The 142,546-nt window shown below is 34.4% G+C and overlaps 7 protein-coding genes across 18 annotated transcripts; 6 read left to right on the forward strand and 1 right to left on the reverse strand.

Moving 5' to 3' along the window:
* Nucleotides 1-28,855: 28,855 nt before the first annotated feature.
* LOC131942802 (uncharacterized) lies at nt 28,856-33,179 on the forward strand. The gene is made up of 5 exons (XM_059302730.1): nt 28,856-29,155; nt 29,618-29,743; nt 30,921-30,982; nt 32,573-32,695; nt 32,951-33,179. The coding sequence occupies exons 2-5, from the start codon at nt 29,622-29,624 to the stop codon at nt 33,073-33,075; spliced, it is 432 nt and encodes a 143-aa protein (XP_059158713.1). The 5' UTR covers nt 28,856-29,155; nt 29,618-29,621; the 3' UTR covers nt 33,076-33,179.
* Nucleotides 33,180-34,095: 916 nt separating this feature from the next.
* Nucleotides 34,096-41,196, forward strand: LOC131942800 (uncharacterized). Of its 2 annotated transcripts, none has more exons than XM_059302728.1 (5): nt 34,096-36,209; nt 36,536-36,681; nt 37,241-37,308; nt 38,094-38,246; nt 40,908-41,196. In XM_059302728.1, exons 1-5 carry the CDS (start codon nt 36,201-36,203, stop codon nt 41,063-41,065), a joined length of 534 nt encoding a protein of 177 aa, XP_059158711.1. In that variant the 5' UTR covers nt 34,096-36,200; the 3' UTR covers nt 41,066-41,196. The 2 variants fall into 2 exon arrangements, with proteins under 2 accessions (XP_059158711.1, XP_059158712.1); XM_059302729.1 differs by lacking the exon at nt 40,908-41,196 and adding an exon at nt 39,048-39,240.
* A 9,514-nt stretch (nt 41,197-50,710) lies between these two features.
* Nucleotides 50,711-54,876, forward strand: LOC131942799 (uncharacterized). Of its 2 annotated transcripts, none has more exons than XM_059302727.1 (5): nt 50,711-50,903; nt 51,132-51,337; nt 51,837-51,910; nt 52,960-53,106; nt 54,586-54,876. In XM_059302727.1, exons 2-5 carry the CDS (start codon nt 51,201-51,203, stop codon nt 54,744-54,746), a joined length of 519 nt encoding a protein of 172 aa, XP_059158710.1. In that variant the 5' UTR covers nt 50,711-50,903; nt 51,132-51,200; the 3' UTR covers nt 54,747-54,876. The 2 variants fall into 2 exon arrangements, with proteins under 2 accessions (XP_059158710.1, XP_059158709.1); XM_059302726.1 differs by having other exon boundaries at nt 51,147-51,337.
* A 14,667-nt stretch (nt 54,877-69,543) lies between these two features.
* LOC131942805 (uncharacterized) lies at nt 69,544-75,908 on the forward strand. Of its 2 annotated transcripts, none has more exons than XM_059302735.1 (5): nt 69,544-69,635; nt 70,942-71,132; nt 71,596-71,648; nt 71,774-71,923; nt 72,759-75,908. In XM_059302735.1, exons 2-5 carry the CDS (start codon nt 70,996-70,998, stop codon nt 72,917-72,919), a joined length of 501 nt encoding a protein of 166 aa, XP_059158718.1. In that variant the 5' UTR covers nt 69,544-69,635; nt 70,942-70,995; the 3' UTR covers nt 72,920-75,908. The 2 variants fall into 2 exon arrangements, with proteins under 2 accessions (XP_059158718.1, XP_059158717.1); XM_059302734.1 differs by lacking the exon at nt 69,544-69,635 and adding an exon at nt 69,691-69,891 and having other exon boundaries at nt 72,759-75,905.
* A 7,940-nt stretch (nt 75,909-83,848) lies between these two features.
* LOC131942806 (uncharacterized) lies at nt 83,849-89,675 on the forward strand. Of its 4 annotated transcripts, none has more exons than XM_059302736.1 (5): nt 83,849-84,035; nt 85,393-85,533; nt 86,308-86,369; nt 88,894-89,016; nt 89,484-89,675. In XM_059302736.1, the coding sequence occupies exons 1-5, from the start codon at nt 84,004-84,006 to the stop codon at nt 89,642-89,644; spliced, it is 519 nt and encodes a 172-aa protein (XP_059158719.1). In that variant the 5' UTR covers nt 83,849-84,003; the 3' UTR covers nt 89,645-89,675. The 4 variants fall into 4 exon arrangements, with proteins under 4 accessions (XP_059158719.1, XP_059158722.1, XP_059158721.1 ...); XM_059302739.1 differs by lacking the exon at nt 83,849-84,035 and adding an exon at nt 84,574-84,618; XM_059302738.1 differs by lacking the exon at nt 83,849-84,035 and adding an exon at nt 84,606-84,687.
* A 2,243-nt stretch (nt 89,676-91,918) lies between these two features.
* Nucleotides 91,919-96,220, forward strand: LOC131942814 (uncharacterized). Of its 5 annotated transcripts, XM_059302751.1 has the most exons (6): nt 91,919-92,018; nt 92,073-92,310; nt 92,862-93,046; nt 93,561-93,622; nt 95,442-95,594; nt 96,020-96,220. In XM_059302751.1, the coding sequence occupies exons 2-6, from the start codon at nt 92,293-92,295 to the stop codon at nt 96,160-96,162; spliced, it is 561 nt and encodes a 186-aa protein (XP_059158734.1). In that variant the 5' UTR covers nt 91,919-92,018; nt 92,073-92,292; the 3' UTR covers nt 96,163-96,220. The 5 variants fall into 5 exon arrangements, with proteins under 5 accessions (XP_059158734.1, XP_059158733.1, XP_059158735.1 ...); XM_059302750.1 differs by having other exon boundaries at nt 91,929-92,310; XM_059302752.1 differs by having other exon boundaries at nt 91,931-92,233; nt 92,781-93,046; nt 96,020-96,219.
* Nucleotides 96,221-99,431: 3,211 nt separating this feature from the next.
* On the reverse strand, nt 99,432-121,469 carry LOC131942807 (phosphatidylinositol-3-phosphatase SAC1). Of its 2 annotated transcripts, XM_059302741.1 has the most exons (19): nt 121,422-121,469; nt 114,697-114,800; nt 114,426-114,503; nt 113,868-113,995; nt 113,229-113,378; nt 112,734-112,827; nt 112,157-112,344; nt 111,611-111,694; nt 111,424-111,492; nt 110,868-110,947; nt 110,440-110,538; nt 109,868-110,003; nt 109,033-109,102; nt 108,567-108,639; nt 106,311-106,404; nt 105,220-105,324; nt 104,904-104,964; nt 103,851-103,870; nt 102,436-102,576 (listed from the first exon to the last, which is right to left on the reverse strand). In XM_059302741.1, exons 1-19 carry the CDS (start codon nt 121,445-121,447, stop codon nt 102,568-102,570), a joined length of 1,668 nt encoding a protein of 555 aa, XP_059158724.1. In that variant the 5' UTR covers nt 121,448-121,469; the 3' UTR covers nt 102,436-102,567. The 2 variants fall into 2 exon arrangements, with proteins under 2 accessions (XP_059158723.1, XP_059158724.1); XM_059302740.1 differs by lacking the exon at nt 103,851-103,870 and having other exon boundaries at nt 99,432-102,576.
* Nucleotides 121,470-142,546: the final 21,077 nt, after the last annotated feature.

Here is a 142,546-nt window from a genome sequence, read left to right on the forward strand (position 1 = left end):
ATGTGGCCTACCCAGATGTGAAACGTGTGGCCTAATGTTGTACTAGAGGTCCGATGTCTTGCTTCCATGTTTGGAAATATTCCTGCTGCTTGAGTATCGAGCTGAATCGCTGTGAGTACTGCTGAGTACTCATATAAGGACTTAAACCGTTTTTTGAAGCAGTAAAAGTAGAGAAACCAGAACTAGTATTAGAGATGATAACATTTACACGTGTGATTCTGAGATTACCTAAGCAGTGCAAGTAGTGTAGGACTTAAAATTGATATTCACTTGTGTAAATTTGGAGTTGTTTAAAATGCAGGTTTACTATTCATACTTATATATTTGTTTTTTGAATTGAATTTCTTTTATGTCGTTTAATGAAATGTAAGTTCGATGATTTTTTGTCCCTTTGACTGGTATTTGAAATTCCAGTGTTGATTTGTCAAATATAAAAAGAAGGGCCATGTCTTGTGTGTACTGTTTAACTGTTGTTGACCATTTGTGAACCAAATTGAGGTCTAAAGAATGTTAATTAAACGTATTGAACTGTGGGTTAACAGGTTTCATTTAAAGTTTAATATTGGTTTTGTGTAGATGTATTAATTAGTTTTGCTCAGGTCTGGTAAACCACCTTCACCAACATGGATGCACGGATTTGAAAGAATAATACCGTCACCCTCTCTCCTCTTTCGGTAACTCTTACCCCACCCCCTTTACATTTATGGTGTCAGAAGTGGGATCTCAGATCTGTCTATTTCTCGAAGAACCCCTAATACATACATACATATATATATATATATATATATATATATATATATATATATATATATATATATATATATATAGGCACATGAATCCCGATAGATATATATAGTTGCAAATGGCGGCACCCCATATCATTTTGCCAAAATGGAGTAAATTTATTTGAATATTATTAATATCTTTGGTGTCACCCTCTCTTTGATTGACTTATCGGGTTATTGAAAATGCTCAACAATACCTTTTTTCTCCTCTTTAAATTTTGCTGTTTGTGTCGTCTCCTCCCTACCCCCAATATGATAGCTTTAAAGTGTGCAAAGTTAATAGTCACCAATGATTTATCTTTAGTCGGTTATTAATACACCTGTAACATTGTTTTTTTTATGGTTAGCAAGTTATCTTCATGTTGTCAACCTTCCCCCCAACATGTCGGGATCATCAATTAGTATTTTTAAAGAATTTTTAACTCTAACTAATTATTTATTGAACTGGCAAAAGCATATAATGTTCATATTTTTTGCCTTGGTGTCACCCCCTTAATGATGTCATCCGGTGCGTTCCAAACACCACGCCCCCACCTCGGGACGCCTCTGCCCAGTCTTTAAATGCTCGATTTAAGAAAACAAAAATGCCCTATTCACACTTTTTGTCTGTTCATCATTTTTAATACCGTTCTTTTTGTAATCATAATAGAACTAATAGGATTCATAACTGTCTGGCTGCTTATTAAAAATAATTCTGGTTATTACTAATACTTTAAACATATGAATGAAGCGTCAACACTTGCCGTTACTAGTCAGAAATTGCAATACTCTGGTAAAAATATATAGTTTTCAATTTAATATTTTTACTTTCTCGTATACGAAGTATGGAGGAAGTATTTCAAAAGTGCAAAAAATCGAAATCGAGATTTTCACACATCTCGACGTTTTACAACTCCTTGAGTTGTCTGTGTGGAGTTTTAGCTGTGTAGCTGTGAACACAATAACATGAGAACCGTTACAGCTAGGTTGATGAAATTTCATGTATCAGTATTGAATCATATTTGTAATTCTAAACCAGCTTTTCAATTATGTCCAGTAACCGGAAGTGGAACATATTCCACTTTCAGTACTGTTACAGATAGATAAACGAAATTTCTCATATTAATAAAACATCTGATTCTTTGACTTCTGCATAATTTTGAATACTTTCCGTTCTAACGAAAGTAGATCTAGTACTTTACACTATTTCCGATTTTAAAAAAAAAAAACTCATATGACGTACTAATATTCCGCACTATTATACATACATTGTTTGCTGTTCACTTGGTGCGCAATTATTTTTTCTACGAGATTCTATTGCTTTCTATTGCATTTTTAAAAGTTTAAGTGTTTAAAAATTGATTAAAAATAATGTCTATCGCGAGTTGCCATCCACCGTCGTGTTATATAAGAATATTCGACTCAGTTTAGGGGAGATCAGTCCCGGTTTATTGTGTTTTCATAGGAAATAAACTCTACCTGAACTGTTAGATCTAAGATTGTTTTTGTTTTGTATTATTAAATGTTGCTTTGGTATTGACAAAAACATTAATTTAAATAATAAAAAAACTAAAATGTGTACAATTGATTAGACTGCTACACTTCATATCACTAGAACATTGAATTCCTATATATATGATGTCACAATTTTCAACGTTGTTATCTCTATTCACACATTGGAGATTGAATAATTACCATTTCTTTCCATTCTCAATTTTTTTTTCTCGCTTTGAGAACTTAGCCATTGTTTGGCTTTACTATTTGTCATTACCTAACTGTATGACAACATCTCTATACTACTAAAACTCAAGTTTGTTTACATTTTTGAATATTTATTTGTTTGTTTTTTTTGTTTGTCTGATTGACTACTGGAGAAAATCTGCTCTATGTATAGAGATGTAAAATAGTATGTAGGTAGAGAACAATTTTTCTTTTCAGACAGAATGTTAATCACAAATTTACTTATATACGATAATTAATTTATTGATTTATTCATAGGTAGGTTAACTACATTAATTTAAATTTTTTCAAACAATGGCTAACTTTGACTGAGTAGTGACGTCACATTATTTGTTTACTTTTTAGTACAATAAAATGGCGTTTTCCATCATAGACTTTGTGGCCCATTCAAAAGTTTAACGCGTTCTAAAGCTAATTTTCTGTCGGCTATAACTTTAACAAAACGTCAGTTTAGTGTTTTTATTACGTTCCAACACTTACATAAATTTTCAACTGTCTTTTTCATTTAGTTTCACAATACATTTCTCTAGCTCTACAATATGTCAAAGAAAGTTATCTATTTATTTATAGATCTAAATATCAGGTGGCCAAGAAAGTTATTTATAGATCTAGATCTAGAATCTAGGTCAAACCAAAGATTAATTAGATACAAAACAAAGATTAATTAGATAAAAATACAATCCATTTAAAAATCATAATACATTTTTAGTCCTTAAATACTTGATATAAATCTTTGTGATTTATTTATCTCGATCTATCTAGAAAAGGTCTAATCTAGATGATCTAGCAAGAGTTACGCAAAAACTAGACCTAAGACTTAAGCAAACGAGTCGTAGAATCTAGATCTAGATAATTTTATCTAGATCTAGATAATTTCAGACCTTCAATATTTTATATAAATCTTTGTTGTTTAGCTATGTAATTGGCTAATTTAAGAAAAAAATTAATTTGAAGGTTACGACTACTAGACTTAGACATAGATCTATGCGCGTAAATCAAGTTACATAAGGAGACTCAAAGTATTAAAGTATACCATTAAAAAAGGTGACGTCACGAGTCTAAATAGCTAATTTGTTAGTGTAATAGGCTTTCATGCGGGTGACACGGATTTCAGACACATCACGTCAAAGTTAAAAAAAATTAGTTCAATTTTTATTTTTATTTTTATTTTTTAGATGTGAATGATAAAGTTGCCTATCTGAACTTGGCAGGATACAGGGCTGGTGAAGTAGAGTTCATCTGTTTCTGTGTCCTAAGCATATGAAGGGATAGTGTGGTCAGATACATGCTCGGCCGGAATCGTTTTCTTAAACGATAAAAACATGTTGTCTGAGACTTGGCGGGACACTGGGCAGGTGAAGTAGAGTTGAGTAGGTCACCTGTGTCGTCAGTATATGAAGGGATAGTCCAAAATTGGTGTTTTTAAAAGATAAAAAAAACAGCATCTTTTTGATTATGGGGTCTGCTTTTTGTGACGATAAGTGACAGACGTGATGTTTTTTTATGGATGACCTTCGAAACCCCAGAGTTATCCAAGGGATGACGGGTAGTCTAGTTTTCTTTAAAAGTTACACTCATATAAGGATTCAAAAAGTAGACCTTGTTATATGAACGGATGGTGTGGCTATCATTATTTACAACCGGCTTTTCATTTCCCAAGGTCAGTCTGGTACTTATCAAACTTGGGTGGACTCAGTGGCGTTCTTCGGTCTGAAATTCCAATTTTGGCGGTTAAGGGCTAAAAACGTTGTCCCAAAAATTGTATGCCAATGAGAAATGTATCTTTCGAGCACTTGTAGCAGAAAAACACCAACAATTCATAAGGTTTTTACATCTGAAAGCACATTATAGGGCATTGGAAAGCTTTAGAAAATTTAGAACTCATTTTAACATAGATGATGAAATTCACCGATGCCATCATTTGGTGCAGGGTTAAACATGCGAGCTCCAATGCAGGAGTTATTCGGAAGGTGATGTTAAAATAAAGCTGAATTGCAGTGACAGGTATAACCAGTAAAATAAACGTCACACAAATGGTGACCAACATTTTGATCACCTTTAACTCTTTAAACGCACTGGAATCTCTGTTGGTGCTAATAATTTGTTTTCGTTTTCTGGAGGAAAGAGATAGTTTTAGTATAGTCACTGACGTACATAGGATAACAATGGTCAATGGGACCACGGACAATAAGGTCAGCCTATACATATCGAATACCACACGTAGCGTCATAGCGCTGGCAACTCCATTCATAGACATATCGTTGTGTGTCAGAATTTTGTTCAGGTAATATGCAATATATTTATTATCAAATGAATTGATAATAATAACGTACATAGCTAGTATTACAATGATACATCTCATTAGATAAAGTGTGTTAAGTTTATGAAGAAATAAAGGCAAAAAGACAGCTAAAAGTCTTTCTATTGATATTAACGCGATCAGGTGATAGCTGAATGTTAATGATAACCACGTGATATGAGCAAACACTTCACAGATCTGAAACATTTTGTGATTAAAAGAAACATTATAACAGATTGACAAGTAGGCCCCACTGACATGTTCAAGGAAGCTAGACAGTGTAAATATCAAATCTGAGATAGAGAGCGAGAAGAGAAACATGTTGGTTGTTGTTTTCAGACCATTCCTATAAACGATTAAAATTGAGAGGAAGTTCCCGAATGCTCCAAGAGCAGTGATTGTGTAGTAGAAGGTTAACGCGGCGTAGTACAATACCCTGCGTACAAGCAGCTCATTCAGGTATGTGCTGGAGTTTGACGTAGCATGTAGAGTTTCAACTCCATTTCCTGTTGTGGCATCACCACCTACACTGCTACAGTTTACCATCCACATTTTTTGTTGTTGTTGTTTTATTTTCTTTTAACAGTAAAAAAAATACTGAAAGTAAAAGAAATTGTAACCAAATAAATGAAACAAATATACAAAACTTTATAATAAAAGGCTTTAAAAGGCACAGAGAATAAGAAAATAAAATACTTGCATTTAAAAAAAAAAGCTTTGTTTCTTCATAAGATTTCTTACATATTTTTTCGTACATGGTACTAGGTTTTTATTAAATAAAAAGAAAAACAAGATTATTTCTTATGTTATATTGTGTTCATTTAAAAACGTGTTATTATAAAGGTATTTTTAATAGCATATTTGTTTTATTTTCTACATTTTAGTAATTCTTTTAAAATGAGGTTGACACTAAAATCCTAACAGTAGCTTGTGATCTCTGAGAAACAGTTATCTGCTCCAACCTATTTCGTGGTCGACGCTCAGACGAAAATCCACCAGCCATAACAAACAGGTTACTGTCGTCGTCGGTTAGCTGATCGAGCGATCGATATTATTTAATCTTTTATTTTATTATTAATTATAGTAGTTTTAAATTACATGTAATGAATAGCCTAAAGTCTAATTATATGCAAAAATATTGCACGAAGAAAAAAAAACATCAATAAATAAACAGACGTTTTAAACTAATAAAAGGTTGTAAAAATTAATTTATTTTCAGTTTTATTTAATGGCATTCAATGTATTTCTTACCATATTTAACACAGTACAAGATTAAAGAAAACACCTTATAAGATTAACTAAAAGCTGGATACGTTGATAATCAATACTGCATACGATTATTCTACAGAAGAAACATACATCTTTCAGCAAAACAAATATTAACATCACTTTTTAGTAAATACAGTGCTTACAACCAACTGAAATTCTAGTTCAAACGTTATTGAAAATAAAATTGAAATTTACCTTTATTACAAAATTAAAATAAAACAACATCACGACTTAGGCCTATTACTGTATAACACTCTACTTCACTTGCCCCATGGACAGTCATTTTCGAAAAGGAACTTTACTTATAATTATTACGTATCGTTTAGCTGTACAAATTTATTTACATGTGTTCTGTAGTTACTTTTGGTAAAAATATTAAGAAAAATGAAATTACTAGCACTCGTTGTATTTTTAACCAAAGGGAAATCACAGCAAGTAGCAAGTAGGCCTCCAGTAAAATTTGTCTTACCAATCGGTACATGTTATCAGTTGGATGAGTGCACTTAAATGTTTGCAACTATCTGTTTGAGCAACGATCCATACACCAAATCACCTGTTACCCCCAACAAAATCACCTGTTCCCCCGACCCTCGAAATGCAAACCTAAGATTTAATTACGTAAAAAGAAAGTGCAGAATAACGTAAATTAATAACACATTTTTCTCATAATAAAACGTAATTTAGATGTCAAAAGTCAGATTAAACATTATTAACAGAAAACCTTGCTCATAAAAGTAAACTAAAGCAATTTTTTAAATTAAAAATTAACTTGCCCGTCCCCCTGCGTTGCCGCGGTCTTAGAAGAAAGTCTGAAGAAATATTTTAAGAGGGTTTCATTAATGCGTTACCAATCCTATATTCTTAGAAGTATGACCTTGTTTTCGAAAACTTGGTTATTTAAATGTTAACAATGTCTGAGCTATATTTCTTGGATCATTTTTGTCTGGGGCATGGGTTTGCCAAGCACGACCCAAGATATGCTGTATAAAAAACTTGAGAGTACGTTAATCACTCTCCGTGTTCACCCAAGTGTTCGTGACAAAGCGGGACGCTCTCGGGAGCTCCGGTTACACTACAATACAGACGCCGCATACTGCCCGTAGCTCGGTTTAATTATTGAACGTCGTGGGCATCATATCAATATTTTAGGGGTTTTTTTTAAACAAATGTAGGCGCCATATTGCTTAGTGGTGCGCCAAATCTCACCTAGATGGATGAACTGCCTTACTATTAGATACGCAAAGTGATTAACGTACACTCAGTTCTGAGTGGTAGAGTGGCCTAACCAGCGCCCCAAACACTTTGTCCTAAGACTAAAAAGACCAAAGACAATAAAAAGACACAAAAATCACGATATAAATATATTTTAACAGAACAAATAACAACAGTAGCACATCTCGTTAAGACATTTAATAATATTAGTTCCATTTGGAGCTTTCCTATTATTATATTAGAAATGAGCCTGGGGAAAGCGAGGAGTTGTCTTCCCTTTCAAACAATACACTCAAAAAATATTTTAAAATTATCTTTTTTATTTTTTGCCGTGTCTTACACATGCGATTTACCGCATCAGTTACACTTGCCATGTTCGCTTTAGTATTAGAGTTTTCATAATCGGCTTTTAAGGACTGATACAGGCTTACACTTGTAAGAGACCTACTCTTATGGCATGTATTTTCATTTATTAAAATTGCTAGGGTATATGAAAGCAATATGAAAGCAATAAATAGTTTTCATTCCGCATGGTTAAGAATATGTTTATTTAAATTTCATGAAAAGCTAGATGGTTAGGATAATATTATATAAATGTGTTGATTCACTAGAGTAATCATCATACAATGCCTTGACATTCTTTAAAATAGTAACAGAAAAATTGGGAAAAAAACCCAAAGAAAACGATACAATCGTGTTAGATGTTATTTCCTGGGTTGGAGAACTAACATATTCTAAAATGTATTGAGAATTTAGATTTCATTGTGAAGTAAATGACAAAATTAACGGAGCAGCTTAGCTGAAAAAGTATGGACGTTGCCGTACACAACATGATGTCGATGTGATTCAAGGTCTTGTTTAGGAGGTAAAACTCCTGTAAGAGCTTCGATGGAACCAGTATCACAACATACAACACGCAAACTGTTACCAGCAACCGAATCACTTTTAAATCTTTGATTTTATTCCGGACTAAATTCGGAGACTTAAATGTGTTGAATTTTCTTTGAGATAAAAATAATTTTATCATGATCATTATAGTGCAAACAACGAAAACAGCAAAAGGGAAAGATGAAAAGGCAATAAATCTATTGAAGTCAAAGTAGCTGGAGATGGTATTTAAATCTTTTATAGCATAATCTTCCTCCAAGTTTAAAATAACTTTGCTTAAGTAATAATTTGTGAACCTGTTTTCAAATAAACTTGCAATTGTTACATAGATCTGTGTCAAAACTATTAGAATAGTCATACAGTCGGGAGAAAGTAGTCTTGAAAAACTTAAAGGCAAACAGAGAACTGCAAATCTTTCAAAAGCGATCAATGCCACTTGATGAAAACTCGCGAGAATCGCGTATCGATTTAGAAAGATTACCACGTTGAGGTACTCGATTCTAATATTATAGTTCGAGGTATAGCAATGTTGAGAACAAAAAAGTAAAATATTGTTCAGAAATCCCGTGATGGAAAACAACAGATACGTCACAGAAAGAGACGCAATAATAACATTTGTGGAGTCTTTGATTTTTCGAGTCGCCATGCCCAGCAAGGTCATGCAATTTCCAAGAATTCCAAACACACACAGAAGGCTCATCAGCACCAAATGTAAGTAATATAGCATGTCCTCTATCAGCGAGTATCTCGGCATCATTTTAGAGAACATGACTCTGGTCTCCCGGCCCAACACATCGCTGCCGTTGTCACCAGCACCCTTCTTTAACCACTCCATGTAGAGGTCTTAACTCTATAAGGGCCGCAGCAAAGGTAACAAATTCTTGGATTCTCTGACTACGGAAAATTGTTTAGGTCACTGAGCGTCGTCTTCAAAAATAACATATATATATATATATATATATATATATATATATATATATATATATATATATATATATATATAAGTATAGCTTGATTTGTTAAGAGACCTACCGTTTATTATTTTATTCAACAACTAGTAGCTAGGTGTTTGAAACGAGATTATATTCGTTGTTCAGAGTTATTCTAATAAAGAAGTATTATTTTCGTTCAAGTGTTTCACTACACGGCTGTCACAATGAGATCATAACGAAATACAAATGTGTTTTCGGTTTTGCCATAAGAACATCTAAAAATATTTCATACGATGATGATTTAGTTTTTCTAAAAAAAATGTATTGTATCCAAGGTTTGTTTACTTTGATTTTTACGATAACCTTTTGAAGATAAAGAATTAAAAGAAGCCAGTTTCACATAATGTTCAGTTTTCATTTAATTTAAGTATTTTTTTATTACAATGGTTTTATCTCACAACATCAGAAGCAAAAACCATCTATCGGTTTATCACCAATTTATTGTTCGTGAAACGGCTGTCGTTTCACCATCGACGTAGTTAGTGACTGTTTTAACTGGCATTTTATTGTTATTATCCTCTGAAAATAGTCAAGAAGGCGATGCTTTTCAGCGGAGTCTTATTTTCAAAGATACGCCATTACCGCTTACGACACATTTTATATTATTGGTGTATTCTCTAAATTTAAACGGTTAACTTATTTGTAAAATTTCAAACCGTTTCTTCAGTATATTTATTGTTTGTAAATGTTTGAAATATCTCTGAAGAGACGCAATTCCCCTCTCCTAAAACAACTAACATACACCTACTCACCAAGCTATTAATGGAAAAAGAAAATCGAATTTTCGTGTTGGAAAAAAGGGGATTGAAAAAAACTAAATCAACGTGACTTTTTAAAGATAAGATCGATGAAGCAAGCGCTAGCGACAGTCAGACTATTTTAATATCATCAAATCAAATATTTAAAGTTGATCTAGGCATTTACTGGGTGAAGCACTCCAGGAACTGGGTGTGCAGAAAAAGGGAAGATGGACACGAATAATCAACAAAATCGGCTATTGTTTTATGAACTCGACTGGTATAATACATATTTTGGCTAACTCTTACAAGACTGATCAGTTGTTTAGGTGTAGAAATTAGATGTGAATGAGAACGTAGACCTACCAGGTTTGTGTAGAAATTAGATATAAAGAGAACGTAGACTTACCAGATGTGTGTAGAAAATAGATATGAAGAGAAGGTAGGTCTATCAGATTTTGTAGACATTAGATGTGAAGAGAAGGTAGACCTACCAGATGTGTGTAGAAATTAGATGCACTGAGAACGTAGACCTACAACATTTGTGTGGAAATTAGATGTGAAGAGAATGTAGAGCTACCAGATTTGTGTAGAAATTAGATGTAATGAGAACGTAGACCTACTAGATTTGTGTAGAAATTAGATGTGAAGAAAACGTAGGGCTACCAGATTTGTGTAGAAATTAGATGCACTGAGAACGTAGACCTTTTAACTACCAGATTATAGAAGTGACAAGAGGAAGACAACTCTACATTCTGATCTTCTCAATTAAGAAGAATACAACCATATATTTTGAGATAAAAGACGAAATTGTGCTCTTAATCGAGGCTTTAAACTTTTTCATAGGATGACTGAAGTAGGCTTGCTATAAGTGGATGGTCAGTAAGCCAAAAACCTGATGGTTATTGAGTCACCGATAGCCTCATATATTTCCATCTTCTTTGTATATGTGTGCTTGAACATATTGAAATTTTATACTAATCGTTTTTAATCATGCAACTCTTGTAAATAATAAGTTTAATGGCCTAAAAGAAAATTGCTTTAAAACGTTTTGATAACAAGCTTGTATACAATAATGCACTAAAAAAGTGAAAATAAATAATTTTCTTTAAATATATAATACACTGCCATTTAAATTACTATTTAAAAAAAGCGTGGGTCTCTTCCTAAATACTAGTCAAGGTATCCAACAGGTAATATAGTGGCCGACGCTTTCCTTTATAGTAATTTATATAGTTACAAGTATTTTATTATATATATATATATATATATATATATATATATATATATATATATATATATATATATATATATATATATATATAAAGATAATAGTTTAGTTTTTGCTTTTTAGTGCACTTTTTTACATAAAAATTTGTTATTTAAATATTATTTTAATGCAATTTTTTTTCATCATTTTATTTTTCAGTTGAATATGCAAAGTAGGCTACATGTTGTTTTTAAAATGCTCATCTCTTTAAACAGTACTAGTATAGTGACAATTTGACCTTTCTCCGTTAATACGCTGTTTACTTGTCTAAGTAAGATTGGCTCGACTATGGCTGATGAAAATGGTAACTCGCCAAACTTTGTATTATAGAACCACAAATGCAGTGTGTATAATTAAATACACATTTTTCATTGGACATTCTTAATATTTATAAAAATGACTATATTCTTTTATAAATTTAATTAAAACAGTTTAATTTTCTATATAAGTAATACAAGCAAAGCATTCAAACCCAAACGCATTTTAAAAACAAAAATTGTAAAAATTATTGAAAATAATTTTATTTTCTTGTAATGAAATAGTGTAAATACCATTAGGATAAAAATAAAATATGAGGATACATCTATTGATATTTTTTGTTTAAATACCAAATTAAAGTACTATGTCTTGATGTTTGGGATAGCCTCAATGTACTTTCTACAATTCTTGTCTCGCTAGAAAAATTGCAAAGCAATTGTAAAAAAAGCAGCCACTTTTCATCGTTAAACTTTATCCTATCGTAATTTCAAACTTTCGCTAATCTAAAACTTTAACTAGTCTAGCATGCAGAAAGGGAAAATATATTTAATTAAATGTATTATATTACATATATTACATGTATTTATTTTATTCAGAATACATTCTTGTGTTAATAAACTCAAAAAGGTATATAAAATTGTAGGCTAGTTAAATCACATGAAAAATTAACAAAGTCATTATTTTTAATATGACTAACATTATTGAGCAATGTTTCATTGTTATTGCGTTGTTTGACTTAACATACTGATTGATGACGTCAAACTTGAGCTGCAGCTCCCCCTTTGTGTTGGTCACACTCAGTATGTAGGTCGTGATGACCCTGGTGGTTTTATCATAGAAGGTCACGGTGACCAGACCAAATGGTGGTACCGTGCTGATGTACGAGATATCGTAGGTTTTCTTGTCTACGTCAGAGACGGAATTCCCTGATTCTATTTTTAGACCAAATTTTGTCGGCTCAGGATATCCGTAAATCTCAAGTGTAAACACTGTGTTTTTGTCACGTGTCATTTGGACAACGGGCACTTCCAGTTTTGGGTTTCTTACTTTGAGCTGACCTAAAATATAAATTAAGCGTAAGTTTAAATGTTATGCAAAATAATTTTAAAGTATAGGTACCGAGTTGTTTATACTAGACTACAGAAAAACATATCAGTTGAATTGCATGCAATTGAATGCAATTAATGTGTACACTTAATAAAGCGAACGTACAAACAATATAAATATCCACAAAGTTTGGATCCTTTGTCCCATTGACTCCCATACAAAAATATCGTCCCGAGTCTCCACATTGTAGATCTTCTAGAACCAGCTCCAAGACTGACGTGTTAGATTGGATTTCTTTCACCTGTCCAAGACCGCTGCCATTGATCAAGGCTTTAGCAGGTGGATCTCCTTGTAATTCACAGTAAAACACAACACTGGCACCAATACTTACGTTTGTGGAAAAAGTGTTGTTTACTGTAAACTTGACAACATCTGGCCCATCTAAAAATTTGATATTATTCATCTAAAAGAAACTGCTAAAACAAGAAACTAAAAGCTTTTATAACATCGTAAGATAAATATAATTCAACATTTAAAAAAACTCGAATGCCTTATTTCAAAAGATACATATTAAACCTGGTAGTGAAACGTACTAAATTGCCACTTACACACTTACAGTAAAATCTAGCCACAAACTTTACATCAGTCACTAAACCTGATATTGAATTTGCTCGACAAAAGTATGCCTGCTTGGTCTCTGGGTTATTAGAAATATATCCGAAAAACTGTTACAATTTATAATTTAAGCTTAAAGTATTTGAAAGTCAAATTTACACACACGTTTTTACTAGTAATGTTTAAAATTAATTTCAATAATTGACAATTAATGTCAATTTTTTAAATAAAAGATAAGTTTTGATGTAATTCTAATTAGCATTGTTACACTGAAATTACTTATTTATTTTTCGAAATCACAGTAATGATGTATATTTTTAGATCGATATTTACAACGCATTATACCGAACAAATTCGATATAATTATAACTATATTCAAGAAACAAAATACTAAGTTAGTGCACAGCAATTAAAACTTACCATTGCCCCGAGAATCAATGGTTAGAACTGATTCGCCTTTTAAGGAAACTGGCCGATTGTTTATTCTGTACCATCTAATTGTAGAGTAAGTTTTATCTGAGCTCGACACAACACACCTACACTCAGCCTTTGTCCCACGTCTGATGTAACCGTTTTTAACTCCTGAACCTCTTGGACAGTCAGCGGACAGACTCACATTTGGGGGATCTGGAGATATCAGTATTTATAAGTGTTTATTTTTCTTTTTTCCTTTAAAATAAAAAAAGGTCAATTGCAAATTAGAAAGGATTTGAGAAAGATTTTTAATAAACATCTCTATAATTGTCTAAAAACTGATTTTACGCTAATTAATGCTACTATAACATATTACTTTCAATCTGATTGTTCGGTATCTCTTCACAGTCGCTTGCTAGCAACGAAACGTGATCACTTTCTATTGAAAATCTCAGGTTGTAAAAAGTTTCGATGGTTGAATTATGTCTTGGTAGTCGCCAAATCCTGGTACGAATGTATAAACCGTTGTCTTCTTTACTTGATTCATCAACCAACTAAAACGAGAAATATTCTTACATAGTTTATTTAATACATATTTCAGTGATGTGTTGAGAGACTTTTTACTTAGCCCACAAAGAACATACGGCTCGTGAGAAGCTAGCCAAATTTAACAGTTCGTTAATCGTTTTACTATATAGGACAGTTGGTAACTACGGCTATCCTAGCGGTAGAGGACTAAACTTCTGAACCCAAAAGTCACGAGATCGAATCAATGATCAATGGAAAGTCCTGGGCGCCAAAACGCACCCTACCTAGTCGTCAGCGGACGCTCCTGATTCAGTTTAGTGAATGACTATAATGCCCCATCTTATCCATAGTGTATCGCACTCTTTAAAAAACCGTAGGTGCCATAGCGCTCACGAGGCGAAATTCATACATTCAGTTTTTTTTAAATCGGAAATAGCTTTAAGTACTACTTCCCCGCCAAAGTAATTACTCAAATTCGACAGAAGGCAAAGAATTAGATATTTTACTTATATGTGAAACTTCGTTTATCTACCTGAATCAGTACTCAAGTTATAGGCTTTTAAAAAACTAAAAGTAGAATAAGTTCCACTTACGGGTACCGGAAATCAATGAAACTACAAATTTGAAATAATACTTATATATGAAATTTCATCAACCTAGCTGTAACGGTACTCAAGTTATCTTGTTCACAGATATACACATATACATACACACAGAAATACTAACACAATGCTAAACTAAGTTTTTCCGACTCGGCGGCGTAAAACGTCGAGATTTATGAAAATCTCTATTTCGATTTTTTTTGTGCGACTACAATACTAACTCTCAATACGAACGTAGGCTCCATAGTGCTCACGTGGGAGCTTGGGGCGCTTCGGGTCACGCAATAACTGGGGCGCAGGCTGCTGCGACTGTTGCAATTTTACCGCTAAATATAGTATTACCTTTTACCGGCTGTGCAAAACGTCCAATTATCGGATACCAAGTGTTAAGATAGCCGCCTGGAACTCCGGGTGCCAAACCGCGTATTGACAGAAATAGCACCCTCCCGGACGCCGCCCATGAGAAATTTTAATTTTGTTTCTGCAGAACCCTTTTTGTTAGTATTCTTTTCAACTCCCCTAAGTTTCCTGGCACTCAGATAAACGATGTTAAACCGCATCCAACTTTTATTTTTTATATACCGTATATAGAAAAAAATTCTGACACTCCCGGGGCGCTGCCCTTGCGAAATAAAAAAAAAATGAAGAAATCTCCCCAAGGACTATTCTCAACAACTTCCCAAAGTTTCATGGCGATCGGACAGACAGACTTACATTGCTTTTTGTATATTAGGATTGAATCATTTTTATTACACGTACGGCGACATTTTGATCCTCAAACTTCCACATGGAAAACGACCAATATGTTTTTCTTCGGCATGTCAAAGTTAGATAAAAAGTATCATTGCTGTCCTTGAGTGTTGGTTGGTCACATTTTAACAATTTATCAACTGAAAGAGAAAGTGAAATGTATTTTAAAAATATAAAATTGCATCAGTACATAAAACATATTATATGGGCTACATATTGTAAGTCGAAGTAACTTAATAAAAATATGCATTTTTATACATTTATGTGGATTCTGTGTTACATCAAATATCTTCGGCTTAGTATTTCCGCAAAATAAATAAACTAACATTGAATTTTAAACAAAGTGTTATGTAAAAAATTCATTAGAGAACACAGTTGATATTTTAATAACAAGCCGATGTAAATTATGTAAGAAATAATGTATAAATTGCAATACACATTTACATAATTGCTGGCTTTATATTATAATCCAAATACTAAATATCGGTTCTAATGATGGTTTTAAAAACAGCGCATTATACATTTTTGCTAGCGTTTCAGTTTACAAAAAACCTTTAAACATTATAAACGAATAATTATCGCGAACTGGCAGATGCAATTTAGGTGTTCATTTTTATTGCTTTTACTTAAGCCTTAATGTTTGTCTAATTCTGTAACAGATTACTTTTAATTTTTGCATCAAATTTAACGCCGATTACAGATTTTTTTTTTAAACGAAGTTTAAAACTTACTCTACACATTATCGACAAATATACACATCACATCAGCGTGAATAACTATGTGATGTTGATACTAATTAAGAATAGATAATTGCCATGATAAATCCATATCTTCGACGTAATAATTGGTCATTGAGACATACAAGATTTATATCGCAAGCAACAAATGGTTGGAAATTGGTTTTTGTTATAATTTAGATCTGACCTAATTAGAGAGAAAAATGCAATAACAGTTGCTTTTAAACTTAAATACAGAACTCGTAGGCCTATTCGATTTTAAAATTAAATTAAAAATAAGTTTGAATTTATGCAAACCACACACACGAACTTTTGGTTACCATGACGGTTATTTCCACCCATAAATCTTGTCATTTATATTTAAAATGCTTGGACTATAATTGTTCGAGCGAATACACCACGAAATTATTATATGCAATATAGAAGTGCCTTCAGATATAGGATTTAAAGGCAAGCAATATATCATCCTTAAATTAAGATATAATTTAAAGAAAAAGACATTGTGGGGTATTTTATTTATACTTTAAGTCTAAATATATAAAAATAAGTCAGTGGCGGATTAAGAGAAGGGTTTGGACTGAAAGGGTTGCAGCCAGGGCCTCAATTTTCAGGAACTTCACATTTACCGCTTAATTGTTGGTTTCAACTATAAAAACAACGTTTTTAATGTTTGAATCAAATGCTTCAAAATTAATCCGCCCCTGAGATATACTATTATGTATAGGATACATAAAAAGCAACTTACCTACATTTTTGTATACGTATTCTGAAACAATACATTTATCACCTTGTATAGAAATAAACATATCATTCTCGGATGAAGAAAAAATCTGTCTAAATTGTTCACTATAAATATACGGAGTGGTAGTAAAATGTTTTTCAAAGAGTATTTGGTCAGAACTGGTGAATATCGATACATTTATGAACGAATTGTATTCACTAAATAAGTATAACATCGTAACCCAGTGATCAATATAGGTCAAATCTTGGTTAACTTGTATATTGGTATACGTAAAGTGTACTCTTGGCTACCAGTCGTGAAATATTGAATTAACTCCTAAATGAAAAAAAAATGTTAGTTATTAGTTCAATTTAGAAAAGTACAAAAATAGTACATTTGCATACATCTATTTTTGTTTGTGGCAAACCGAGGATAACAAAGATGATATAAGAAAAAATAATACTTCTATGTCATCATAGTGTTATTTTTTGGTTGGTTGTGGTTAGGGTGAGCAATGCCGTGTATATGCTGATTACTACACACAAATATATTGGCCCATTACTGACAAGTTTTTGACAATAGCCAGTGCAGGGCCTGGCCGGTACGGCTAGTATATATATATATAAAAATACTCGGGACGGGGATGCGCAGGTGCAGCCTGCCGCAACCTGGCGCAATGAGATATAGTAAAATACTCCGGATGGGGATGCGGATGGGGATGGGGATGCGGATGGGGATGGGGAGGATGCGCAGGGATGCGGATGGGGAGTAGGTCAGTAGGTCGCCACCGGTGACCTTGTGACGTAATCACCGCAGGTGACCTAGTTACGTAATTTTAATAAGTTTTTAATTAGTTTTAATGACTTTTTAAAATTTTAATTAATTTTTATTAACGAGTTACGTAATTTGAATGTGTTTTTAATTAGTTTTAATGAGTTTTTAAAATTAATGGATTTTAATTTTAATTTTTTTATTTTATTTTTTTCATTATCTGTTAACTTTAAGGTTCTATAACTCTATATATTTAAATACATTTTTGATTCAACCGAGTTTACTTTTCCTAACGTAAGTACATGTAAAGAGGGGTTTCCAATAGATCTGTAATGAATTAGGCCTTTTTTGACTATGACTTGTTGTCCAGGTGTTGACATGATACGCTTTTTTGAGATACACGTACACACACACACACACACACACACATACAAGCGCGCGCGAAATTCATACTAGGTCGATAAAGGCGGAGAGAACTTATAGGTATACATTATCATGGTGACAACAAAAGCGATCCTTATTTTATTTACATGAAAGCGTGTTTTCCAAAAAGTGTCACCATGCCGTTGTCATTTTCGCAGCGGGGGTTAGTTTAAGTGCACCTCGTGCACGTTTGTTTACATTTTAAAAGTCGTGTCGCGTGTCTTCCCTAGTAGAGAAACGAGAGGAAAGACAACTGTTCTAAAATTAGAACAGCATTGTTTACAGCCACGAGTATCGTCCCTTGTGAAACATATTCGCGTCAGAATCCTTAACTAAACATTCAATTTCTTTAACAAGTTAAAAAATAATTTAGGAAGTCAAGGGTTAACAACATTAGACGCCATCCTTTTTTGTTTTCTGTGACGACAAGGCACAATACACTTTTGTATTTTATGTCTCAAGTAGAGGGGTGGGATATTTTTTCTTTGTAAGAGTCTTGTAAACAATGGGTAGACGATGTGATTACTAAGTAAGAGGAGAGAGAACGGGGTTTGCATCGCGATATTTGAAAACATGGCGATGTTTAACCTCATCCAAAAAAGGCAATGAACCTAGAAGGAAGACGAATATATATATATCTTAGTCTTGCAGCAAATTACCTTCCCATGTTCGCTTTAGTATTACAGTTTTCATCAAGCTTCTTTTTGACTTGAACTTCTTTAATTTTTAAGAAAGTTTACTTATACATATTACATTACGTCTAATGACAATTTTTTATTTTTACCACTCAATGTATTTTGTTTTTCTATATCTTGCATTGTCATCTTAATTTTTGATCACCTTAGTAAAAATTTGATTAAGATTATAAACTTCAAGTTTTAAAAAACAACAACGTTATAGTACGACGTGTCAAAGGACACACCGATTAAAATGGCTACATTTAAATTTCATCAAAATAATGACGTGTAAAATTTAAATATGGTATGACGTTAGCATACATAACATTCAATCAAATCAATCTAAAGTACAAATCAATAATTTTGATTGATTAAGGGGCTGGGTGAGTTATTTTTATCACTATTCGCCCTTCCCCTTCCCTTTGTCCGCAACCCCTTCCCCCTTCTCCCATCCCCTAAGCTCAATACCAACCGATAGATAAACAGACCGTACTACTACCCACACTATACCTATTCCATTAAAGAGACAAAGGATGTATGACAAACCTACATTTATCTACAGTCAATTAATGTCACAACCCCCTAGACACTAATCCAACAGATTGGGATACATAACTTGTAGGCACCACTCCTCAACGAATACCACATGCGCCCTAGCCTTTGTCCGCCGCCCTCGCTCCCATCCCTAAACAACCGCTTGATAAACAGACCGTACGTCTACCCACACTATACCTATTCCCTTGGACAGACAAAGGACAAAGTAACAGACAAACATTTATCCGTCTTCGTTTACTGTCACAAGTGACAACGTTCCCATCCAACTCCGAAACATGCATGTAACAACTTTTAACCCTGCCTCGGTAAAAACAAAACTCCCCCGGCCCTAGTATGAACTCTACCCCTGTCCATTCCTAAACATGCATGGACCGAGTTTGAAACCTCCCTAGGTGAAAACTTCACCGACCCTAGTATAAACTCTACACCTACCCATTCCAAAACATGTATGGTCCGACTTTGAAACCTGCCTAGGTGAAAACTCCTCTGACTCTAGTATAAACTCTGCCCCTCATCTATGTAACAACTTTGAAACATGCATCGGTGTTAACAAAACACCTCCGACTCTAGTATGAACGTTGCACCCATCCAACTCCAGAACATGCATGTACCAACTTTGTAACCTGCCTCGGTGAAATCACCGACCTTAGTATGGACTCTACACCTACCGATTCCAAAACATGCATGTTCCGAGTTAAAAACCAACCTTCACCGACACTAGTATGAACTCGGCTACCAACAATTCCTAAACATGCATGTACCAACTTTGCAACCTGCCTCGGTGTTAACAAAACTCCCCCGACCTTAGTATGAACTCGACTGACAACAATTCCTAAATATGCATGTCCCAACTTTGTAACCTGCCTCGGTGAAAACTTCACCGACCTTAGTATGGACTCTACACCTACCGATTCCAAAACATACATGTTCCGAGTTCAAAACCAACCTCGGTGAAAACTTCACCGACCCTAGTATGAACACGGCCCCTAACAATTCCAAGGATGCATGTATGAACTTCGAAACCACCCTCGGTTTAACCAAAACACCCCCCTCCCTAGTATAAACTCTACCTCATCCAATTCGTAAACATGCATGTAACAACTTTTAACCCTGCCTCGGTGAAAACGTCACCGACTCTCGTATAAACTCTCTACCTATCAATTCTAAAACATGCATGTACCAACTTTACAACCTGCCTAGGTGAAAACTCCCCCGACCCTACTATAGACTCGACCTCTAACAATTCCAAAACATGCATGGTCTAGGTTCGAACCCTGCCTCGGTGAAAACGTCACCGACCCTACTATAAACTCTAGCCCTACCATTTCCAAAACATGCATGTACCAACTTCGAAACATGCATCGGTGTTAACAAAACACCCCCGACGATAGTATGAACTCTAACCTAACCAATTCCTAAACATGCATGTAACAACTTTTAACCCTGCCTCGGTGAAAACGTCACCGACCCTACTATAAACTCTCATCCTATCAATTCCAAAACATGGATGTACCAACTTTGTAACCCACCTCGGCGAAAATTTCACCGACCCTAGTATGAACACGACCCCTGTCCATTCCTAAACATGCATGTACCAACTTCGAAACCACTCTCGGTGAAACCAAAACACCTCCGTCCCTAGTGTAAACTCTACCGCATCCAACTCCTAAACATGCATGGTCCGAGTTCAAAACCAACCTCGGTGAAAACTTCCCGACTCTAGTATAAACTCTACCCCAACCAAATTCGAAACCACCCTCGGTGAAACCAAAACACTCCCGTCCCTAGTGTAAACTCTACCGCCTCCAACTCCAAAACATACATGTCCCTGGGTACCCGAATAAAAATAACTCACCCAGCCCCTTAATCAATCAAAATTATTGATTTGTACTTTAGATTGATTTGATTGAATGTTATGTATGCTAACGTCATACCATATTTAGATTTTACACGTCATTATTTTGGTGAAATTTAAATGTAGCCATTTTAAACGGTGTGTCCTTTGACACGTCGTACTATAACGTTGTTGTTTTTTAAAACTTGAAGTTTATAATCTTAATCAAATTTTTACTAAGGTGATCAAAAATTAAGATGACAATGCAAGATATAGAAAAACAAAATACATTGAGTGGTAAAAATAAAAAAATTGTCATTAGACGTAATGTAATATGTATAAGTAAACTTTCTTAAAAATTAAAGAAGTTCAAGTCAAAAAGAAGCTTGATGAAAACTGTAATACTAAAGCGAACATGGGAAGGTAATTTGCTGCAAGACTAAGATATATATATATTCGTCTTCCTTCTAGGTTCATTGCCTTTTTTGGATGAGGTTAAACATCGCCATGTTTTCAAATATCGCGATGCAAACCCCGTTCTCTCTCCTCTTACTTAGTAATCACATCGTCTACCCATTGTTTACAAGACTCTTACAAAGAAAAAATATCCCACCCCTCTACTTGAGACATAAAATACAAAAGTGTATTGTGCCTTGTCGTCACAGAAAACAAAAAAGGATGGCGTCTAATGTTGTTAACCCTTGACTTCCTAAATTATTTTTTAACTTGTTAAAGAAATTGAATGTTTAGTTAAGGATTCTGACGCGAATATGTTTCACAAGGGACGATACTCGTGGCTGTAAACAATGCTGTTCTAATTTTAGAACAGTTGTCTTTCCTCTCGTTTCTCTACTAGGGAAGACACGCGACACGACTTTTAAAATGTAAACAAACGTGCACGAGGTGCACTTAAACTAACCCCCGCTGCGAAAATGACAACGGCATGGTGACACTTTTTGGAAAACACGCTTTCATGTAAATAAAATAAGGATCGCTTTTGTTGTCACCATGATAATGTATACCTATAAGTTCTCTCCGCCTTTATCGACCTAGTATGAATTTCGCGCGCGCGCGTGTATGTGTGTGTGTGTGTGTGTGTGTGTGTACGTGTGTACGTGTATCTCAAAAAGCGTATCATGTCAACACCTGGACAACAAGTCATAGTCAAAAAAGGCCTAATTCATTACAGATCTATTGGAAACCCCTCTTTACATGTACTTACGTTAGGAAAAGTAAACTCGGTTGAATCAAAAATGTATTTAAATATATAGAGTTATAGAACCTTAAAGTTAACAGATAATGAAAAAAATAAAATAAAAAAATTAAAATTAAAATCCATTAATTTTAAAAACTCATAAAACTAATTAAAAACACATTCAAATTACGTAACTCGTTAATAAAAATTAATTAAAATTTTAAAAAGTCATTAAAACTAATTAAAAACTTATTAAAATTACGTAACTAGGTCACCTGCGGTGATTACGTCACAAGGTCACCGGTGGCGACCTACTGACCTACTCCCCATCCGCATCCCTGCGCATCCTCCCCATCCCCATCCGCATCCCCATCCGGAGTATTTTACTATATCTCATTGCGCCAGGTTGCGGCAGGCTGCACCTGCGCATCCCCGTCCCGAGTATTTTACTATATCTCATTGCGCCAGGCTGCGGTGTTTAAGTGTTAGTGGAAAGTGATCGTTTTAAATGGTTGATTTTGCTTCCAGTCAAAAATCTTATATAGGATACCGAGTTACAGGTACAAGTAACAAAACAATAACACATACTTGTCTTTTAATATAAAAGTAAGAAAGTGAGTTTCTGTGATTGTGTGAATGTGTATACGTTTAACATAATCGTACCAGAAACTTAAAAACCCATGACACTGTACGTTTAAGTGTTAGTGGAAAGTGTCAAACCGATCGGGGAAAAATCCATTACAGTGGTAACATCTATCGCTACACTTAACGGTGGCTTTGCGGTTAACCACTTAGCTCTTTCGATTAAACGCGGGACCCCTGCTGTGTTCGCTTCAGCGAACTCGTCATAAATCCATGATGCATGACCAAATTTAATTAGGTGTGATGGCCCCGTGGGTGCGATCGATATTAGCTCGCCCTTGTACGGTGCTTGACAAAAACAAAGGATCGCTGATCGATATGTAACAGCTGTCGCTGATCGTTATCTTTAATGAATGTTCTATGTTTGTATACTTTAGCGTTGTGGTGGAGAATTTAACCTGTTTTTTGTACACGGTCGTTGTGTTGGAGAATATAAAAATTAAAATGAAACTAATTAAAATGAATTAAACCAAACAAATAAACAACAAGTAAACAAATAAACAAATATAAAATTTAAAATTAAAAAATAATAATTTTAAAAAATTTAAAAATTTAAAAAATTAAACTCCAATTACGTAACTCGTTAAATAATAATTAAACTAATTAAAATAATTAAATTAAAATAATTAAAATAATTAAAAAATAAACAAACAAAATACAAACAAATAATCAAATTACGTACTAATTAATAAAAAATTTAAAATTTAAAAATGTAATAAATAAAAATCAAATTAATTAAACTTATTAAAAATAAACAAACAAAACACAAACAAAGTAATTAAAATCAAATTAATTAAAAAACACATTAAAATTACGTAACTAGGTCAAAAATTAATTAAAATTTTAAAAAATCATTAAAACTAATTAAAAACTAATTAAAATTACGTAACTAGGTCACTGATTACGTCACAAGGTCACCGGCGGTGACCTACTGACCTAGTGACCTACTCCCCATCCGCATCCCTGCGCATCCTCCCCATCCCCATCCGCATCCCCATCCCCATCCCAATCCGCATCCCCATCCGGAGTATTTTACTATATGTCTTTGCGCCTGCGGCTCCTTCACCCTGCGCCTGCGCCTGCGCCTGGAGTATTTTACTATATCTCGTTGTTCCTGCGGCGCATCCCCATCCCGAGTATTTTACTATATCTCTTTGTTCCTGCGGCGCCTGCGCATCCCCCTGCGCATCCGAGTATTTTACTATATATCCTTTGCGCATCCTGGGTGCGCCTGCGCCTGCAGATACGACCCAAAAGGGACCTAATATACTACTATTATTACATACAAGTTTGTAACCAAAACGCTTTTTGTGCATATTTTAATCTTCTTTTACAATAAATTAGGGATAGATGATGGTTCCTAGAAAATATATGAAATATATTGCTGAAGTGGACTATGACATTGATTTGTAAATTATATGGCATAAACTACCAATAAATTATAACCATAGCAATCAAAATTAATGTATTTTAGCCAGTTTCTGGATGGCGGCGTTGAACCTGATGAGTAATGAAGCAAACCAGATCATGGAACTTGAGAAACCTGGCATTTATTATGCACTTAAAGTTGCTGCACATTATGTTCAATTCATCTCTGGGTTCATGATGGTCTTTGAGGTGATTAACATCACGTGACCAATGAATTCATACAAAAAATATCATCATTCCTTTGTGGCCCCTGGGGAGCAAAAGGCTGCAACCACACATTTCCAGCGGACTCGGTTTTAGGCTGCATCTTTATCTGTGCCCATGTGAGCCCATTTGTTTTCGCCTCTTCTTTAACCGTTCTTTTCCATGTTTTCTTTAGCCGGCCCACTTTCCTTTTTCCCTGGGGATTCCAGTCCATAGCATGCTTTGCGATGTTTTCTTTTTCTCTTCTTAACGTGTGTCCGATCCATCCCTATATCTTTCTCTAAATAATATATATATATATATATATATATATATATATATATATATATATATATATATATATATATATATATATATATATATATGTGTGTGTGTATATATATACATGTGTGTGTGTTTATGTGTGTGTGTTTCAGTCAATGTATATGAGCGCCAAGACATGTCTGTACGTATGTATGGTTACAAATATAAAAATATGGATATAAATAAATACATAAATGTGCAAGTTTGTGCGTGCGTAGGTGTGACTGCGTGTGTTTGTTTGTGTGTATGAGTGTGTGTGCGTATGAGTATGCGTGCGTGTGTATGTGGTGTGTTCAAGACAGACAGAAAATGTATAAGAACTGCCAAAACAGAATTTAAAAAAAAAAAACATTGAATTAATATTTTCATTAATAGTACTGATTTTGCCTATATAAAAATTGTACTAATTTGATATGTATATAGCGTATCTGATGTGATGTATTCTAATATAATTTTGTGTGAAGAATCTTTTTAGGCATAATATAAAACGAAATTATTTTAACACGGAGAAATATTTCAGTATCCTTAGATTTGTTTTTTAATTGGACGATTTCCACTTGATCTACATATGTATTATTTTTATGCCATAGTTTGCTGAGACGTATTTATGTTGCTAGATTTTTAATCAAGACATATTATTGAACCGGCCGGTTGTAAACAATGTGAGAAGCAGTGTTTCTTCCAGACTTTTTTCTCTGGGGGGGGGGGGGGGGCACTTGAAATTTTCGGGGGGGGGGGGGGCGGTAGACTTTCTTCGGGGGGGGGGTGGGGGCGGACACTGTTCAAAGTATATATTTTCTATATAAATTATATAAATTTCATTTCGTTGGGGGGCGGTAAAAAGATTTCGGGGGGGGGGGGGGGCTTAGCCCAAGCCCCCCCCCCCCCCCCCCCCCCCCCCCCGAAGAGATGCCTGGAAGAAACTCTGGTGAGAAGTAAACTCCTCCAAAGTTAACCCCACCTTCAAATTTTACGTGACGTCTTTTATAGGTTCAAGAGGCATCAAAAGTAAAAATAAAATAGTTTAAAATAATCAAAGATAGGTCACAATCTATTTTTGTTAATGTTTATATAATTGAGGCATCATTATGCCATATATAAATCTGCAAAAATTCATTCCTAAATATTTACACATAGACCATACATTATCTTCTTGAAAATATTACTAAATATAATATCATCGTCCCAGAGTGACTGCAAAATTGGAAAGTTTAACTACGTTTTTTTTTGTATATATTAACAATCGTTATTTTGAATCTCTCAATATTTTAAATGTTTCTAAAATCTTAGTTTTAATCTGTACAGTGTAGTAAAGTATCCGCCTGATATGTATGTAAATAAAGTATTTGCTCTTTACCTGTGTTTACTTTCCTAAGTGTTACATGACTTAGATTAAGTTTACTTACAATAGTTTACACTAACACTTTATTAAACATGTTGTGATCAGTCTCTGATTATCTCTGACAAGTCTCTCTGACTGAACGAAAACACAAGGGACATTACTATATATATATATATATATATATATATATATATATATATATATATATATAAACGACGTAACAATAACAATAAAGTAGCATCCCCCTATTTTTCTTTTTAAGACAAACCTCTATAACGACTCTTATTTAACATATACACATTATTAACCTCCTTCATTAAAAAAGGTGAATCAGAAATAAATACAATTCCTATTAAGTACTTAATACAAGGCTACCTACAGACATGGCATATTAGTATTGAATAACTTGAGAGCTATAAAAACGCTTCATATTCTGATCAATATTTCTGGGAAGTCTGGAGATCTATCTCTCCGGTCCGGCTGGATTCATGTGCACTTATGCGCATGGCTGCACTTGTAGTTCTGTTATGAGTAGTATCAGGATATCTAAGACTTGTCGGGCTGATTCGATCCTTGTGTCATATAGGGCAATTGAACCGAGGCATCGATTGGTTCTGCAGATCTTCAGCCCTCACTTTGCATAAAGTTTGTTATGGGGCTGTACCTTTTCAAAACGACTCGTTGAAATCGATTCGTGTGTGTTCAGTACAAATATAAATATATTCATAACAATTCAGTAGGCATACAGTCTAGTAAGTTCAGTAAAGCGGAAGTGAGACCTCCAACACTTTATCGCACATGTTTATATTGCAGTAACGGTTTAGAAGGCATTTTGAGTGGAATCGGGCTGTATAAATACAGAAGTTTGTGAACAAACCGTTTGTTTTTCAAGATAATACGTAGAGGTGTAAATACATTTGCTGCTAATAAAGGTATGTCATAGAAAAATCAAATTATCATAGCTTTTATTAAGAAATCGGTAATGGCCTAAAATACTACTTCCTGTTACAGGGAATGCCTGAAAATGTACCAAATATCAGTACATAAGATAATTTACCAGAATATCAACTGTTTTGGGGGAGAGCAATAACATTCATTTTAAAAGTCGAATATGGGCCCAATATCGCTCGTTTAATTAATCAAATATGGCAATATGATAATCAATTTTTACGTCTACACAAACGAGGTGGACGTTCACATTGAATTTACAATTTAAAACAAACATGTAACGCGTAGCCTGCATGTAAAAGGTGAAATTGACACGAACGTGCTCGTGTTTTTAAAATAACAAACCATTCCAACGTGTAAATAAAATACGGTATTTTATATCTATGTCATAAGCGACGTCATAATTTAATAAGATTTTTACCTCCTACACTACAAACAACCCCCCCCCCCCACCCCAACGTCAAACCTCGTCACAAAAACCAAGGACCCAACATCTAAAATTACATAAACATCTGCCTACAACTACACTAAAAAAAATTTCTGAAATACTTAATGAACTTAACTAACATATAGTAAGGTCTTTCTTTTTTTTTTATTGAAGTTAAAAAAAAATATACCTACCAGAAGTAACAGCATAAATTCATTTTCAAACTTCTTCTTCTTCGTTCTTAATTATTAGTGTTGAAGGGGATCGAGATTTATCTGCCAGTGGGTTTGAACTCGAGACTTTGTTCGAATTTATCAACCATGAGCTTTTTGCCGACTCGACCACGCCTCCAACACAATTAAGCGTTACGTGTCAACTGGTTATGCGCCATTGAGGCCATTGACTCCGATTTCAGCCTGCTTTTCTTTTTGGATTTGCTTCCATAGCCTTTGTCCAACCAAGAACAAACTACAAGGCAGCAGTTGTTTAATTTTAGAGTTGTCTCTCCTAGAAGAGTGGCTGTCCCCAGCTAACGAGCCTTATCTACCCGAGGGTTCGAACTCGAGACTTTTCGGTTTAGCAGCCATGAGCTTTACCGACTCGACCACTTCGAACCCTCATTTTCAAACAATATTGTCACATTTTCTGGAACCTTCCTCCCGCCCTCGGGAATGTGATGACATTAATGGACACCCCCCCCCCCACGAAAGTTAAAAATAAAATACCTTTTTTAGTAAGCAAGCGATGAAGTAAGCAGAAATAGAAGTAGGCCTATTAGAATTATAAAATCTAAAATATTTGTGGACATCTTAAGTGGAAGACCACATAGTCTAACAGGGAATATAATTTTTTTTTTAAATATTTTTAAGGACATTTTTATGAAGTACTTTTGAGGTCTCTGTTTTAAAAATGAAATATTTTGAGGGAAATGGGTCAATACCTGAGAATTCTACAAACATCTTTAATATTAAGTATGTTAACTTATATATATATATATATATATATATATATATATATATATATATATATATATATATATATAGTAACCCATCTAGGAGAGAAAACTTCAAAATAAAACAGGGGTGAAGCCCCCTTATTCGATATGATTATCAACTCTGGTTACCTTTCGGCAGCTCTTGCGACACTGCTGATTCCTAGTTGTTCAGGTAACGTCCTGTTTCTTGGTCCAATCAGTTGTACGGAAAGAAGGGGCCTTATGATTGGTCAACATCTTGATCTTCTCAACTTAGGCAAGGTGACTGTAATAGACCAGGAAGGACTGTGATTTGTTTACGTGTTACTATTTTTAACTGTGTTATTATTGTCCCAGTTATTCCGGTTTACATGGCGTTTCTTCGAATCTTGCAGCTAATGATTGGTGCAGAGTAGGATTTGTACTGTGTTGGATTTGTGCTGTGTTGGATAATTGTTTTGTTTACATATCAAGACGCAGTGTAGTAAATCGGAGAACTATTTCAAATCGGATTTTTCTATTTAAACTGCAGAAACATGCGTGCGTTAAACTGTTAGTTTACATACTAATATAATCGCAAAGTTACTTATGTAAGTAGGCACTATTTTTGTTAACGGATAGTGAGTAAAGTATTCTACTTACGTACTCTAATTAGTTGAGCAGTCAACTATTTGAGTAAAGTATTCTACTAGCGGTCTACTATTTATATTCAACTTTTTGACTGCTATAAGCAGTCAACTATTGGAATATGGTTGACGAATATTGAGTAATGTATTCTACTAGCAGCCTGATATACGTAGGCTACTCTACTAATTGACTAATATAAGTAATCAATTATTTCAATATTATAAATAATTCATTACTTGATTAATTCAGTAAAACACCCTGCTATCATATAAATAACCTAATACTTGACAGGCGTAATCTAATATTTCATAGAGATAATCTAGTAGACAGATGAACGTAGACGTATATTGCTAATGTATTATCCACTACTGTAAAACTAAATACGACTTTTAAAACCTAAAACTGAAATCACATTTCTTTATTAGAAACATGACCTCTACAACTGGCGAAGATGTGGTTATCATCAATGAACTTGTCAACTCTAAGAGTAAAAACCCTTCTATGATTGCCAAAATCAACTTTTTTTTCATAGTGTTATCTGAAACTATTTAGTGAGTATTCAAAGTTTTGATAAATTATTAGAGAGAAATAATTGTTAAAACATCACAAGCACGAACACGCACTACACACAAACTCACATTGGTATGTCAAGTATTTTTCTAATTAGCACCTACTGATTACCTTCTAAAAAGTACGTTATTAATTCAATTACATCTTAAGAAGTTTAAGCGATATATAATCGATAATTAAGTGATAATTATGATTATATAGTTAATATTGATTGGTCGGTTTGTAGAGCACTCAACATTTTACACAAGTCTTGTGTTCGTTTCTCAGACTCAAGTCTGTACGTCGTCCACGATTCCATCCAGCTCTGATGGGTACCTGACTCACGTCAGTTAAAGTAAAAACACATAGGCTTTGTGCTAGCCACACTATTCCTTAAAAAAAAGGTAAAGAGCTTCACCTGCTCTATGGATCGCTAAGTCCGAACTGGGAACTTTACTTTTTACTTTCTCGTATATACCAAGTATAAAGAAAGTCTTGTAATCGTGCAAAAAAAAAAGAGATTTTTACAAATCTCGACGTTTTACACCTCACCGATACAGAAAAACATAATTTTGCAATCTTGTCCGCATGTCTGTGTGTGTGTCTGTCTGTCTGTCTGTCTGTGTGTAAACAGGATAACTTGAGTACCTTTACAGCTAGGTTGATGAAATTTCATATATAAGTATTTTATCAAAATCGTAGATCCGTATCAATTTTTGAGCGATTTCCGATAAACGGAAGTGGTACTTTTTCTACTTTGAAATTTTAAAAAATCCTATAACTTGAGTACTATTTCAGATAGATAAATGAAATTTCACATTTAAGTAAAAGATCTAAGTCTCTACCTTCTGACAAATTTTGAGTAATTTCCGTTGACCGGAAGTGCTAATTTACGATTTCTCAAAAAACGCAATTCAATTTAAAAAGTGCTAATAATATTGCGCACTATTATGCACATTTTGTTTTGGCGTTCGCTTGGTGCGCAATTCTTTTTTCGACGAGATTCTATTCTAATTTCAAAAGTTTAAGTAATTATAAATCATGTCCATATTCCGAGTTATATAAGAATATTCGAGAAAGTTTAGGGGAGATCACTCCCGGTTTATTTTTAAACTTTCATCAATTAAGTTTACCTTTATTTGTACCAGCAATAATAAATTATATACAATTTTGTCGCAGCTGGTACTGCTTTACAATCAAGTTAGAACTTAAACCCTTTGGAAACATCTACTCCAACCAAGGTCAGAACACCATTTTGTTTGTAATCACTACACAAGACAAAGAGAAGCCATACACCCCAATGTAAAGATCATTGCTCTCGGTGGGCTTAATATTCCCTCTTTAATTTGAATTAGGAACCGCCTGGTCGAATGGTAAACAGTTCACCTTTTAACCCGGAAGTCTCGAGTTCAAGTCCCTGGTTAGAGTTGTAGCACGTCCCCAGATCAACCTTAATCTGATGGGTACCTGACTTAAGTTAGGGAAAGTAAAAGCACTTGAGTAAGCTACAACTGAAGACATTGTGTCGGTGGGAGGCGAGCGGCTAAGAAACAGAATTTAATCTGGTTGTTAATAGTTGTTTTTAGAATAACACTCGATTAAAAGGATATGTATGTAATACATAATGGTCAGTATGGCATTACCTGTTGTATACATAATTTCTGCTTACATAGAAAAACCTGCCTAAAACTTACAACGAAAATAAACAGGTATTTTTTTAGTCAAAATTCTCTTCCAAAATGAACAAGACGTCTTTTACTGTTTTTTAAACGAGGAACCCTTCTTTCATGTTTCCTTAACATCGAATTTTTACGCAAAAATCAAAATTCCAGCCACTGAGGTTTTAGAACCCATTGCCATATAAGAATGAAACTTTTCATATGCAATAACGCTATATACTATCTACAATAATACGTTTGTGCAATCAGGTTATTACATTAATTTAGGAAATATTAACGGTTTTTTGTAGCACAAGCCCCTTATTACTTTCTCGTATACGGAGTATAGAGGAAGTGTTGTAATCATGCAAAAAACAAAATCTTGTCTGTGTGTGTGTCTGTGTGCGTGTGCGTGTGTGTCTATGTCTGTGTGTCTATGAACACGATAACTTGAGTACAGTTACAGCTAGGTTGAGGAAATTAAATATATAAGTATTATATCAAATTTGTAGTTCTGTATCAACAATTCAGCGATTTCCGGTAACCGGAAGTGGAACTTATTCTACTCTTGTTTTCAAAAGCCTATAACTTGAGTACTGTTTCAGATAGATAGACGGAATTTCACATTTTAGTAAAAGATGTAATTCTCTGTTTTCTGTCAAATTTTGAGTAATTTCCGCATATGAATTTATAAAGTACTAATGTTCCGCACTATTATACACTTTGTTTACTGTTCATTTGGTGCGCACTACGAGATTCTATTTTTAAAAGTTTAAGAAATTAAAAATTAATTAAAAATAATGTCTGTATATCATCACCGTAAAGTTATATAAGAATATTCGAGAAAATTTAGTGGAGATCTCTCCCGCTTTATTTTTGTACATGCGTTTACAGAAAAATTTGTATTAGAAAAAGCCATCCTCGCTATCAAAATTTGAAAACAAAAGTAGAAATGTATATTTTGAAATGACAAACATAAATATATATTTTGATTTTATGTATCCAATATGAGTTATAGAAGTTTAAAAATGTGTTAATTATCACACCTTTTGTGGTTTTTATAGCAACCATAAGTGCTAATGTTGACGCATTACCAATTTTGTCTACATTTATATGTTATTATAATATGGATTTATTATACATCCTGAATCTTTTTAAATCTGTGGTGTCTAGCTTTAATCCCTTTTCTGGGCAACAACATTGCCTTAACGATGATGTCGCTCCACATCTTCAACAACAGATTTAAAAGAAGCAAACTTACCGCCGTGATTGCTGCGTGGGTCGGTGTTATTACATGTAAGATTTACGTTTTAGACGTTTAAGATTTATACGGATAAGTTTTGTGTGTTTCTTCATAAACTGTATGAACTTAGTTGTATATCTTCATAATAAAATTTTACAATAAGACATGTGAGCTAACATAAGTTGTATTGTATACGAGATAAAATGCAACTTAAATAAACTTAATTTAAATACTACTAAAATACAACTAAAATACCATTTAAATACTACTAAAATGCCTCTAAAATATTATTATAATTTTTATTTTAGCCACGTACTGGCTGATATCGGTCAACTTTCTGAGTACTGAAACAAAGCAGACTGAAGGCAGCTTACGGACTAGGGTTCGCTACACATTATCTTCAGTTCATCGCAGGGTTGTTGATGATTGCTGATATGATAGATATCACATGAAAAGTGACTTCATATTCTTTTCACAACTTACATATATATATATATATATATATATATATATATATATATATATATATATATATATATATATATATATATATATATATATATATATATTGTTACGATCCCAAAGGATGTATATATATATATATATTGTTACGACCCCATTTGATCTTTACCTGTGTTTGGCCCCATCGAGGAGGGCCAGGTAATTAAAATGAAATGCTTAGGCATGTTAATGCACTGGCCAGCTTAGGCCGTGAGAGTCTGGGGGTTTTGATGGCCACCACGGATTAGATTCCACGCGGTGGGCGTGGCAGAATTGGAGTCTTCGGGACTCGGGTAGTAACGTGGCCAACAGCCCATAAATTACCTGGCGACACCACGGGCTGACCGTTGATGCTTGACCTAGGTTAGTGACGGTCCGTGGTTTACGGCTGGGAAAACCTTCCAGATCGGACGGGACCGAGGGGACCGTCATGGACGGATATGACCTAGGGTCAGGGCTTAATTAAAATCGTTCCCACGGTGTAGAACGGGGGACGAGTACTTTAGGAGGGTAGACAGGAGACTAGGGAGACTCTCGGGATACACACACTCGGACAGACACTCGGAGACGGACGGACTCGTCTCGGATAGCTAGGGTTAGAGGAGACAGACATGGGTCGTCTCTGTGAGCTAGTGGAAAGCCACGACATGTATTAGACTTAGGCTAGGCTTGACAGTTAGGGACAAGTAGATTAGTCGAATTAAGGACTTTAGTTGTTGTAGCTAGTTGTGTATTTTTCTTATTGTGTTCCATGTGGTGGCGGGTTAACTTTAAGTGTGTAATTTGTGGAAATAAATAGAGATCACTGAAGTTGGCGTTTATTTATTTTTATTTTTATTCTTCTTGTTTACGATTCCCTGACTAGTTCGAAAGGATTAGAGAAGGCGGTCGTAACAATATATATATATATATATATATATATATATATATATATATATATATATATATATATATATATATATATATGTTCAGGAGAGTTACTATTTGATTCAATAGTCAAACTGCAACTGTACTCTTTTATTCTCTTTACATTCTACTCTATTATTCTACATTTTACTATTATTCTACTGTAACCTCTTCAAATCGTTGCAGTCTACTCCATATTTCTAAGGACTGCTTGCTTTGTGTGATATGTTGGTTTTATTTTTGTTATTTGGGAGGAGATTTTTGTCTATGGTGTGGATTCAAATGTGGAAGGTGGCTGTAGTTTTGTGAGGTGTGTGGGTGTGTAAGATATTATGATATATTATGATATATAGTATTAGGTCGTATTTTCAAAGGTGTGGGATATTGTCTTGTCTTGTAGCGTGCATTTTTGAATGTGTAGGATATTGTCTTGTCTGTGTTATGTTGTGGTGTGACACGTAGTGTGGGGGCGGCTACAGTGTGGGGTATTTGGTTCGTGTTGTGTATGGTTTTGTTCGATGTGTGTTGTAGTGTCATGCGGCGTTTCCAACGATTTGTTATTTCACCTTCTGTGATTCAATACCTGTACTTAAAATCAGCAAATTGAAAAACGACTGTTGTGTGTTTTGTTTTAAATTTTTGTCTGATGTATTTTACCCTCGATATTATATAACCTGAAATATTTTGTCCTTCGCATATTTTATCTGGGATATTTTGTCCTGAGAATAATAGTTCTGAAGTCAGTTGTCCTGTCACTGTATATAAATAAAGAAATAAAACATAAGTAAATGAACGAACGAACGAAAAAACGAATGAACGAACGAACGATCGAGCAAACGGACGGACGGACGTACGGTATTTGGTTGCACGATCTATCAAGGAGGTCTAGTACTGATTGTCTTTAAACTTACGTTGCAATCCTTTGAAATGTTTAAAGATAAACTTAAAATATTGCATTAAAAAAAGTGTAAAGGCATTTTGTTTTCACTCTATGAAACAAAAAGAAATGCCATTTATCTCAGATTTTTTTTAAAACAAAACTCTATTTCTTTATTACGTATTCGTTTAAACATATAGTACGTTGAATAGATTTCAAGCACCAGCGAGTACATCTAGTGTTTTAAATTCGCCTACATGACTGTGCCTCATTCTTTTATGAAACAATCACCACACAACACAGCCTTAACAAGCTACGTCTACATACCTTTGTTCAATGTTGCGAGACGCCGAGCCGCTTACACCGCGTCATGACTATGGTACACCCACCTAAACAACCACCGCTAAACAAAGTACTCAAGTTATCATCAAAAGAATGTAAAGACTCCACCACCATCATCACAGTTACATGTGTAGTTTTTTTTTAAATAAAGGTAGTTTTTTTTTTTCGAAAAAAAATTATTCTATTTTATAAAACATAAGCTAAATTCTAAATATATTTTTTGCACATAAACAAACTCGTGTTGAGAAATTTTCTGTTAAGAAGTGTGTAAGAATTATGCTTAGATTGATTATAATGTTTAATGCAAATTGATTTAGAATATCTACTTGGTAATCGACATTAACATTTTTTACGGGCAAACAACCGTCGGGCAAGTGGCATCCGGGCATTTGTCCCAATCGTGGAAGTGTCCATTTGGGCATTTGTCTTAATCGGGCGGGCAAGTGTCCATTTGGGCATTTGTCTTAATCGGGCGGGCAAGTGTCTTTTCGGGCATTTGTCTTAATCGGGTGGGCAAGTGTCCATTTGGGCAGTTGGCCCATTCAGGCAAATGTCTATTTGGAAAAACAGCCGTCGGGCAAACGACCTTCATGTAAACGGCAAGGTTTCTCCAACTAGGCTATAGTCAAGGTGATCTAGACCAGGAAGGAGGCTGTTTTGCTTACGTGTTACTATATTTAGCCGAGGTGTTCAGGTCTAAGGCTTGCCGAGCATATGTGCGATTTGTAGTGTAAAATGTATACACTATGGGGTTTTTGCAATGTGGAATGTACGCAGTGTGGGACTTATGCAGTGTGGGAGTTGTACAGTGTTGGATTTGGGATTTGTGAATAGAGCGAATCAGAGAGTTTGTTCGAAACAGAATTTGATTGTAACACGACAGAAATATCTGTGTGCTTAACTGTTACTATACACACTAGTGTTGCCAAAAAATGACTGATGTAAGTATATTTGTTTACGGATAGTGGGTAAATTAGTCTATTAATTAATTACTAGGTGACTGATATTAGTTGTTTACTAATTGACCTATATAGTTCCTTTACTTATTGATCGATATAGCTAGTCACCTAATTGACAGAAATAGGTCGCCTACTAGCTGACTCATAAAAATGGGGCTATTCGTGGACTGATCTTATTAAAAAATACTCCACTATTTGCCAAATATAAGTACTTTTGTATTTGAGAAACGTAATATAATTTTTGATTGCAATAAACCAGTAGTTTGCAGTAGAAAGGTTTTTGTCTAAAAAAGTCTCCATTGTTCTAGAACCAGAAACAACACCCAGACCGAACATTGACGTCACGTGTTACCATCAGTGGAAAAGTTGACTTAAAAACTGTTAAGTACTACAAAAACCCTTCTAGGTTTGGCAAAATCATCTTCGCCATTTTTGTTGCATCTAGTATCATAACGTAAGTTGCCGCATTTTTACTAACTTGTTGGAAAAAAAAACTAAATTTTTAAAACATCACACGTACGCACACCACACACACACACAAACTCACACACTCACAAACTCACACTAATACACAAATATGTCAATGTTTTCTTATTAACAACAACTTCAAATTACTTTCTAAAAACTACACTAATTCACTGTTATTAGAACTAGTAAAGGTAAAGATACTAAACCGCTTGAGTGATAGTATTTTACGAATTCCCTAATCATTGTGAGACGGCGTGGTCGCGTGGTAGAGCGCTTGACATTTAACCCGGAAGTCTCAAGTTCGTAGCTCAGAATCTGCAGGACACCCTTGAGTGTACACAGCTCTGTTATAGATCTTACTGGCGTTAAGGCCATAGTGCTGACCGCAAAAAAAACTTCCTATCCCGAGGTAAAAATTCTCCCTATGAATTATTTTTTATCTTCACTATAAAACGCCAGGTTAGAAACCTTTTTTTTTTACTTTCATCAGTGAAGTACCATAATTTGGAGCCACTAATCATAAATTATGTTTTACTTGTGCACAGCGGATACCACTTCGTAACGGATATAGTATTCTATAACCTCTACAGTAGACCATTCAACGTTATAGAAAGTAAGTACGTAAATGTGTTGGATATAAGTGTTATAGGTTACTAGCAGTCATAAAATCTAAATTTAATGTTCAGCATTTACGTCTTCATGGGAAGGAACGCCCAGTCACAAATTTAAGTAAATAAAAGTAAATAAAAGCTTGAATGTAGGTTAATCTCGTTTTAATGGATCAGTAAATTAGTTCTGTATTAGTCCGTATTTTACTTTTTTATTCAGTTCATCATATCTTTAGGGGTCAGTACATCACGCCTTTAGGGCTCAGTACATAATGTCTGTAAGGGTCAGAACAAGATGTCTTTATGGGTCAGTATTTCATGTCTTTTAGCGTCAGTACATCATGTCTTACGTGTCAGTAAAGCATGTCTCTATAGGACTGTGCGTCATGTCTGAAAGGGTCAGTACATCATACCTGTAGAGCCGGTAAGGGTCATTACATCATGTCTGTAAGGGTCATTATATCATGCATGTAAGGTTTATCACATCATGCCTGTAAGGGTCATTACATCATGCCTGTAAGGGTTATTACATCATGTCTGTAAGGGTTAGTACATCATGTATGTAAGGGTTAGTACATCATGTCTGTGCGGTCTGTACATCAATTCTGTAAGGGTTATTACAACATGTCTTCAGCGGACAGCACATGATGTCTTTCAAGGTCAGTACTCCTAGTTCCCAGAGATCAGTATGCCATACCAAAACCGTCTGCAGACCACACGAATTACAACTCTCCCGTAGAGCAAATCAGTGCACTTTTATGGCTTTTTTTCAACCCCACATTTTTATTAGCTTCCAGTCACGACTCCTACGAAGGCATGAAAGTATTCATATTTCTGAGCAACAGCATCGCCTATGTAGTTGTAAGCCTGAACATCTTCACCCATAAGTTTAGAGGCAGCTCTTGCAGCGCTGTGATCACATTTTGGGTCTCTATTTTCACATGTAAGATTTATCTGTGTAATTGTTGTATTTTGTTAACTTCGAACCCTCGGGCAGATGAGGCTCGTTAGCTGGGGACAGCCACTCTTCTAGGAGAGACAACTCCAAAATCAAACAACTGCTGTCTTGTAGTTTGTTCTTGGTTGAACAAAGGCTAGGCTATGGAAGCAGATCCAATAAGAAAAGCAGGCTGAAATCGGAGTCAATGGCCTCAATGGCGCATAACAAGTTGACACGTATCCTTAATTGTGATGGAGGCGTGGTCAAGTCGGCAAACGCTCATGGTTGATAAATTCGAAAAAGTCTCGAGTTCAACCCTCTGGCAGATAAGGCTCAATCCCTTCCAACACTAAAAATTAAGAACGAAGATTAAGAATAAGTTAACTTCTGTTTATTTTTCTTTTCATATCTACATACAACATTTTTTCGACTAGAGTTGATAATTTTGTCTTTTTAAATTCATTTAAGATTCTCCCGCTTGACGGGATCATTGTATCTTTGAAGCGATTAGGCTCCGGAAAAAACACTTCTTAATTAATATGCCTTTTATTTTAAATTTCGAAAATATATTATGCATCAGGGACTCTTTTTAACATATGATTGCCATGGCAACGGCAGCCATCTTAAAAAAACATCTTTAGTGGAGATCACAAGGTTTAAAAGCTCTCATAATGATTGATCCTTTTTTTACCAGCTCTAATAGAGTCAGCAGTCTATGTTCGTAAAATAAATTTAGAAGCGTAATTTTTACAAGCTTTTATTTAACTTGCTTTCTTGTGATTGCTTTTGTCTTTTTTTGTATAGATCGAAACTGGCGACCGAAATTTCATCCACATCAAACCGACCGAACTCTCTGAAACTTGACACGTGGGTTAAGACCCGATTAGATTGCAATCTAACATCAAATTTGACTTAATTTCCTATATAAAGTATTGTTTACTGAGCACATTTTTGGTGTTCATTTTGTACGCAATTTGTTTTAGCCATGCAACTTTATTATATAACATTTTAAAGAACTGAAAAAATGCATAAATAATTCTCAGATCAAAAGTGCATTAAAAACGTTTTAATAACAAGCTTTTATGTAACAATACACTAAAAAAGAGAAAAATATTATTTTCTTTAAATATATAATAATACACTACTATTTAAATAACTATAAGGAAGAGACCCAAGCTTTCAAAGAAAAAAAAGTTAAAATCGACTAAAAAAATCCTAAATCTATAAATATTTTAATGTGAGATATTTTGTCCGGGATATTTTGTTTGAGATCATTTATCTATGAAATCATTTGTTCTTATAAATTTTGTCCATTTATCTTTTGTCCGTGAAATCATTTGTACTGAGATCATTTGTACAGAGATCATTTGTCGGTGGAATATTTTGGCTGGGATATTTTGTCTGAGATCATTTATCCTAAGATCATTTATCCTATCACCGTTATTATATATTTAATGGAAATCATTTATTTTCTCCTTTTTAGTGCATTATTACATAAAAGCTTGTTAATAAAAACGTTTTTTATGAAATATTTTATTTCTCATGGAAAGTGTATAGAGGAAGTATTGTAATCGTGCACAAAAGCACAAGAAATTTTGACAGTTTTCACCGTTTTATACCTCAGTACTTCATCATATACGGAGTAGGCCTATATTATGGGACTTATCTTTTCCCACGTTCAATCGTTGAAGATTTAGAAGGGCTCCATATTTCGCTCGATCTATTTCGATCTATGACGGCTGTCTGGCAACAAGACAGAGGAAGCAAGTTAAATAAAAGCTTAAAAAAGGAGAAAATAAATATATAATAATGCACAATTATTTATAGAACTAAATATAAAAACGTGGCGTACTTCTTAAATTCCATTAATGGTATTCAATACTTGCTATAGCGACCAACACGTTTCACTTTAGTTAGAGAACTAGTAGTTCAATATTATGTGGGATGGTGTGGTCTAGCGGTAGAGAGCTAAACTGAGAGCTGGACTGCTAACCCGTTAGTCTCGAGTTCGAATCCGGATCAAGTCAGTAGACCGTCCCTGAGTCCACCCAACTCTGATGGGTACCTAACTCACGTTAGGGAAAGTAAAGGCAGCTGGGCGTAGTGCTGACCACACTATCTCTTTTTAAGTATGTAGATATAAACAATACTATGAATTAAAACAGAAAAACAATCTAGAAATTTGATAGTTATATTTGCCAGTTTGTTCTCTTACGTTTTCTCTCTAGCTTGAACACACGCACACACGTAAACACGTCATAGACCGTCAGGTTTGAAAGGGAAACTTTTACTTTAGCTCATTATTATACTTTTTTTTTAAATATTTTTTTTCTCCTTTTTAGTTCATGTATTACATGAAAGCGTGTTTTTAAAAATTCAAGTACTAGTTCATTACAATATATTTAAAGACAATTATTTATTTTCTCCTTTTTTAGTGTATTATTACATTAAAGCGTATCATTATAACGCTTTTTACACATTTTTCATATCTTCTTTTTTATAAATGATGGTTTCTAGAAACGATATGTAATATAATGGTGAAGTGGACTATGACAATAATTTGTAAAATTATATGGCATAAAAATACCACCAAAATACCACTAAAGCTACCAAAATACCATTAAAATATCACCATAACATTCGAAATGACTAATTGTATTCCAGTGAGTTTCTGGTTTGGGTGCAGTCCGATCAGGATTTCAGAAAAGACCATGGTACTTGAGAAGGTTGGCGTTTATTACGCACTGGACATTGCTGCACATTGTGTTCAATTTATTTCTGGGATTTTATTGCTCGTTGAGTTTATTAATATCACGTTATAAATGTGTGTTTGTGTGTGTTTCAGTCTATGTATATGTAATAAATATTACCATTAAGACCATGAATTCTTAGATACGTGTGTATACATGTATGGTTATAAATATAAAAATATAAATATCAATAAAAACATATATAGGTGTGTGTATATCTCTGTGTTGTGTGTGTGTGCGTGCGTACGCGTGTGCGTGTGTGCGTGTGTTCAAGCTAGAGAGAAAACGTAAGAGAACTGGCAATTATAACTATCAAATTTCTAGATTGTTTTTCTGTTTTAATTCATAGTATCTATATATATAATTCTCTTCTGGGAGCCGTTAGAAAACAAGCTGCAAGCGCGCGCCTTGCAGTCCCCTCTCTTCCTCTCTATCGCTACACCCCCCACCCCCACCCCCCTCCCCCTCACATGGTCAGGTGAGTTGTAGTTCACGCTAAATGTTTAGTTTGGTGACGGCTATTAGGGGCAGATAATTCAGTTTGAAACTATTTTAAACTTAGAGGAGGTAACTAAGAGGAGGCTGCTTTCACGGGGGGAGGGAGGGTGGGGGAAATGGGGGTTTAGTGTTTTAAAGCAAATATTTTCAGTGGCAGCATTGGTACTGTCGAATTCACAAATTATGAATTACTGAAAAGTAGAAAAAACAACTAAATAGCGGCGTATGATACGCAGCGGGTTGGCTCGTTGTTTATATCTACATACTTGCAAACACACGTCTATAGAAAATGTGTACTAATTTGATATGTACATAGCGTATCTGATGTGAGTGTATTGTAAGAATGTATGTTAGGAATAGTGTAAAACGAAATTATTTTAACACGGAGAATTATTTCAGTCCCCTGAGATTATATATATATATATATATATATATATATATATATATATATATATATATATATATATATATATATATATATATATATGCTATTAAATGTTTGGCAGAGACGTGTTTATGTTGCTAAATTAATTTTAATAAATAACTTGACATCATTTTAACATAGCTTCAAGAGACATTTAAAGCAAAAACATTGTTTAAAATAATCAAACAAAGGTCGCACAATCTGTTATGGTGGTTTATTTTCATGTTTATAAAATGTAGGCACCAGTGTGCCCTAAATAATTCTGCAAACATTTCTTCCTAAACATTGACACATAATCTTCTTGAAAATACATTGAGAAGAGCATCTCCCCTGAGTCCACATAGCACTGATATGTACCTGAATCACGTTATAAAAGATTGGGCATAAACGTGACCGCACAATCTGATTTATATAACGATGTAAAAGAAACAGATGAACTTCGTTATTGTTTTTTTGTACCCAGTTGAAAGTTCGAAAGTGTTTTAATTATATTTTTTGTAAATTAACAATGGCTTTTTTCAATCTTTTTCAATTTTGATAATATTTTAAATATTTATAAAATCATAGTTTTAATCTGCATAGCACAGTTGTAAAATAGTCGCCGCTTATATACGTAAATAAAGTAATTGAACTTTACAACTGATAACTGTCAGTGTTACATTATTCTTATTAATTGTACACTAATACTTTATTAGACATGTTGAGATCATTCTCAGATCACATACAAAATTCACGTCTTTCTCTTTTTAACTGACTGAATGTAAATACAATTGACGTAACAATAACACACAAGACACAACGTAGCAACCTTTTTTTTAGACAAACCGATTAACAAATATTTTTTAACATATACATATAACATATAATATCCTCTATTTTAAAAAAAAAAAGATGGATCAGAAATACATACAATGCTATCAACAACGTAACAAAGCTAACTACAGACATGGCACATACAATCAAGAACAATCAAGTCTAACAACCGATACGGCAAAATAGCCTGGAGTAACATGAGTAGCTATAAAAAAATGTTTAATGTTCTAATCAATATTTCTGGGAAGTCTGGAGATCTTTCCCTCCGGTCCGACCAGATTCATGCTCATAGCCATAATTGCAGTTCTCCCAGAATTGGCATCACGATCTCTAGGACTGGTGACGCGGTGTCGGGCTGATTCGCACCTGAATGGTGTCATATATGGCAATAGAACCGTGGCATCGATTGGTTCTGCAAGTCTGCAGCCCTCGCCTTGCATAGTTGAAATCAGTGATGTTGCTACCATAAAGTTAGCATAAGCAAGGCATAGGGGTCCAAGGCACATAGGGGCCCTTTTCCCACTTGAAAAAAATCTTAAACTTTTCAACTGGAATCTTAATATATTTTATGTAAAGATGTAAAAGGAAATCCAGTTACTTTTCTTCTGTAAAAATAATTATAAGTTCCAAAAAAGCCCCCCCCCCCCCGTCTTTTCTTACTGTACATACATTGGCATTCAGTGTGTGTATGCGGGGGTTCGAACACTCCCGCGACACCTTTAGGAGGTCGATGAAAGGTGTTCAACCTCACTATTACAGAGAACGTTTAACGTACACTCTATTATTTCATACAGCACGCTCAAGGGCGTCTGACCGGTAGCGTGGACAAACCAGCGCCCCAGCAACAAAGATCCGAAAAAAAAAACACCGGCGTTGTTTACCACTTAACTATCTCAGTTTTAGATAATAAGTTGACACGACTAAAAATACATAATTATTAACGCGTTGATGAAACCCTTACAAATTGTTTCATTACCCTTGTTTGCGGGACTTGATCGCAGCAACGCGGACGGGTTTGCTATCTACAGATAATCATTCTTTAACATTTGACTGTGATCAGGTAAGAGATTTTGAAGACTATGATTGAATTTATGTATCTTATTTGTTCATGATGCTGTTATTTTGTTATGAAACAAGTTGTAGATATGCCCATTGGGTTAGTAACTTAGCCATCCTAAGTATCTAACAGACAGAAACAGCTAAAATAAAACTCAAGGAACGTATTAATCATTTTGTAAAATTAAAAGCATGAAAAAAAACGGTGCGCGGACCTTTGACCACAGGAACTTTGACCATAGGGGGTTTGACCATAGGGGGTTTGACCACAGCGGAGCTTTGACCATAGGGGCTTTGATCATAGGGGGTTTGACCACAGCGGACCTTTGACCATAGCGGTGCTTTGACCATAGGGGGTTTGACCATAGGAGGTTTGACCACAGGTGTTTTCTCAGCAGAGGGTCTTTGATCAAAGGTGGTTTGTCAACGAGTGTTTGATCACAAGCGCTGTGTCCGGCTTTGATCATAGGTGTGATACAATTAACACGATTTTATACATGTTTCCTGTGAGTACGTTAATAGAAATTAACATGTATTTAAAAAAAGCCAAGAACTAAATTTTAGTCTCCACATGAAGGCTGGTGCTAGACCTCATAGATTTATTTTAAATATAAATGAAGCACAAATAATGCGACATATAACAAGTTTCACAAATAAATGATGTAGAAGTACTTGAAAATACATAGCATATATAAAGGATAAAAAATGATGCAAAACTTGCCAACAATATAGTCAAAGATGTAATACATAAAATGGTTAACTAAATGACAGATGTGCTATAGCACGCATATATGTCAGTACATCTGTTTGACCATATTATTACGTCATGTCGAAATTTAAAATATAATTTAGCAACTTTTAAAATAAATCCTTACCATACATGGACAGCATTGGACAAACCACCTGAGATCAAAGACCCTATGTGGACAAAACACCTGAGATCAAAGACCCTATGTGGACAAGACACCTATGATCAAAGCCGGACACAGCGCTTTTGATCAAACACCAGTTGATAGACCACCTGTGATCAAAGACCCTCTGCTGAGAAAACACCTGTGGTCAAACCCCCTATGGTCAAACCCCCTATGATCAAACCCCCTATGGTCAAAGCACCGCTATGGTCAAAGGCCCGCTGTGGTCAAACCCCCTATGGTCAAAGCCCCTATGGTCAAAGCTCCGCTGTGGTCAAACCCCCTATGGTCAAACCCCCTATGGTCAAAGCACCTGTGGTCAAAGGTCCTAGGACCAAAAAAACAGATCTAAATAAATCATGAGCATTTTTTTTTAAATTGTATTAGTGACGTCACGAGGTCGCGTGTTCCCCTACGCGCTTACAAAGTGTCACCCCCATCATCCTTAAAAACTTAGCATTTTCGGTGGGCTGTTACCTCTCTCTGACTTATCTTTTATTTTGATAGTAAATTTTACAATGTTTCGTCATGATGTCACGCCTAAATAGTGTCTGCAGATGCGGACCGCACCTATGCCCCCACCTAGCGACCCTGATGTGTTTGGTTACTTTAAAAACAAAAACAAATTAATTGTAAGCCTGTAGCCTTTTTACATAACAACGGAGTTGAATGCCTGCATAATAATATAGTACAAATAAACAATCAGAATGTATAAAATACAAAATGTACAGAATATTTGTATTATTTAAAACCATATATTGGAAGTAGCAGTTGATTTTTTCGTTTCACTCCGTTGTAGCCTAAAGGCTGACTAAGGGGCCCACTGATACATTTTGCTAAGGGGCCCGAAAATTCTAGCTACGCCACTGGTTGAAATGGGGCTGTTCATATTTGAGTCGACTTGTTGAAATCCATTGGTGTGTGCTTAGTACAAATGTAAATATATTCATTACAATTCAGTCGGCCTACAGTCTAGTAAGTTCAGCAAAGCGGAAGTGAGTCATCCGAAACGTTATCGTTATTCCTAAACATCAGTTAAGTTTGGGATGGCGCTTTTAGTGAAATCGGGCTATAGAAATATAGAAGTTTGTGACAAAAAAAAACACGCAATCATAAACGCAGAAGCAGGCATTAATGCAAACACACAAATAAAAATAACCGCAAACATAAACACAGACATAAAGTTAAATGCAAACGCTAACAAACGCAAACTAAATCGGAAGCGTAAACATGAACATAAAGAAAACAGATGCGATAAGTATTTTAGAATATACTGCTTAAAAAGGTATGACGTAAATTATAAAATTATCATGGTTTTTCAGAAATCGGTAAAGGCGTACAGTACATCTTCCGATTACAGGGAATGTCTCAAAACTTACCAGATACCAGTTTTTAACATCATTTACCAGTATATAAGCTTTTTTGGGTGGGGGGGGGGGGGAATAACATCCTTTTTAACCTTTTAAATGTCGAATATGGGCCCTATACAGCTCCGTTAATTCGTCAATTGGGATAGTAGAGTAATCAATTTTTGACGTATATACCAGGTGGTAAAAAGGGGGGGGGGGAAGAGGGGGAGGATCCGAAGAATTCGACTTTTGTTGACGCGTGTGACGTATGGGTCTATGGTGAGGTGCTCGGGTTCAAGTGGACGTTTATATGTGACATTTACATTTTTTTTTTAAAACATAGAACCCGTATCCTGCACGTAAAAGTAAAATTAAGACGAAAGTTCTCGTGTTAAAAAAAAACAACAACAAAAAAACCCATACCAACGTGTAAATAACGCACGATAATTTATACCAACACTAGGGTCATCTATGTCATAATCAGTGGCGTAGCTACTGTAAAGCTAGCGTAAGCAAGGCAGAGGGGCCCGATCCAAATAGGGGCCCTTTTCCCTCTTTAAATTTTTAAAAACTTTTACATTGGAGTTTTAATATTTGTATTATAAAAATAATTTTAAAAAGAAAACGGAAATACAGTTTCTTTTCTACTGTAAAAGTAATCAAAAGTTCCAAAAAAGGCCCCTAAAACTTACATACTGGTGAGGGGTTGTACAGGGCCCATCTATATTAATAACACTACATGCATTGTTGCATTGTCAGGGTTGCTGCCGAATTCAACTGTCAAGCTGCACAGGAGCATCAGCCGGTGCCCCCCCCCCCCCCATGAGCACTGCGGCGCATACACTTGTTTTAACCAGCGCCATGCCCTAGGGATTCGGAGGGCTACTATAATCAATGACTAAAAAAATAAGGGGTGTCCTCCAGCCGCCTCGGTAGTAGTACAGTTTGTCGCCCCAAGTCTCTCCATTTATGACGATGTAATGAAACAAGTTGTAGATATGCCATTTGGATCAGTAACATGGCCATCCTAAGTATCGAACATACAGAAGCAACTAAAATGGACTTCAAGGAACATATTAATCATTTCGAAAACTTACAAAAAAGAAAAAAAACAAATCTAAAAAACCATGAGCAATTTCTTTAAAATGTGTAGTTTGTTAGTGGCGTCACAAGGTTCGATATCACCCGGTGCGTTTAGTGAATGTCACCCACACCACGTCCAACAATTTTGCATTTTTGGTGAAGTGTTACCCCCTCTCCTTAATATATAATTATTTTAATTGAATAAAACATAGTTTTGACAGGAAATTTTACAAGTTTTCGTCATGGTGTCACGCCTAAATTGTGAGGCTCCTGCCCTGTGACGCTACTGTGTTAGGTTACATAAATGTTAAAGGCTTTCAGTTAATTTGTTTGTTGTTTTTTTACATAAAAGTTATATAAAAACAAAGATATTTTACATTAAGGGGTACTACATAATAATACCGTATAAATACACAATTTGCAGATAGACGTAGGGGCCCAATAATAATTTTTGCATAGGGGCCCGAAAATCCTAGCTACGCCACTAGACATAATCGACGTTATATGTTTAATTTTAAAATATTTGAACTCCTACACCTCCACCACACCCCAACGTTAAAACTCGTCACAAAAAGTTATGACCCAACATCTAACACGACACAAATATCTGTCTACCCTCCCTCTCAAACTTATTTTTTACATTTTTTTTAGTCACCATAGATTTTTTTTTTTTACAAAAACACATTGAAAAATATTCCATTTAAGCAATCCATTGTTTTTACTGTAAAGCTGTAGTTTTAAAATACAACTTTAAGAATACAAATAATACTGTAATTACTATTTAATTTAAAATGTATAATGTGCAAATAATTCTTTATTCAAAGAGTTGTCTTAGCAGAATTTTAAAGAGAACTTTTTAAAAAATGTAAACTTGCGTAATGGGGGGGGGGGGGGGGGTGTGGAATGTGTTAGCGTAGAAGTGGAAAATAAGAAATCGGGTTAAGTGTGACGTCATCCAATCAGTATAGGGCCTTCATGTTTTAGATTAAAAAACAAACAATACATAATCGATCAAAGTGTCATAAGGTGGCATGCTGACAGCCATAGACCAGGAAGGTCTGTGATTTGTTTACGTGCTACTATATTTAACTGTGTTGTTATTGTCCCAGTTACAAGACGTAACTGCGATTCGTGTAGTAAGTGAATTGTGATGAATAGGATTTGTGCTGTGTGGGATTAGCGCTGTGTGGGATTTGTGCTGTGTGGGATTCGAGCTGTGTCTGATTCGTATAGAGTGGGATTAACGCTGTGTGGGGTTAGTGCAGAGGCGTAGCGATGCGGGGCAGTGGGGTATTATGTCCCCGGGCGCCGACCTTAGGTGGCGCCAAAATGGGTTGTAAAAACAAATTAAAATGTCATTTTAGCTGCATTTTTGCAGTTTGACGGGGAGGGGGTGAAAATCGAAAGTTTGAGGGGGGGGGTGCAAATTGGCTCCCGAGGGGGGCGCCAAATTGAAAGTTTGTCCCCGGGCGCCGGGATGGGTCGCTACGCCTCTGGATTAGTGATGTGTGGGATTGGTGTTGTGTGGTACTTGTGTAGTGTGAGACTTGTATAGTTTGTATTAGCGCTGGGATTTGTGATGTGTGGGATTAGGGCTGTGTGGAATTTGTGCTGTGTGTAATAAATGATCTGTTTACAAATTAAGAAGCAGTGTAGTAAATCAGAGATGTGTCCCATCCAGATTTGTATGTTAGAAAGTTTGTATGCAGAAAATTTTACTTTACTCACTAATGTAATCGCGAAGTGCCTGAGGATAGTTCGCCCTATATTTGTTAACAAATAAACAGTTTTAAAAGTAATAGGAAACAATATACTTGCAAAAACAACTAGTATAGACTAACACAACTATTGGTTTTCTCCTTTACCGGGCTAATAACAAATAAATACCGTACCTCCACTAAACATTCAAGAAAACAAAATGTTAATCGATTCAATGTATTCCAGCCACTTGCTGGCTTTTAACTGTCAACGTGTTGTGTACCCATACAGAGCAATACCTGACACTGGATTTATCTGGCATTGATCACAAAGTGGATATTGCTGTACAAATGCAATTCATTACGGGGATGTTGATGATCATTGAAGTGATAGATATCACATGATTGATGGTTTCATATTGACGTTTAACTCTTCATACCTGATCTGATCAACTCATTAAATACGTGTTCACACAGACACAGACACACATATATATATATATATATATGTATATATATATATATATATATATATATATATATATATATATATATATATATATATATATATATATATATATATATATATATATATATATATATAATGTATATATATATATATATATATATATATATATATATATATATATATATATATATATATATATATATATATATATATATATATATATATATATATATATATATATATATATATATATATATATATATATATATATATATATATATATATATATGAGCCGGACGTTTTCCCGACAGACACTTGCCCGAATGCCGTTTGCCCGAAGGCCGATTTCCCGAAAGGACACTTGCCCGAATGCGAAAAACGCCCGAATGGACACTTGCCCGAATGCGAAAAACGCCCGAATGGACACTTGCCCGAGTGCGACAAATGCCCGAATGCCACTTGCCCGAAGGCAAGTGTCTTTCGGGAATTTGTCGTAGACCCATATATATATATATATATATATATATATATATATATATATATATATATATATATATATATATATATATATATATATATATATATATATATATATGTGTGTGTGTGTGTGTGTGAATGTAAATATGTATTTCAATACATAATTATGTTTATTATGAGCATGTATATGAATAAATGTGTCTATATATGTAATGCTACATTTTGACTATGTAAATACAATCACATTCAATTATGATGTTTAAAAAACGTTCATAAAAATAAATAAATACTATTAATTTTCCAGTTGAATTGGGCTATAGAAATAGCCGATATAGAAATATAGAAGCTTATGACAAAACCTCGTGTTTTTCGTGAAAACACAAATAGGTGAATATTTCTTACAATATGCTCCTTTAAAAAGTATGATGTAAAAAATTATCGAATTCTTAAAGCTTTTTTTTTAGAAATCGCTAATAGCGTAAAGTACTTTTTAAGGTAACAGGAAATCTCTTAAAAATTTGCCATATAACAGTACATAGCTGTAAGTTCATATACTGATATAAGAAACCTTTTTTGAGAGCGCGGGACAATAATATCCGTTTACAACAGTCAAATAGTTGCCTAATAACGCTTCTTTAAATAATCACAGAGGAACTATTGGACAATTTTTAAATTTAAAAAATGCTTTTAATGAAGTTTTTTTTTTGAGGTCTCCATATTAAAAATAAACTGCCCCTTAATTTTGGCATAATTTGCCAATTGCTTACACGTACTTGACGCTGTGGCGACGTCAAATCCATTGGCATTTGTCTCATTCGTGCAAGTGTACATTCGGGCAAACGGCAAGTTTTCAACAGCTAGTCAATGTGACCTAGATCAGGAAGGAAGAGATTTTGTTTACGTGTTACTAAATTTAACTGTGCTGTTTGTGTCTCAATGATCTAGGCATTACCTGTCGTCTCTGCGATTTCTGCAGAGTGAGGTTGATGCCGTGTTGGATTTGGGATGTGTTTACATATTAAAACAAAGTAGAGTGAATCGGAAAGTTTCTTCGAAGCAGATTATTTTTCTAACATGTGTATTTTTTACTATACTTTTACTATACAAACTAATGTAGTGAAGAAATGACTGATGTAAGTAGGGGCCTATTATTTGTTAAAGGATAGTGAATAAAATAATCTACTAGTTAACGATATAAGTAGCCTATTAGTTGACTCATATATATGGGGTTATTAGTGGACTGATCTTATTAAAAATACTCTACTAGTTGCCAAATATAAGCAGTTTTGTATTTGAGAAACGTTTTCTAATTTTTGATTGCGATAAACCAGTAGTTTAGAGAGTTTTTTTGTCTAAAATAGTCTCCAATGCTCTAGAACCAGGAGCAGCACCCAGACCTAAAACTGACGTCACATGTCCTTGCTACAAACATGACGCCCACAACTGATTTCAAATCGCCACACGAAGAAGTAGTTACCATCACTGAGCCTGTTCAATCTGGTAGTAAAAACCCTACAAAGATTGCCAAACTCAGCTTCGTCTTTTTTCTTGCATCTGGAATCATTAAGTAAGTTGCCGCAGGTTTGATAACTTTTTATGGAAAATGATTGTTTAAAACCTCACACTCGCGCACACCACACACTCAAATACACTTATACACAGATGTTCATTGTTTTCTTATTATCAACTGCTAATTACCCTCTTAAAACTACATTAATTCACTTTAATTAGAACTAGTAAAGGTAAAGACACTAAGCAGCTTAAGTGGTTGTATTCTATAATTTCCTTATCATTCTTTGGACGGCGTGGTCGCGTGGTAGAGCGCACGACATTTAACCCGGAAGTTTCGAGTTCGTATCTCAGACTTAAATCTGCAGGACACCTTTAAGTGCACACAGCTCTTATATGTACCTGACTCACGTTAGGGCAAATCACCCTATGAATTCTTTTTTATCTTTCCTATGGAACGCCTAGTTTGAAATGGAACCATTTCGTTTAACTTTCATCAATAAAGTTTAACTTTATGTGTAACCACTAATCATAAATTATATTTTACTTTGGTACAGCTGGTACTTCTTCATAATTGACAGCGAATTCTATAACTTTCACAGTAGATCGATCAACTTTTTCTATAAACAAAGTAAGTACGTAACTATCTTGGACATCGGTATGCTAGGTAACTAGCAGTCAGAAAATTTGAATGTTTATCACTTATGTCTTGATGTGAAGGAGAGCTCCATCCAAACTTCAGGGAATAAAATCTAGAAGGCAGGTTTAATTCCTTATAATGGATCAATACATCATGCATGTAAGGGTCAGTGCCTCATATCTGTAGTCAGTACAACATAGATGTAAGGGTCAGTGCCTCATATCTGTGGTCAGTACATAATGCATGTAAGGGTCAGTGCCTCATATATGTAGTCAGTACATAATGCATGTAAGGGTCAGTACCTCATATCTGTAGTCAGTATATAATGCATGTAAGGGTCAGTACCTCATATCTGTAGTCAGTACATATTGCATTTAAGGGTCAGTACCTCATGTCTGTAGTCAGTATATAATACATGTATGGGTCAGTACCTCATATCTGTAGTCAGTACATAATGCATGCATGGGTCAATACCTCATACTGTAGTCAGTACATAATGCATGCATGGGTCAATACCTCATACTGTAGTCAGTACATAATGCATGTATGGGTCAGTTCATCACGCCTTTTGGGTTCGTACATCATGTCTGTATGGTTCATAACATATGTGTATGAGTGAGTACTTCATGTTTTTAAGCGTCAGTACATATTATCTTTAGTCAGGACATCATGTGTTAGTACATCACACTTTTATGGGTCTGTCCATTATCACTATATGGGTCTTTACGCCATGTCTATAAGCATCAGTACATCATGTATGTAAGCGCCAGTACATCATGTATGTAAGGATCAATACATCAAGCCTTTAGCGGTCATCGTGTCTGTAAGTGTCTGTGTCTGTACTCTTACTTCCCAGAGATCAGAATGCCACACCAAACAGTTTGCATGCAACATGAAGTATATCTCCTCCAAAGTCAATACAGTGCATTTTTTTCCTTTTTAAACCCCAAATCTACACAGTCAGAAACTGTCCTGATTATTATAATATCTTATGTTTTTACTTTGTGCCTCATCTTACCTGTCATTCTGCTCTCATTTAGCTTCCATCAACAACAGTGGCATGAAATTATTAATTGTTCTGGGCAACACCATCGCTTATGGAGTTATCTACCTGCAAATCTTTACCTGCAGGTCTAGAGGAAGCAAAGTCACTGCAATGATCGCTGCATGTATCTGTATAGTTACATGTAAGATTTATCTGTGTAAACTTTATAAGTATTTTGTTAACTTCTGGGTAGTTTACTTTTTAAATCTCCATACTAGGATTTTATTACTAGGCTTGATAATTTTATCTGTTTAAATTCAATCAAATCTACCCGCTTGATTAGAGTATTGTACCTTTAAAGGATTCAGGCTCTAGAAACAATTAATAAGCCTTTTTTATTTTTCTATGTGGAGGTCGGCGTGGTTGGATCGATTAAGCACATGGTTGCTGAACCGAAATGTCCCTAGTTCGAACCATATGCTCTATTGTATATATTTACTTATATTTAGGAAAGAGACCCACGCTTTTCATTGTAGTTATTTAAATAGTAGTGTATTATTATATATTGAAGGAAATTCACTCACTTTATCCTTTTAGTGTATTATTACATAAAGCGTTATTAAAAACGTTATTAAAACGTTTTATCCATTTTTTCAGTGCGTCCCTACTTTAAAATGTTTAATGCAATAGAGTTGCCTGACTAAAAACCCATCATGAAAATGCGCGTATAATAATACGATAAATAGTAAGCCCCTTACTTAACCTAGGAAATTTTTTTATTCATTAAAAAAAACTAATTAGTCATCCGATTTAGTCAAATTTGATGTCAGACTGCATTGTCATCGTGTTTTGACCCACTTGCCAAGTTAGAAATACTCAAAATTTTGCTCAGCAGTTTCGATATATGATGACATACACACGTGACAGAGAAAGGAAGCTAAATAACTGTTTGTGAAATTAAAAATAAAATTATGACAAAAAGCTTTTATTATATTCACAATCACACACACAAAACCACAAATGAAAATTAAATACCAAAAAGTAAAAATTAAACAGAGTTTATGTGCCTAAATTTCGTGGACTAATTAGACCAAAATTATATATACATGTATGACCATCCACGATCTAACATTGTGCTAAATTTCAGCTCAATCGGGATTAAATTTAGATTCAAAATTTGCGGCGCCATACACACACCCGCAAACCTATTCAGCAAGCTAAATAAAAGCCTTGAAATATAGCCTTTAATATAGTGTTCAACGCTTTTTATTTTAGTTACTAAACTAGTTGTTTATTATTATATAGTCCCATTTTTTAAAAATCATTTATTTTCTCATTTTAGCTTATTTATTACATTAAAGCTTGATATTTAAAAAAATGTATGCATTTTATCAGTCATTTAAAAATTAGCTCATTTCCATTTCATATTTAATTAACGAAATTCATTTATTTTCTCCTGTTTCAGTGCATACTTGCAATTAGATCGCTTTTTATGCATTTTTTAGATACTTTTACAATAATTTCGTGATAGAAGATGGTACCTAGAAAAGATCTCGAATATTATGGTGAAGTGTATTGTGACGATAATTTATAAAGTTATATGGCATAAAATGCCACCACCATACAGCAAAAATACCACTAAAATATCATCATAATATCAAAATGATTTATTGTGTTCCAGCCACATTCTGGTTAGTGGCGTTGATCCTGATGAATACTAAAGCAAACCAGCCCAGGGGACATGAGAAACCTGGCATTTATTTTGTCCTGATCGTTGCTGCACATTATGCTCAATTCATTACTGGGTTGAGGATGGTCGTGGAGATGATAAATATCACCTGATAAGTGAATTAATATAAATAAATGTGTGTGTGTGCTTGTCTTTCAGTCAATGCATATGTACTAAATATAATATTAAGAGATTAAGAGCATAAATGTTACATATGTGTGTATACACATATGGTTTTAAATAGGAAAATATGGATATAAATAAAATTGTGTATATATATATATATATATATATATATATATATATATATATATATATATATATATATATATATATATATATATATATATATATATACATATATATATACACATATATACATATATATATATATATATATAAATATATATATATATATATATATATGTGTGTGTGTGTGTGTGAGTGTGTGTGTGTGTTTGTGTGTATACATGTGTGTATGTCATGTGTTTAAGCCAGACAGAAAACGTATGAAAACTGCCAAATCAAAATTATCAAATTTGTGTATTTTTTTCATTAACATTTTATTTAATAGTATTGTTTATATTTCCATGCTTATTTACATGTGTCCATAGAAAATGTGTTATAATTTTATTTGTAAATAGCTTATCTATCGTGATATATTCTAGTATAATTTTGGTGAATAATCTTTTTAAGCATAATGTAACACGAAATTATTTTAAATTGATTTCAGTCCCCTGAAAAGTGTTTTTTTTAATTGAAAAACTTCCACTAAATCTACAAAGTGCTATAGTGGGCTAAGACGTGTTTACGTTGCTAGATTTGTAATCAAGACAAATCATAAAACCGTCCTCTATAACCCAAGTGTGTGTATTTGTTATTTTTTTAATATTATTCTTGGTGAACAATGTGCAAAGTAAACACCCCCAAAACAAAACCCACCTTTTTAATGACGTGACATCCTTTTAATATAGCTTCAAGGGACATTAAAGGTAAAACAGTCTTTCTTCTTCTTCGTTCTTAATTATTAGTGTTGAAGGGGATCGAGATTTATCTGCCAATGGTTTGAACTCAAGACTTTGTTCGAATTTATCAACCATGAGCTTTTTGCCGACTCGACCACGCCTCCATCACAATTAAGCGTTACGTGTCAACTGGTTATGCGCCATTGAGGCCATTGACTCCGATTTCAGCCTGCTTTTCTTTTTGGATTTGCTTCCGTAGCCTTTGTCCAACCAAGAACAAACTACAAGGCAGCAGTTGTTTAATTTTGGAGTTGTCTCTCCTAGAAGAGTGGCTGTCCCCAGCTAACGAGCCTCATCTGCCCGAGGGTTCGAACTCGAGACTTTTCGGTTTAGCAACCATGAGCTTTACCGACTCGCCCACACCGACCCCGGTAAAACAGTCAAAAACAATAAAAAGAGAGGTCTCACATTCTTTCATAGTATGTGTTTTTTTTTTCATGTTTATAAAATAGAAGCATCGTTATGCCATAGATAATTCTGTACTCATTTATTCCCAACATAGACAAATATTCATTATGTTCTTGAAAATATATAACTTAATATAATATCGTCGCCCCAGAGTCCACATAACACTAATCGGTACCCAAATCATGAACACACAATGCATTTTATATGCCGATATAACAGAAACAGATGAACTTCTATATTTTCATGTACCCCATTGCAGGTTACTAATTTTTGTAAGTATTAACACTGGCTTTTTTTTTTTAAACTCATGTTAGCTTTGACAATAGTTTAAACTTTTTTAAAATCCTAGTTTTTAATCTGCATGCTGGAGCTGTAAAATATTCGCCGTTTACGTATGTAAATAAAGTGCTTGCTTTTCACATGTGTTATCTGTCCCAAGTGTTACGTAACTTAGATTAGTTGTATTTAGATCAGTTTACACTAACACTTTACTGGACATGTTGAGATTAGTCTCCGTTCATCTCCGACAGTCAGTACTCTCTCATAGTATCTGACTGAACGTAAACACAAGGGACATTACTATGACATATATATATATATATATATATATATATATATATATATATATATATATATATATATATATATATATATATATATATATATATATATATATATATATATATATATATACTAGCCGTCCCGGCCAGGCCCTGCTCTGGCTTCTGTGAAAAACCTTTCTGTTAACGACCATTACCTGTGTGTTTAGTAATCATCATAAACCCGGCATTGCCCACCCAAACCACAACCAACCAAAACAACAAAACGCAAACATAACGCTAACACAATTACAAATACAAACGAAAACAAAAACCTAACAACAAACCCAACCACAACCACAAACACCAATACAAACACAAAGAAAAAACAAACAAAAAAGCAAACGAAAACAAAAACCTAACAACAAACCCAACCACAAACACCAATACCAAAAAAAAAAAAAAAAAAAAAAAAACGAAAAAGCAAACGAAAACAAACCAAATCCAAACGCAAAACCAACCAAAAACACAAATACAAACCCAAACAAAAAAACACAAACAAAAACGAAAAAAGAAAGAACGAAAACAAACCAAATTCAAACGCAAAACCAACCAAAAACACAAATACAAACCCAAACAAAAAAAAACACAAACAAAAACGAAAAAAGAAAGAACAAAAACGAACCAAATCAAAACGCAACCACTAACGCAAACCCACCTAAACACAAAGAAAACACTAACGCGAACATAAACGCCCGGGGCAGAATCGCCTGTTTTAGCTTAATAAACGACTATAGTACCCCAACTTATTCATAGTTTTTGCACTCACTTAAACGAACGCGCCTGTTTCAATTTAATGAACAATTATAATACTCCAAGCTTATCCGTAAAATACCTAAAACATTTGCACTTGATCAATCCCCGCTAATTATGTAATTATTTTTTTCCCAACACCAAAACAAAGTAATTAAAAAGTAAATGCTTTTCAACTAATGCTATGGTTTTATAAAGGGAAGTAATTGTGTTTTGCCTAATTTATCAAAGGGAAGTAAGCGCTATAGGACTAAATAAAAACATAATTAGAATTTTTGTAAAAGATGATATTTTTTTAAAACTTGTGTTGAATGAACATGCCGACAATTATTACTATAATTTGAAAAATGAAAATGATTTCCCAACACTTTTAATAGTAATTTTTCAACTCATAAATTTAGACAAACGCGCACGATAATTGATCTAACACTTAAATCCGTAGAAATGCCAACGACAAACATATGCGTTACAGAATTGAGCTTTATATATTAGATAAACTTATATATATAACACAAGGGATGTAACAATAAAAAACAAGACACAACGTATCATCCCCCTTTTGTTATTATTTAACATATACATGTTACAAATAACATGCTCCTTTTTGTAAAATAAAAAGCTGGATCAGAAAAACATGTTTCATTTAAAGCCACAATTGACCTGAATTGTGTCATAATGGCAATAGAACCGTGGCATCGATTGGTTCTGCAAGATTGCAGCACTCACCATGCAGGCAGTATGAAATGTGGCTGTACACTTTTGAGTCGACTCGTTGAAATCCATTCTTGTGTGTTGAAAACAAATGTAAATATATTCATTACAGTTCAGTCAGCCTACAGTCTAGTAAGATCAGTAAAGAAGGAGTGAGTCCGTGGAATCCGGTTATAGAAAAATAGAAATTTGTGAAAAAAAAACCCACTCAAAAACGCAAACGCGAACACTAATGTAAACGCATACTTAAACATAAACGCAAACTTAATCGAAAGCATAAACATGAGATCGTAGAGGCGAAAACTATTTAGAATTACTGCTTTAAAAGATAAGACAGAAATTATCAAATTATCATAATTTTTGAGAAAACTGGCAAAGGCCTCAAAATTTACCAGGTACCAGTACATAAGATCATTCACCAGTAAATAAGCTTTTTTGGGGAAAGGGCAATAACTTTATTTTTAAAAGTCGAATATGGACCCAATATCGCCTTTTCAATTAGTCAGATGGGACAATAGGGTAATCAATATAAAAAGGAGGTAAAGGGGTTTAGGTGGGGGGGGGGGGAGGAGGTTCCGAAAAATTCGACTTTTGTTGACGCGTATGGCGTATGGTGGGTGTCTCGGGTCCATGTGGATGTTCACAAATTGAATTTACATTTCAAAACAAACATAAAACGCGTATCTTGAGTGTAAAATGTGAAATTATAACGACAGCTCTCGTTTTATAGATAAGTATTTTTTTTTAAACATACAACGTTTAATTAAAGCACGGTATACCTATACTAAGGTCATCCGTGTCTTAAGCGACGTCATATTTTTTAAAGATCCTACCCACCCCCTCCTCTAGCGTCACACCTCGTCACAAAAAGCCAAGACACACAACCTAAAATGTCACAAACCTCTGCCTAACACCCCTCTCAAAACATTTTTCTAAAATACTAACTGAGCTTAGCTAACGTTAAGCGGGTCTTTTTTTTATTATTATTTTTTTTTATTTACCAACGTGAGGTAACATCAAAAAAAAAATTTCAAACATTAATGTCCTCCCACTTTCTGGAACCCTCCTCCCGTCCTTAGATGTGTGACGTCATTTATGTACAACCACCTAGTAAAAAAAAATACCCTTTTTGGTAAGCAAGCAATGAAGCAAACAGAAATATAAGTTTTAGAGTTCTATAACCTAAAATATTTGTGGACGCCTTAAAATTAAATGGATGATGTCATTAACTAATAGTAATTGACTATAAGTATTGTTCAATTAATCCATTTAGTAATGAATAATTAACCCACGGATGAAAAGCGACCAAAATGTAGCGCATCAAACCATGCGTCTACAAAGCGAGTTAGTTGGAGATCGCTAGGTCGAGGCCTGTCTGGCGTATGGGAGGTATACTCCTGAGGCGGTTATATCAGGAAAGTAAAGAATAACACTTTTCAACAATACACAAAATAGTCTTGCCTTCATTATTTTGTGAATTAAATTCATCAGATAATATGCAAGTAATTAATATCAGCTGAATAGAGCGAGAGAAAATGTGCAGAAGTGGTGAATGTACGGATAGGTAGTTCACAAATAATTACCTAAAGAGACAACAAATCGCCGATGTACGTCATCATCAATGGTGGCAAGTGAGGATAGTCGTCGACATATCAAGCTGGCTCTCGAGTTATGAACTTTATTTTTTTTTTAGAATTTCCTCGCAATAATAGTAGAAGAAAACATAATCGGCCTTTACTAAGGTTTAAAAACAAAGGAAAAATAAAAGAAAGCTACAGGTGTAAATAACTGTTTTAACAAATAAATTTGGCGACAATTTTTTTTGCCCACTTATCATGAAGATAATCTAACCGCCCCCATAGTATTTTTCTACATAGAAAACATCAGGCAAAAATTAAATTGTAAATTGTAAAAAGTATGATTCCCTCCCCCCCCCCCCAAAAAAAAAGCACAATAGGTAATTTTGTTGGTTTTGTTTGTAAAGAGAAACAGCGCAATTAATGTTTAAAGTGTCAATTAACATAACTAGAATGTAGCTTAAGTGTGACGTAATCCACTCAATACAGGGTCTACATTTTTTAAAAGCAAAAACAATCAATAATCGATCAAAGTGTCAAAAGATGGGAAGCTGATTGCCACAGAGCAGGAAGGACTGTGATATGTTAACCTGTTACTATTTTTAACTGTGTTGTTGTTGTCCCAGTTACAAGTCGTGTCTGCAATTCGTGCTTCAAGCGAATTGTGCAGAAAGGATTTGTGCTGTGTGTGATTTGTGCATTGTGTGATTTGTGCTGTGTGTGATTTGTGCTGTGTGAGATTTGTGCTGTGTGGGATTTGTTTATAGTGGGATGTGTGCTGTGTGTGATTTGTGCGGTGTGATATTTGTGCTGTGTGGGATTTGTTTATAGTGGGATGTGTGCTGTGTGTGATTTGTGCGGTGTGATATTTGTGCTGTGTGGGATTTGTTTATAGTGGGATGTGTGCTGTATGTGATTTGTGCGGTGTGATATTTGTGCTGTGTGGGATTTGTTTATAGTGGGATGTGTGCTGTGTGTGATTTGTGCGGTGTGAGATTTGTGCTGTGTGGGATTTGTTTATAGTGGAATGTGTGCTGTGTGTGATTTGTGCTGTGTGGGATTAGTGCTGTGTGAGATTTGTTTATAGTGGGATGTGTGCTGTATGTGATTTGTGCTGTGTGGGATTAGTGCTGTGTGAGATTCGTTTATAGCGGGATGTGTGCTGTGTGTGATTTGTGCGGTGTGAGATTTGTGCTGTGTGGGATTTGTTTATAGTGGGATGTGTGCTGTGTGTGATTTGTGCTGTGTGGGATTAGTGCTGTATGAGATTTGTGCTGTGTGTGAGTTGTGCTGTGTGGGATTTGTGATGTGTGTGAGTTGTGCTGTGTGGAGTAGATGATTTGTTTACAGATCAATGGGAGGTTGTGTTCGAACCAGATTTTTGTGTTTAAACTGCAGTAATATTTGTGAGTTTACACACTAATGTAATCGCGAAGTGACTGTTATAAGAAGGCCCTATATTTGTTAACGGATATTGAGTAAAGTATTCTATTAGCGGCCTAATATACGTACGCAACTATTTGACTGACTATGTAATCAACTATTTCAATCTCGTGAAGTCTCTACTTCTATTTCAGCAAACCAGCCCGCTGTCATATAAATAACCTAATACTTGACAGGCGTAATGTAATATTTTATAGAGATAATCTAGAAGACAGATGAGAATAGACGTATATGTCTCATGTAATCCACTGCTACTCAAATAAATACTTTTAAAACCTAAAACTGGAATCACATTTCTTTATTAGAAACATGACCGCTACAACGTATTTAAAGTTGCCAGACAAAGAAGTGGTTATCATCAATGAACCGGTCAACGCTGAGAATAAAAATCCATCTACGGTTGCCAAACTCAACTTTTTTTTCATAATTTTATCTGGAATCATTTAGTGAGTAGCCTTAGTTTTAATAACTTATTGGAGAGAAATAATTGTTTAAAACATCACACGCACACAACACAAACTCTCGTTCGTATGTCAATTATTTTCTAATAAACCTGCTAATTACCTTCTAAAAATTATTTTCTGATTAAACCTGCTAATTACCGTCTAAAAAGTACATTAATTCAATAATATGTGAATGTAAAGGCAATAAGATGTTTCAGTGATAGTAGTTTATTATGTAGTTATAATTAATTGGATCTGGTTAGTTGGTGCGTGCAACATCTAACACGAAAGTCTTGTGTTTCTCAGACTCGAGTATGTAGGTCGTCCCGGAGTCCACCCAGCTCGGATGGGTACCTGACTCACGGCAGGGAAAGTAAAAAACACCTAGGTTTTGTGCTGGCCATACTATTCCTTAATATAAAACAGTAAAGAAACAGATGAGTACTACTTCACCTGCTGTATGGATCTCTTGTTTAAAAAAAAATTATTTCATCACTTATTTACCTTTATTTGTATCAATAATCATGAATTACATATTATTTTGTCGCAGCTGGTACTACTTTACAATCAAGTATTTAGTCTATGAACCTAGAGTCGTCCATTCCAAGCAAGGTAAGAACACTATTTTATTCGAAATCAGTAGACTTGTGCAGCCATAAACTGACCATGTAAAGGTCATTAGACTGTATGGGCTAAAATATACCATCTTTAATTTGAGTCGTAACGGCGTGGTCGAATGTTAGAGAGTTCACCTTCTTACCCGAAAGTCTCGAGTTCGTGACCTGGCTAGTCTTAGCACGTCCCTGGGTCCATCTAACTGTGACGGGTATCTGACTTAAGTTAGTGAGAGTAAGGGCAATAAACATGTGTAAGTTACAGCTGAAGTAGTGAAAGACATTGCATTGATGTGAGACGAGCGGCTAACAAACATAACTTGATCTGCTTTTTTACTTTCTCGTATATACGAAGTATAGAGAAAGTCTTGTAATCGTGCAAAAAAAAAATCGAGATTTTTACAAATCTCGACGTTTTACACCTCACTGATACGGAAAAACATAATTTTGCAATCTTGTCCGTATGTCTGTGTGTCTGTCTGTCTGTCTGTCTGTCTGTCCGTGTGTAAACACGATAACTTGAGTACCGTTACAGCTAGGTTGATAAAATTTCATATATAAGTATTTTATCAAAATCGTAGATCCGTATCAACTTTTGAGCGATTTCCGATAACCGGAAGTGGTACTTTTTCTACTTAGAATTTTTCAAAAGCCTATAACTTGAATACTGTTTCAGATAGATAAATGAAAGTTCACATGTAAGTAAAAGATCTAATTTTCTTTGTTCCGTCAAATTTTGAGTAATTTCCGTTGACGGGAAGTACTTATTTACGCTATTTCCGATTTCTCAAAAAACGCATGTAAATTTATAAAGTACTAATAATATTGCGCACTATTATGCACATCTTAATTAGCGTTCACTTGGTGTGCATTTCTTTTTTCTACGAGATTATATTCTATTTTTAAAAATTTGAGTATTTAACATGGATTAAAAATCATTTCTAGAAGTCTATATCCCGAGTTGCCATCCCCCGTAGTGTTATATTAGAATATTCGAGTAAGTTTAGGGGAGATCACTCCCGGTTTATTTCTTACATAGAAAAATCTATCTACATCAAATGAACAGTTTTATTAGTCAAATGGCTCTTTCACATAGAGAAGACGTCATTTACTGTTTCTATAAGAGTAACTGAACAATGTATTTTTCCACCCTTCTTTTTACGTTTTCTAAACTTTAAATTTTTGCAAAAAAAAATCAATTAAACTTCAAGCACTAACGCTTCTACATGCAGCAATCAATACCAAGTTTATACATTCAGTTTACTCTAATACTTTATGTAGCACCCTTGCTTTTTTTCTGTGCATACGTTTACGTAAATATTTTTAGAATTGTATATATTAAAATGACAAACATAAATATAATTACACATCAAATATCTATTATGAGAGCAAAGGTAAAAGTTTTAAAAGTTTGGAATTTTTACTTTTTTATGTGGTTTCCAAGGCAACCATAACTAAAAGTGGTGACACATTACCAAGTTTATCCATAGTTTAAATGCTACTAGCCGTCCCGGCCAGGCCCTGCATGGGCCTATGTGAAAAAAACCTATCTGTAAGGACCATGACACGGGTGTTTAGTAATCAGCATATACCCAGCATAGCCCGCCATAACCACATCCAACCAAAACCAAAACACAAAAAAACGCAAACATAATACAAACACAAATACAAACACAAACGAAAACACAAAAACAATAGCAAACACAAATACAAGCACAACACAAAAAACACAAACGCAAACAAAAAGCAAACAAAAATAATCAAAACGCAAAAACAAACCCAACCACAAGCGCAAACTCAAACACAAAGAAAACACAAAAGCAAACAAAAACGCTATACATAAAGCTATACAACATAAACATAGCTCTTCGCCCATCAAGTTTGGTGCGACAGACAAAAACGGAATCCCCTTCGTGCGCAAAAGATGAATAAGCTGCGAGAACTCCAGTTCCCGAATAACGTCAACTGTCTTTGATCAAAAAAAAATTAGTAAATAGTACGTTCACTGTATAAAATAAATAAAAGGCAGTATTTAAAATACGTACAACATTGCAATTCATCAATAATAATGTAAATATTTTTTTCCCAACACCAAAACATAATAATAAAAGTACATTTACCCCCCCCCCCCCCCTCGATATAATATTTTTTTTAAAGAGAAGTAATTGTGTTTTCCTAATTCATCAAGGGAAGTAATGAGTGCTAAAGGACTAAATGTAAATAATTTTCAGACACAATTAGAATTTTTGTGAAGCGTGATACTTTTTATAATTTTGTGTTGATAACATGCAGACAATTATCACTTTAAGTTTGGAAAAAGAAAATTGTTTTACAACACCTTCAATATTAATTTTTTAAATCATTAATTTAGACAAAGAGCATTTAAGACGGATAACACTATGACGATGAAGTCTATTATTTTCTTAAATATCTTCATAATCCGCGTTCCGCTAGATACATACAGAATTGAACTTTATGTAGTAGATTAACATATGTATTTCTTAAACAGCATGAAACTTGTTAAATATTTTGGTGTCTAGTCTTAATCCCTATACTGAGCAACAACATTGCTTTTATATAACAGTTTAAAAAGTTGTGAATTTTCACTACTTTTTTGTGGTTATCATAGCAACCATAACTGATATTCGTGACGCATTACCAATTGTGTTTATAGTTAATACTCTTAATGGAACATAATAATTAATATTTTTCATTGGCGATGTCTAGTCTTAATCCCTCTTCTGGGCAACATTATTGCTTTTGTGGCGATATCGCTTAACATCTTCAACCGCTGGCTTAAAGGGAGCAAACTCACCCCTGCGATCGCTGCATGTGTCTGTATAATTACATGTAAGATTTTCTTTTTGTGTGTTTTTTACAATAAGACATCTGTGTTAACATTATTTGTATACGAGATAAAATACAACTAAAACACCACATAAATACTACTGAAATACCAGAAAATAACACCAAAATACCACTAAAATATCACTAAAACAGCACATAAAAAACTGAAATGCCACTTTAATGCAACAAAAATACCACAAAAATACCACAAAAATATCACAAAAATACCACAAAAATACAACAAAAATACCGCAAAAATACCACACACAAAACTAAAATACCACTTAAATATCAGTAAAATACCACTAAAATACCTCTAAAACTTTACTACTATGTTAGCCACATACTGGGTGGTAGTGGTCAACTTTCTGAGTACAGAAACAGAACGGACCCAGGGACTAATGACTTCTGATATTGCCTACGGACTGGGGGTCGCTGCACATTATCTTCAGTTCATGGCCGGGTTGATGATAATTGCTGAGATGATAGATATCACGTGAAACCAGGGGCGGACCTACAGTTCCGCCAGACCTCGCATTGCGGGGAAGGGGGGGGACACGCCATTTAGGGGCCTACAGCCGACTAAAATCAAATTATTTTTTATAGTTAAAAATATTAATTTTCTTGCATTTTTACTTTCTCGTATATACGAAGAATAGAGAAAGTCTTGTAATCGTGCAAAAAAAAAATCGAGATTTTTACAAATCTCGACGTTTTTCATCTCACTGATACGGAAAAACATAATTTTGCAATCTTGTCCGTATGTCTGTGTGACTGTCTGTGTGTGTGTGCGTGTGTAGACACGATAACTTGAGAACCGTTACAGCTAGGTTGATAAAATTTCATATATAAGTATTTTATCAAAATCGTAGATCCGTATCAACTTTTGAGCGATTTCCGACAACCGGAAGTGGTACTTTTTCTACTTAGAATTTTTCAAAAGCCTATAACTTGAGTACTATTTCAGATAGATAAAGGAAATTTCACATGTAAGTAAAAGATCTAATTCTCTACATTCTGTTAAATTTTGAGTAATTTCCGTTGACCGGAAGTAGTAATTTACGCTACTTCCGATTTCTCAAAAAACTAATGTAAATTTTTAAAGTACTAATAATATTGCGCACTATAATGCAATTTTTTATTTGGCGTTCACTTGATGTGCAATTCTTTTGTCTACGAGATTTTATTCTATTTTTAAAACTTTAAGTATTTAAAATGGATTAAAAATCATGTCTATAGCCCGAGTTCCCATCCCTGTTATTTTATATAAGAATATTCGAGAAAGTTTAGGGGAGATCACTCCCGGTTTATTTAAAGAGTTAAAAAGGGGTGCTCTTAAGATTATTTTAATATATTTGTACTAAACAAATTCGGGCAAGTGTCCATTCGGGCATTTGTCGCATTCGGGCAAGTGTCCATTCGGGCATTTGTCGCATTCGGGCAAGTGTTCATTTGGGAAATCGGCCTTCGGGCAAACGGCATTCGGGCAAGTGTCTTTCGGGAATTTTTCGTAGACCCGTTGCACTCGCACGTATGACATGTTGTTGTACCTTGTTTTAATTAAAAAACAAACTTTTTTTTTTCAAAACCCGAAACCGGATCAGGTCAGAAATGAGTATGCTATGTTCGTACTCTATGTTTGTATATATATATATATATATATATATATATATATATATATATATATATATATATATATATATATATATATATATATATATATATATATATACATATATATATATACACATATCAGCCCGATAAAAAAAAACTAATGACAACAAAAATTATCAAATTATGTTTGTCTTTATTTCTATTTTAATAATTTATCGTATTGTTTTTTTTCATACATACTTACAAAGATATGTATATAGAAAATGTGTAGTAATTTGTATTGTATCTAGTGTATCCAACATAATGTGCTCTAATTTGGTGAAACTTAGTGTATCTTTGTATTTTGGGGTCCGTTAGTTGGCTATCCTGCACAACCGATCAGTGTTTTGTTTGATTCGGTGACCAGAAAGAAGGGCAACGGAAAAAAGCGCAAAACAAAAAGCGCAACGGAAAAAAGCGCACACGGAAAAAAGCGCAAAGAGAAAAAAGCGCACACAGAAAAAAAGCACAAACAGAAAAAGCGCAAACAGAAAAAAGAGGAAACAAAAACAAGCGCACACAGAAAAAAGCGCAAACGGAAAAAAGCGCAAACAGAGAAAAAGCGCACACAGAAAAAAGTGTAAACAGAAAAAAGCGCATACAGAAAAAAGCGCGAACGGAAAAAAGCGCAAACAGTAAAAAGCGCAAACAGAAAAATGCGCAACCAGAAAAAAACACAACGAAAAATGTGTAAAAGAAAAATTTAGCTCAAAAACCTATATCGACTAGATGACACATTTATACATGACTGTTAGGGCTGCTGTGAGAGTGTCGTGTTTGATCACGTGATCTACTACCATTTAAAGCGTACAACTACCATGTGCATTCCCATCACCACGATACAGGCGATAATCGCTTTACACAATGCCTATTATTTTCTTGGTCAATAGCTATTCAACTATTATTCTCGTATAAATAAACATAAAACTATCGACATTACACGAAGTATCTCTCACATTCTCCCTAGTCCGAACTACCTAGCTTGCATTCTGTGTGCGCTTTTTTCCGTTTGCGCTTTTTTCTCTTTGCGCTTTTTTTCTCTTTGCGCTTTTTTCCGTGTGCGCTTTTTTCCGTTGCGCTTCTTTTTTTTTTATTCAATGGTCAGACGGATATTGCATTTTACTATTATTCTACTGTAGCCCCTACTAATTATTGCACTCTACTAAACTCCACATTACTTAGCGCAATTTCATTTGTGTAATGTGTTGTTTTTTGTTTCTTTTTTTGCGCGGGTGGAGATTTTTGTCTATTATATGGAGTCAAATGTGGAAGTTGGGTGTAGTCGGGTGATGTGTATGGTTGTATGAGATTAGGATATTATGTCGTATGGTTTATTTGTAAAGGTTTAGGATATTGTGTTGGCTGTGTGATGTGGTGTGGCAGGTAATGTGGGGGGGCGACTTCAGTGTGGGGTATTGGGTTCGTGTTATGTGTGGTTTTGGCTTGCTGTGTGTTTCTTAGTGTCATGCGGCGTTTAGAACGATTTGTTATTTCACCTTCTGTTATTTGATGCTTGTAGGCCTACTTAATTTTGCAAAATAAAAAACGACTGTTGTGGGTTTTGTTTTAGTTTTAGTTGGATTAATAGCCGTGTTGTTATTGTCCCAGTTATACAGATTTTATACGGGATTTATGAAGTGTGGGATTTGTGTAGTGAGAGATGTGTGTATATTGAAATTGTGTAATGAGAGATTTGTGTAGTGTGGGATTTGTGTAGTGTGGGATTTGTGTGGTGTGGGGTTGTGTATTAAGAGATGTGTGTAGTGTGGGATGTGTATAGTGTGGGGTAATTGATTTGTTTACATATCAAGACGCAGTATATTAAATCGGAGAATTTATTCTAACCAGATTTTTCTGTTAAAACTGCAGAAACATGTGTGCCCTGAACTACTAGTTTACACACTCATGTAATCGCGAAGTGACTAATATAAGCAGGTCCTATATTTATTAACGGATATTGAGTGAAGAATTCTACTAGCCAGAGGCGTAGCGAGGGGGGGGGGGCGATGTGCGGACCGCACCGGGTGACACTATTTAGGGGGGGGGGGTGACACCAAGGCAAAAAAAATAGCAAAATATATAGAGAAAAACTTGAGGGGGGGGGGGGGCAAATCGAAAGTTTGAGGGGGGGGGGGGAGTGCAAATCGGAAATTTGAAAGTTTGTCCCCGGGAAGTGTCGCTACGCCTCTGGGGGGTGACACCATATAGTGCCGCACCGGGTGACACCCGACCTCGCTACGCCACTGCTACTAGCGGTCTAATATACGTATTCAACGAATTGACTGATATAAGCAGTCAACTATTGGAATATGGTTGACCAATATTGAGTAAAGTATTCTGCATACATTATACATATTTTATGTCCTGAATCATTTTGTCATTTACATATTTTGTCTGGGATATTTTGTCCTGAGAACTTTTGTTCTTAATTCAGTTTTCCTGTCATTGTATATAGATAAATAAATAAATGAACGAATGAACGAACGAATGCAATTTGAAAACTTAACAATATCCTTCTGCAATATGTGTTCAGTACAAATGTAAATACATTCATTAAGTACAGTCGGCCTACAGTCTGGTAAGATCGATAAGCATGAGTGAGTCTTCCTAAACTTTCTTGCTTATTCGTATTTAGCAGAAAAGGTTTGGGTGACCCCTCGAGATAAATCGGGATATAGAAATATAGAAGTTTAAACGAACAGGTATCTTTCATCTAACCTCCATTCCCCGCAAACCACGCCCCCAACCTTTGCCTTAAAAGTTGTCCAAGCGTCCTTGCATTCAGGCAGTTCAGGCATTTGTCCCATTCCGGCAAGTGTACATTGGGGCATTTTCACTACATTAAAGCGTTTGTCGTATTCGGTGAATTTTATCCAATCGGACGGACGGCCTTGGGGCAAACGGCAAGTTTTCAACAGCTACAGTCAAGGTGACCTAGATCAGGAAGGGAGGGGTTTTGTTTACGTGTTACTATTTTTAACTGTGTTATTTGTGTCTCAGTGGCCTAGGATTACCAGTCGTATATAAGTTTTCTACAGTGTGGAATGTATGCCGTGTTGGATTTGGGATGTGAATGCATAATAAAACGAAGTAGAGTGAATCAGAGAGTTTGTTCGAAACGGAATTTTATTTTAACTCGGCAGAAATATATGTGTGTTAAATAGTGTTGCCAAGAAATGACTGAAGTAAGTATATTTGTTAACGAATAGTGAGCAAATTAGTCTACTAATTAATTACTAGTTGACTGATGTAAGTATTCTTCTAGTTGACTGATACTAATAGTCTACTATTTGACCTATATAGCTAGTTTACTAAATTTATAGCTAGTCAAATTTGATAGATATAAATAGCGCATTAGTTGACTCATATAAATTGGACTATTATTGGACTGACCTGATTTTAAAAAAATTCTACTAGTTCACAAATATAAGCAGTTTTGTATTTGACAAACGTTTTCTAATCTTTGATTGCGATAAACCAGTAGTTTTAAGTAGCGAGGGATTTTTTTTAACCCTTTCTCGTATATACGAAGTATACAGAAAGTCTTGTAGTCGAGCAAAAAAAAATCGAGATTTTCACAAATCTCGACGTTTTACACCTCACTGATACGGAAAAACATAATTTTGCAATCTTGTCCGTATGTCTCTGTGTGTGTCTGTCTGTCTGTCTGTCTGTCCGTGTGTAAACACGATAACTTGAGTACCGTTACAGCTAGGTTGATAAAATTTCATATATAAGTATTTTATCAAAATCGTAGATCCGTATCAACTTTTGAGCGATTTCCGATAACCGGAAGTGGTACTTTTTCTACTTAGAATTTTTCAAAAGCCTATAACTTGAATACTGTTTCAGATAGATAAATGAAAGTTCACATGTAAGTAAAAGATCTAATTTTCTTTGTTCCGTCAAATTTTGAGTAATTTCCGTTGACGGGAAGTACTTATTTACGCTATTTCCGATTTCTCAAAAAACGCATGAAAACTTATAAAGTACTAATAATATTGCACATTATTATGCACATAATCCCGCACTATTATGCACATTTTATTAGACGTTTGCTTGGTGCGCAATTCTTTTTTCTACGAGATTCTATTTTATTTTTAAAAGTTTAAGTAAACAAAAATCATGTCTATATTCCGAGTTGCCATCCCACGTATTGTTATATAAGAATATTCGAGATTGTTTAGGGGAGATCACTCCCGGTTTATTGTCTAAAGTAGTCTCCATTGCTCTAGAACCAGGAGCAGCACCCAGACCTAAAATTGACGTCACATGTCCTTGCTACAAACATGACGCCCACAACTGATTTAAAATCACCACACGAAGAAGTAGTTACCATCACTGAGTCTGTTGAATCTGATAATAAAAACCCTACAAAGATTGCCAAACTCAGCTTCGTCTTTTTTGTTGCATCTGTAATTATAAAGTAAGTTGCCGTAGTTTTTATAACTTTTTGGAGAAAATGATTGTTTATTAACAACTTTTAATTTCATTCTTAAAACAATACTAATCCACAGTAACTATAACTTTTAAAGGTAAAGATACCATACCGCGTGAGTGATAGTATTTTATGATTTCCTTATCATTTGTATGACCCGCGGTTGCGTGGTAGAGCTCGCCACATTTAACGCAACTATCTCGAGTTCGTAGACTCTAATCTTAAGAAAGTCCCTGAGTGTACGCAGCTCTTATGGGAAAATGATAGGGAAAATAAAGTCGTATGGACATAGTGCTCACCACACAATAACTGTATATTCAGAGTTAAAAATTCACTTTATGAATTTTTTTTTTATCTTCGAAACAAAAACTTTAATTTGTTTAACGTTCATCAATTAGGTTTCTATTTATTTGTAGCCACTAATAATAAATTATTTATCACTTTCGTACAGCTGGTACTACTTGGTAGTTGAGAGTAATTTCTATAAACAATACAAACAATTACGTAAGTACGTCAATTTTATTCCCTTTTTAACCTCAAATCTATATGGCCCTACTGTATCCTCATTATTACAATACCTTATGTTTTCACTGCATGCCTTCTCTTACCTGTCGTTTTGTTCTTATTAGCTTCAAGTGACGAAAGCATCGATGGCACGATATTCATTTTTCTAAGCCACAACATCGCCTATGGAGTTATCTGCCTGCACATATTCACCAACAGATGTATCGTAAGCAAAGTAACCACAGTGATCGCTCCAGGTGTCTGTATATTTACATGTAAGATTTATCTGTGTGATATTTTAAAATATTTTCTTAACTTTTTGGGCAGTTTTTTTTTCATATCTCCTTACTATAAATTTTTGTCTAGACTTGACAATTCTCTCTGTTTAAATTCCTTCAAGACTTTCACACTCGACTGGATCTTTGAAGGGTCTAAGCATCGGAAAAAAAACACTTCCTTATTGATTAGCCTTTTTATTTTAGATAGGGTACATAAGCGAAAATATTTGCCTGCATAAGAAACTCTTTAGAACTTATGATTGCCATTGTCACGGCGACCATCTTTATAAAAAAACGTTCGTGGACTACCCACATTAACCCTTCTTTTACTAACTCTTAAGAAATTTACAGAAGCACATTTTTACAAACTTCTTGAATTCTAGTACAGATAATCACTACTTAATATAGCGACCAAACGCTTTTCATTTTAGTTATGTAAAGAGTAGCTCTTTATTATATATTTTGTTTTAAAATCATGTTTCCCCCTTTATAGTGCATTATTACATAAAAGTTCGTTATTAATACGGTTTTTATGCATTTTTTAGTAATTTAAATAGTAGTTCATTTAACGCATTATTAAAAAAAATTGTAATTAAAACGCTTTTTATGCACTTTTTATATCTTCTTTTAGATTAAATTTGGGATCGATGAAAGTTCCTAGAAAAAATGTGTAATGTAATTGAGAAGTGGACAATAATTTGTAAAGTTATATGGTATAAAATACCATCACCATACCGCCAAAATACCACTATAACATCACCAAAATACCATGAAGCACACCAAAATACCACTAAATACAATCATAACAATTAAATGACTCCTTGTCTTCCAGCCATCTTCTTGTTTGCGACGTTGAACCTGATGAGTACTAAAGAAAACCAGACCATGACACTTGAGGATTATGTCATTTATTATATACTGGGCATTGCTCCACATTATGTTCAATTCATTACGGGGTTGCGGATGGTCATTGAAATGTATAATATCACGTGATTAGTGAATTGCCATTGTAATTGTAATAACTGTTAATATTAGGAGCATGAATGGCAAGATATGTATGTATGCATATATGGTTATAAGTAAAATATATGGATACAAAATAAATACATGTATGTACGTGTTTATGTGTGTGTGTGCGTGCATTCAAACCAGACAGAAAATGTATGAGAACTGTCAAACCAAAATTAATACATTTTTATTTTGTTTATATTAATATTCTAATTAATAGTATTGTTTATATTTACGAGCTAACAAACATGTGCCTATTGAAAATGTGTACTAATTTGATATGTAAATAGCGAATCTGACGTGATGTATTCTAATATAATTTTGGTGAAGAATCTCTTCTAGGCAGAGTGTAACACAAAATGATTTTAACACGCAGAAATATTTCTTCTCCTGAAATTTTTAATTTAATTGAACGATTTACACTATATCTTATGCAACTAGTGTCGTTACAAAAACAACCTATTTGGTTGTACCTTTTTGAGTCGACTTATGTAAATAAATTCCTTACAAATCAGTCGGCCTACAGTCTAGTAAATTCAGTAAAGCGGGAGTGAGCCCTACTAAACTTCATTGTACATTCTTACACAGCAGTTAAGTTTGAGATGGCACTTTGTGGGGAAAAAAAACACGCAATCATAAACGCAAACATGAATGCGTTTGCATAACAAATAACAATAAACGAAAACATAAACACAAAAATAAAGATAAATGCAAACACAAACATAAACGCAAACTTATTCAGAAGCATAAACACGAACATTAAGAAAACATAGAGGCGAAAAGTATAAAATTAATTTGGCTATAGGCTGTTGAAGTGGAGTCCAAATGGAGTCCTGCCAGTTGGCGTTTTTTTAAACCAAATCTGGATATTTTTATTAAATCTTTTTTTTTAAAGTTAGGAAAGCTACTTTCGCTTTTGGCTTCAAAACAAATACAAGTTTTAGAATCAGAATTTTATGAATTTAGATCTAGAATTCGAGATAGATCTAGATCTAGAATCTAATCTAGATTCTAGATCTTTCTAGATAAAGAATTGACTTTTCAACTTTTCAGATTTTAATAAAGAATCTAAATTCTAGATCTAGATCTAGACTAGAATTTTATTTAGAATACAACCGACTCGTTAGATTTAGTTTTAGTCATTTATTATTTATTTAGTACAATATTTAGTGGTAGGGACCGTAGTCAGTCTAAAGTTCTAAACTCTAAAGATTTTTTTAAAGAAGAGTAAAGAACTAAAGATTCTTTACTAAAGAAGACGTCGTAAAGTCAAGTGACCAAGTCTAAAGAATTAAAGAACTTTAATAATTAGTAATTAGATTCTACTCTAGTGTAGTGTACTACTAACTTACTTAGTACTTAGATCTAGTACTAATTAATATTAATTATTAATAGTACACTAAGTACAGTATACTATACACTAACAGTGACTAACACACTAAGTCTAAGTTATAAACTGTAGATAGATATTAATAAGATATAGATCTAGAATCTAGATCTAGTTATAGTCATAGTCTGATATAGGCCTACCAAATCGTCAAATAGTATTATTATTTATTTGCTAGATCTAGGGCCTAAGTATTTTATTTAGATCTAGATCTCTGCCTTATTTTAGTTAGACCTAGATCTATAATTAAATAATATATATAGACTATAGAGTATTTTCTTTTATAGCGAACTATATGAATACTTTTATTAATATTATTATTAGGTGTTAGTATTTAATTTATATTAGTTTAGTACTTAATAGCTAGTAGTATTTAAGCTAGATTTAGTAATAATAGAATAATTAGTTAGATTTACGATCATTTTGTAAAATAGAAACCTTTGGCCTTTAGACTTAACTTTTGAATTTAGGCCCATAAATTTTTCTTTAGACTTTATTTTGCTTAGAAAGTTTAGGCCTGATTAAATTAGTAATTTGACCCTATGTATTAATCATATTATTATAGTTAATTAGGCCTATAGGCCCCTAATTTAAATTAGGCCTATTTAGTAATAAAGACTTTGCCTTTATTCATTTTAATAAATAGGCCCCTATTTTAAATCAATGCCATATTTTTAAAAATAATTCCTTTTCCTAGTACTTTTTCTTTTAGTACTAGATCTAGAAGTAGATAAACTAGATATTACACAGTGACAGTAGGCTAGACCTAATAACCGTAATTACTAATTAGTCGTCTGCTTAGTATAGACAAGTTATAGTGTACCAGTATTACTAGATAAAATTCTATATCTAGTAGTAGCTCTAGAAATTCCAAATTTAATTTAAGCCCAAAGTGGGCCTAAAATTGGATTAATCTAATAATTACTATTATTAGGGTCTAATTAGTTTTATTGTAATAAGCTTTGTTTGGCTTTGTGTTACTGTCATTGAGCTTTTAATTTAACATTGAAAATTTAATTCCAAGATTTAAAAAAAAAAAATCAGCAACTTTAATTAATCTATATAGCTAGATTCTAGATATTCATACTGTTGTACACTACAAGGCATACTTAGTAGAAATTAAATATGCTATAATTACAGTTTTCTGACTATATCACTCAGAATAAACAGATATGACTAAATAGGCCTAATGACTACTAATGTATATTACATTGTTTTAGAATAATTTCTTTTGCTTTACAGTAAGCATGTATTTTTCGTGTCTGTGTACACTATTTAATATTTATTTTTACTGTTAATGAAAATATTATTCCACAGATGAAGCATGTTCCACTTGTAATAATAAAAAATAATGTCTTGTTTTTTTGACTTAGGCTAATAAAACAGTTGTGTGGTTTACACTTAAAGTCAGTGTTGCGAAGTGAGTTTCGGTACAGGTCGATGCTGAATGTTACGAACAATAGATGACGATCCAATGAAGAACACAGAATGACGCTACGATGTTTCTATCTTTTATTACATATAATATCAACAGCTACATAAACGATAGACGGGACGACGACTTCTAGACATCCTCACAAGACGACGACAAGACCAAGACTAACTCTCAACTATCTTCATAACAACGAAAACATTCTCTCTTACGTCACATCCTTATTTATTCACGCATTCATAATCTTTTATTAATACCGCTACACACATACTCTCAAACCATCCACAACTATATTAACTCTATTCAACTACACACATACTCTCAAGCCATCCACAACTATATTAACTCCATTCAACTACACACATACTCTCAAACTCATTCCATACACTTAGGTCCATTCACAACATACCCCTCTCCTTTCTTCAGCTGAAAATACATACCAGAACTATCAACTATTTTCAGCTTCAACTTCCTAAGACATGCATCCATACAATATTATACATGCACTATGCAACAAAGACAATGTTCTGTGGTCCATGGCTCTTCATCACCGTCGTCAGTCAACCTGAACACACAAATCTTTTGGTCCCAACCAACACCTTGTCCACACACATCTTTTGGTTTCTTGTCTCTGGACATCAACACAAGCTATAAAAAAAATAATCCAGGACCAGCATGTACCCAAACTATACAATAGCTTCTAATTTACAATTAAAATTGTTGAGCACCTCTTCCTGTAATTAAAATATAATATTACTACCAAATAGCAAAGTCACATAGCTTCTAAAAATGTGAAAATTAAATCACAACTAATATTTACAATCAATACGATTTGGCCATATATTATATAACTCAATTGATCCTTAAGCATAAAAAAACTACTATCCAACAATCAGGAAATCAACGGTTCAAGCAAATACCAGCACTCCATATTTAAACCAATTACCACCTAAAGATATTATAGTCAATCCATACAATGGAGTACACCAATGAAATAAATTAGAACCATCAACACTTCCAATAAGCCAATACAATATCACATAGAGGAGTATTTCCCGTGAACCCCCAAACACAACAACCAGGTACTCGGCACAACCTCGAGATACCAAAAAATAACGCGGACTGCATCCTCAGTCTCGCAAAACAAAATCATTATCTAGCGAAGATCAATTATCTCCAAAAAAAAAACAACAACACTAAGCTAATAGGTTCATTATCCAACCAAGAAAATCAAACCTCTTAGGATATAATAATTTAGCACATTGTACCTAAAATACCACGATATTGCTATATCTCTAGTATAGAAATATAATATCTAATGGAGGACAATTTTCCATGACCCCGGGACAAACAAAATATCTCGGCAAACCATCGAGATCCAAATAACCATAATCACTATCCATCATATAACTAAGTTACGTATCAACCAGACAGCATCCAGCATGAATGGGTGACCACGACAATAAAATCAACTACTCTACACGGGAAACAGGAAAAATACTTGGTCCAACAACCAAATCAGAAAATATATCCTCAATTGATATCTTATCTAATACACCAAAGAGTCCCTAAACCTAACACTAACAAAGTAACAAATTCCATATAGTTAATACATATTAAGACCATCCACAAAAAGGGAACCTAACGCTATATATTTCAATAACGCCCTCTCTAAGGCGCTTCCCTAAATGAGAATGGTTAATTGTAATTAACATAAGAAAAGTTAATTATACATTTAACTTTAACAGCATAAAATTATGTATATACATAATAATACAATAACATACTCTATCTCCATGATGGTAACTGGAGAGAGTACAACCAAATAGATCTACCAATATTAATTAACAGGTATTGTTGGAACTAATCATTAGTGAACCAGTAACTGGATTCTAGATCTAAATCAATGATGTTGGGAAAAAAAATATATCCAGTAGGGCCTAAATAAATATTACTAAAATGAACAAAAAAATTGTATTGGATCTTAGTATCTAAAAAAATGGAAGAGGTGTACTCAACTTAAAACAATCCCAGACGTCAGGTCTTCATGACAACTCCAGATCCCACACTCCATAGGCCACATCAGATTCAGGCGATGAACCTGTAGATCCAGTACACATGCCGGTATAGTCCAAGACAGTCACACACACTGGATTGGTAACGCAGACTGACGTCGACTTGTACCTCGAGAATCCATGTAGATCTAGATAATATCGTTTCTGTAGTTCGGGGATTCATCTCGACCAATACTGGGTTGAACAAACGAAGAAAATTCTCGTCTGCACTGTCGATAAAGTCAACCACGAAGAAATTTGACATGATGAAGGTCAGGGACGTCATCAAAACATGTAGGCCAAACAATTCAGCCGATCACGACGATGTGGGTTAGACGAGGGTGATGACGTAAACTCTTCCAACGAACAGTTGACGATGTAGGAAGAAACCCGAAAATTAATCATCAGTCATGAAGAAAATCTGCATAAACGATAGATTCATCACGACTAAAACAGCACGGTCATTGTAGAGGGTCGGGGACGAGTGGCGATGACGTGATAATAACAACTCTGGACATCAAATAAATGCCGGCCTTTGAACTACTGCTCAGCACGAACCAAAGATGAAAACGGCCACATCCGTAGTTCTAACCTTGACGGGAATCAATGGGCGATGAGAGACCCGATATAGTCGCTGGATATCGCGCCGGTCAACCAGAAGTCCGTCTCTGGCAAACGACAACGAATCGAGCAGGCCACATCACGCGTCGAAAAGTCCATTAATCACGGTCCAAGGTCAGAGTCTGGTACACAACTGAGTCCCGATCAAATTAAACAACCGTTGATACTGATAATTACGACGTACTGCTGTAGATAACGGGCGAATCTAGATCTAGATGAAGGCATACTGCTGGCCACAGATGAGATGACATTACGGCAAGTGTAGACGGGAACGTACTGTGCGACAGATAAGTTCAGCAAACCGCTGCTTCCACCATATGTTGCGAAGTGAGTTTCGGTACAGGTCGATGCTGAACGTTACGAACAATAGATGACGATCCAATGAAGAACACAGAATGACGCTACGATGTTTCTATCTTTTATTACATATAATATCAACAGCTACATAAACGATAGACGGGACGACGACTTCTAGACATCCTCACAAGACGACGACAAGACCAAGACTAACTCTCAACTATCTTCATAACAACGAAAACATTCTCTCCTACGTCACATCCTTATTTATTCACACATTCATAATCTTTTATTAATACCGCTACACACATACTCTCAAACCATCCACAACTATATTAACTCTATTCAACTACACACATACTCTCAAGCCATCCACAACTATATTAACTCCATTCAACTACACACATACTCTCAAACTCATTCCATACACTTAGGTCCATTCACAACAGTCAGTATCTCAAGCCAGTTACCCTTAATGTACTCAAGCCCTCAAACCACTTCTCTGGATTAGCAATTGTGTGCTGTAATGCTCAACCAATAAATCCCATTTTCATATGTCATTGTAAATATATATTTCTGTTCACAAATATTGCTTTAACTTTAATTATGAGTAGAAATATGATATGAGCAACTGGTTTCATTGTTCATATTAAACAATATTACATGTACATCCTAAATATGTCCTTTTATAAATTATTAAACTTAATTATTTTTTTATTGAATGTGTTGTTTTAATATCAGTTCTTTGTGTTTGTGTGGGTTCAAATATTTTTAAAACTGTTTAGGAAACTAAATAGTATTTTACTTGCAAATTTTGTTTTAAGCAACTCACACTGGCATTAGACTGCTAACCCAGTAGTCAGTAGTAAGTCCCTGAGTGCACCCAGCAGTGATGGGTACCTAACTCACGTTAGTGAAAGTAAATGTGGATGGGCATATGGCTGACCAAATCATCCCTTCCTATGCCAAGGTCACAAAAATAGGTGAACTCTATGTTGTCAGATCCATGGATCAACGGGTTTGAAACTGGAGCTTTACTACCATACAACTCTCACTATTGTTTACAATATTTTCATAAACTAACATTACAAATACAATTTTAAAAAAAGAAATTCAACATAAAATGAATGAGAAAAATTCAATATTTAGTAAATAAATTTATCATTTATTTAATATTTAAAGGTAAAGGTATTTGATTTATTACTTTCCAGTAATTGCAGGGGATTTTTTTTTTCTTGCATCAAATATTGTTCTTCATAAATTGCAGTCTTAGATGAAATCTTCATTATAACACACATTTTGATTTCATGTTTTGTTGATAGTCTTGGTTGAGGTTTCCTGGAAATTGTGTAGGCTTCTTTCTAGAGGTCTATATGCACTGATTTAATTCAGGTAGGCCTAATCTGAAAAATAGATGTACACACAATATTTCTACTCAGAATTTTCTCTTATAATTATAGTTTACATTTTTATGCATAATCAAAATTTTAAATAAAATTAAAACTAAAACTAGCCATTAAATCTATAACTACTTTAGGTCAATATATATTGAGCATTAAGCCTAGATTCTATTACTAAATCTAAACTCTAGATCTAATAACCAGGGTACAAGGCCTACTAAATAAGTGGATATAGATACATTTTGCTACATTGCATACTAGATCTAGATTGTGGGCTAGAGTAATAAGTGCATGTTACAATATTTACTGACACTAAGTCCTAGACAAAATTTCTAAATTACTGTGTAGATTGTTACTACAACTCACACTAGCAATGCTACAGTCACTGTCTATTACACTAGTGAACTCTACAGTCTACATTTACAACTCTACACACCTTTTAGGCCTTGCCTTAGCTTAGACGCCACTAGACGGGGCAGACTGGGATAGGTAGTACTAGACTAGAGTAACTAGATCTAGATAGATTAGATAACTTACAACTAGCTCTCTACTCGACAAACACACACTAGAATCTAGATCTAGAATTCAATCTAGTAATCTAGATCTAGTGATTCTAAATCTAATCACTACTGTATTGTCACTTTTTATTTAGAGGGATCAGTATAGTTAATAAAGTAATAAAGTAGATATAGGCCTTCAGATATTATATATTTAGGATCAGGTAGATTTAGATTTTAGATCTAGATCTATTTTTGTAATATTCTGTCATCGAACTTGACGGTCTAGATAAGTGTTCACCGTTTACCAAATCGTTCAGTAGGAGTGATGTCCCCTGGGACTAGGCTTGCTAGGTCTTACATTAACTTTAAAAAATAATTTACTTACCGCCACAAAACTTTTCTGTCAGAATTGAATGCAAATACATTACTTCCCAACCGTACGTACACAATAGACTTGAACTTTTGTATATTTGTTGCATATTGGGAGTTCATGATGAGTTTAAAATGTTGAAGCGAAGTCAAGAAACAAGCAGCCGCCATGTTTGTTTATCAATGGTAATCATGATCACAAAAATTCATTTAGTCTGGAAAATTTAATCTCTCCCTGGCGGAAGTTTTTCCAAAACTTGGAATGGATTAATGAATTAATATTATTAATTATTTCAAAAATTATTTTCAATAGTTTATCTTGAATTAAAAAATTCAAAACACATAAATATCGATACTTAATATTTTGTTTTAATTTTTGACAGCTAAAACATAATTTTAGCGCTTGCCAATTAATTTATATAATTTTTTGAAAAATAGCATGTTATATAGCAAAGTATTACTGCAACACCCAATTCTGTCACTCTTATCTGTCATACAGGAACAATATAGAAAAAAATTCAAGTAGAATAAAAACTGTCACAGTCAAACGGAAAACGAAACATGACGTCACACGGAAAATATAGGAAATATTATAAAGCCTGAAAAGTACACACATAATATGAGCTCATTGATTCTACAGTAAACAGTATTAAAAAATAGAAGTGGACTAAATTTTCCGGGGATGAGGGCGGACAGTGGTTAAAGTGTATTTCTATATAAATTCTATGTCGTTATAGGGGGCGGTAGACTTCCCCCCACCCTCCCTCAAGAGTTGCCTTAAAGAAACTCGAAATGCGACTTTGAGCGTAGGTGCAAGGTTTGGGGGTATGACTACGACTATATTTTGTATGAATGTGCACTAAACATGAGCCAATTCTGGATAAAAATTCGAATGAATGTGTTTTTCATTTCTGGTTAAATTTGAAGTTGAGGTGGTGATTTTGGTTTTGGTTTAGTGAAAAAGATAACACTATCAACCAAGCGTCTGTTGTATTTCTCGCTTAACGGGTCATTTATCTCGTTTTAGAATAGAATATGCTGCTTTAAAACGTATAACATAAATTATCCAAATATCATGGTAAAAGCGTAAAATACTATTTCCGGTTACAGAAAATGTCTCAAAATTTACCAGATACCAGTATATAAGATCATTTACCATAATATAAATTTTTTAGGGGGGGGGGGGGCATGTGCAATAACATTCCTTTTAACAGTCGAATATCGCTTCTTTAATTAGTAAATGGGGCAATAGGGTTTTCCATTTTTTGACGTCTATAAGAAGAAGGTAAAGGGGCGGGGGTCGGCTCCGAAAAATCGAGTTTGGTTGACGTGTGTGGCTCGGGTCCAGGTGGACGTTCGCATGTTGAATTTACATTTTAAAAAAATATAAAACGCGAAAAAGTGAAATTAAGACGAAAGTTCTCATGTTTTAAAAATAAAACAAACCATACCAACATGTACATAAAATACGTTATTTTATACCTACACTAGCGTCATCTATGTCATTAGCAACGTCACAATTTTAAAAGAATTTTACCTCCTACACCCCCACCCCAACGTCAAATCTCGTCACGAAAACCTAGGACCCAACATCTAAAATGATATAAACCTCTGCCTACTACCCCTTTCACAACTTTACTTTTTTACAGGTTTTTTTTTCTAAAACACTTTTTGAAACGTGTAACAGGTATTTTTTAAAATTATTTTTTTTTTTACTAACGAGAAGTAAATTCATTTTTACAAGCTTTTATTGACCAATACTGTCATCCTGCCCAAAGAAATGTGACATTTATGGACAAGTCTTCTCCCCTAAATGATGTCAATTATTAATAGTGATTGACAATAAGTACTGTTCAATAAACCCATTTACTAATGAATAACATTTTATAAACAATATACAAAATAGTCTTGCCTTCCTTGTTTTGTGAATTAAATTCATCAGATATTATGCAAGGAATTAATATCGGCTGACTAGAGCGAGAGAAAATGTGCTGAAGTGGTGAATGTACGGTTAGGTAGTTCACAAACGATTCATCTAAATTTGCTGGGGGGGGGAGGGTGGGGGGGGGACTTGAAAGAGACAACAAAGCGATGATAAACATTATTATCAATAGTGTAAATTTAAGAATAATCGTCGACATATCAAGCAGTCTCTCGAGCTATGGATTTTAATTAATTTTTTATCAAAGAATTTCGCCGCAATTATACATCTTTAATGATTCAGATGCGTAGTGATGGGAGGGGAGGGGGGCGGGGCGTACATATGTCCCCGGGCGCCGACCCTCGGGGCGCCATAATAAGCTCATTTTACCTGCTTTTTTAAATTATAAATATAAAAAATATATGGGGGGGGGGGGCGCCAAATTGAAAGTTTGTCCCCAGGCATCGTGAGGGGTCGCTACGCCTCTGTAATGATTGGAGAAAATAATCGGCCTTGACAAGATTTTAAAATAAAAGAAAAAGAAAGAAAACACAATTATAAATAACTTTTTATAAATAATTTTGGCGACAATTTTTTGGCTCACTATCTCCCTCCCCAAAGTTTCTTCCAGGCATCTCTTCGCCCCCCCCCCCCCCGAAGGAAATGGAATTTATATAGAAAATATATACTTTTGACAGTGTCCGCCCCTCCGGAAATTATTGTCCGCCCCCCCCCCCCCCCCCCCCCCCCGAAAATTTCAAGTGCCCCTCCTGGAAAAAAAAGTCTGGAAGAAACACTGGCCCTCCCCCCTCCACCCTCCTCCCTTGCACATTCCCCTTCACAGCACACTATACAGTCGAATGTCGTGTCGATGTTTGCAGGTTTTACGTGCCCCCTTAATTTGAATCAACAAGTCACGGAACTTCAATAAAATTTGAAGTTGTGCCTATCGTTTACAATACAGCTGTTGGCTTGGGTTTTTAATGTTTGCCGAAGGGTGTGTCCTCAAGATAATAAAACCACCGCTACAGTATTTTTCTGCAAAGCAAGTGTTTCAAACATCATTCAAAAATTAAATTTTTAAAAGTATGGTTGGATGGTCGCCCCCGAAAACGACACAGTAAGTTATCTTTTTTTTTGTTTCTTTATTGAAAAGAGAAACTACTTAAATTTATATTTAAGGAGTCAATTCGCAAAACTTCTTAAGTCACTGTAGATTATTATTATTTTTTGCGAATAGACATACAAAAAATACTCCATTTAAGAAATCAATTGTTTTTACTGTAAAAATGTAGTTATTAAATATAACTTTAAGAATACAAATACTGTAATTAAAATTTAATTTAAAATGTATTATGTATAATCAATTCTGTTTTCGAAGAGTTGTCTTAGCAGAATTTGCAAGAGGACTTATTTTTAATTTATATTCGTAAACGAGGGAGGGGCAGGGGGAGAGGAGAGGGGGGGGTGTGGGCGTGAAGGTGGAAAATTAGAATTAATGGCTAAGGTGTGACGTCATCCAATCAATACACGTTTAAGAAGCACAAAAAAAAACAATAAAAAATCGATCCAAGTGCCAATAAAAGGCAAGATAACTGATACAGACCAGGAAGGACTGTAATTTGTTTACGTGTTACTATTTTTAACTGTGTTGTTATTGTCCCAGTTATTTGGGTTTACAAGACGTAACTGCGATTCGTGTAGTAAGCGAATTGTGCAGAATAGGATTTGTGCTGTGTGGAATTTGTGCTGTGTGGGATGCGTATAGAATGGTATTATCGCTGTGTTGGATTAGTGTTGTGTGGGATTACTGCTGTGTGGTACTTGTGTAGTGTGGGATTTGTGTAGTGTGGGAAATGTGCAGTGGGGGTGTGTAGGCCTATATACTGGGATTAGCGCTGTGTGGGATTTTTTCAGCGTGTGTTTTGTGCTGTGTTAGATAATTGATTTGTTTACATCAAGATGCATTGTAGTAAATCGGAGAATTTGTTCGAACCAGATTTTTCTGTTAAAACTGTATTAACATTTGTGCCTTAAACTTTTAGTAGTCTTGAAGTGACTAATATAAGGAGGCCCTATATTTGTTAACGGATAGTGAGTAAAGTAAAGTGTTCTACTATCGGCGTTGAATACGTATTCAACTAGTTGACTGATATAAGCCGGCAACAATTTCAATATTGTTTACTTTTTATATAGGGTAAAGTATAAAGAAGCCTGATTTTTATACTCTAATAATTGACTTATAAAAGTAACATACTATTTCAATCTCGTGAATTATCTACTACATGATTAATTCAGTAAACCAGACCGCTGTCATATAAATAACCTAATATTTTACAGGCGTAATCTAATATTTGATAGAGATAATCTAGTAGTTGACAGATGAGAATATACGTATTTGTCTAATGTATTATTTAATGTTACACATCTAAATACGACTTTTAAAACCTAAAACTGGAATCTTATTTCTTTATTAGAAATATGACGCCCACAACTGATATAAAATCACCAGAAAAAGATGTGGTTATCATCAATGAACCGGTCGACGCTGAGAAAAAATATCCATCTACGGTTGCCAAACTCAACTTATTTTTCATAATTGTATCTGGAATCATTTAGTGAGTAACCGTAGTTTTGATTACTAATAGGAGAGAAATAATTGCTTAAAACATCACACGCACACACACCACACACACGCATTCATATGTCAATTATTTTCTAATAAAATCCTGCTAATCACCTTCTTAAAAGTACGTCATTAACTCAATAACATACATTTAAAAGCAATACAAAGTTTAAGCGATAGTATAATCGATAATTAAGTGGACGGTCTGGTCAGTTGGTAGAGCGCACGACATTTAAAACCAAAGTCTTTAGTTCGTGTCTCAGCCTGTAGGTCGCCCCTGAGTCCACCCAGCTCTAATGGGTACCTGACTCACGACAGGAAAAGTAAAGGCGCCTGGGCATAGAGCTGACCACACCATTCCTTTATGTAAAACTGTAAAAAAAAAACAGATAATTTCTGCTTCACCTGCTTTACTGATCGCCAGGTGTGAACTGGGAACTTCACTTTTTTTTTAACTTTCATCAATTATGTTTACCTCCAGAGTTTCTTCCAGGCATCTCTTCGGGGGGGGGGGGGGGGGGAAACGACTAAGCCTCCCCCCCCCTGAAGAAGGTCTACCGCCCCCCCCCCTCGAACGAGATGGATTTTATATAGTAAACATACACTTTTACTAGTGTCCGCCCCCCCCCCGAAAAATGTTGACCGCCCCCCCCCCCCCAAAGAAAATTTCAAAAGCCCCCCCCCCCCCCGGAGAAAAATTCTGGAAGAATCACAGTTTACCTCTATTTGTACCAATGATCATGAATTACATATTATTTTGTTGCAGCTGGTACTTTTTTACAATCAAGTACTTATCCTATGGCCCTGAAGTCGTCCACTCCAAACAAGGTCAGAACACCATTTTATTGGAGATCAGTACACTAGACTTGTAGAAGCAACAGTACACTAGACTTGTAGAAGCAACATCACACTAGACTTGTAGAAGCAACAGTACACTAGACTTGTAGAAGCAACAGTACACTAGACTTGTAGAAGCAACATCACACTAGACTTGTAGAAGCAACATCACACTAGACTTGTAGAAGCAACAGTACACTAGACTTGTAGAAGCAACAGTACACTAGACTTGTAGAAGCAACATCACACTAGACTTGTAGAAGCAACAGTACACTAGACTTGTAGAAGCCACAGTACACTAGACTTGTAGAAGCAACATCACACTAGACTTGTAGAAGCAACAGTACACTAGACTTGTAGAAGCCACAGTACACTAGACTTGTAGAAGCCACAGTACACTAGACTTGTAGAAGCAACATCACACTAGACTTGTAGAAGCAACAGTACACTAGACTTGTAGAACCAACAGTACACCAGACTTGTAGAAGCAACAGTACACTAGACTTGTAGAAGCCACAGTACACTAGACTTGTAGAAGCCACAGTACACTAGACTTGTAGAAGCCACAGTACACTAGACTTGTAGAAGCAACAGTACACTAGACTTGTAGAAGCAACAGTACACTAGACTTGTAGAAGCAACTTATACTAGACTTGTAGAAACAACAGTACACTAGACTTGTAGAAGCAACAGTACACTAGACTTATAGAAGCAACAGTACACTAGACTTGTAGAAGCAACAGTACACTAGACTTGTAGAAGCCACAGTACACCAGACTTGTAGAAGCAACAGTACACCAGACTTGTAGAACCAACAGTACACTAGACTTGTAGAAGCAACAGTACACCAGACTTGTAGAAGCCACAGTACACCAGACTTGTAGAAGCAACAGTACACCAGACTTGTAGAACCAACAGTACACTAGACTTGTAGAACCAACAGTACACCAGACTTGTAGAAGCAACAGTACACTAGACTTGTAGAAGCAACAGTACATTAGACTTGTAGAACCAACAGTACACTAGACTTGTAGAAGCCACAGTACACTAGACTTGTAGAAGCAACATCACACTAGACTTGTAGAACCAACAGTACACTAGACTTGTAGAACCAACAGTACACTAGACTTGTAGAAGCAACAGTACACCAGACTTGTAGAACCAACAGTACACCAGACTTGTAGAAGCAACAGTACACTAGACTTGTAGAACCAACAGTACACCAGACTTGTAGAACCAACAGTACACCAGACTTGTAGAAGCCACAGTACACTAGACTTGTAGAACCAACAGTACACCAGACTTGTAGAACCAACAGTACACCAGACTTGTAGAAGCAACAGTACACTAGACTTGTAGAAGCAACAGTACACTAGACTTGTAGAAGCCACAGTACACTAGACTTGTAGAAGCCACAGTACACTAGACTTGTAGAAGCAACATCACACTAGACTTGTAGAAGCAACAGTACACTAGACTTGTAGAAGCCATAAACTGACAATGTAAAGGTCATTGCTCTGGGTGGGCTAAAAATATACCATCTTTAATGTGAGTAGGTAAGCGTGGTCGAACGGTAGAGAGTTCGCCTTCTTACCTGAAAGTCTCGAGTTCGAGTCCCTGGTTAGAGTCGCAGCACGTCCCTTGGTCCACCCAACTCTGATGGGTACCTGACTGACGTAGGGAAAGTAAAGGCAATAAACTTGTGTAACTTACAGCTGAAGTAGTGATAGACATTGTGTTGATATGAGACAAGTTGCTAACAAACAGAACTTGATTTGATTTGTTAATATTTGTTCTGAGAATAACACTCGATTAATAGGATACTTAATACTTAATAGTAATTTATTCATTACCTGTTGTATACATACTTTATGCTTGTATAGAAAAATCTATCTAAAACCTAGAACAGAAATGAACACGTATTTTATTATTCAAATATCTCTTCCACATAGAACAAGACGTCTGTTTACTATAAGAGGAACCGAACAGTGCCATTTTCCGCCATTCTTTTTACGTTTTCTCAACTTCAAATTTTTAACGCAAAGTTCTAAATTCCAACCACTAAGGCTTTTGAACCCATTGTCATATAATAATGAAACTTTCTACATGCATTGAGCATTATACTGTCAACAATACTACGCTTGCACATTCTGTTTACTTAAGTACTTTAAGAAATATTAACGTTTATGTAGCACCACCCCCTTTAATTTGTGTACATAGTTTTACGTAAAAATAATTGTATTAGAAAAAGCCATCCTAGCTATCAAAATAAGCAAAAATAGAATTGTATTGAAATAACAAACCTAAATATATAAACAGACTTCAAATATCTATTATGAGAGCAAACGTAAAAGTTTTTTAAAGTTTGAATTTTCGCTCCTTTTTGTGGTTTCCATAGCAACCATAACTGAAAGCGGTGACGCATAACAAACTTTGTTTATAGTTTTCACTCTATTAACATATGGATTAATTAAATACCCTGAAACATGTTAATTTTTTTATCTGTTGTGTCTAGCCTTAATCCCTATACTGGGCAACAACATCGCTTTTGTAGCGATCTCGCTCCACATCTTCAACCGCTGGCTTCAAGGGAGCAAACTCACAGCTGCGATCGCTGCATGTGTCTGTATAATTACATGTAAGATTTACTTATTAGACGATAGATATATACGAGTAATTTTTGTGAATTTTCTTTACAAACTGTTATTTTTTACATCTTCATACTAGAATTTTACAATAAGACATCTGTGTTAACATTTGTTGTATACGAGATTAAATACAACTAAAATACCACAAAAATACAACTAAAATACCAATAAAATAACACTGAAATACCACTTAAATATAACAAAAATAGCATTTAAATACAACAAAACTACCACTAAAATACAACTTAAATAATACTAAACCACCACTAAAATACCACTAAAATACCATATAAATACAACAAAACACCCATAAAATACCATTTAATTAGCACTCAAAATAACACTAAAATAACTTGTGCAACAGAAATACTACTAAAATACCGCTAAAATACCACTAAAATACCTCTAAAAAAACTACTAAAATACATCTAAAATGTTACTATACTTTGTATTTTAGCCACATACTGGGTAGTAGCGGTCAACTTTCTGAGTACAGAACCAGAGCAAACACAGAGAGAAGAGATGTCGGACGTTGCTTACGGACTTGAGGCCGCTGCACATTATCTTCAGTTCATCGTAGGGTTGATGATGGTTGCTGAGATAACATATATCACGTGAAAACTGACTTCATATTCCTCAAACAACATCTATATATATATATAAATATATAAATATATATATATATATATATATATATATATATATATATATATATATATATATATATATATATATATATATATATATATATATATATATATATCAAGCAGAGAAAGATGTATGAAAATCGCCTAAAAAATATTATCAAATTGTGTTCCTTTTTATCTATATTTTAATAATTTATCGTATTATTTTTTTCTTTCATGTTTACAAAGATATGTATATAGAAATGTATAATAATTTTGTATTGTATCTAGTGTATCCAACATAATGTGTTCTAATTTGGTGAAACTTTGCCGATGCTGTTTGCTGCCTAGAGCTTCTCAGCGTTTATCTGTGTACTTTGATGTCAGTTGGTTGGGTGACCTGCATAACCGATCACTGTTTTATTTGATTCAAAGGTCAGAGTGCCACAAGGGCTACACAATGCTACTCTGCTCTTCCATTTATATTCTACTCTAGTATACTATATTTCAGTGGCGTAGCGAGGTCGGGTGTCACCCGGTGCGGCACTTAATGGAGTCACCCTCCAGAGGCGTAGCGACCCTTTACGGGGACAAACTTTCAATTTTCGATTTGCATCCTCCCCCCCCCCCCCTCAATTTTTGCAATTCGCACCCCCCCCCCCCCCTCTCAAACTTTCGACGACCTCTTAAAAGACTATTTAACACTCGAATTAATCACTTAATTAAGTGGAAGTATCATTTTTTCTATATATTTTGCTATTTTTTGCCTTGGTGTCACCCCCTTTAAATGGTGTCACCCGGTGCGGTCCGCACCCCCCCCCCCCTTGCTACGCCTCTGCTATATTTTACTAATATTCTATTGTAGCCCCTTCTAAATGTTGCACTCTACAAAACTCCACATTACTAGGTAGGCTACACCTTGTTTTGTGAAATGTGGTTTCTTTAGCCTGGTGGTATTTAGTTAGTGTTGTGTTTCGTTTCGGATCGGTGTGTATTTCGTAGTGCCATGCAGCGTTGTGAGATTTTTTATTCACCTTCTGTTATTTGATAGCTGTTCTTAATTTTACAAAATAAAAACGACTGTTGTGTGTTTTGTTTTAGATTTTTTTCTGATTATTTTACCCTCGATATTTTATGACCTGAAATATTTAATTCTGTGAACGTTTTATCCTGAGAATATTTGTCCTTGACATATTTTGTCTGGGATATTATGGCATGTCACTGTATATAAATAAATAAATAAATAAAAATGGACACACACACATATATATATATATATATATATATATATATATATATATATATATATATATATATATATATATACATTGTGTATATATATATATATACATATATATATATACACAATGTATATATATTTACTTATCTGTATATATATATATATATATATATATATATATATATATATATATACATTGTGTATATATATATATATACATATATATATATACACAATGTATATATATTTACTTATATATATATATATATATATATATATATATATATATATATATATATATATATATATATATCTACCGGATGCCTAAAACATTTGCGGATGGAAGAAGGGCTTGTACTGACACTGACAAGTCTCCATATCTTAAATTCTAAACCAGATGCACATTATATCCGCTTTAAATTATTTACATCTCAATGACAAATATAAGACAGGAATTTCCAAAGAAGTCATTTTGTTGGGTTCTTTTAACATAATAAACAATAATAAAGAGTGTTATGATGCATGTTCGACTAGGGAAATTGGTGCGCATGAATATGAAAACAACTTAACTAGTATTTGATGAGTCTTTTTGCAAAAATGTCTAAGTCACTTTAGATGGTTTCTGCGCGAATAGACTTAGAAAAATATTCCTTGTTAAATAATCCATTGGTTTTTTTTTAATGTTAAGTTTTTTTTTTTTAGGATACCTTTTAGAAACAAAAAAAACGAATCATAATGTAATTAAAATTTAATTTAGAAGTCAATAAGTGCAATTAATTTTTTATTCAAAAAGTTGTCTTAGCAAAATCTGCAAGAGGACTTTTTAAAAATTAATGTTTGTGTGTGGGGGGTGGGTGGCGTAAAGTGGCGGGTTAGAAAATGGCTTAGTGTCGCGCCATCTATACAGTTGAAGAAGCAAACAAAAATAGATTATCGATCAAAGCGTCAACAGAAAAGTCAAGGTGGCTTAGACTCGGAAGGAGTTGCGTTTGTTTACGTGTTACTATTTTTAGCCATATTGTTATCGTCCCAGTTATCCAGTTTTACCAATATGTGCAGTGTGCGACGTGTGTGGAGTGTTAGGAGTTGTTCAGTGTGGGGTTTGTGTAGTGTGGGAGTTGTGTAAGTGTAGTGTGTGATTCGTGTAGTGTGGGGTTTATGTAGTGTGGGATTTGTGTAGTATGGTATTTGTGTAGGTTACATATCAAAACGATGTTTGGTGAACAAGATTCTCCTGTTAAAACTGCAGAAATATGTGTGTTAGCCTGATAGTTAACATTCACCAATCAAATTTACCTGACCTGTTTGCTGACATACTCATGTAATCAAGAAGCGACTAGAGTAAGTATTTGTCTTCGAGTTTACGGAAAGAGACTTAATTAGTTTTCCAGTTGACAGCGATGCAGTTCCAGGGGGATGTAAGTAGTTTACTAAATGACTGATTTAAGTATTCTACTAGTTTACTAATATGTGTAGTCTTCTAGTTTTTTACATTAATTCGTTGACAGCTATGTGTGGTCTATTAGTAAATAGTAAACTGATCTTTATACAAGTATAAGTAGCCAAGTGATTTGAGACACGTAATGCTCGGCTTTGATTACGACGATCCAGTAGGTTACACACGAGACCAGGGGTGGACTGGCCCGTCGGTCTACCGGAATTTTTCCCGGTGGACCCCTAGGGAAAAATTCTGGCTTGTCCCCAACAAATCGATGGGTCCAAATAAAAGGTGTTGTCGTCCTGTTTTTTTTTTTTATTGTGTTAGTATTTCTCCATTTTACCATTTCTGTTTCTTCATACCAAAGCGTCAAATTCAGGCTTTGATGGAGAAAAAATACGCAATGAAAATTAAAATCTGTGGTTTGAGAACCTTTTTAAATTTCCCCAGATTTTTTTGCCACAGCCAGTCCACCCCTGTTTGAGAGTAGAGTTTTTTTTTTTAAACTAAAGTAGTCTGCTTAAAAACCAGGAGCAACACCCAGACCTAAAACTGACGTCACATGTCCTTGCTGCCAACATGACGTCCACAACTGATTTCAAATCGCCACACGAAGAAGTAGTTACCATCACTGAGTCTGTCGGATCTGGTAGTAAAAACCCTACAAAGATTGCCAGACTCAGTTTCTTCTTTATAGTTGCATCTGTAATTATAAAGTAAGTTGCCGCAGGTATGATAACTTTATGGGGAAAATGAATGTTTAAAACCTCACACTTAAGCACATTTTATATTCACAATCTCACACTAATAAACATATGTCAATGTTTTCTTATTAACAACAACTTCAAATCACCTTCTTAAAACAACACTAATTCACTTTTATTCGAACTACTGAAGATAAAGATACTACTACGCTTGAGTGATAGTATTTTACGATTTATTATCATTGTTGGGATGGCGTTGGCGCGTGGTAGAGCACACCACATTTTAACATGTCTTGAGGTCGTAGACTCTTGTCTATAGAAAGTCACTGAGTGCACTCAGCTCTAATGGGTACCTGATTCATGTTAGGAAAAATAAAGGCGTCCGGACATAGTGCTGACCACACGATCCACTTGATCTTTCCTACGGAATGCCGGGCCCGAAACGAAAGCTTATTTTTACTTTCATTAATTAAGTCTACCTTTATTTGTAGCCATTAATCATAAATTATATTATTCTTTGGTACAGCTGGTACTACTTCATAATTCAGAGTAATTTCTATACCAGTTACGGTTACTTTGATCAACCAAGTAAGTACGTCACTGTTTCGGGGGAGGGGGGGAGGCTGTTTAGGGGCCCACAGCCGAGCATAATCAATTTTTTTAATTAAAAAAATAATAATTTTCTTTCATTTTTTAATTGGTGGTTGTTTTGTAAAAAGTACACTGTAGCTGCGGTTGGATTATCTTTATTCTATAGACACCATCCCGAGTCCTCTTTCTCCTAAAATTAAACACACACTGTTGTCGGCGAAATTCTTTTGAAAATAAATCGCAAGATGCCCCTAGATATTAAGACGACTTTTGCTTATTTATAGCAATCCATTGTTATTTCATAATGTAAAATGTTCGTTTGTTGCATTGTTAAAACTACTATTCTGTACTATTTCGGTTTTATGTACGTTTACTTCTTTTTATTTTACAAACAAATACGATAGTAAACGTGTATATTTTGAATTATCTCCCTTGAGTGTTTCACAATAGGCTTTAGAAAAAGTAGTTGTAAAATTTGGGAAGTTTTTGATTACTCATAGACATTTTTACTTTCTCGGATATACGAGAATAGAGAAAGTATAGAGAAAGTATTGTAATCGTGCACAAAAATAACATGAAATTTTGACAGTTTTCACCGTTTTACTCCTCAGTCCTTCATCACATCCGGAGTATAGAGGACTTAATTTAATCAGGCAAAAATTATAAATACAAATATATAAACGTTTTGGCGTTTTATGCGTTATCGAGTTGTAAAAACTGGACTTTGCAATTCTGTCCGTATGTCTGTGTGTCTGTGTGTCTGTCTGTGTGTGTGTAAACACGATTACTTGAGTACCGTTACAGCTAGGTTGATGAAATTTCATATATAAGTATTTTTCATATATAAGTTATATTTTATCAAAATCGTAGATCCTGATCAACTTTTGGGTGATTTCCGATAACCGGAAGTGGTACTTTTTCTACTTTGAATTTTTCAAAAGCCTATAAGCTGCGTACTATTTTAGATAGATGCATGAAATTTCACACGTAAGTAAAAGATCTAATTCTCTACCTTCTGTCAAATTTTGAGTAACTGCCGTTGACCGGAAGTAATTATTTACGCTATTTCCGATTTCTCAAAAAACGCACGTAAATTTATAAAGTACTAATAATTTCCCGCACTTTTATACACATTTTATTAGGCGTTCACTTGGTGTGGGACGAAGTGGTCTAGCGGTAGAGAGCTGGACTGCTAACCCGTTAGTCTCGAGTTCGAATCCGAGTTCAAGTCAGTAGACCGTACCTGAGTCCACCCAACTCTGATGGGTACCTAACTCCTGTTAGGGAAAGTAAAGGCGGCTGGGCATAGTGCTGACCACACTATCTCTTCATATGCCTAGGTCACAGAAACAAGTGAACTCTACTTCACTTGCCTCATAGACCGTCAGGTTTGATAGGGAAACTTTTCACTTGGTGTGCAATTCTTTTTTTTTACGAGATTCTATTCTATTATAAAAAGTTTAAGTAATTAAAAATGGATAACAAATATTGTCTATATCCTGAGTTGCCATCCCTCGTAATTTTATATTAGAATATTCGAGAAAGTTTAGGGGAGATCACTCCCGGTTTATTATAAAATGTGTAGTTGCTAAGGGATCTGTGTGAGCATCAATTTTTTCTTTGCACATTTCCTGTTTTTCTCTGTGCGCATTATCTTTTCGCGTATTTCTATGTTCATATTTTCTGTGTGCGATTTTTCTGTGTGCAATTTTCTCTTTACGAATTTTTCTATATGTGCATTTTTCTGTTGTGTATGTTTTTGTGCGCATTTTCAATTGTGCATTTTTTTTGAGAACCGTCATTTTCTTCGGACTAGCTTCCACGAACAGCGTCATTGATAGGCTGAAATTATTCGTTTTTCTGTGCAACAACATCGCCTATGTAGTTATCTGCCTGCACATCTTTACCAGCAAGTTTAGAGGAAGCAAAATCACCGCAGTTATCACTGCATGTGTCTGTATATTTACATGTAAGATTTATCAGTATTCTTTTATCTTCGTTTACAATAACTTCGGAATAGGTTATGGTTCCTAGAAATGATATGTAGGTGAAATAGACTATGACAATACTTTGTCAATGTATATGGCATAGAATACCACAATATCACCGCCAAAATACCACAGCAATACCACCAAGGAATGGTGTGACCTAGCGGTAGATCGCTTGACTGCTAAACCGAAAGTCTCGAGTTCGAATCCGGATTCAAGTCAGTGGAACTCCCGTTAGGTAAAGTAAAACCGGCTGGACATAATGCTGACCACATTATCCCTTCCTCTGCCCAATAGATTGCTAGTTCTAAATAGGAATGTTTACTTTAATTTACAGATGCCACAAAAATACCACCAAAAACCACTAATATACCACTATAATTACGAAATGACTCTTACATTCCAGCTGCTTGCTTAGTGAACCAGTGGAGTGCTAAAGCTATAGATGATGGTATAGTTGACATTGTTTATGCACTCCATATTGCTGCATATTTTATTCAAGCCATCACAGGGTTGTTGATGATCAATGAGGTGTATTATATGACGTGATATAAACTCATATACTTAAAGCAACGTGTGTTTGTGTATAATTAAATGTATACGAAGGCTTAGATATGTATATATGCAGTTGGTCAGTAGATTGTGTATTGGTCAGGGGGTCTTTCATAAATGACGTCACACTCGTAAGGGGGGAGGGGATCCGCAATTTTGTGACGGGTGTGATGAGGGACAGAGGGGGTGGTTCAGACGGTGTGGCGCAACACTTTTGCATTTTAAAAACGCAATGTTAGAAAACGAATTTTAGCCGTTTTTAGCGTTTTAGAAAACTGTTTTAATAAACGGTAATAGGAATTGATTAAAATACTCTATGTTGACAAGAGTTCAGACAAGATTTTGGAAAAATACAGTATTAATTTAAGAAAAATGCAAATGCAATTTTGACGGGGATGAGGTGTTGTAGGCTTAGGTGTGACGTTATTTTAGGGGGGTCTGGCTTTTTGTGACGACGTGTGACGGTGGGGGAAAAGCGTGACGTCACTTATGGATGGCCCGACCCCTCAGACGTGTTTTAAAGCAGTTGCAGTTAGAGATTGTTCGGTCAGGGGTCGCCAACCTGCGGCTCGCGAGCTGCATGTGGCTCTTTTGATATCAAGATGCGGCTCTCCAGCTCCTTGAACAAATACTAATAATCTTAATAAAAAAATAAAATATTTGAAATAAAAAATGTTAGTGGCTCTTTAAAACCAGGGAAATATTGAAAATTGTAACTTTTGGCTCTTCCGCTTCAAAAGTTTGCCGACCCCTATGTTAGGTGATAGTAGAGGTGGATTGGAGATTAGTTAGCTAGAAGTAAAATATATAGTATAGAAGAGTAGAAGATTGATTTGTGTTTGAATAAACAAACATAGCTTATCTTGAATTGGAGTTGCGTTTGATTTCACACATTGCGTCAGGCTACATAAGATTTAGAAAAGGCGATCCCCGGAACAAGAATATATTATAGTATACATTACGGTGTACCAAGTATATATAAAAAATCTCGTCATCGCAGTGTGCATTTAGAATCTTTTAAAATATTTTTGGTGTACAGTTTGAATAGTAAACTCCCTGAATTAAAACCTCAGCATCTCAATCGTCATAGAAAACTTGACATCCTAATAATAGGCAATAGATTTTCGTTAACAACATTATGGAAAGTAATGTTGTTGGGTATAAAACTGACACACAATCACTTTAACGAAAATTATAGCAGGCTTTGCTCACATCATTTTTGAATAGTGATCATTGATCAAGCACTGTTTTCGCCACAACTTACAACATTCATTTATTTAATGGTTATAGCCCCTGAAGAAGGGGAAACAACTCGATTGCTATTATTAGAAGGTAAACGAAATTTTGGGTACGTTCGGGATGGGAGCCTAGAAAAGGGTTACATTACAGGTCAGTTTGTTGACCCCCAGCCAACCCTCTCCGTCATAATTACTTGCAGTGGCGTCACCGGGCTGGGGTGCGTAGCGCAACGGGTGACACCATTCAGGAGGTGACACCAAAACGTAAAATTAGACGTGGTCGAATGGTAAAAGTCACGACTACTAACTAACCTGAAAGTTTGGCGTTTGGATCACGGGTTCAAGCATGTATAACGCCCCTGAGTTCACCCAGCTCTGATGGGTACCTATGTTAGGAATTGCGCACACTATCCCCCTGAAAGCCGAGGTCATTGAAATAGATAATCTCTACTGCATCTACCATAGAATGTCTTGGGCACGAACGGGAAAAGATGAAAATAATGAATACACTGTGTTGTAAGTTATGTTTGAGGCTTCATTAGTGTATATATATATATATATATATATATATATATATATATATATATATATATATATATATATAACGTGTTAGTCTACTGTATATATAACGTGTTAGTCCAGTGTATATATAACGTATTAGTCTAGCGAATATGTAACGTGTTTGTCTAGTCATAGAAATATACAACATATTGGTCTAGTGTATGATTATATAACGTGTTAGACAAAGTACAGATATAATGAATTATTAAAATGCATAATATAACGTGTTATCAGAGACGTCGCGAGGCAGGGGCGGTGGGTGCGGACCACACCGAGTGACACCATTCTAGGGGTGACACCATGGCGAAAAACTGCATGATGGATGACACTATTGGGATGGGTAGACACCTTATCGAAAAGAGCATTAAACCTACGGTGTTAAATCTAGTTATATAGAAAAATGGGGGAGGGAGAGGGTGACACCAAACAGAAGTCGATTGGAGGGGCGGGGTGATACAGTAACAGCTGGTGACACTCCACTTATTAATAATAATCGTCTCATATCGTCACCGAATCCATACCCTCTCTCGCCCACATGTATGACGTCTTTTATGGATTGATATTTTAATTAAACGTTGGCAGATTTATTGTGTTGCTGATTTGGCCAGCTAACTTGTATCGGCGATTCAGTTATTTTTAGATAATTGATCAAGGGTTAAACAGAAAGGTCAAGGTAGCATCAACGAGGAAGGACGGAAATTTGTGTACGTGTTACTAAATTTAGCTGCATTTTATTGTCCTAAAGTTATCCCGCTGTGCGCAGTAGGGTTATGCTGAAGCGTTGATATTAACTAGACCAAAACAAGACTAGTGTGGGCCCTATTGAAGACTCTCTGAACCTGATTTTTTTTCATTGGCAACTACACATATGTTTACGTTTTAAACTTGTTACATCACACATGCATCAACTCCAAAAGGGGACAGGTTTTAAGCAAATTAGTTTACTAGAGGAGTTTCTTTAGATATTTTCTCAGGTGGAGAGGGGTGGGGGGCACAAGTGCACACTGCTTTAAGGATATACATTTATATATAATTTTCTTTTATTTTTTCTGTTTCTTCTGGGAGAGGGCGGCAGTATTTACTAGTTGAATAATATAAGAAGTAGTCTACTACTACTAGTTTAAAGATGTAAGGATGTAGTAGGTAAAGTATTCTACGACTAACTTTAGCTTGACTGATTTAAGAAGTCTATGGGTCAATAAGCTTATACTATACTTCCCCCTGAATTCTTTATAGAAGAAAGTAAAAACGAGCAAAAAAGAAACAAAAAACAAGGCTCACGACAAAAAATATATCAGTACCATAGTTCACAACAAATTTTTTTTTTAACGCATGGTTCACAACAAAATACAAAAACAAGATCCACTCGAAAATTAAAACAAAAACGTAATTTTCAACAAGGTAAAGTTCACAGGAAAAATGTAACAAAAAAAAAACATTCATAAATAATTACAAACTCAAGCAAAATGAGGTAAAACTTCAGTGTGTATTTTTAAAGATGTATTAACAGGTTTAATTGACAAACATGTAGCCGAAACACTGTACAACATACACTTGTTTGCACAGAAATATGTAGAACATACAAGTGCGTACCAATAGGAATGTGTACCAAAACCCAGCACAGGCCAAGTTTTTAAGTAAACTTTATAATTGATTTTAAATCCTATCTAAAAACTGGCCAGATTTTTAAAACTAAACTCAACAGTCCATCTTAGCATTGCCAAGTTGGATTTGACATGCTTGCTTGGTACACTATAAATTAAAGAGTGAAAGAGTTAATTGAAACAAAACAATTGACAAGTGGCAACTAATAATTTGTTTATAAAATACAACTGTGGCATAAATGGCCCTGTACATATATTGATAACACATTAACCAAAGCACAATCTATTTATAAAACTTATTACCCTCCAAATAAAATTATCATCTTTTTTTTTTTACAACCCAGTTATCATCAGAAAGCTACAAGGCAAATGACAACAGCTAAGAAAATTTCTCTACTTAGTATTTTATACAACCCTGTTCATCAAAAAACATTCTCTGCATTACAACTATTTTAACTACAACAGCACATCATAAAATTGATTCTGCTTAAAGTCAATTTACATCATAATAGTGCAATAAATTTCTAGCATGTAATGTAAATATATATAACCTATTGCTATAAATAGATACAAAAAAAGCACTTATCACAGGGATATAAATACACACAAGGATGACTCAATGGATTATTTCAGAGTACTTTCCCTTGGCATAACAAACACCACATTGACATGTGTACCCAAGCAATAAAATAATAACATCCAATACAACTTTTTTAATCCAGTCCAAGCAGTCTGTTGTAGTTTTAAAAAGCTTAATTGTATTATGGAGGTTACCGATATGGAAATAGGATTTCACAATACTATAAAAAAGTTGAAGCTAAAATTTTGGATCCTAAAATTTTAAAAAACTTAGTTTATATTCACTAGTCCGGTTAATCTTTAGGGTATTCTCTTAAAAAGATGAATACATACTAAAACAATATCCATACCAAAAGCAAAGTCAACCCCTTTGAACCTGTAAACATACATGAGGAAGATAATTTCCTAACTGAAAAGAAGTCCTACAACACTGGAGTTTAAATGATCCTTTCTGTTGAGACTGGAGACTAGGTGTTGGTATCAAAATGGTTAAACTAGTTATTTCTTCAAGTAGTGTTTTTTTAATTTTTTTTTTAATAAATTCCTACTGTATTGTCCGACAAATAAAAAATATAATGTTGTTGCAGATGTGAAAATAAATTAATGGTGGGGAATAAATGTTCTGTAATAAATATATAAAACGTAAATACTTAACTTCTTGTGTTTATGTTAGTATGCGCAAATGTATTTCCACTAATGTAAAATAGTTGCGCTCCAGATAAGTAAAAAATAAATAGTAATATTATAATACACAATGTTATCATAATTAGACAAAAAACAGATGATAAGTTGTTTTTTTCTATATGTTGTCATCATACGCTAAAACCATTCACACAAACAAACAGGGGTGAATGGACAATGGTGTTACTACTTATCTATACGTGGTTATGTGAGGATCTGTGATATTCATTGACCTGGGTCTATAAATTATTTAACACCTTTGGTCCCAGTAGTTTTCAGTAGTTTTACAAACAGGGTACTGGTATATAATTGAAAAGAAATTTTTTATGTCTATCCTCAAGGTGTTAGAGCCAGTTTTAATAATAAGACAGAAATGGCTTTAGTATAGTTAAAAACTTGTTATTACAGCAAGGATTAATGAGATATTAATTACTAAAATTTTTTTACTGGCAAGCTTTAATATGTTTGGGAAAAAATGTAGTTCATCTTTTTCAATTAAAATTGTTAAAAACAACTAAATTTTTTTTAACGTGACTTATTTTGGATAAAAAAATATTTTAAAAAATAAACTTACCAAACTCCAATCAAAAAGAAAACTGCACTAGCAGTACAAAATTTGTTAAAAAGCACAAACACCAAGATCTTAAAATAAAATGTAGCCTACTTCAACAACATCGCAGAAGCAAAAATATGAATTATAAATCTTTAATAAAATGTACAAAGCAGGCAAAAAAAAAATCTGTTATAGTTATAGCAAGTCCTGTAACCCTTTTTACATCTTAGGTCAAAGTTCAGTAGATCTCTAAAATTTGACCTTTCATGAACCATTTTGTTTCTAGTATTGAGCAAGTTAAAACTAAACTAAATTTCATCAAATTTCTCCACATAATACATGTATAACAATGTACTTGTTTTATTTTAATGAGTAACTTATCATTAATAGATCCATTACTGAATACCTCTAGCAAAGGATACACAACATATAACCTTAACACCATGACTGATTGTATTATGTGTCATACATGCAATATGTATAACCTTAATACCATAATAGATGAAGACACTACACATGTATAACCTGACAAAGAGGTTACACGCTACACATCAAAAAACTTATACCTTCATAGGTTACACAATACACATGTATAACCATAAAAAATAGTTAAACACTACACATGAATAACTTTTATAACAGGTTACATGCTACACATGAAAAAACATACACCATAGTGTAACCATAACAACAGGTTACAAACTAAACATCAATAAACTTATACCTTCATAGGGTAACCATAATAACAGGTTACAAACTAAACATCAATAAACTTATACCTTCATAGTGTAACCATAATAACATGTTACACACTACACATCAATAAACTTATACCTTCATAGTGTAACCATAAGAACAGGCTACACACTACACATGAATAACTCTAACAGGTTAAATTCAACACACGTATAACCTAGATAACAGGTTACACTTGAATTAAACTATGTTGTCCGTAGATGATAACCTTAAGCTAACTACAAAATTCCCCAGCGCGTATCCAGTGGTAAAAACCTGACTGCCTTGATTAGTCAGACAATGAAGATGTCGTTGTCATATAGCTATTCTGACTTCAACTTGGTTCCCGCCAGGCGGGGCTGGTCAACATAGATTGTCCCAAACACAAAGATGGTTGCCATGGAGAGGATGGAAGCCACGCCCCAGAACAACACATACATCATCTGTTCACTTACATGCTCTGTGAAAAAATAAAGAAGAAAAAAAAAACTTGAATTAAAGAATGGGAAAAAAAGATTAAAGAAAGAAATTGTTAATAATTTTGTGAAGAAGAAAAAATTTTTTAGATACATAAACAGGCAGGCATTTAATCTAGCTGAAATGTTTTTTAAATATTAAATTAAAACAAAAATTCAAATGCAAACTGGCACTAAAACAGCATTAGTTAGCAAAAACCATATTAAGTGAATAAAAAATGTATTAATACTCATAATTGATGTGTACTCAATTGACTTTAGGATGTTTAAATATTATTCTTACAATAAAGATATAATAAATGATTAAAACAATAAAAGAATAAGCTATTCATTCATTGAATAAATTATTCAAAAGAATATTAGCATCTCTGTTAACAAAAAAATATATACTATTTTAGGTAATTAAAAATGTATTTAACTGTTCTTTTTTATCAGAAGTGCTAATCCAAATTGTGAGCATCCCCCCATATTATTACAGTCTTATTTTGTCAGAATGAAAAGACAGGGGAAATTGTTTTTAGAATAATTGTTATACTAAAGAGGAAATCAATAACAGTTCAATCAGCCTTCCTTAACTGTTAAGTCTCTTAGTTGCCAAACATGAAATCAAGCTGGTTATAATATTAATATTACAATAAAAAATTGCATCAGCAAAATTAACAAGTTGGATAGCCTAGTTACTCTTTCAGGGAAAATATTTTCATACAACTTATATAGTGAATAATAAAAATCTTAGGAAAAAGTTATGCAACTACTAAATTAATATCAGTAATATAAAACAATAATTTCCTATTTTTGAAGTTAAATTATAAAAAGCAAAAATTTATTCTAACAAGTATTGATGTTTGGTACTTTATTTGAATATTCTTCTTAAGTGTTTAGCCTTGCCTAAAAAATTCAAACAATGAAAAGATGTAAAATGCAAGAAAAAAAAACTTTAAAAAACAAAAAACAGTAAGTTCAAATACATGTTTTAAAAAAATATATTTAATATGCTGCAGTGTTTGTTTGATTAAACAATGCCATCTTATAGTTTAGTGTAGAATCTCATAACCAATAAATTGCATAGACATCAATTAACAGCAAATAAAACTCTGGAATATTAACTAGCCCTGAAAATTTGATGAGCACGTACATTCACACTAAACCTTTGTTTTGAATGGACATTGTCGTAAAGTAAGTGTGTGGTTTAATTTTCAGGGCTGATAAAAAAAAAGGAATGAAGACACAAGAATTCCATTCTTTAAAAATTACTCACTCGTTTCAGTCTTCTTCCACCTGTTTGTCATGTAATATAATTCATGTCATTAGGTAATTTTATTGACACTAAGAAGGTAAATTCTTGACATGTTCAATCCTTTTTTAAATATGTTAGTTAAATACAGCAAGCTCATTTATGTATAGTGAAAAGTTCAAGTGATCAAAGTTGTTTTAAAAAAGTTTTGAAAAAATCCAAATCCAAATGTAAAGTTGTATATATGCACTTATAAGGATGAATAATTTATACCAAAAAAGTGTTCATGCAAATTTTGCCAAAAAAAAAAGTTAAAGTTAAAAAACAATAACAAAACAAAATATTTTTCAAAGCCGTAATTTACTTATACAAATGGCGATTTTTTAAATTTTTTGGCATGATAAAATCCAAAATAGCTTCTTTCAAACCTTATTATGTTTACAAGCAAAAGAAATATTAGTGAAACTTTATGGTAGAATCTGAGAAAAATGCACAATGGAAAAAGTGTGCACAAAAAAGTGAGCAATGGCAATTTTATTTTCTTAAATAGAGCATTTATAGACGTTAACAAATAATAACCACATGTAAATTGTAGCATAATTAAATGCTTTTCCACAAAATAAGGCACTATTGAAATGTAATAGTATGATCAGTTTGTATTTGCCAGTTTTTCTGTTTGCACAGTTTTCCATAGCACACTTTCACATTTGCCTTTTTCTGGGAACTGTTAGAATCACATCTATGTGATTTTGAAACATCTGTGCCAAAAAACTTATTCTAAATTTTATGTATGTAAGACGTTTTATGGTAGAATCATATCAACAGGATATTGAAATATTTGTGCCAAACAAAAAATACCCAGATTAATACAGGAAAGCAAACACATACCTTCACCTAATGTTGGCACACAAAAAAATGATACAGTATTCAATACACTCTACAAATACAACCTGTGCCACATGAAAAAGGACTGGTCTGCACCAAGTTAACAACGACTGGTCTGTACCACGTTACCTAGGACTGGTCTGCACCAGTTTACCCAAAGTTTGCACAAAGTTAACTAAGTCAGTTACTCACCATCAGGCAACAGGACACTGACCATGAACATGGAAAAGGCCACAATAAAGATGACTGGTACCTAAAGGGTAGAGAATTATTATAACAATGTATAAGATGCTAGGGCTTCTCAAGAAAAAATAGATGAAATATTTATCTAATTTCTTTTTCATTCACAAATGCATTTCCGCTTTTGAAGGTGTGCAAATAGCAAAGATATAGTACACACCTAGCGCACACATCAATATAATTAATAGTGTGTTAAATTATCATAATCAGGAAATAAGTTAATTCCATTACAAATCAATTGGAAAAAAAAGACTTGAATATATCTCACAGCATAATATTTCCAATCTCTGTTGTTCTCCAGAGGTGAGGAGTTGGCTGTGAGCCCTTCATCTTCCTCTACAATATAATTTCCAAGAAACAGATCCATGGCATCCTGCAGTACAATAGAATCATCAGCAGCATTAGACATGTTACGTTGTACAATTTTGAAAAAACATTCAATTAGACGGGAAAGTGTCTGTAAAAGGTGTGTTGTTAAACCTAAAAGACTAGAGGTCGAACACTCTGGAACATGAGGCTCCACAACTCAGGACATAAACTCTTCTAGGAAAGAAAACTTCAAAATCAAACAACTGCTGCTTCTTGGTTGGACAAAGGCTATGGAAGCAAATCCAAAAAGAAAAGCAGGCTGAAATCGGAGTCAATGGCCTCAATGGCACATAAAAAGTTGACATGTAATACTTAATTGTGTTACAATATAATTTCCAAGAAACAGATCCATGGCATTCTGCAGTACAATAGAAGCAGCAGCATTAGACAAGAGGTAACAATGTACAATTTTAAAAATAACATTCAATTAGACAGGAAATGTAGACAAAATTTAGTTGACAAAGTAAATAAAATACTTATTTTGGTGTTATTCTAACAGTATTAATTTATTATTACTTAGGGCTATGTTGGTGGAAGCATGAGGTGAGAGGTGCCTAGAAATGCCTCCATAACAATACTAATATTTTTAAAATTGGGACTCATGAGTTCAATGTTTACTCTAGTAGCTTAAATATCTAACTAAATACGGAATGTATTTCATTACATGATTTGTAAAATTCAATTAAAAACTACTAAAATGCTGAAGCAACTGTTGACACTAATAAAAACTCAATATTTGTGAGATACTCTATGTAGAATACAATAATAATAAAAACTGCTAGATACTACTGTTTGTTTTTCTACTGTATTTAGTTAGTGAGAAATGCCTAGTAGGTCTTTTTGTATGATAATAAAAAAAAGATGATGGGTGATTGCTGTGATATCATGTGGCATTCAAGCACATTAGTAGCGAAGTGGGTGTGTCACATTTGTAGCAAATACGTGACATAATGGTACGCTAATAACCTTGTTCTAACTGTTTGCTTTTACCTGTCTGCTCCCATCTTGGAAATTGTTTTTGAAGTATCGTATGACAGAGTTGTAGCCATCTTGTAAGGCACCATACATTGTTCGTTTGCCTGTCCTATAACAGAATACATAGTTTTTATACTACTTTTGTACATTTGAGGGGAGAGTACTATCTCAAATAAAATAAACAAATGTCTATAGGGCTGGCAAGAAGGTCACCAACCAGTTATATGGCTCATGCAGGTTTTATTGAGCCATGGAACTGGTTGGTGACCTACTTACCAGCCCTATAGTGTACAAGTAAAATGACGTGAAGAACTGCACAGCCTGATTGTATTAACTAGAGCAGTGGTTCCCAACCTTTTTCGAGTGGCGACCCCCTTTTATAAAAAGTAAGTGACCCGCGACCCCCATAGAATTAAAAAGCCGAAATTAGTATGGAAAGTAATAAGCACTAAAAAAAGATTTTCTAGTAGACTTTTAATATGAACTACTCTTGATAACTGTTTTAATAGCATGAGTAAAATTGCATACTATTCACTAAACCTGCGTGGTTAAGTTTTTAATTTAAAAAAAAATTTGTTAACGCCAACCTATGTCATTATAATTATCTTAATTTTGTTTTTAATCGAAGAATAGTGTTGAAAATATATTCTCGAAAAGTCAATCAATTTTACGTTTGGGTATGAATGGTGAATACTACACCAAAATTGTGTCTGCAGTTTTTCATCTTACTCAGAATCATTCTGCAAATCAAAGAATTCATCTTGTAATTCATCGGGAATGCTGGCAACATTAAGGGAAGAAGATAATGGGTAATGCGTAAATGCAGATTCTTCTTTTTTCAGCTCAGAGAAATAGCGATGCAGTTCATTTTCAAGAGATTCAAGATGCCCAGAAATCACTACTTTCAAAATTTTAATTATCTCACAATCAGATTCATCTACCACACCGCAGAGTTTCTCAAATTTACATTTCTAAAATTTATTTTCTTTACCGATTTTGCAGCTTTGATAAAAATGCCCCGAGATTATCATGGAAAGTTATAATATTGTTCATTTTCCCTGAAGCTTCAGGTTAAGCTAATCTTGATGTTCGAACACATCTGCTAGGTATGATACTCTCTCCAACCACTCTATGTTGTTTTAAGTGTACCAAAAAGTCTTGTTTCCTTTGCACTTCCAAGAACAATTTGATTTCAGATTTCAATTCAAAAACACAATTTACAACATTTCGTTTGACAGCCAGCGTACTGTAGTGTAGAAGAGCAGAACCTCGTGATCTATAATAATGTTTTTGCTCAGTTCTTTGAAGGCTCCAGATTTTATATAATTTACGACTTATACTAGTAATGGACTCTTGATGTCGATTGGTTAGGGCAGTGGTTAAGGAACTAAATCTTTTCTGTTTTCTGAAAGCCCGATTTTGAGCTAAACATAGAAGGCGCACCATCCGTACAAACCCCCACAGCCGGTCTAACCCATTTTAATCATCCCGTTTAAAAAAAAAAACTTATTTATTTTCTCCATGCTATCTTCACAAAATAGCAACTCTTCTTTGTTATCATCCGCATGAATATAGACACAGACCAGCAACTGCCAACACGAACTCACGTCTGTTGATTTATCAACTTGGAAAGCAAACAATGTTGAAAGCTTAATTTCAATAAAAATGTGTTATTTAACATTTACGTACATGCAGCGTTTGATGAGATTTTCTATTGTTTTTTTTTTTTTTTTTTTGCTTGGCATTTTCTATCGCGACTTCATTTGATGCTTGCACTAATGCAGGTGAAAACTTCCTGTTCGATCAAGTCTCTGACGTTTACAACTAGCTTCTTACCGACGAAAGAAATCCATATATTTTTGGTGTGTTCCGAAAGAATCATCTCAAATGACGGTTTAGTTTTGAAGATTTCATAGATTCGTGACTGAGAACAACTTTGTACAGTGCGCTTTGTTTTTTCTCTATTACATTTCCAGTGATGTTAATGAAGCCGAATTTCAAAAATTCTTCTAAATATTTATGTTTTATGTCAAATTACTAAGGTTTAGTAAACCAGTTGGCGACCCCCCAGAAAGACCTTCGCGACCCCCAGGTTGGGAACCCGTGAACTAGAGGGTGAAATGTGGAGAAACAGACGAAGTTTACACTAAAGAAAAAAAATACCTTCATATATAACTTGTGAAATCTAAAGTTTAAGCTAAAGAAAAAATAACTTCATATATAACTTGTGAAATCTAAAGTTTAAGCTAAAGAAAAAAATATCATATATACCTTGTGAAATCTGTTTTTAAAGCACCTGTACCTGCATATTCTTTAGAGATGACATCAGCATTGTCTGCCCAGACTAAATGAGAAATGTTATACATTAGTTATGGAGCTGTGGGGCATGTCACCTATAACCAGGAAAATGCTTCAGCAATATATGAGTATTTAAGACATACAGGTCATCCATTTATGATGTCCACACAAATTTTGAAATTTAGATATTTCTTGATGTTCAAAGACTACGATTTTGTGAAAATTCCAAGTCCACACACTGTCCACAATTGTCAATTTTTTGTTAACCCCTCCTCCCCATCCCTCCTGTGTGGACATCAAAAATAGATGAACCCATCATATACCAATTTATTGTCAGGTTACTTCCAGTCCTATACAAATACTCTATAATATGTTCATCAAACTTTATCAACCTAAGTTTGTCAACCTAACTTTATCAACTGCAGGAAAACATATTTACCATTTTTAAAAACGGTATCAAACTGTGTTTCATCCTGTAGGTTATGATCAACATCTATGATACCCAGTTGCTGAAAGTAAACAAATTTGTTACCAACAAAGTTTTGCTGCAAGTAGTGCAAGCACAGGAGTAAAATGTCATATGAGAGGAACACACTTTATCACAGAAAATAATAGGACATCATCTATTGTTAAAAATATATAACTAACAATGAAACTTAATAGAAAACAAGATTTTATTTTAAATACTGACACACAAAAATAACAGTAGTCATGTAATGGCAAACACAAAAGTGTTTCAAACTAAGGCCTTAGTCAAAGAAAAAACTTGGTTTTATAAGTTTGCCTTATGTGACGTGAGCCTTAAAGGAGTGCCTAGCTCACAAAACAGGAAATATTTTTTTTTGCTATTTTTAAATAAGCTTTTTTAATTACATTTTGAAAAAAGTTTTGAGATTCATTAGAAAAAGAAATGTTCATTTAAATAATGTCAATTTTCATTTAAAAAATAAATAATTTTCATGTTTATTAGAAAATGAAATAAATTTTCATGTTCATTTAATTGAAATGACAGGATGTCTGTATGTGAATCTTACCACAAACTGCTCTTTTAACATATATTTAGCAATCATACTCTGAACAACATTAAATCTTACCACAAACTGCTCTTTCAACATATATTTAGCAATCATACTTTGAACAGCATTAAATCTTACCACAAACTGCTCTTTCAACATTTCTTTAGCAATCATACTCTGAACAACATTAAATCTTACCACAAACTGCTCTTTCAACATCTCTTTAGCAATCACACTTTGAACAACATTAAATCTTACCACAAACTGCTCTTTTAACATTTCTTTAGCAATCATACTTTGAACAACATTGGTCCTGTCTAAGCAATCAATGCAGTTGGTGCGGAATACACCAGTCTGGGTCAAGCTGACCTTCTTGCCAATTTGCAAAAAGTAGCTGTACAGGAAAGAGCAGAAGTTTGTAATAATCGTTGATTGATAAAAATTAAAGCTTAATATAAAATACAAAATTTGGAATGTTTTATTTGAATAATAGAAATGATGGTTCTTAAATTTGGGTTAGAGTTAGGCTTGGATAAGTATTTTATTGGCAGCAAGCTAAAGTATCATGTACTAAGAAAGGATTGACAACATTTTTACAGAAAACAACCTTTATCAACTTGCAACATGAAAATTATACTCTAGAAACAATCGATACAATGTTGACTGCATATCCAAAGGTATCTAATGTGAGAATATATATCTAGTATTATAGTTGTAATTGAAATGTAAAACTACTCCTTTGTTGCTAACTGATTTGGAACCTCCCCTCCCAAGTTTTTTTATATTTAACTTGTATAGCTAGCTCAATCCACATTAATAAAATCTCTTACCCAAATTTAACCCTATCTTGCTGTAGCCTGTCCATTAGAATGCTCAGCCTATCCCACCTCATTTTCTTACACTCTTTGTGGAAATCAAAAGGTTCATATCTGGAATCAAAGGTCGTTGCATGTAAGACTACTACATCTAGCAGTCAAATTTCAAATACATCACATGACTCGCTACATGACTGTCTAGTAATGTTATATAAACTGTAAGACACTTTAGCACTTTTAGGTAACCTAATGTCATTTTAGCCAAACAACACTACAGATTAATGTGATATAAGCAATATAACATGTCCAGGTAACCAAATGTTATATCAGGTATATCAGGTAACCAAATGTCATATAGCCATACGATGCTATATATCAGATAACCAAATGTCATATACGCCACATAATGCTATATCTCAGGTAATTGCAATAAACCAGCTGACCTGATATTCCTATTCTGGGCACTAGTGACAACCTGTGACAACTTTTTCTCTAAGACTTGCTCGGGTCCATCTTGGTTGATCTGGACAATAAAAGGAATAAATTTACTATAAACTTTAACAACCATGCTACAATATAAAGTAAATATATTTACTGAAGAAACCATCACAGCTATGTTTTAATAATAAAACATGTTATTTTTTTAATACTCAGAAAGAAGCCGATTAAATATTTCATTATTAAACCAATTTTTTTTTGGGTGATGTTACTGTTTTTACGATAAAAGTCAGTAATGCGTCTGAATAGGACTATATTTAGGTTCAGAATTAAGACCAGAGATTGGGTAAAAATACCTAGCTTCAATAAAACCTTAAGCTATTTTTTCCACGTATCAGCAAAAAAGTAATGCAACTATGGTTTCAATCAAAGTTAAATCTTTTAAGCAATAATATTTTTTTTAATGTTAAATAAACTTTTGAAGATGTACTTTAACATGTTAACTTATTTAGAAGTTATGCAAAAAAGAACACATTTTAAAGACAAAGCAGTAATACTCACCAAATTAACAATCACTTGATCCCCATAAATAAAGATTTGGTGGTCAAAATGTTTCTTGAAAGCAGACAACTGGGGTAAACAAAGATAGATATCAGCACTTCAACTGACAATTTATTGATTTTAAGATGCTACTATTACTAACCAGATGTCTAGATCAGACACCAAAAACATCAGTAGACCAACTTACATGATCAATATCCATAACCACAGGGTTCGGAAGTCTCTTCAGGTTTGCTTTCTGGCTCCAAAAAATTGGAATAGATCCTCTGGTCTAAGGAAACACAAGTTTTCTTTAAAATGTGCATGAGGTTATATTTGAAGTAAAATAACCATCTAGAAATTTAGTATATTCAGTTATGCTATTTCTACAGAAAGGAAAATAGTATGATCTACTAAATGATGGATAAATGGACTTAAAAGATAACTAAGGTTGGCAATACTCATCAATTTATAAAAAAAAAACACCAGTAAAACTAGGTCTCTAGTACAAAAGCATTTGTTAATCAGAGGGTTTTTTTTTATTTATATATTTGAGAAACATCTCTGATAAAGAAAAGCTCTAATGCAAATTACAATATTAATCAGTGGGAGTTCATTTTTACTTTTAAATTAATATTTTAGAGGAAAAGAATCTCTAATTAGTGTATCAGATCAATAAGTTTTGTTGGTGATTAGTAAGTTAGCTTCCTATGCCAAGATTTGTAAATAATGTGTAGGGATTCCAGCAACATACCTGCACAAAAGAACAGAGGCTTTCCCCATACTGCACGATCTGCTCAGTCTCAACAAAATTGGCAACCTGACCCTGAAGGTCAACACCTCGCACATTAAACCGGGTCCCTGCGCGGAAGATGCACCTCCGAGATATCACAATGTAATCTAAGGCATGTCCGTTGACTGTTGTCTTAGTGACTGTTGCATCTGTCAAACAGCTTAAGGAAATGTATTTTAAGATTTTTGTGACAACTCTGTAAAACATTATGATCCTTGATAAAATTAAACTAATTGAAGAACCTAGTGCTAAAAGTACATGTCACAGTTTTGTGAAAATAAACACAAGCCATGATTGTTATTCCTCTAGCTCATCTTATGAACAAATATTAATACTAAAGAACATTATAATTTTATAGCCAATTTAAATTTTTGAACTTATTTATTTCAAAATGTTTTTCTAACTTAAGTAATTTTAGCACAATATTCTGCAGCTTTAAGTATTTAATCTAACCTAACAGTGTTGTCAGTTTCTACTAAACGGACAACTGAAGGTTATAATTTTACAAAATTTTAAGGACTGTAGTGAAAAAGGATACAGCCCAATATCATAGGCAGGCAAAACTTGGCCAGCTCTTGTTGTTGTGACAGCTCCCTTAACACACTAGAGTTCCATACAAATCTCTGGTCAGCCTAGTAATGAAATTCATTCAAGTGAAATATGAAACAAGGAATTCATAGAGGTGAAATATGAGGCAATCATTTACAGAGTTGTACCGTTGTACATTTTCAGAGTTGTAACATTGTATACTATGTGAAATAAAATCATGAAAATAATCAATCAATAAAGTTTTAGATGATCAAAACATGCTTTTTGTGGCATTTATTATTCTGTTTACTTATTGGTACATCTTTCACAAAAATAATAAAATTCTAGACAATCAAACATGTTTTTGTAGCTGTTTTTATTCTGTTTACTTACTGGTACTTCTCTCACAAAAATACTGTTTTTAAAAACACTGAGTCCTGCAGCCAGCCATCAAAAATACAAAAGTAGTGTTAAGTTTATGGTAAAAAAAAAACACAGTACATACCCTTTCATGCAAGGCCAAGGTGTTGAAGTCAGGGCTTGTGTTATACAGTCTCTGTAGAGTGTGGGTGAGGTCAAAGGTCGGTGAGTAGTAGAAGTTCTCAGTGTTCAACATGGTGTCCAGCAATGCCAGGTAGTTTTTGTTGATGGCAACCTGTGGTCAAGGGTCACAAACATTGTCAATGAAACTGAACATCATATGTCATTTATTATGTAACATAAGACTCCTTATTACAAGCTATGACCAGTCAAAGGAATAGTTAGCCAGTATAAATAAAACATACAGACATAAAGTTTTGTCTTGGCTAATTTTTTTATGTAAATTTAATATAACAAACTTGTGCTGGAATACCACATAAGAAAAATAATATTTCATGATGAATTACTACACAACAAATATTAATTTTAAGAAAATATAATTGTCCACAATGTTGAATTTAAAAAGATAAGTACAAAAAGATTCAACATTAACACAGTTTTAAATAATGTATGCTTACAATTCTCAAATAATATGCTTTGATTGTTAAATATTATTAAAAGCACGAACAGTCTTTAAGACAAAATATTTTTAAAATAATAATTGAGTACATCTTTTATACAGCATTATATTCTTTAAGTTATTAGAAATTATTTTAAAAACTACCTGTCTTTCTGACAAATGTGTGAGTGATCTTTTATAACTGAAGACTTCTGTTTTGGCCACCTTCCATATGGCATGGTTCTTCAGCAAGCCAACCTTTTCCCTCTGTGTGACAACTATCAGGTATGGTCCTGGCAATAACAAAAACAAAACATCAATGAAATGATGGAATTATTTGTTCAAACTATTGGGTCTGCCATAAAACATTTTGTACACTCTAGCCAGTTGACACATCAGTTATTTCCTTTTTCCCCAATATAGACAAACTACTAAGACTAATTTGCCTAATCCAACTATGGCCTATGTTTCTCTGCTTTAACTTTATTAAATAAAACCTCATGATTATTTTCTTCAGATTTTTAAAAAATGTAATGATACTAATCTTTCAAAAGCACCAGAAAAATGAAGAGTATAATCAGTATAGTATAATGGTTCATTCGGGTCAGCTAATAATAAAGGGTCTTTTCTTCTGTAACTGCTTATTTGGACATTCAAATGAAAAAAACACATATAATTTAGCTCTGCTAATGAAATATTGTAAAGACAGCTTTATATAACTACCTGCAACAAGGCGAATGATGCCCACAATGCCATAGATATTGATTGTGATGGCAGAGGCTGGAATCTCATTTTTAAAACCTGAAACAGAAATTTTAAAAATATCATACACAAGAGAATTTGTTTGAAACTGTATCACCTCATTTCTACATACACACCCCAAATTTATGTTTTGAAAAGAACTTACTGCAAACATACTTTAGTAAAGATAACTTCATTTATTAAACCTAATGACATTCCAGTCCCAGAGTACTTCTACTTATAAACTCCTTACCTTGGATTGAAATATCTTGAGTGACTCTGTCTATAACTAGAAGCTCTGGGTTATCACTGCTTGGCACTACAGGTTCAATAATAAACTTCTCTGAGGTTATATGACTGTGTAGTGGAACAAAGCATTTGTTTTAGACATTTAATGTGAACTTGCTAATTTAATTGCTTAAATTTTTTACATAACAAATTTAGGATATTCTCACAGCACTAGATTAAATGTTAATTTCTATAGCAATTTAAAGGACAATATTTGTTCCTTCTATAATAAATAAATAATTGTGTTTGTTTTAATATTTAACTACTCAGATAAACTTATCATATGGGTGATAACTAGGTTTATACTGGTCTGGTTTTATGAACTTTACTGATAAGGCATTAAGTCAGATAATACTTCAACTACTTTAAAATTATTTTAAATTGTTACCCAACCAAAAAAATGTCAATATTCGGTATTCTTTTAACATAAATTCAGTCTGATATAGCGTGGCCTTTGGTTAGCATGATATGCCTACTTAAGACAAGTTGTTGACAACCACTTTAAGTAAGGGAGCTTGCACATATTATTATTTATGCATATTATCAGGAAGGATTAGGTGGGTGGTTTATCATTGTTAGGCTGTCATGTTTTACAAATTGACAGGGTTTAAGATGAGCGCTGTATAATATGTAACACTGATTAAACCTCCTTTTCATAAAAATTAAATTATAATGTTATATGGTAGTTTGAAAAGTTTGTTGTCTGGTTGCAGGATAGGCATAAATCCAAGTGCAATATTTGCCCTAACTTGTTATTGGTTGCAAGAAATTGGATGCTTATGTAGTCTATGCCCGGAAAATATGTGATGTTTTGCCTTTTAGAGAAATATGCTTTTAGTGTGGAATGTACCTAATTAAACATGCATATTAATGACAGATTTAAAAATAAATTGATTCATAATAAATAATATAAATACAAAAAACAGTGGGATAAAGTAAACTAACAAAAATTTTTGTTATTATGCCATATGCCTATAGGTTTTATTTTTGTTTTAGACTGAATTAGACTACCAATGTCATAATTGCCATGACATGTTAAGAATAGAGAACACAAACCAACAAGTTTTTGACCTTTTTTAATGGTGAAAAAAAGAGTCTCTTATTCTAAGCAGTGGCCCCTAATTAGGTAATTATGAGTTATTTTTGGCCTCAAATTAACCAGCAAGGGATATGGTTTGTAATGGTATATGATAAGTGACAGAATATTTTCATTAAAAGTTTAAGGAGAGGGACTACTGTAACTACCATACTGTAGTACTACCTAACTAGACCTATAAAATTTAAAAAATGAAGTGACTCAGTGTATTATTTGAATTTTGGGTGAAAAATCCAAACATAGGTTGGCGGGGTCACTGTGAGTTCAGCAGGCCTATATTGATACATCAAAAACAATTTACTAGAACAGTTTGATCTATCTAGATCTAGGACTAGCATCTGACCTACTAGATCTAGATTCTATTCATTTCTTTTTTTTAACCTGCATCGGCCTTAGGTATTGAATAAAAAACTTAAACTTTATGTGAACAATGAATTGACAAGAAGACGAAAAAAAGTCAAGCAGTCCTGATATCTATTTTTAGATCGTATGCTACCTAGAGACAAATTTACAGACTGCATAGCGATCCATCTAAATGTGGCCTTATAAAAATCTAATTCTAGATCTACAAGAACAGATATCTCTACTTCATCTTCTATTCTAGATCTAGCTGAATCTAGATCTAGATCTATGTCAATTGATGACTTCTATTAATTGTTAACTACCTTTTACTATATTATTATCTATTATCTTATTCGGTAATCTATCGTTTTAGGTACGTAAAATGGCCAGCGACTTGTAATGTGAAAAATAGGTGACTCCTTAAATTTTAATAGGCCCTAATTATTAGTTTTTCTTACTATATGTGAAATCTACTCAATTCTCAATTTAAACATGACAACTGAATAAAAAACGTCCATACTTTATCCCCTAGGCACTAATTTGGGGGTTGTAGCGAATTTAGGCTAAATTATTGAATTTTAAAATGTTTTGTCACTCACAGCTATGATATGACGGATCATCCATGACAACCTGGTTAAAAGTTGAAAGGTTTAACTTTTTAAGTGACTGTGAAATAGATCTAATTTTTTTTCACAAGAGAGTTCCTAAAAGTAGAATTGGCCAGTCTATCGTCGGGATATATTTATAGAGGAAAAAAATTTAAGAGAATGTCATCAGAAAAGAATTTTAAAAAAGACAAGACAGAAGTGATGTTTGAATTCTTTTATTTCTTTAATTTTATAACATTTTTTATTGTACAAAAGAGCAAAATAAAAAACCATGCCAGGTAAACGTATCCATTCAAATAGCGGTCACGTGGTCAAAAAAAATAAAAAAATTAGGTTGTCATTTTTTGGACACATCATATAAAAAAAGTGTTGAAGATATTTGATTTATTTTTTCATAGAATGATAAAACTAATAATGCTTTACTTTGGAAATCAATTTTGTGATATGGAGATCTATATTTAAAAAGTTATATTATTTTGAATGACACCGACTTTAAATTTAGCCTACATTCTCAAAAGCAATTTTTGAAAATGCTTTTCTGGCATATTTCGACTTGCCACCTATAGCATGTTTTTATAACGTGAAAACCTGCCATTTTGCTCGTGGTAAACATTTTTAAAAGTAATTCCAAGGAGGTCTCTGGAACTAAGTCGAAAAACTCGCCGGAAGTCATGGTCCGATCCTTACGCCATGTCCTGGTTAGCAACCAAGGACGCTTTCAAGTTAGTGAGAGAACCTACTAATTATTTCACATTTTGAGGAGGATTTATGTTTTTTAAATACAAAAATGTTTCCTTGTTTCATTTATGTATCTATTTTTTTGTGTATTTGACACAAACATATCACAATATACCTCTATTATATTAAAGCCTTGACAATGAGGTAACGTTTTCGTACATTAATAGCTGCGGTGGATTTTACGTACCCAAAATGATAGATTACCTCTTATTCTTATCTTAGTTAGTCTTAGTATTTTAAATTTCAAAGTAATATAATCTAGATCTAAATCTAGGTACAAGTAACTAAAAGGTAACTTGAGATCTAGGTAATCTATCGTTTTAGCGTAATCAATTCGGCCGTCGCTAGTAATGTAGGGATAAGGTAACTAACAAAAATGGCTTAAAAATGAGTGTATTTTTGCATTTTTTACTAAAATACTAAAGATAATTGAATATTAAACCACATTTAAGGGTTAAATCAATAAAAATGTCATGAAATTAAGGTTTAACAACGATGTTCCAGATACTAAATTTGCTATTAAAAACAGCGGCCATCTTAAGAAAATATTATTTAGAGTCATTTCCCTTTAATTTCTATTTGTATGGAAATGTATTGATGTTTGCTATGAAATACGATTGTCTTGTGTTTAAATACAAAGACAAAGCATGTGTTTTTTTTTTAAATTCTGCCCTTTAAACAATTTAATTGACTGACAATGAACATCACTTCTAGAATTATTATTATAAGATGCAATTTTTATACATTAAGAAATTCCAGGCTATTTTTATAGAGCTACCACTACATATCTAATGTTTATTTAAATATTAGTTTGAGTAAATTGAATAATTGTTGTTTGTTTGCTATTTTCATTTCATGTTGTTTCCTTTAATTATTGATTTAATCATAAATGACGTCACGTTTTTTGACCGCTCTTTACCTTAACTCCCCCCCTCCCCCCCCCCCCCCATTTGTCGCCGTCACGAAATAGTCGTAATGTCGAAAATTACCTTTTGCCCTGCCTGTTAAAAAGTCAAGCCATTATTCTAACGAAAAAGATTTTTTTTCAGCATTTTTGTATTAGGCGAAATACATTTCTTACCCCCTCCACTTCCAACGTGAACCGTGGTCTCTAAACCAGTTACTCCACCCCTTAAGTGCGTGATGTCATTTATGGTAGATATCAAGTCCTAACCTCCAATATACATTTTGAATAACCTTTGTTGTCAAAATGTTGATATCAAATACCCAAAATGAGTGATATGGGTTGTCCATAAACGATGTCACATATGCTATTCTAATGTGACGTCAATTTACGTAGGACTGCAATTTATGACCTATAATGAAGGGATGATGGGGGGGGGGGGAGGGAGGAGTGACGTCAGTTATGGAAGACTTCTATAAAGCTCAATGAAAATGAGGGACATAAAGCGTTCGTTTTCATGCATACCTTTGCTCATAACAAATGATCATAACTATTGCAAGCCTGTTGTCCTAAGCGGTGTTAAACAACCTCAGCACACCATCCCCGCCAAAAAGGGCCTGCCACTAAATGCCTACCGACGAAAATAGGCCGCACTATATTGACTCCAAATGAAATAACTTCTGACAATAAGGCTCAAACCAACTAGCTCCTGGCAACGATATTCGACAAGAATCCAAGACAATTATTGGCTTGCAGGTAAAATTGGACAAAACACCAAGTTTCGCGACATGGGGCATAACAAAAGATCAGCTCTTAATACGACAACAGCTAATGTAAGAAGCCAGAGCTCAGTATAGGCTTGAGTTTAATATAGAAATAGTGTTAGCAGTGGACGGTGCATTAGGAATACGGCAGTCGGCTAAACGCCCGAGTCCGACGATGTCTGAATATCAAGTTTGTCTTTTATGAAGTGCGGAGCATCTTTAAGAGCTGAGCTTGGGGAGGGGTCCCTTTTGACACCACCACTAGCGCCGCTTATGTCCACATATCAATCACAAGTTTTGCGAGGAGCTTAATGGGCAGACGAAGTTTGTAGGTGGGACCGGGAGCCTAAATGTATTTACGGAGGCCGCTGTGTCACGGGCATTTTAGAGCCGAACGTCTCAGAGCAGCAGGCTGCAGAAATTAAAAGCACGTGAATTTGTGTAGTAGAGGGAGCACAGCATGCCACTGTAATAAATTAAACACCAATATAATATACCGTACTAAAGTCATTTAGATCTAAACGTCGCTAAAGTCTCAACGCATTAGTGCCTTTGACTTTTTTAATTACGCGGTATCTCTTTCTTTAACATTAGCCTAATGACAAATGACGTCACGCGCGCCGCAAACTTGGTGACGTTGTGCTAAGTGGGGGATGAAACGGCGGGGTTGAGAAAAATGACGTATTTCTTTTTTTTAACAGACGAATAAGTGATAGATTCTAATTTTCCTACGAACTATAGGTTGATCTAGTTTTTTTTCTATAGGGAGATATCACTATATAGTGGGTGTTTTTTGTTTTTTTAATAATTGATGGTGGGGATCGGTAAACATCGACTATTAAACAAATAAAAAACTGATGAAAGCAGAAGGCAAAGAAAAAAACCCATGTGGTATTCAGATGTAACTAATTAAAATTTAAAACTATTTTTATAAACACAAGAATCTTAATTCAGAAAAAGTGTAGGCCTAAGACTAATGTCTACAGACAAAATAAACAACTAGGCTTAAATGGATCACCCATAAACAGTGCCGGCGCCAGGTTATTTAGTTAATAAAAGCCCCCCCCCCCCTTCTGCAATTTTTTTTCATGCCCCCATATTATCAGAGGCGTAGCGACCCTTCCCGGCGCCCGGGGACAAGCTTACGATTTGCACCCCCCCCTCAAACTTTCAATTTATTTTTCCAACCCATTTTGGCGCCCCCCCCCCCCCCCCCCCCCCCGCCTACGGATAGCGCCCTAGGCGACAGCCTAGTTCGCGCCGGTCCTGTCCATAAATGACGTCATACGATGACGATGAATTCCCTTTCCCCCAATCGTCACTAAAAGCAAGATGATGATTTAATATCATATCGCAGTTCTACTATACCCGAACGCGTAATCACAATTTCTAACGAAAACGAATATATTCTTCATCTTTTTTTTTTTTTTAATATTTTACACCGTCCCATATTTTGAGTCCAACGTCATTTATGAAGAAGATGGACGACCTAATAATTGACAAGTTCATCAGTACAAAAGGGTTTAATAAATGATGGACCTCCCAAAAGTTTTTGAGATTTTGGATGTACATTCATACATAGCCTTCATTTCAATTGAAATTAAAGATAAGAAGATGGCCCTCTGTCCTACTTATATTAAACAAGACAACTATGTATATTAAACAACAAAGTCAACACAATATACATACGAATAGACATTTGTATCAAGGGAAACTACTCTAAATTTTATTTGGAAAGATGGCCGCTGTTTTTATCTACTAATATTTATCTCAAACACCTAGTTTAAAGTTAGTTTCAGGATATTTTAAATTGTTTTGGTCACTGATTGTTAATTTTAATCAAGTATCTGTTATATTTTGTAAAATTTGACTTAAATATACTTATTTAAACAAATATATTCATCAGCTACCTCTCCCGCACATTACTACTGCAGCCGAATTGATTACGCTAAAACGATAGATTACCGAGATCTAGATCTAGATTCTAGTAGTTAAATCTAGAAATCTAGATCTAGATTAGTAATCTGTGACAAGTACGACAACGATCGAAGTTTTGGTTCGCCGTTCGGCAACCATGGGCCTAGTTCTACGTGGCCATACAATAATAGATATAGAGTGCGAATTAACAGTGTCGTTAAAAACTTATGAAGAACATTTTAAAAATACTAAATATAAAGTATGTTTATACTTTAGATTGTAATAATATTGCTATCAATGTTTAGTTTAACGCCCACTTACAGCTTCAAACTATCGTACACCGCCATGTTGGCAGAAACGTAACAACTGTGTTTCCTTAGCACAAAAGACTTCCAGTAAGGGAGGCTAATCCAGAATCTGTTATATTTTATGTTGAAGGGAGGTGTTAACCCTTGCGGTTGTTTTGTTTTTTACTTTCTCGTATACAGAGTAGATCCATAGAGAAAGTATTGTAATCGTGCACAAAATCACATGAAATTTTGACAGTTTTCATCGTTTCACACTCACACCTCACTACTTCATCATATACGGAGTATAGAGGACTTATTTTAATCGGGCAAAAGTAATAAATGCAGATTTATCAAAATTTCAGCGCTCTATGCCAGTGGCGGAACTAGAAAAAAAGGGACACCCCGCAAAAAAATTTCAGGTCCCCCATATATATATATATATATATATATATATATATATATATATATATATATATATATATATATATATATATATATATATATATATATATATATTGAATATATATATATATATATATTCAAACACAAAATACGAACATAGGATACTCATTGCTGGCCTGTTCGGGTTTTGAAACAATAGAGTCCTTTCATATGACGTCACGTCCGTTCGTGATACCTACGCCCGCCGCCACAGTGGTGTACACCAGACGTAAACACAATCAGCTGTTCGCCAGCGCTGGACGTGTTCACCAGCGCTGGACGCGTTCACTGTATGTAAAGAACCGCACCCGCGGAAAAGGAAAAATACGTTAAAAAACTTGAACTCTTAGGAATTGAAGATCCTTATACTGTTATTGACTCATGACAGTTTCGTATAAATAAATATTTATTTATTTATAAATTTCTAAATAAAAATACTGTTAGTAATACTGTTTGCGTTTAGAGTTAAAGTAGCCGAATCTGATCTAATGCAGTTCTCGATACTTTGTTTCAGGTAAGGACAGTAAAATAATAAACTTCATTTTAATTATAAAAGATAACTATTAATAAAACAAATATGCTCGACCTTCACAAATACTAATAGTAAAAGACAAAGTCAAAAGTAATAATAAGAATAATAAGATCTAATAGTAGGCCTAATACCTGGCTCCGCTGGGTAGACATAGAATCTAGAATCTACTTCTTTACTTAAATTTAATTACTTTAGATCTACATTCGATTCAAAATACACCCATAATAAATCAAAAGTAGTCATAATAGGCCTAATAAAGCATTTAATTGTCTCTAAGATCTAAAATCTCGCTCTATTCTCTAATCATTTTTTTAGCAAACGAAATTTTCTGAAATTGAAATAGATTGTATGACTAGACTTAGATCTAGAATCTGCTACTTAAATTAAATTGTAAAAACTTTATACAAGTATGTAGTTGATATTATTGTAGTAGAAGACTTTAATAAATTACTAAGGCCTACCTACTTTGTTGTCTTTTTACAGCAATATGTATCTGATACTGGACTGAGTTTAATTAAATTCAAATTCATATCTAGTAATTGGTCTACTAAGTTTTTGTAGCCTAGTAGTACAATCTAGATCATACCAGCCAACAACAAATAACCACATTATTATTATTTGGTTAATGATTAGGCTAATTTTTTTTAAAATCCACTGTTTATAAAAGAAACAAATCAAGCTAGAAACATTATAAGTGAGATGGTTTAGAATAATAACAATGGACCCAGTCTACAATTGATACAATTGCAGGTCTACATAGGGCCTACAGTCTAGTAGTTTACAGTAGGCACCTAGTGTGTAGCTAGTATACTAGTGTGTAGCTGTCCAGAGTTAAGATTCTTAATGCCTTAATGCTTTCCCCTGATAAGCCATGTGTGCTATAAATGACATAACATGACACCGAGGTGAGAAGTGTTGAGGGGAGAGCAGTGGGACTTTCCCCTTTGTTCTCCCTGCTGGGCCCTGAGGGTCAAAATTATATAAGAAATACTATCTCTGTGGGGCTGGGTATCACGGAGGTGAGACATTTTCAGGGGAGGGCAGGGCAGACTCCTCTTAGGTTTTATTGTGGGCTAGATACAGGTGGGGGCAGCCATCATGAGGGTTGAATGTCAGTATTAATGTGTCTGAGTACTTCCCTGCTGGATTATAAGGGTCTTAAATTGTATAACATGCTACCCAGATTGGTTATTACCCATGGATTATATTAGCCGTTGTAGTGTGGGTTTTGTAGGAGTTAAGTGGTCTCACGTTTGCTACAGTAGATAACCTATAATATATTACTGCATTTGATCAGCTTCGTCTACTTAAACTCTAAACGCAAACGGTATTACTAACAGTATTTTTATTTAGAAATTTCGGCCACATATTTATATTATCCACGAAACTGTCAATAACTGTATAAGGATTTTCAATTCCTAAGAGTTCAAGTTTTTTAACGTATTTTTTCTTTTCCGCGGGCGCGATTCTTTACATACGGTGAACACGTCCAGCGCTGGTGAAAACGTCCAGCGCTGGCGAACAGCTGATTGTGTTTACGTCTGATGTACACCACTGTGGCGGCGGGCGTAGGTATCACGTGATTTAGGTCACGTGTTTGCAAGGACTCTATATTTTATTTAATTATATCGAATTACAACATCATGTAATGTGTGTAACTCCATTCGTCTGTTTTGTGCTCTTAACCACCAAAAGAATATAAAACATGAAAGCTTTGTATTAGTAATGGTGTCTCGTGTTATGTTTATTTTTATGTTTTTTTTTATATATATTATTAATTTTAAATACATTTCCTTTTTGAACAATGTCATTCTTTAGTAAGTGCTTTATAAAAAAATAATAATTAATTGCTTTTTAATTTGTTTAGTACAAATCTATTAAAAGGAGCTTATGAGCACCCCTATTTGACAATTTTTAATAAGCGAAATAACTCATGGAAGTGGTTTGAACGTTTGCTTATCTTTGATAAGTTTGATTGTAGGAGAAAGAGGACTCGGCTTTCACAGTGGTGATGTCTATAGAATAAAGATAATCCAAACGGAGCTACAGTAATCTTTTTACAAAACAACCATAAAGTCAAAAATGCAAGAAAAGTAATTTTTTTTAACTATAATTTTTTTTATTAAGGTCGGCTGTGGGCCCCTAAATGGCGTGGGCCCCCCGCATTGCGGGGTCTGGCGGCACTGTAGTTCCGCCCCTGTTCTATGCGTAATCGAGTCGGAAAAACTGGGCTTTGCAATTCTGTCCGTGTCTGTGTGAGGGTGTATGTGTGTGTGTGTGTATGTCTGTGAACACGATAACTTGAGTACCGTTACAGTTAGGTTGATGAAATTTCATACATAAGTATTATATCAAAGAAGGGGGTGACACTATAGGCTACGGCACAGGTTGTAACGCCACAGCCTATAGACAAAACTCAAACAACACATATATTTTTTTTTTACCCAATGCGCCTTTCAAATCATTTTCTCACCAATGCAACACTGCTTCTCCCCTTTCACCCAATTCTCAATTGTTTCTTTTCTTTTTTTTTGTTTCAGTCCAACTTTTTAAAAATAACAAAAAAAAAAGAATCTAAAAAAATCTATTTCGTTCTCATAGATGTTAACATGCCTTCCCTACCATTAAAGGTTTCCGGTGACGTATCAAATTCTTCACCCGTTTTTCTCCGTGACGTTGTGCGTGAACCCGGTGTTTATGGAAATGATTACACTCGACCATTGCACCGCAAACGTGCGATTTGCCACGGCGCGATACAAAGAAATTTCCCTTCGGCTTTTACCTTATGTCTTGTTCCGTTCTTTTGAAATGCGGTGGTTGTTTTTTATTGTCTCCAACGTGAGATCAGTTGCTGTTGGTCTACACATGATGTAATTAAATGTAGAGCGAATGCTTTGCTTTTTCTCACGCACACAACAGAGGCAAGGGGCGTCACAATGTTTCTTTTTTTTTATCCTTTTTGAAACTGACGGTCGATAGGGCAAGTGAAGTAGAGATTCACTAGTTTATGTGAACTCGGTATATGAAGAGGTAGTGTGGTCAACACTACAATGCCCAGCCGTCTTTACTTTTCCTAACGCGAGTTAGGTACCCATTAGAGCTGAGTGGACTCAGAGACGTTCCATTGACGTGAACTTGAAATCGAACTCGAGACTTTCAAGTTAGAAGTCTAGCGCTCTACGTCTAGGCCGCACCGTCCCACAATATACCACCCGTGGGAGGAGGGGGCACTTTACACTTTGGGTGGGAATGGACTAAATTTTCCGGGAGGGGGCGGACACTGGCAAAATTATATATTTTCTATTTAAATTATATTTCGGAAGGGGAGATGAGGGGGGGGGGGGTGGCGGTGCCCCCGAATATATAGGCCTATATATGTAAGAAACACTGGCTACACATGTACTGATAAGGAGTCTGAAGTGTATGAAACATTAAACATTTAAATGTTTCACCTACGTTGAAACACCGTGATTGATTGCTCAATTGTAGACTGCAGGTCGCGAACTAATAACAAAGTGACCCCCCCCCCCCACACACACACACAATCATAGACTGGGTTTCTTTTAGACATTTTTCTCTGGGGGAGGGGGCACTTGAAATTTCCGGTGGAAGGAGGGATTGGTTAACGTATATACTTTCTCTACAAGGGGGGGGGGGGGGAGGGGAGTAATCCCCCCCCCTCCAGAGTTTCTTCCAGGCATCTCTTCGGGTGGGTTTCTGGAAGAAACACTGCCCCCCTCCCACGAGATGCCATTGAAAAAAAACTCTGATCGTGTAGAGACGCCCATGCACTAATATTAAAGATTCAAAAATGTTTTAATTGACTTTAAAACCTACCACACGAGACTAATATTTCAATACACGTATAAAAATCTATTTTCTTTTCCTTTCATTTTATTGATTTGATGTTTGAATGTGTAATGTATACAGCCCCCCCCCCCCCCCCCCCCCCCCCATATACAATTATTTCACAATTATACACATTTTGTATACAGTTGCTCCTAAACATCCAAACTGGCGCCGACGAGGCTAGTAGTGACGTCACAAATGAGGTCATGCGCGATTGGCTGTTCAGTGAGCGACTCCCGGCCAATGAGCGAATGCAGGTAACGTTTCGTATGACTGTGAAGTTGACTTAGAGGTGATGTGAAGAAAATTGACTTCGTGCCCAGTCCAAATAAGATAAGCGGTGTGAGGTTGCGTCAGTCAGTAATTACCCACGGAGCTGGGGGGATAAAAAATCTGGATTAACCTATTTCCATTGCACCGGTAGATTCATTATTGGATCCTGTTATTATGTTTTACATATCCAGGGATTTGTTTAGAATTTGAGTTAAAAGAATGACGTCGTTTTGTGCATACTGTATAATCTTGGAGAGAGTTGTACAAGAACTACTTGAATACAGATCTAGATCCGAATGTAAGGTATGATTTCTTTCATTTTACTTATTTGTTTGTTCTATACACTCAGGGATCATCTAATGCCACATGATGTTACACAGTGGCATGTTGGGAGGGGGGGGGGGAGGGGTTGAAACACTTTTATGATAATTTTTGACGGAAGTGTGTGTGTGTGTGTGGGGGGGGGGGGGTTATAATATGTGACATCATACGAATGCATTTAAAAATTTAAAATTTAAGAATTTAAAATTTTAGTAAAAAAAAAAAAAGCAATCGTTTTCAGGCGGTTCTGATTGTGTGGAGGGGGGAAATGGGGGGGGGGGGGGTTAGTTTATTCTAATTTCGATAAAAAAAGTAACATCATATATGGCTAATACACTAAGTAAGGAATGAGCGTCTGTAACAGGTACTGAATTGAAGACTACTTTATTGTGACTGTATCAGCTAGTTCCTTCCCATTTATAAATTCAATTCTTCTTCTTCGTTCATAATTCTAGTGTTGGAAGAGATTCTTTCCAACACAATTAAATATTACGTGTCAACTTGTTATGCAGCATAAAGGCCTTTGACTCCGATTTCAGCCTGCTTTTATTTTTTGGATTAGCTTCCATATCAAAATAACTGAATTTCTCTCTCACGATGAAATAATCATTTTCAAAAAGTACGGACCGGAGTAAGGCAGGGTTGCCTACTTTCACCATTCCTGTTCCTGCTGGCCATAGATTGGATTAAGATGTCAACAGAAAAAAACGCGAAACGGTATACAGTGGACACCGTGGAACCAGCTGGATGACCTGGACTATGCTGAAGACCTGGCCCTTCTTTCTCACACACAACAGCAAATGCAGGATAAATCAAACAGGGTTGCTAATTTTTCTACATGCCTGGGCCTGAACATCCACAGAGGGAAAAGTAAAGTTCTCAAAGTCAATGCATCAAGCAGCACCCCTATAACATTGGCAGGAGAAGCCATAGCAGAAGTAGATAGATTCACCTACCTTAGAAGTATTGTTGATAAGCAGGGTGGGACAGAAGCAGACATAAAAATAAGGACGGGCAAGGCAGGAGCAGTTTTCAACCAACTAAAAAATGTTTTGGGTTCTGGAGATTTAACCCTTGGAATAAAAATCCAGATCTTCAACACACAAGTAAAACCTGTTTTACTCTATGGAGCTGAGACATGGATAATAAATGCTATAAATAAGAAGAGAATACAATCATTTATAAACACATGCCTCAGAAAGATCCTGCGAATTCGCTGGCCTAAAACCATCAGAAATGATGTTCTATGGCAACGGACAAATCAATTGCCAGTTGAAGTAGAAATCCTACAGATAAAATGGAAATGGATTGGCCACACACTCAGGAAGCCTGTATCCAGCATAACAAGACAGGCCCTCACCTGGAATCCACAGGGCAGGAGGATGAGAGGCAGACCAAGAAAGACCTGGAGACGTGACCTGGAAGAAGACACCAAGAAGATTGGATACAACAGATTATTATATTCTTATACTTTATGTACATCGTACTTCGTTATTAAAATATTAAATGGGCCTTAAGAATTAATTAAGAATACCTTTTTTCCTTTTTTTCTCTTTTTTTTTAAAAAATAAAATAAAAATAAAATGTCATACATGTTATTAAAGGTAACCATTGTAAGTATTAATTTACAGATTATAAAATGAATACAAAAAGAGGTGGGGTCATGGAGGGTTGGGGTATGGGGGTGGGGTCATGGGGTCATTTTGTACCTTATGGACCAATGTACCGTACATATATAAGATAATAGAAAAATAGTGTCAAATAATGTCTTTACAATGTTTGTTTGTAGGCTGTGAAAATAAAATAATACACAAAAAAGGCAACAATAGGAATCTTAATGACAAATAATATATGATGCGAAACGACGTGGGGACATGGGGTCCCCCCCGAAGAGATGCCTGAAAAAAACTGAGCTCGATTTCTACTAGTCCAAATGGTTTGTCTATAAACGGCTACTGTCTTTGCTTTATCCTCTAAGTCCGTCCTGTCTATCTGTTTAGGGAGTTTGTTAAGCGTTATGACTATGTCAACAATGTATGTGTCTCTTTTACTGATTATGTTTTTCATTTTCTGTATAGTATGGCATTCTAAAAAGATGTGTGATTCTGTTTCTGTTGTATTTTGTCTGCAAAGTGGGCAAGAGGTGTTCCGATTTAAAGCTATCAGTGTTGTATTGTAAATGAGTCTATATGTTAAATCCCTAGCTTTTCCGAAAGGTGTCTGTTGTGTCTGTTAGGGCAAATTTTGAGCACCATTTAATTCTGTTAAAAAGGGGGGTTGAAAGTTTTAGCACTAATTTTTTAAAGATGTTTTGAAATTTGTCATGCATAAGTTTATCGTTGTTTTTAGTGACTGTAAGCATTCTTTATACCAGGTGCTGTGTTTCTGTCCAAAAAAGTGTTTTTTTTTTATTGTTTAGTTTTGTAAGTTTGTTGAGTTGGATGCCTATGTAATAGTGTGCTAGTGGGTGGAAGTGTGGTTGGGTGATTATTCTTCCGATGTGTTATTCTAAATGTGTTCATTTTACATAAGAACTTTAGTTACAATTAAGAAAACACCATTTCGGTTGAGTGAAATGTTGCACACAAGAGCCTAATAATTAACATTACCACAGTTTTAGTTATTTAAAAAAACGTACATTTAATAAAGCTAAAAGTTTCAATTTAATTTTAAGCTATTTAATAATTTAAAAAAATAATTTTAAAGACAACAATATTTAAGGCAATGCAAATATAATTAAATATATTTATTTAATAAAATGCAATAGTCCATTTAGTTTTTATATAATAGGCATTCTGTATTTTTAGCTTGCTGTAAAAAAGGGTAAATCGTTTCCCTTGAAATTTTTAAATATATATATATGGGAAGTAAACAAACTTAATTTAAAATTCAGTGTACAACTATAAAGTTTTGTCAATATTGCCATTTGTTTAAAGTTATTATACAACGATGCAACAAATCATATTGGTATTGTATATATACATACATATATATATATATATATATATATATATATATATATATATATATATATATATATATATATATATTTATATATATATATATATATATATATATATATATATATATATATATATATATATATATATATATATATATATATACATAAGTATACGTAATGTATATGTATATGTAATGTATATGTAATGTATATGTAATGTATATTTATTGTATATGTAATGTAAATGTAATGTATATGTATTATGTGTATGTATTATGTGTGTGTATTATGTGTATGTATTATGTGTATGTATTATGTGTATGTATTATGTGTATGTATTTTGTGTATGTATTATGTATTATGTGTATGTGTATGTGTATGTATATATATATATATATATATATATATATATATATATATATATATATATATATATATATATATATATATATATATTCATGTGTATATCTTACCACCCCCCACCTCCTTTATTCTGTATAACATGAGTAAAAATACCCTCTATCGCCCATAAAGACCACGCCCTCTATGGTTTCAAGTATTTAAAAATGTACTCACTCTATAGTCTTTAGGCGTATTTATAACATATCAAATGTCAAAGATGTACCTACTTAAAAAGCAATGTAATCATCAAGACGGGTAACTCTTGAATCTGATTTTGTGATAATTATTCTACGTGTGCTCTCCCCTGGTTGTTTAGAACAGAAACTTGGTTTTAAATTTAAATTCAAGCCACTACTGAGTGTCAGTGGCGTAGCTACCGTAAGCTAGCGTAAGCAAGGCATAGGGACCCAAGTAAAAGAGGGGCACTTTTCCGTCTTTGAAAAAAAATTAATACTTTTACTTTGGAATTTTAATATTTGTATTATAAAAATAATTTTAAAAAGAAAATGGAAATCCAGTTTCTTTTCTACTGTGGAAAGAATCAAAAATTCCAAAAAAGGCCCCCGGACTTTTGTTACTGAACGAAGAGATGCTAGAAAGAAACAGGCTCCTGGAAAGCATTCTGCCATTAAATATTTTTAATAATTTCTTTCGGAGGGCAGAGGGCAGCGCTCTGGGAATTTCCCAACAGCTTTCTTAGTACCTACAGTACAGTGTTGTAATGAAACTGATTTTGCATATTCAACATTGATCTACTAGTATCTACTTGTATTATCTGAATTTTAACTGTAAAAGTGAGTTTGTCTCTGTGGCGTGATCATAATCTAGTCTGGTTATCATTCGGTTGGGTGATGCGTCACAGTGGTCAGTCAAAGCTTGGGAACTGGGAGTCAATCAAAGTTTGGGAAATTGGGGGAGGGGGGCGTCATGTACAGCTAAGGAACTGGGGGGGTCAGTCAAAGTTTGGGAACTGGGGGGTAGTGAAAGCTTATATATATATATATATATATATATATATATATATATATATATATATATATATATATATATATATATATATATATATATATATATATATATATATATATATATATATATATATATATATATATATATATATATATATATATATATATATATATATATATATATATATATATATATATATATATATATATATACATATAGTTGTCAGAGAGTGTCCTTTTAATTTTATATTAACCTAAGGACAAAAACAGCGCTATTACTGACGACGTGGCCTTTGTGTATGTATAGTGTTACAAATCAATATCTCCACAATTTACAGGCGTTGCATTTTATCCACATTGAATAGACATTTAAAAAAAAAACTTTCTTCGCTGTATTACAAAAAAATACCTACTTTCACATACGTTGTAATCAGACCTCTATAAATATAAAAATCTTCCCTAGCTAACCTTATGATTCTTTAAGCGCCAAGTGTTCGGACAAATAAGGTCGACGGATTTTTCTAGTGTTTCACTATTGTATTTACACAGTCCCCGCCTGCATAATCATGCACTTGAAAACTACTTTATTAAGCGATTTTTTTACCCTACCAGATCGCCTACCTCCCTTTTCATAAGACATAAAATTTAAAGGTCCCCAACTCCTAGCGTGGGGAATAACCGTGGATCACCTGCCCTTGAATCGAGGTGTACACCGAGATAAAAAAAAAAATTAACCGGAAATAAACATTAAAAAGACGGACGGGGATAAAGCACAGGATCAATACATTGTGACGAAGTCGACTGCGTATTATGTGTTAAATCTTCATAGGGTTTGGGATTTTAACTGAGCAGTACTGTAGCTGTGCTTAACAGAGGTATGTAGCGTGCACATTATTTAATAGCTATCCTACAAGGTAAATGTTTATAATAATCTAATAGATTCTAATAAAAACGGATAATAAAGCTAAATTGTAAGTTATTCATATTATGCAGAGCGTTGTTAGATTTTTTAGAGGGAAATTTAGCGATAAAATCCCTTGTTCTTGGTGTTCAACAATATTTTTAAATATATATATATATATATTTTGCTTGTTCTAATTTTGCGTGTGTTGTTGTTGTAAAAAAAAAAGGTTTTAAAATTTCACTTGCGAACCATCCTGTAGTTGTAAAATTACATGAATGCGTATCTGATATGTTCCATATAAAACTTTCATTTGGAGAATCCTAGCACAAGAGAAAGTGGTATTCTACGATCATACCGTATCGTCTAGTAAAATTAGAATTGTCGCAAGGCGGGGTCGCGAGGAGTGACACCATTAGGAGATGGGGGGGGGGGGGGGTGACACCCTCACGCAGTGGCGTAGCGAGGTCGGGTGTCACCCGGTGCGGCACTTAATGGTGTCACCCCCAGAGGCGTAGAGACCCTTCCCGGGGACAAGTTTTCGATTTGCACCCCCCTCTCAAGTTTTTCTCTATATATTTTGCTATTTTTTGCCGTGGTGTCACCCCCTAAATGGTGTCACCCGGTGCGGTCCACACCCCCCGCCCCCCCCCCCCCCCTCGCTATGCCTCTGCCCCCACGAACACTCGTATAACAATCTGTTAAAGCAATGTTTTGTCCAGTTAAGAAAACAAAATAGTTGGGAAAGAGGGGTGACACCAATCCGAAAATGCAAAATTGTAGAAAGGGGTTGGGGTGACACCCTGAACGGTAACTATGGAGGGTTTGGGGTGACAACCTCAGTTACCGTTCACGGTGTCACCCGACCTAATGACGCCATTGAATACAATAGAAAATCTAAATAAAATCTAACGTCTAATGTGTCCGTACTGCTTGCATATAACGAATCGCTAGCCCTTAGTCCAGCTGTAAATTCTAATCCTAACTTTCTAACCCTAACCTAACACACGATCATTCAAAAACTAGCATATTTTTTTCATACACACTGCTCACATGTGGAAGTCGAATTGTTAAAGTATCGATACCCACCACATTCAAATTGTGGTACGGTGTGATGACGCAAGATTACGTCAGACATGTTTAGCAGATATAGGTTAGCAGAAACAGACTATAGGCCTAGTTGGTTGGGTAGAGAGGCCAATGGGCGCACAGGGCTGACCGGTCACGTGGGACGGGCAGCTGACCACTGAGGCGTGGGGCAGTAGAGCGATAGGCAGGAGTTGTTAGGTAGCGGTCAGAGACGGCCGAGAATGTAGATAGTTAGGAGATCATGATTAGCTAACGAAGGTAGAAGGTGTTAGGTTGTAGAATGTAGAGAACAGTTAGTGTTAGGATTGGTCATGGGAGTGCGTAGTAGAATCTAGTAGGTAGCATGTGGTATGAACAGTCAGTAGTAGAAGTAAATAGTACAGTGTAGATCAGTTAGGTAGAAACTTGAACATATATATCATTTTAATAAAGAACAATTATAGTTGAACTTGAACTGTGTGTTATTGGACTCATTCGTTTCGCATCGTAAAAATCCCCACCCTCACATACGGTTAATCCAAAAGATTAGCTGAGCTACCTGTAATTCCGGTGGAACATATTTAGAGCTGGAGTTCGAGCTTAAGGCAGTGCTTACTAAAATTGTGCAGGTTCCAAATTTAGGCGACGGAGTGGTCGGACGGTAGAGCATACGTCTGATAAAGAGAAAGTCTCGAGTTCGAATCCTGCGTTCGTGTCCGTAGAACTTCAGAGTCTCCCCAGGTCTGAATCTGGTGGGTACCTGACTCACGTTAGGAAAAGTAATAGCGGCTGGGCATAATGCTGACTAAACTATACTTTCATATGCCGTGGAGGTCTATGAAACGTGAACCCTGTTTCACCTACAACATAGGCCGTACTGTTCAAAAGATTTTATCTGTATTTATCATATTTAAAAAATGAGCTAAACAAATATTATTTCTTCCAAGGTATCGAACATGTGAATACGGCTACTAAAAAAATGCCGATTACGCGTTATGTTTATTTTTACTTTCTCGTATATACGTAGTATAGAGAAAGTATTGTAATCGTGCAAAAAAAAAAATCGAGATTTTTACAAATCTCGACGTTTTACACCTCACTGATACGGAAAAACATAATTTTGCAATCTTGTCCGTATGTCTGTGTGTGTGTGTGTCTGTCTGTCTGTCTGTCTGTCCGTGTGTAAACACGATAACTTGAGTACCGTTACAGCTAGGTTGATGAAATTTCATATATAAGTATTTTATCAAAATCGTAGATCCGTATCAACTTTTGAGCGATTTCCGACAACCGGAAGTGGTACTTTTTCTACTTTGAATTTTTCAAAAGCCTATAACTTGAGTACTATTTCAGATAGATAAATGAAATTTCACATGTAAGTAAAAGATCTAATTCTCTACCTTCTGTTAAATTTTGAGTAATTTCCGTTGACAGGAAGTAGTAATTTACGCTACTTCCGATTTCTCAAAAAACTAATGTAAATTTTAAAAGTACTAATAATATTGCGCACTATTATGCGCTTTTTTATTTCGCGTTCACTTGGTGTGCAATTAATTTGTCTACGAGATTTTATTCTATTTTTAAAACTTTAAGTATTTAAAATGGATTAAAAATCATGTCTATAGCCCGAGTTCCCATCCCCTGTAATTTTATATAAAAATATTCGAGAAAGTTTAGGGGAGATCACTCCCGGTTTATTTAGATTAGAAAGAGTACTTCGACATGTATCACTATAATTAGTCTTTGCGCTAGAGGAATATATATATTTGCTCAAGATATTGCACCGCAGTTGTTTATGAACAAACGATACACATCAATCCTCTCATGTGCATACAAATTTCCCCTTCGGGAAACCAACACAATTCCGTACTTATAACCCCAGTATTGACTCTGGTCATATTGCCTCAACAAAATAGCGCCAAGGGGATATAACACAACTTTAACATTTCATACAGTGTTTGACAAATTGCATTTCGTAGTGGTAACTTGTTTGTCTCGCGTTGCGCAGATATTGCTTGTCTCGCGTTGCGCAGATATTGCTTGTCTCGCAATGCACATAAAGTGTTTGTCCCGCCTGACAGTTGAATGACAAATGCGCCGTTTGTTGGGTTTGATAGACCGACAACAATGGTGTTGTTATCGCATAGCCTGTGAAAATGGGATATTTTAAAACCAACACGTAACGGTTATTAATGTGATATTAAACCTTGGGAGAATCGATTTTGTTTTGCGCTAGGTTTGTTTTTAGTTGGGTAACTTTAATGTGTTTTGCTAGACATTTCAAACATTTAAAAATCTAAATTTTACATACATGTACATATTAGTGATTGTTGTCGAGTGAAGTTTATTTTTTCCGAAAATAATTATAAGGAATAGACTATTGAAATAATACGGCGTGCTCGGATAGTAGAGCACACTAATGCTATCACGAAAGCCTCTAGTTCGGATCCTGTGCTTGAGTCCGTAGAATATCCCTGCGTCAACTCAGCTCCGACGAGTACCTGAGTTACGTTAGCATAAGAACAAAAAATGAATGGGCGTAGTTCTGACCACACTATCCCTACACATAACGATGTCGTAGAAACAAGTGAACTCTATCTGCCCCATTCCAGGTTCGATAGGGGTAACATATTGATCAATGCTAAAATATATATCTATAAATATCTACAGGCTGCAGTTATAGAAAACTGCAGGTTTCTGTTGAATAAATATAGCAGGTATGACGTTTTATGAGATAGGCTTACAATAAATAAGGTTTAATTCTAGTTATAATTAACTTCACTTTTTCCAAATCTGATTCTTTTTTAAAAAATAGGGATACTATATGTGGTGCCGTTTAGAAAAAAACAACAACTAAACAACGATTTTTTAGGCTCAAATTCTGTATACCTATGCTTTTATATGGTATAGTTAGTGTTTTGTTTAGATTAGTGTACAACGTGAAGCAGTGGCGGATTAAGGAGAGGGAAAAAAAGGGGGAGAAGGGGGGGTATTAAAGGGTAACAGGTCAGACTTCGATATTTAGAGGTTTTAAATGTTTCTCTCGATTGTCATTTTTACTTTCCTACCGACTTCTTGCTTGCACTAGAAATCTTTGTTTTAACATGCATGTATTATATATATATATATATATATATATATATATATATATATATATATATATATATATATATATATATATATATATATATATATATATATATATATATATATATGTGTGTATATATATATATGTGTGTATATATATATATGTGTGTATATATATATATGTGTGTATATATATATATGTGTATATATATATATATATATATATATATATATATATATATATATATATATATATATATATATATATATATATATATATATATAATGGTTGTGTCGCGCGTTTGGACTTCTAATAATAAAAACTCACAAGCGTTATATCAGTTGTCATCGTTTTCTTGACCTGACATTACTGAAGTTAATTCGGCGTTTATTTATTATAATAAAATGAGTTGATACCTTGATAAGAAGCGAAACAAACTAAAATTCATACGTTTTAATCAAATAATAACATAAGGGAACCGCGAGTGATCGTATACTTTCGTGATGTATACTTGCTTTATGCCGAATGCAACTTGTAACTAAGTACTTCAAAGGTTCTAAGTAGTATCTGCTCTCGCTTAAAAGAATATAAAGCATAGTCTTGATTTTATTTTTCTTCTTCGTTCTTAATTGTTAGTGTTGGAAGGGATCCCCTCCAACACAATTAGGAATACGTGTCAACTGGTTATGCGCCATTGAGGCCGTTGACTCCGATTTCAGCCTGCTTTTCTTTTTGTATTTGCTTTTGGAGTTGTCTCTCCTAGAAGAGTGGCTGTTCCCAGCTAACGAGCCTCAGATGGACCGAGGGTTCGAACTCGAGACTTTTCGGTTTAGCAGCCATGAGCTTTACCGACTCGACCACGCCGATTCCTGATTTTTATTTTAAAACGACAGATAATATTTAAAAAGGAAATAAGGCAGTAAAACGATATTTAGCTGTTTATTGCATAACTACCATATCATGCCTATAGGGGACTAGCGGGGAGTGAGGGAAGTGGATACCTCAAAATCGAAGCTATTCGATCTGTAGCTAGTAGTTGAAGTTCTCGAATGTTCTCCACAGTTACTCTACGTCAGAAGTGTTAAAATTGAGAGGGGCGTCTCTTTGGGAGGGGAGGGGAGGTGGAGAGGCGCGGACGAGTGCTAGAGATGGCGCGAAAAGCTTGTACTTTATAAAATGCGAAATGCATTTTATAAACATCTATAAATTAAAAAAAAATCTTAGCACAGCAGCACCTTTTGCCGCTTAGTACTAAATATGAAAATTGCGTAAATTGCGAAAAATGCGAAAATTGAGATTTAGCATATCTCTTTGATAAATTGATTAAAATATCCTCGGTCAAATACTCCGTAGTCAGAAATGACACTTGCTGGAGGTTTTTTTTTCTAATTTTTTTTTTTTTTTTTTTTTTTTTTTTTGTAATATTATAAATCTAGTCGCATTTGAACAGCTGTTAATTTTAAATTGGTAAATACAACTAGCTTATGATAATATCTTAAGATATTTGCGACAAATTTGCTCGTCGAATGCGTACCTGAAAATTTCTATTCAATAGTTATCGCAATCAGTGTGTCTATAAACGATCATTTAATTGCAAATACGTGCTAAGTTTAGAAGCAAGCAAATATGTTGAAAATTATTTTAATTATTTTAATTTGCAAATTCCAATTCTTGAAACACAACAAAAGGCTTACACGTATTACTGTGATTTTAAAACTTGTCATGGGTATAGCTAGCAACAAAAAAATGGATTACGCAAAATATAAAATTCAGATGACGGTAAAAAAACGGTACTTGAAGATAGCATTCTGTTTGTTTTTTCAATATTCGACCATAAAAATTATAATTTATCAACTAAATATATGCAGGTATTGGTAATTTTTATGGGAAAAATATTCTTTCCTGATGTAGTTTGAAATAAACTCTTTCAATCGTTACAATCAGCCCCGCTTACAGTATAATAACAACAAGTAGCATTTTCTAAACAACATTAAGATTGAATACACTTTTTCAGGTAAACAAACCTACCCATTGAATTAAAAATATGTATACGTAAGTCTGCATACAATTTCCATGAACAAACAATTAATATAGTAGTTACTACAATAATTGTCAGTAGGCTATAGTTAGAAGCAGTGCAATCATGCAAAAGATCTAGGGGAGATTAATAATTTGTTCTAGTTACTTCCCATTTATGTTTTTAATATTTTAAAGGGAAAAAATCTACTTTTTCCTCCGACACGCCGTTATAAATGCAATTTAATTTAGGTATAATAAACTAATACTTTTTTAGTAAAATATTATAAGTAAATATTAGTTTGGTGTAAGAATATTTAACTAATCTTAAATGTAAAGTATTTTGGTAATATAATTTTACTCTAGTTTTAACCAAAAAACATTAGCTGTATCAAATTCTTAATTTCTTAATTATTGAAAGTGTAAATTAGCAACCATTGTGACAGTGAACATAACGTTTGGAGATTCAGCAAATCATTATAATTTTGTTTCAAAAGTGTCAAGGGAATTATTCTGTAAAACAAAATAAGACTATTCACCTTTTTCAAGGCTGTTTACATCATTATTTAATCGCCGTGTTAAGACCCTTAGAAATCAATACTTTGTGTATTGTGATTTGCCATTTCTGATACACACTTAAGGTCCTACTCTTGCCTGCTCATTCATACTAGAAATAAAGTCCTTATGTTTCCATTTTTTTTTTAAACCTGACGGTCTAACTCACTTTTAATATCTTCACAGACTGAAAAAAAAAAAATTCATTCTATTATCAATTCAAAATTATCCGAGAAAAATAGTAAGCACTATAAGAAAAAACATTTCTTTATTTACTTTTATTAAACTTTCTGTGTCTGTATGTCTATCGTGCTTTGGATCGGAACTGCCGAGCAAAATTTCGACCACTTCTAACGGACCGATTCGATTCAAACTTAGCACGTTGGTTAAGACCGACCGACGACTATGCTATCTGACAAATTTGACTTTATTAGTTTAGTTTAAGACTAAATAATAAGAATGAGAGTCTGGACTGATATGCTTGACGAAAAAAATATCCTGTTAGGTTTTCGTTAAAGAAATAAACTCAGATATACTCGTTTGTAGTAGAACGTCACCGGATAAATTTATTTTAACCCTTAAGTGAATCCCGTTGCAAACCTACAACACTCATTACTGATTAGTTATTCTAACATATAAAGAACATATAACGAGCATAAGGCATGGCGTTCAAGATAGTACGAAGCGTGCAAATAGCTAGCTTAACTATATTATTATGTTAACTCCTTGAAATCAGTATACAGTGTTTCTTCCAGACTTTATTTTACGGAGGGGGGGGGGGGAGACACTTGTAATTTTCGGGGGGACGGGACTAAAATTTCCGGGGTGGAGGGGGCGGACACTGTTAAATGTATATATTTTTTTATATAAAATCCATTTCGTTCGAGGGAGGGGGCGGTAGATTTTCTTCGGGGGGCTCTCCTTCCCCCCCCCCCCCCCACACACACGAAGAGATGCCAGGAAGAAACCCTTGCAGTACACGATCTGGTGCCTGCACACCTTATGACACAACCACTATCAAAAGAAATCACACACTTAAGATTAACTTCTGTAGTTAGATTTAGGGTTAAGATTTACTTCTGTAGTTAGATTTAGGGTTAAGATTAACTTCTGTTGTTAGATTTAGGGTTTAGATTAACTTCTGTTGTTAGATTTAGGTTTAAGATTTACTTCGTGGTTGAAGCCTTTGCTTACAGCGATAATGCCTCTCCATATTGACAAACTTCCTTGATTTATCTTGCATTGGCATGTGAAGGGATATTATTGTTTGAAATAAGGCTAGCAGTCTTTACCTTCCCCATGCATTGTTTCTTCCAGACTTTTTTCTCCGGGGGGGGGGGGGGGGGTAGGGGGGCACTTGAAATTTTCGGGGGGGGGGGGGGGCAGACTAAAATGTCCGTTGGGCGGACACTGTTAAAAGTATATATTTTCTATATATAAAAATATACATTTTATTTCATTGGGGGGGGGGGGGGCGGAACGGTAGACTTTCTTCGGGGGGGGGGGTGGCTCCTGGAAGAAACTTTGTCCCCAATTACCCGACAGAGCTGTGTTGTCTTAAAGGACGTTCTTTCGGGCTCAGGCACGGGATCCAAACTCGAAACTCTCGGAAAAGAAGTAGACTGCTTGACCACGCCATCCCATAATTATTAGGTACAGTTCTATGAAAAATTATCATTTCTGCCTCGTGTTTAAAATGTTTACGTAGGTTGCTATCTCATCTCGGCAAATACAACACGCCACAAACAGGAAGACTAGGCCACTTCTATAATTGTTTGTTAAATTTTTGTGTGCATTGAACTGATGAGGACAAATTGCAGACACTCGGCTACTGAGGTCAAATCATCCCCTTGACAAGCTTTGACTGTCCTCAATCCACCACCAAACACTGTATTTAAATCTCACTCGCGTCATGTTTCAAGGCCGTCAAACCCCGTCTTGATTCTATTTTTAGATGATATTCAGCTTCCCAGCCTCCATCTCCACACCTCGAACCGCAACTGAGAAATCGATTCCATTACGGTCAGTTTCCCCATTTTATACTATTGTAATTCTAATGCGATTATTAGTATCGAGTACACGCTTGTCTGCGCAGGCTGTCTAGCCAGCCGCACGCGACTGTCCCTTACGGCTATAATTAATTCATTGATTTTTTTCCCCTTACGATAAATGGACCAGCATTACCTTAACGCCTTTCTAGTACGAACACAAAATCTACTAGAGCCACGGCTTATCGCATGTGGATTATGTGCTTAATCTTATTATTGTTGTTCAAAGATAATCCGATGTGCTGAAAATTGTCAATACATTCTAGACCGGTGAGTCAAAATTGGACAACTGTTGTGTTATCTGCAACGTGTGTTTGGGTTTTAGCAGACGATTTTCTTGTCGTGTTCACTATCAATATTTATTTTTAAAATATTACATTAACAAATAAAGTAAAATATTCACCTACAATATTTTAGTACACTGTTGTTTAATCGTTTCATCTATATTTATTTTCTTGCAAGGTTGTAGTCTTCCAATTTCAGTTGTAATGTTTATTTGTGTAAGGGCTAGGGGTTTCCCAAGGATTTATTTTTAAACTCGGTAAACTTCTATCTTGAGAGCCGGTCCAATATTGTGTCTCGCCTTGTGTGGGCAGAGGAGAAAGTGGGCCATAGTTGCGGGCCTTGGCGATTGGTTTAAAGTTTAAAAACACCGGCATTGAACGTGCTTTTGCTGAACACCGAATCACGTGAAGTCTGGGGGAAAAACAACTTGAGTGTGTTTTGTTTTGAACGGATTTTCCCGGTTGGTGTGATTTGAGCGCAAGTATTATACATTAACGTTCAATTCTGATATTGCTAACTAGGTCTAGTATTTAAAATTAGTATACCATAATGAGCTTTGTAATTTAAAGCGATAAAATGTATATTTTCCAACACTTCATGCATTTTTAATGACATTTTTTTTTCATATTCTAAATCGATTTGATGGTTTAGTTTATCTAAGAATAAATTTAAAAGCCATAGATTTATATGTTGGTTTTAATTTTCGTTTTAATTATTGCTATTCCCTTACACATTTCATAAAGTTTAATACATTATTATTTGAAGTTGTAATTTAAATTTTACAAAGCTGGCCGGTATTCCTTATCGTGCTATATCGTGAGCTAGACCAATTGCACCAATTAACAACACAAAAAATGGTAACGTTGATTGGCATATTGGGTTATCCATACATGTCGTTACCCTTTTTTTTTTACTGTCCCCCCCCCCCCTAATCCCCTCTATAACGAAGCGTCACAAAAGGCCAGCATCTCCCCCCCCCCCCCCCAAAATAAATAAATTAATTAATTAATAAAAAACATAAATAAATTGCAGTTGAATTTATTTTAAAACACTCCTCCCATAGATATTATAAAACTGGAGAAATCATCTAAAAGACTAAATTAATTTTGATTTTACAATATCAAAGACACACACCCTCTCACAGACATTGTATAATGTTGAAGTAATCATCTAAACGACCAAATTTATTTAATGTAATTTTAATATAACAACATCAAAGACACATCCAACAGATAATGTATAACGAGAGAAATCATCAAAGCTATAAAATCAATTTTCATGTAACAAATGAAAAAAAACCACCCTTACCACTCAGCACTTAAAGACATTTTATTACCGAGACAAAGCAGTTAAACGACCAAATTAATTTTAGTTATACAAATTCAACACTCCCCCCCCCCCACCCCCACCCCAACCCAGAAACAGTGTTCCTAAAGCAAGCAGTTAA

This window comes from Physella acuta, unplaced genomic scaffold (assembly GCF_028476545.2).
Source record: "Physella acuta isolate Inbredline_101_S28 unplaced genomic scaffold, ASM2847654v3 ptg000426l, whole genome shotgun sequence".
Lineage (NCBI taxonomy): Eukaryota > Metazoa > Mollusca > Gastropoda > Physidae > Physella > Physella acuta.

Excerpts from the sequence above, each read along its gene's own strand:
- LOC131942814 (XM_059302751.1), top strand. Across the intron at positions 93,047-93,560 it reads GTTGCATCTGTAATTATAAA|CTGGTACTACTTCATAATTC; the intron begins GTAAGTTGCCGC and ends TCTTTGGTACAG. Across the intron at positions 95,595-96,019 it reads ATGTGTCTGTATATTTACAT|CTGCTTGCTTAGTGAACCAG; the intron begins GTAAGATTTATC and ends CTTACATTCCAG.
- LOC131942807 (XM_059302740.1), bottom strand. The coding sequence starts at position 121,447 with ATGGCGGTGTACGATAGTTTGAAGCT. Across the intron at positions 112,828-113,228 it reads CCTTGGCCTTGCATGAAAGG|GCTGACCAGAGATTTGTATG; the intron begins GTATGTACTGTG and ends TTTCATTACTAG. Across the intron at positions 112,345-112,733 it reads CCTGCCTATGATATTGGGCT|ATGCAACAGTCACTAAGACA; the intron begins GTATCCTTTTTC and ends GCTGTTTGACAG.
- LOC131942805 (XM_059302734.1), top strand. Across the intron at positions 71,133-71,595 it reads GTTGCATCTGTAATTATAAA|CTGGTACTACTTGGTAGTTG; the intron begins GTAAGTTGCCGT and ends ACTTTCGTACAG. Across the intron at positions 71,649-71,773 it reads TAAACAATACAAACAATTAC|CTTCAAGTGACGAAAGCATC; the intron begins GTAAGTACGTCA and ends TGTTCTTATTAG.
- LOC131942806 (XM_059302736.1), top strand. The coding sequence starts at position 84,004 with ATGGTTGGATGGTCGCCCCCGAAAACGACACA. Across the intron at positions 84,036-85,392 it reads TCGCCCCCGAAAACGACACA|AAATATGACGCCCACAACTG; the intron begins GTAAGTTATCTT and ends TTTCTTTATTAG. Across the intron at positions 89,017-89,483 it reads ATGTGTCTGTATAATTACAT|CCACATACTGGGTAGTAGCG; the intron begins GTAAGATTTACT and ends TTTGTATTTTAG.
- LOC131942802 (XM_059302730.1), top strand. The coding sequence starts at position 29,622 with ATGACCTCTACAACTGGCGAAGATGTGGTTATCATCAATGAACTTGTC. Across the intron at positions 30,983-32,572 it reads AAACATCTACTCCAACCAAG|CTTTAATCCCTTTTCTGGGC; the intron begins GTCAGAACACCA and ends TGTGGTGTCTAG. Across the intron at positions 32,696-32,950 it reads GTGGGTCGGTGTTATTACAT|CCACGTACTGGCTGATATCG; the intron begins GTAAGATTTACG and ends TTTTTATTTTAG.
- LOC131942799 (XM_059302726.1), top strand. Across the intron at positions 51,911-52,959 it reads CAACTTTTTCTATAAACAAA|CTTCCATCAACAACAGTGGC; the intron begins GTAAGTACGTAA and ends GCTCTCATTTAG. Across the intron at positions 53,107-54,585 it reads ATGTATCTGTATAGTTACAT|CCACATTCTGGTTAGTGGCG; the intron begins GTAAGATTTATC and ends ATTGTGTTCCAG.
- LOC131942800 (XM_059302728.1), top strand. Across the intron at positions 36,682-37,240 it reads GTTGCATCTAGTATCATAAC|CGGATACCACTTCGTAACGG; the intron begins GTAAGTTGCCGC and ends ACTTGTGCACAG. Across the intron at positions 38,247-40,907 it reads TTGGGTCTCTATTTTCACAT|TGAGTTTCTGGTTTGGGTGC; the intron begins GTAAGATTTATC and ends ATTGTATTCCAG.